Consider the following 142,397-nt stretch of genomic DNA (forward strand, 5'->3'; position numbering starts at 1 on the left):
TGTCTTGCCATGTAGCCCATCTTGGACTCACCGGAGTAGTTCAGGCATGGAATGCATATAGTGAACAATACATACAGTATGGAACAGTGAACATACTTCTGTATTTTCTATTCTGTTGAAGTTCAACCCAACCCTATCCCACAGTTCTGTTTATGTGTATATACAGAGCTACTAGTTTGTTAGCTACACCTACCTTGTGCCTACACTCACTGAGCCTTACACTCATTACCTATAAGGTGGATTATCTGATTAAAAAAAAAAAGGCCAGTGATGGAGATACAAGTTGAGTGTACCAAATGAACTGAAAACCCTGTATATATGTGTAAATGTGTGTGCAAGTGTGATTCATAAATTCACACTAAATAACAGTAACCATAGAGTTTTCAGTAATTTGGAGTTTTCACTAATAGAAATAGAAATAGAAATAGAAAAACTAACCAAAAATCTTTGCTCATTATAGCATAAAGAACATAACCTTAACATGACAGAACAAATTTCAGCATTTCGTTTTTTCGTCAAACATAAACTGTGTGTTGTTGTACACTCAAGACTTCAGAGAGCCCAGCAACCCTATGCACATTAGTGTTGAAAGAATCTCCTCGGCACTTCATGCACTGGTCAGAAGTCTCCTGCCTCTGCTCTACACACACTTTGCACCCAAGGAGGCTGCTGCAGCATGTAGCAAACATAGACTCTACCATGAGACCTGAATAAAACAAATGACAGACACAATGCCAGCAAAGTACACAAAATCAAGATAAACATGTTTTTATAACAAGAACACATACTTGACACAGTCAAAAAAGTCTACACACCCCTGTTAAAATGACAAGTTTTTGTGATGTAAAAAAAAAATTCAATAAATAGTCCAAATGTAATTATAATACAGCTGTCATCAATGAAATTATTCTGATTAAACCCCAAATAAAGACCAGCACGCAACTCTTCTACATTTAGTGTCAGTTCAGTGTGTTTATATATTATAGCTTTAGATTTAGACATTCACTGTGTTTAAACTCCTGAAATGGTTTATTTTCCCCTCGTCACAAAATGGAGTTGCTGAGTTTCACTTTCACTTTCACTTTCATCGTCTACTTGGTTATTCTGCAAAGGGGGAAGGGCAGTGACACAGTTCAGAGTGACGTAGTTATTTGTTATCGATATGATTCCCAATCCCCGTCTCTCGCAATGCGCATGCGTGATGTAAATAGGTTGCGACGCAGCCCGACCTTTCCCACGCAAGCGAACTCAATCCTCTGCGCATGCGCAAAAAATTCCACACGTTCCGAAACGTTTTCTATTCAAAGTGGGCGGTCTCCAATCATTCTGATACATAATTACAGTATATAAAATGTGTTAATTAATTAAACTATCCACTTTCCATAAACAAGTGTTTTATTTTCATTCAGATTACTAAAATCTTTTACTAAACTCTGACCTGCTGTGGTTCTTGGTGCTGTTCCTATCAGAGTTAATCCACTTTTAAAGAGCTCTATGGAGTCATAATTCCTCTCCTTGCTGTTGCACATCCATACACAGACTGGTTGGGTGAATTTGTTTCTCTTTCTCATCCAAACCCTGTGTTAGAAATAGAGGAAGATTAGTAGATTAATATATTCATGTCTTATTGGAGCCTTGAGCTCTACTGTATAAATATCTTATAAGAATTATTTTACTGGGACAGATTTTGTTTTAATTACAAAAATGTATATTTTTAAAACAAAAGTATATATGAGCAGTGAATATCAAATACTTCATTTGTCCAGTTTGCTTTCTCTCTGCACCAAAATAATCATACAGCCGTCATCAGTGAAATTATTCTGATTAACTCCCAAATAAACACCAACACTTAAACCTGCGGTTCTGTACTTCGCCAATAAAACCTTTTCCCCCAAAAATGGTTCTATGTAGAACCCTTGGAGAGTAAAGAACCTTTTATATTAAAACGGATCTATAATTCAGAGAATGTGTAATGTGAAATCAGTGCCATTACTTTTTGCAATTTTCTTTTGGATCACCACTTACACTGAGGTGGTGTACACATGGTGTGGGGGTGTAGGTATGTATGAGTAAGGAGTGTTCCTAATAAAGTGGTGTGTGTGTATGAGTAAGGGGTGTTCCTAATAAAGTGGTGTGTGTGTGTATGCGTAAGGGGTGTTCCTAATAAAGTGGTGTGTATGTATGAGTAAGGAGTGTTCCTAATAAAGTGGTGTGTATATATGAGTAAGGGGTGTTCCTAATAAAGTGGTGTGTGTGTGTGTATGAGTAAGGGGTGTTCCTAATAAAGTGGTGTGTGTATGAGTAAGGGGTGTTCCTAATAAAGTGGTGTGTGTGTGTATGAGTAAGGGGTGTTCCTAATAAAGTGGTGTGTATGTATGAGTAAGGGGTGTTCCTAATAAAGTGGTGTGTGTATGAGTAAGGGGTGTTCCTAATAAAGTGGTGTGTGTATGAGTAAGGGGTGTTCCTAATAAAGTGGTGTGTGTATGAGTAAGGGGTGTTCCTAATAAAGTGGTGTTTATATATGAGTAAGGGGTGTTCCTAATGAAGTAGCCTGTATGTATGAGTAAGGGGTGTTCCTAATAAAGTGGCCTGTATGTATGAGTAAAGGGTGTTCCTAATAAAGTGGTGTTCCTAATAAAGTGGCCTGTATGTATGAGTAAGGGGTGTTCCTAATAAAGTGGCCTGTATGTATGAGTAAGGGGTGTTCCTAATAAAGTGGTGTGTATGAGTAAGGGGTGTTCCTAATAAAGTGGCCTGTATGTATGAGTAACCTTACTGCTACACTACTAATGAAAGAGAGCAGTGGCGATGGCGTGTGTGACAGTAAATCCAGCCTGTAGTAAATCTTGTTGAAGAATCGGATCCACTTCTGCTTCATGAGCCTCTTCTTCCTCCTGCTCATCCTCCTCTTGGAAGGCAGAATACATGTTGGAAAGGTTGAAGAGTAAAACACAGGCTACAGGCATTTTGCAAGCGCTTGGTGGCTCAACACGCACCTAATAGCAACCTGTAATCAAACTAACTCCAAAGCTGTGTCCTCTAAATCCTGTGTGTAAAGCCCAGTTTCCCAGCCCTTATCTAACACATGGCAGTGTTTTATCTGCTTTCTCTACAACCCCCGCCTCAGCTCGTGCAGGCCGCTTTGCTTCATTCCAGCTGATGACTGGAATCAGGGGAGTTTGGAGCAGCTTCTGATTGAACATCCTCGGGAGTCTAATGAGGCCTCTCTATAATAGCTTTCTTACCAGTTCAACTCCAACTTCATCAGCACCCTAATAAAGCACTGCATGTTAGTTTTGTTCAGGGTCACTATCTAAACTGAGAGTCTATTCACAAGCACTACTACACTTCACATTCAATATTTCCTTCTCTAATGTTTAGGGTTCCTAATAAAACTGCCATATTCAATCATGAGCACCAAAAGTCATGTTCAGTCTCATCACTGCTTCAGTGGAACTTCATACACTATATTACCAAAAGTATTCGGTCACCTGCCTTGACTCACATATGAACTTAAGTGCCATCCCATTCCTAACCCATAGGGTTCAATATGATGTCGGTCCACCTTTTGCAGCTATTACAGCTTCAACTCTTCTGGGAAGGCTGTCCACAAGGTTGAGGAGTGTGTTTATAGGAATTTTTGACCATTCTTCCAAAAGCGCATTGGTGAGGTCACACACTGATGTTGGTCGAGAAGGCCTGGCTCTAGGTCTCCGCTCTAATTCATCCCAAAGGTGTTCTATCGGGTTCAGGTCAGGACTCTGTGCAGGCCAGTCAAGTTCATCCACACCAGACTCTGTCATCCATGTCTTTATGGACCTTGCTTTGTGCACTGGTGCACAGTCATGTTGGAAGAGGAAGGGGCTCGCTCCAAACTGTTCCCACAAGGTTGGGAGCATGGAATTGTCCAAAATGTTTTGGTATCCTGAAGCATTCAAAGTTCCTTTCACTGGAACTAAGGGGCCAAGCCCAACTCCTGAAAAACAACCCCACACCATAATTCCTCCTCCACCAAATTTCACACTTGGCACAATGCAGTCCGAAATGTACCGTTCTCCTGGCAACCTCCAAACCCAGACTCGTCCATCAGATTGCCAGATGGAAAAGCGTGATTCATCACTCCAGAGTACGCGTCTCCACTGCTCTAGAGTCCAGTGGCGGCGTGCTTTACACCACTGCATCCGACGCTTTGCATTGCACATTGTGATGTGTGGCTTGGATGCAGCTGCTAGGCCATGGAAACCCATTCCATGAAGCTCTCTGCGTACTGTACTTGGGCTAATCTGAAGGTCACATGAAGTTTGGAGCTCTGTAGCAATTGACTGTGAAGAAAGTTTACGACCTCTTTGCACTATGCGTTTCAGCATCCGCTGACCCCTCTCCGTCAGTTTACGTGGCCTACCACTTCGTGGCTGAGTTGCTGTTGTTCCCAAACTCTTCCATTTTGTTATGATAAAGCTGACAGTTGACTGTGGAATATTTAGGAGTGAGGAAATTTCACGACTGAATTTGTTGCACAGGTGGCATCCTATGACAGTTCCACACTGGAATTCACTGAGCTCCTGAGAGCGGCCCATTCTTTCACAAATGTTTGTAAAAACAGTCTGCATGCCTAAGTGCTTGATTTTATACACCTGTGGCCAGGCCAAGTGATTAGGACACCTGATTCTGATCATTTGGATGGGTGACCGAATACTTTTGGTAATATAGTGTATGTTCCGTACGTGGCCTCAGCTATTTCACTCGACAATCTCCACAACTAGAGAAGAAGATTACACAGATAAAGCCAATATATACCTTATTACAGTAAAACATAAAGGGAAAAAGGGAGGGGAGGAGGCGAGAGCATTCACTAACATTTCTCTAATATTTCTCTAACAGTTCTCTCCACTCTCCCCCGGCTAACTACTACAAGTGTAGACTTATAAACACCGCCATAAAATACTTCATAACAGAATAGTGATTGTGGGAAATTGCAGTTCCTGGGTTTGGCCACACGAGGGCAGTCAAGCTCCATCCAGCACAACACGCAGCGCCGCCTCAAACAGCCGGTAGGCCTTGTGTCCTTCCCACAGACACAGAGCTCATCAGCCTTATTACTGTGCACTGGATTATTCTGCCATAACAACTCCAACACACGCCTCTTCTCTACTCTTTACTATTATTATTATTATTATTATTATTATTATTGTTATTATTATTATTATTATTAGTAGTAGTAGTAGTAGTAGCGTTTCTTTTGGCTCTCCTCAGTGCTGCATGCCACTAGTTTTTAAAGTTGGCCATGTAGATAGAAAATCTGAAATTCTCTTTGGCATTGCATTTCTTCTCCATGTGGCATCTTGGCATTTCTGTAGAGTTCTTTCTCTTTTCTCTTCCTCATCCTCGATTATATTTCCATCATTCTCTCTGAGGGCCTTTATGCTCCTCTTTTCCCTGCGGTTTCTCAGTCTTTAATACCATTCTGTGGCTTTCCGGTGGAGGTCGTGTCCAGGCCAGCTTGCAGCTGAACGTTTCAGAAGAAATCCTCCTTTAGCTTTGTTAACTCCCATTTCATTTTCTACACACAATCATCTTCCACCACATTTCTATTCTGTTTAGACTGAAGTTCAGCAGATTCTGAGAGAAGTTTGCTGTGCTAGTCCTTCTTTGCTTTGTTAAGTCACTTACATTTTCCTTTAAAGAAGGTTGTTATGTATTTTTTTTAAACTTCCCACATTTCATTAAATCTTTTAATAGTTTTATTGGTTGAATTTCTTTTGCCAGTTTGTCTATAGTTTCTTTATGTAGTAAACATGTGGGATTTAGTTTCCAGAAGCTTCTCTTGCCGTGTGACTCCATCATTAGCTTCACTTTCACAGATCAGTGATCCGAGGCTACTGAGTGATCAGGTCTGTAATGTGCTACTCGGATGGTTTAGAGCTGGACATTCTGTCTCTTCTTATTATTATTTTTGAGTCGAAACGGTGAAACCAATGTCCTGAGGGAATTTCTGTCTAAAAGACTCTTTCAGTTCATGTGTTTCACAAACCTTTTGGAGTAGTTTCCCTTCTCTGGATATTGATGTGTTTGTATTGGGGAATTTATCCTTTTCATGTGTAATGGGATTGAAATCTCCACATAAAATAATATTATATTCCACATTTAACACTTCATATAATTTATAAAATATTCTCATTTCACCAGCTCTATCTGAGGGGTTTACACATTAATAATTCTCATGTTTACTTGTTTTATTACATTCTGTGGGTTTTCTGTGTGATTTATATCAAGACCAGCCTGGAGCTGGACATTTAGGAATAATTCATCATTTATTCTGCATAATTCAGATTTTATTTTGTAGAAGAAATCATTATCTTCCACATTTTTGCTCTGTCTGGTTTGGAGTTGGACATAGTCCGAGACAAGCTCATTATAATGCTGCTTCTTTTACTGATTAAGTAACTTTACATTTTTGTTTTAAGTAAGCTGGTATTTGTTTTTTGAAAATATCCCACATTTCAGTGCTTGATCTCATTAAAACCTTTAACTGTTTGATTTGTTTGACTTCTTTGGTTAATTCATGAACAGCTTGTTTGTTTGTAAGAATGTTGTATTGAGTTTGCAGTAAGCTCTCTGCTCGTTTATGTTTAAGAGCTGAAATGCTCTAAGTGTGAAAGGAATATCAACATGTTATATGCTACACTTATACCTACACACCACTTTATTAGGAACACCCCTTACTCATACATACACACCACTTTATTAGGAACACCCCTTACTTATACATACAGGCCACTTTATTAGGAACACCTCTTTCTCATACACACACACCACTTTATTAGGAACACCTCTTTCTCATACACACACACCACTTTATTAGGAACACCCCTTACTCATACACACACACCACTTTATTAGGAACACCCCTTACTCATACGTACCTACACCCCCACACCATGTGTACACCACCTCAGTGTAAGCGGTGATCCAAAAGAAAAATCCAAAAAGTAATGGCACTGATTTCACATTACACATTCTCTGAATTATAGAACTGTTTTAATATGAACAAGCTCCTTTACTCTCCAAGGGTCCTACATAGAACCATTCATTTGGGCAAAGGTTCCATTGGCCAAGTACAGAACCAGGACAAGTACAGAAACTGTGTTGAATGTATCGTGTGGTTACACTCATGTGGCCATATTTCCAAACTTGAGTCTCTGCATTTGCAGTAAATAATTTGGTTCAAATAATGAAATGATTTTATAAATTAAATGTATGAATGCATGTTGGTCTTTATTTGGGGTTTAATCAGAATAATTTCATTGATGACAGCTGTATGATAATTACTTTTGAACATGAAATTGAATGTGATTGGTTCATTGTGAACACAGCCACACCCCCAATTATACAACCAGGTTACTGTAACTTTTTTTTTTTTTCCTATTTTTTTTCCAAAAGCATTTCTGATGTTTTTCACTTAATTTTTATACTTTATTTTTATTATTTCACATTTTACATTTTACAAAATCCTGCCATTTTAACAGGGTGTGTAGACTTTTCATATCCATTGTAAGTAGCTTTAAATATGAGTTTCTCAGGTGGTTGGACATCCGAGAATCTTTTCATATGGTTGTTTATATGTACTTACTTAACTGTGGCCATGTCAAGTATGTGTTTTTGTTATAAATACATGTTTATCTTGATTTTGTGTACTTTGCTGGCATCGTGTCCGTCATTTGTTTTATTCAGGTCTCATGGTAGAGTCTATGTTTGCTACATGCTGCAGCAGCCTCCTTGGGTGCAAAGTGTGTGTAGAGCAGAGGCAGGAGACTTCTGACCAGTGCATGAGGTGCCGAGGAGATTCTTTCAACACTAATGTGCATAGGGTTGCTGGGCTCTCTGAAGTCTTGAGTGTACAACAAGACAGTTTATGTTTGCTACATGCTGTTTATGCTATATTGAGCAAAAAAAAAACCTGCCGGTAGTTTTTCTAGGCAATGAATGTAATGTTCAGTGAGTGTAGGCACAAGGTAGGTGTAGCTAACAAACTAGTAGCTCTGTATATACACATAAACATAACTGTAGGATAGGGTTGGGGGTGAACTTCAACAGAATAGAAAATACATAAGTATGTTCACTGTTCCATACTGTACGTATTGTTCACTATGTGCATTTCATGCCTGAACTACTCTGGTGAGTCCAAGATGGGCTACATGGCAAGACAGGTTGGATAAGCAATATCTGGCCACATTATCTTCCATGTTCAATTTATCTCTGTCTATTAACTGAATTAAGGATGCCTTTACTGGGTAATTAAGCTGATTATGTACTTCTGGCCACATTCTCTCAACTGTGTGGCCCTGTTGGAGGAAAATGTTGCTTAATATCATGTGCATATTAACAAAATAAGACATTCTATTGATATAAACCAAAGAATAAACTTTCTCACTTTTTATACACTTTCATCCAGCAATCCCAAAATCACCTGTGCTGACTGAGTTTGCAGATAAGGCAGACTTGCTTGATTGTGGCTGTACTTTGCAAGCTGTTCTTGCATAAAAAGTGTGAGATAAAACACTTTCCTGTGATCGACTCTTACTTGATCCCATGATCCAAAGGAGAGAAGTGCTGGTGTGCAGCACATAACAGGGACAGGCTTTCTGAATGGGATTACTAAGTCCATTACAAATATAACTGGAAAATACAACATTTTGATTCAAGTCTAGACTATAAGACTGTGGTGGTTAGTAGAGTAAGCCTGTTGTGTAACCAAACGCTGGTAAATTCCCTGTAGACTTCTCTGTATATTGTGAGGTTATACTTTACAGGTAGTGTTGAATACCCCACAGTTTTGCTGCTATATCCATCAAGGACGTGGGTCACTATAAACATCCCAAGCTTTTCATTTTGATCCAAATGGATTTTATGCCCCATGTACTCAGCACTGTAGGACACAGGATCGAGATTTCAATTCAGTTCAATGCACTGTTCTGTTTTTGCTGTTGACTGTTTTACTGCAGAATCACTTTAAAATACGCACACACACACACACACACTGCCCTTAACCTCTGCAGAATAAACCATTAGACGGAAGTGAAAAAGAAAGTGAAACTCAGAAGCTCCATTTTGTATCGAGGAGAAAATAAACCATTTCAGGAGTAAAAACACAGTGAGTATCTAAATCTAAAGCTATAATATGTAAACACAGTGAGTATCTAAATCTAAAGCTATAATATATAAACACACTGAAGTGACACTAGATGCAGAAGAGTTTTGTGGGGTTGTACTGAAGGTTTAATGTACACAGGTTGTTTTAGGACTTGATACCGTGACTATTTCCTGTAAGTGAACTCTGTGCTGATACAGGGTTTGATTTAACACACCGATGTTGGAGTGAAGTAAACGTGTGTCCTGCTGTAATCTGGAGAAGGAGACATGACCTCCAACATGAGTGTGTCTGGAAAACAGGACTTAAAGAAAGACGAGAGGTGAGTTACTTTTCCATTCACCAGCAATAAATACACACCGTCTCATGGGAACAGATCTGTATCTCTAAACACTCACTAGTTAACAGAGGAACTAAACTTTGCTTTAAGGTGATTAATAGCAGTGAATATATCACTGATCTGATGTAAGAACAGTTTAGAGAAATCATTCACTGAGAGAAGAGTAAAAAGGACTGTGTAATGTGTAGCATAAGAGCAGCATAGCTTTGAGTCAGTGAACTCTACAGGCTTTAAGACCCAGCTGAGTCAGTTAGCTGTGATTGGTAGCTGAATTAAAAAGATGGAATTATTGGTGTTTAATGATGAACACATTGTTTAACAGTGCTGAGACAGCAGAGTATTAATTATTGCTGATATTTCTGTTGTAATTCTAGAATGATGGAGGGAAAGAGATCAGACTCACCAGAACCCAGCTGTGTGTCCATGAAGAGTGAGGAGTCAATGGGATTTCCACTTAACTTCAGAGACAGAGGCAGTTCTACTGATGTGAGGTCAGTATAGTGAGGTGTTTTACAGCAGTGTTCCACCTGATCAAACTCACTCGCCTCATTATGAAGCCCTTCATGAGCTTTATCAGATGTTGAAGCAGTAAAACACTAAACTGTGCAGTGCTGCAGCTCTCGGACTGGCAGTGAGGAAAAGTGCTTTAAGAGTTCAGTTCAGCCTTCAGTCCTTGAGCTGGAGGGTCTGTGGTGCTACAGAAGAACATTTACACCTGGGAAATTAATGACAATATAACTGTTTTATTTATTTGCTCATTCATTCAAACATTTGTTTCTACATATGTTAGTGTCAGTTAGGAAATCCTGAAATCAGTGTATTGTGTTAAGAGAATAGTGTTAAATATCCGTCTCTTTATTTATTAGTGTGTGTTGTGCAGCTATGAATACATATAGTCCATATTACATGATGTATTTTGTTTGTTCACAGACCACAAAAGAAGAAATCAAACATCAGCAGAAATCAGTTGGAGTCCATATTCAAGGTTTGTGTCTTTTTAATGTGTGTCACCTGTGTGTGAGTAGGTTGCAGGTTTTTTATTTAAGATAATGACAATTTATAGGTTTATTGATGTGCCGCAGCATTATGGGTAATCAGATACAATTTCAGTTTTAACTGTGGTAATAGAAAGAGACTTTGCTTCTTTTCATAAACTAAAAGCATCTCTCTGTAACGTGGGGGTCGACAACGGAGTTGGGGATCCATGTGCAAGGCTTTATTTACAAACGTGGTCAAAACAGGCAGGGTCGAGCACCAGCAAACAGTACAAACAAAGGCAGAGACAAAAGAGTAATCCGAAACACAGGCAATGGTCAGGGCAGGCAGCAAACAATCAAAAACAAGGAGAACAGTCCAAGGGTCAAAACACAGGTAAACTAGGAGACACGGAAACTAGAGACGGCTATAAACACACAAACAATAATCAGCAACCTAGGAGCAGGTGTGAGCAACTTTTATACAGAACAGGGAGAACACATGACAAAACCAACCAATGAGAACATGACACACGAAACAAAGGAACCAATCAGAACATGACACACAAACAAGGGTAGCACATGACACAGGTGGGGAAAGGAACACATGGGAAATGGAGTCCTGAGAACAATGGCAAGAGTCCAGGGTAGAGTGCCCTCTAGTGGAGTCCATGGGCACTCCAGCTGGCGATCGTAACACTCTCACTGTGTAACATTATAATATTTAGATCTGTTACTGTGTGTTTCCAACCAGGAGCTGGAACACAAAGTCATCACTCTGATAAAGAATGAGCTGAAGAGGTTTAGGAAGCTCCTGAGTCCAGATTACCCAGCATGCACTGAGAGGGAGGTGGAGGATGAGGAGGATCTGCACAGTGTCAGAGAGGGAGCGCTGAAGATCACACTGCACATCCTGAAGAACATGAACCACACAGATCTCGCTAACACACTGCACAACAGTAAGAGCTCTGAGTCATGACTTTATTCCATCAGGTTCACTTTAGAGAGAGGAAATTGTTTTAGATATTAACACTTAGTTTTAAGTTTGATTTTACTCTGTACAATGGTCCTGTTCCTTCAGTAATTGTGAGGCAGTGGTTTCAGACTCCAGAAAAACCCCACCCCAGGGGAAAAGGGGAAGAATGATGGCAATACTCGCCGAGATGTTATAGTGCAAGGTGATGATTTATTTACAGTGCTCGAGAGGTGATCCAGTAGGGGGTAAAAAAAAAAAACCCCAAAGCTATATACAAAGTTACAAACAAACAAACAACAAACAAAAAAAATACTTTAACTCTATATACAATAATTTATACTCCAACAGATATTGCTCACGGCACCACAGTTGCACGCTCGCTCAAAAACAACAACCAACCTACCAACCACACCACACACTGGTTTGGGGCTCTCTTTTAAACTCTAAGGCCCGCCCCTCTTTGGATTAAACCAAATAACAAGGAAGGTACAGGGTAAATAGGCACATATTTTACAACAATACACCCATATCATACATTTAAGATATCATCTACTACATAATATATATCTTTACCCTATAAAATAAAACATTATACACCATAATAGCAAATAAAGATATAACGTAAACATAAAAACATTTCGCGATTGCCCTATGAGACACACAGTAGACTAGTCTGTTTCCGGTTGCTTCGCGCCAATTCTGGCAGTATATAGCCAGGCCACCGGGTGGCGCCCAGCCGGCCTATGGAGGAAACGCCACACGAAGAACCCACTACACAGACAATAACAAGCACAAACCACCAGTGTGTATTTAAGACATAAAACAAAGAAAAAGAAAGCAAAACACCATAAACCATTAACTCAAATATATGTAGGTGTGTTTGTGTTGTCATGCGCAGCGTGAATTAATGTCAGGGGATGAAACGGAGTGGATATGTTTGTGTGTATGAAAGTCCAGTATGCTAATAGCATGCGTGTGCACCCACATCGCCTCAGCAGGGGTTTACGGAGGAAGAATGAGGTACGTTGCGGTGTGTGTGTGTATGTATGTGTGTGTTAACCAATAGGGCCAGGTCACTTCCTCACATCACCTTGCACTATAACATCTCAGCGAGTATTGCCATCATTCTTCCCCTTTTCCCCTGGGGTGGGGTTTTTCTGGAGTCTGTGAAACCACTGCCTCACAGTAATATTTAGTACATGAATCAGGAATGAACAGCAACATTTGAAAGAATTTTACATTTTATATTGTTCTCAGTGATTTTTCACTAAAACATGTTATTTCTTTGTTCATTAGAGTCTGTGGCCTCTGTGTATCAGCCAAAGTTGAAATCCAACCTGAGAGAGAAGTTTAAAAGAATTAATGAAGGAATCTCACAGCATGGAAGCTCAGCACTTCTGAATGAGATCTACACAGAGCTCTACATCACAGAGGGTTGGAGTGGAGACGTCAATAATGAACATGAGGTGAGACAGATTGAGACAGCGTCCAGGAGACCAGCAACACAGGAGACACCCATCAAATGTAATGACCTCTTTAAAGACAAGTCCATCAGAAGTGTGCTGACTAAAGGAGTTGCTGGAATTGGAAAAACAGTCTCTGTGCAGAAGTTCATTCTGGACTGGGCTGAAGGAAAAGCAAATCAGGACGTCACCTTCGTGTTTCCACTTCCCTTTAGAGAGCTGAATTTGATGAAGCAGGAAAATCTCAGTCTGATGAATCTTCTTCATCACTTTTTCCCTGAAATGAGAAAACTACAATTAATAGACTGTGACTCCTACAAAGTGGTGTTGATCTTTGATGGTCTGGATGAGTGTCGACTTCCTCTAAATTTCCAGAACAATGAGAGATTGTGTGATGTGACGGAGTCAGCCTCAGTGGATGTGCTGCTGACAAACCTCATCAAGGGGAATCTGCTTCCCTCTGCTCTCCTCTGGATAACCTCTCGACCAGGAGCAGCCAATCAGATCCCTCCTGAGTGTGTAGACCAGGTGACAGAGGTGCGAGGGTTCAGTGATCCTCAGAAAGAGGAGTACTTCAGGAAGAGGATCAGTGATCAGAGCCTGGCCATTAAAATCGTAAGTCACATGAAGTCTTCAAGAAGCCTCTACATCATGTGCCACATCCCAGTCTTCTGCTGGATCTCAGCCACTGTTCTAGAGAGAATGTTGGGTGAAGCAGAGCGTGGAGAGATCCCCAAGACTCTGACTCAAATGTTCACACACTTCCTGATCTTTCAGATCAAACACAAGGGCCAAAAGTACCATCAAAAATGTGACCCTGATCCTCAGCAGACCAGAGAGAGTATCCTGGCACTGGGAAAACTGGCTTTCCAACAGCTGGAGAAAGGAAACCTGATCTTCTATGAGGAAGACCTGAGAGAGTGTGGCATTGATGTCAGAGAAGTGTCCGTGTACTCAGGAGTGTGTACCCAAATCTTCAGAGAAGAGTTTGGGCTTCACCTGGGGAAGGTGTTCAGCTTTGTACATCTGAGTGTTCAGGAGTTTCTGGCTGCTTTATACGCATTTCTCTGCTTCATCAGCAGGAATGTAACAGAACAACAAACCACTGATCTGTCTGATCTTTTCAGAAAGCCAAACATGTCTGATTTCCTCAGTAGTGCAGTGGACAAGGCCTTTCAGAGTGAGAATGGACACCTGGACCTGTTCCTCCGCTTCCTTCTGGGTGTCTCACTGGAGTCCAATCAGACTCTCTTACGAGGCTTAATACCACAGAGAGGAAGTAGCTCTCACAGCAAACAGGAAACAGTCGAGTACATCAAGGAGAAGATCAGGGAGAATCCATCTCCAGAGAAATCCATCAATCTGTTCCACTGTCTGAATGAACTGAATGATCATTCTCTAGTGCAGGAAGTACAAACTTACCTGAAGAGAAAAAAATACTATTGTCTCAGTGGAACCAGACTCTCTCCTGCTCAGTGGTCAGCTCTGGTGTTTTTATTGCTGAACTCAGAACAGCAGCTGGATGTGTTTGATTTGAGGAAATATGATCGATCAGATGAATGTCTTCTGAGGCTTCTGCCAGTGGTTAAAGCCTCCAGAAAAGCTGAGTGAGTATTTTGATTTATAAATATATTCCTGCATGGTTGTAATATTAATGTAACACTGAACTGCACTGTTTGGATTAATGTTTGTTAATAATTACTCTAATCATCTTTAAATAAACCTCTGGTACTTTTACAGAAGATTGTTTCACTTTTTACACTATCATGTTATGTCTGCACGGAGGGCTGGGCGATATGGACAAAATCTTACATCACAATATATTTGGTTTTCTCTAAAATTGTTGGAAAAAATGATCTATACAAAATAACTGGATTCATTCATCACTGCTTTCTGTGAATTTTGTGAATTAAACACCAGTGAAAGGCACTTTTTTCTTTTCTCCTTTGATTTGAAATAGATATTGAAGAGAACTATCACAAATCAGAACAAGAAAAACATAACACTGTAAAAATGGAAAGAATATGAATACAATATCTATAAAAGTAAATATTAAAATGCTCTATTCAGTTTCAAGTTTCAGGAGTCCAACTGACATTACCACATCCCTTTTTAGATTCCAGTTCCTCATCTTTTAGTTGGGCTGATGTCTTTTCTATGTTGGAGTGTTGTGGGGAGTTTCGCTCTGTCATGCTCCTCCATGCTTGTTTTCATTTTGTTACATCACACTGCTAGTAGCTCCTAGCTCCGAATTTGCACAGAGGGACACATGTGAGAGAGAATAAGTACACTTTGACACTTACCTTGTTTGGTTTGGACAGATCAAACTTTCTCTTGAGTTTGGATCTGTTTGGATGTATATGAACAATCCACCTGTACTCGGGTCCACACCAAACACCTGAACCAGTGTCTGTGTAAAATCATATATGGACACACACACCCTGAACCATTAACTACAGTATGCCCCCAATCATTACATGCATATAAACTACACAGTAACATGTTTAACGGCTGCAGTCATGATTAAATTTCTGTCTTATTGTTATAGGGCTAGGCGATAAGCTGTTCAATAAATGTCGCGCAGGCCCTGCTTGCCCGAGAGGACAATATATATATATGGTTTGGGAGGAGCCAAGTGCGGAGACGGATCAAAAGACTCCGCCTAAAATGCAGCTGCTTAAGGCGGGATACGAACCGGAGAGGTTGTGAACCGCAAGCAGTGATGTTACCCACTGAGCTGATTTTATTGAATGGAATGTATGAGTGTTGCAGTACTTGTGATACTGGATCGGGAAGCTCAAATCTAACGGCTGAACTCAAAGCGCCGCAGCGCGGCGGAAAAACACAACTTAAAACTGGCCCTCCTTCTGGCCGAACTTAAAGGCACCAAATGAGACATAATCTCTAACTTAAGATGGCAGAATCTCTATCTGGGAGTGAGGACTCTGTCTGTCCTCCTCGTTAGTTTTGTGCCACTTCCTCTTTAATCCTGAGCTCCCTTTTCTTTCTTTCCCTCAATAATTTCTCTCCCTTTCCTTTTCTTTCTAAACATAAATATTTTTTTATTTTATTTCTCTTCTTCACTTCTTTTTCTTTTTTACATGTCAAACTCACCAATCAGAGAAGCGTGGCTCTGCTCTGTTACCTGGCACAGATCTATGTCCGCACGCAGAGTGAGACAATCAGAGGGCTTATATAGAGGCGCGGCCAGGTGCTGCACGTTTACGCTGATTACCTTGTTGAGATCGCCGCGCTATAAAAGCCCGTGAAGGTGGCCGCGGATCTGCCTGAGAAGGCACCTGCTGCGTTACACTTATGGTTTTGTCTTTTCTGTACTGTCACTTGCACCGTCTCCCTCACTGTAACGCGATTATTAAAAAAAATACTCATAAAAAAATATGGTCTGATTGTCAAGTAAAAATAATAATAACTGAAATAATAACACAAAAAAATCTAAATAAATAAATATATATATAAATTGGAGGTCTCAAGGTGACAGATTTGTAACTGTACAAGCACAGAGAACAACACACAACTATTGTAATGTCTCTGTGAAATTCAACATATAACTCACTGTAAAGTACGACTGAATGGTCCTATAATAAATTGTAGCTGAGAGATTGTGGAGTGCAGAAAGACATCCCTGCTCCTGTAAATGTGCTCATGTGGTGTCCTGTCCTCTGATTTCTGTGTGTGAGAGAAACACACTGACATTTCTGTTACATGTTAAACTTTAGCTGTATTATGGCTGTGTTTGTGTGTTTGAGATCAGTGTTCAGATCTTTCATAATTTCTCTTCCAGGCTGTGTGACTGTAATCTGAGAGAGGAAAGCTGTAGAGCTCTGTCCTCAGTTCTCAGCTCAAACTCCTCCAGTCTGAGAGAACTGGACCTGAGTGTCAATAAACTGCAGGATTCAGGAGTGAAGCTGCTCTCTGCTGGACTGGAGAATCCACACTGTACACTGGAGATACTGAGGTGTATAGACATGTGTATATATGTATATTTATATATATATATATATATATATATATATACTCACACACATACTCTAGACTGAGACATTTTTGTAGTCTGACATAAAAGATTATAGCCCAAATTATGTGTCACTCTTTGTAATCCCCTTGCATCACCTTCAATCTACAGTGCTGTGCTCGTTAGACTTCACTCTTCCTACCATTCTGTGTGTTTTTCTTATGACCGCTGGTAGGTCTGTCATGATAATTGCGATATCAACTTATCGTTCGATACATGGTCATCACCTCATTGATCATTTTTGCTGACCTCAATATTGCCCATTATGTTTACATGTGTGTTTGTTTACATAAGAATGAATGTCTCCAGCATTTCAGCCATTCACTGCTTCTGTCCTCTCGTCTGCTCTAGGGCTGTCAAATTAAAATTCAAACTTCGAATATTTGTCGAATTTAAGATAAAAATGCACATTCGAATGCAAAAGCTGTGTGTGTTCGAATTTAAGATGTATATCAAGCACTAGCACCAATTTTAATTAAAAAATACTGTTTAAAAAAATGATATGCAAGATATTAACAATGCGCTAACAAGGTTTTTTGAAGAAGAAAAATCTAGAAATAATCATTGTAATGTTCCAAATAATCCAGTCATAGTGAATAATGTCAGGGTTGAGCTGCTTAAGCTACGTGAGCTGAAGCTGAACAGTGAATGAACACTGGTAAACTGAAGTGCTTTACTTGCGGGTTAATTAACTCACCCAAATACATTCTATACACATATGAGATTAATCAGACATATACACAACATAAACGTAATATTACAACTTGCTTGTGCACAAAATGACACGAATGCACAAGTGAACTTAAGTAAGGCGCTAGGTGCCAGAACACTGAAACACAGACAATGAATAACTAAAGCATAAAGAAATCACAACATTGTATTTCATTTTATTTATTAGTTTGGTTGTATGGTTTTATTTTATTTTGTTTCATTTATTAAGGATATTTAATTTTTTTTTGATATTCCAATGTCTGAATATTCTTAAGAATGAAAAATTCATTGCCCTTTGAAAGGGTGTACATGCATTATTATGCTATTATATTATCATTATATCAGTGACATAAAATGGTCTTAAAATGACAATAAGTGCTGTTGCACTCGGTTTAAAAAACTTCCAAAAAAAGGGGGAGTCACATGACTGGCTGAACATGATGGCTGTTTGAATAATTTGTTCTGAGCCCAAGCACCCTAAATTGTTGTTTTACCCCACCTGACCAATTTTCCTCACAGTCCTATAATGGCTCAGCACTTTTTAGAGACTATGGCTATGAACTCCAAGAATACTTGACCTGACTTCAATTCAATAGCCAAATCTGTGCTGGAAAGACTGCTTGAAAAACAGTATAACTAGCTTGAACTGCACCATGCTCAGATACAGCAGATGGGAGGGGTCACGGATGCTAAGCTAAATGCTATCCAAGCCAAGCTAGACATGCTAACTACAAGCATCAACCTAATAAACCCAAAAATCAACAAGCTAGAGTTGAGAGTGACAAGCAATTCCAATACTCTTAACAGACATGAAAAAAACTCTTCTGTCAGTGGAGCTTAAGCTGGCGGATTACTAAGATTTGAACAGCAGATGTATCATCCGTATTATTGGGCTGAGAGAGGGTAACAAAGGCACCAATGCTGTCCAGTTCTTTTCACGATCCTTACCCCAATTGTTCCCCTCTCTGCACACTGGATCTACAGCAACGCAGTAACCAAGCGAGGGGAAAATCTCACTCTGATTTTCAATGTTCTTTTTGTTATACAACCCACCGAGCCATTCTTCATGCTGCTAAGAAAGAGCCCCTCATCATTGACGGAAGAAAAGTGCCCTTCACCCCGACTACAGTAACTACATGGTGAAGCGACGCATGGTCTCCTCCTAGGCCATGTCCATGGCACGAGCTAAAAGCTTGAGTTTTTCCTACTCTATCCTGCCACAGTGAAAATCACAGGTGGTGCCTGCTTTCACTCCTCTAACTCTCCCAAGCATGCAGAGGATTTCCTGAACTCGACAGCAGCAGTGCCGATCAGAGCTGCTTCGCCGTCAACCTTTGAGCTGACTGTGGATGTCTAGGCTAACAATGCTTTTGGTGTGGTGCTGCAGCCTTTTTCTGAGCTTCGTTCGTACTGGACATGTTTAAGCTAGCCAGGCTAATGGTGCTACAGAAACTGATAATCATCAATCATCATTTCATATTTGATATTGCAGTAAATTCATTTTTGTTTCTTTTCTGCTGGACTCCGAAGGACGACAGCCACCAGTTTCATGCATATTATTTCTGAACGTTCTGGACTGCCCTCCTAGCTGTCTGAGCCAGGTTCACTCGGGCTGGCTAGGCTAATTGATAATTCAAGATTTAGTAAGAGTTGGTAACTCATGATTCCTTGAGAGTGGGACTCTCATCTACAAAGTTGGATACAGGCATCGACGTAACACGCAGCGGTTGTGGTAGCAGGTGTTACTTATTTTTTCCAGATATTATCTATGAACATGTTGTATTAGATAGTGAGTCAACTTAATATTTTGGTTTGGAACTGTGGCAGATTGAACGCTCCCCACAAACGAATCAGTACTTTAAATCTTCTTAATCAGAAAAAGATAGATATTGCGCTATTACAGGAGACACATCTGTTGATTCTGTCATCTAGCCAATAAGTTTTAACATACGATTGCATTATCATCATTTGACACAAAATCCAAAGGAGAAGCTATTGAAGCTATCTTAATATTAAAGTGCTGGAAATGTGGACAGATAACAATTTTCTACGGTAGAACTCAACAGCAGGAAAATTGCTCTTATCTCTGTATATGCTCCAAACACATTTGACAAAACCATCTATGATACAATTACCTAGTTATTCCTTAATAGTCGGTGGTGAATTTAACACGATATGGGACCCGGTGCTCGATAGTTCCAGCTTATTGAGGTTCAGAGAAAGGGAGCTCGCTACAGCTCTGCATTCCTGGGCTATTAGCATATACATATCACAATTTATGACTGAATTTAAGGAATTTATTAGCTTTAACAAACGGCTCGGTGGAGGACTGAGTGGCACTACAGACAGATATATAATCAAAAAAGAAATAAATTATATTCCAAAACAGTGTTCAGAGTTTCAGATACATAGGACAAGACAGTGCTACTATTTCCAAGGTGCCAGTCCTAGTCATCTATTATGAAAATTAGAACTAGTGAGCAGTTTGCTGCTATTAAGACTCCAAATGGGAATATTACCACTGATCCTAAAGAGATAAATGATAGTTTCCAATCTTTTTGTTTCAGCTTATACAAATCAAAAATATTACTAGATCAGGATAGATATGACAATTTTCTAAGTAAGTAAAACCTCCCTCAGCTCTCTAGCTTGGACTCAAAGGATTTGGATAACCCTGTTTCCCTGGAGGAATTGAAAGAGGCTGCCCTCGATATGCAAAGAGGTAAATCACATGGAATCCTCTGGAATTTTATGTCACCTTCTGGGATCAAATAGGCTCATTTCTCCTGAACATGATTAACTACTCCATTGAAAATGGCAGTTTTTTAAGGGGCATTAATACAGCCCTAATTCCCATACTCTTGAAAAAGATCCAGTTGATTGTGCCAGTTACCGACCTCTCAGTCTTCTGAATTCTGTCCTTAAAATCTACAAGAAACTACTCACCCATCACCTTCAGCACTATATGCCATCATTAGTAAACTGTGATCAGACAGGATTTATTAAATCTAGACTAGCATCAGGTAACGTCAGATGTCTTCTTCACATAATCATTGCTGCAGCACCTAACGTTCCTGTAGCAGCACGCGATGCTATGAAAGCTCTCAACACATTGGAATGGTTATTCTTATGGTCAGTCCATCAGGGAAGGTTTTATCCATATGGTTAAAGTATTATACGCCATTCCCTTTGCATCTGTGTTAATGGGACAAATCTACTCTTCTCTGTTTCCAGTTTCTAGGTCATCATGCAAGTGTTGCCCTCTTAGTCCAGCGCTTTTCACTCTTTCTCTTGAGCCTTTAGTTCATGTGATTCTCCAGTCTTCCAAGGAGCTACACGTCTCTATTCATGATACTCGCCATCACTTAGCCTTATATGCTGATGATGTGTTAGCATTTTGGAAAGTTTGATTGCCTTTCTGGCTTTAAAATTAACTGGTCAAAATCTGTCCTTTTACCATTAAATGAACCTGCCATAGCATCATTTATTCCAGCCACTATTCCCATTGTTCCACACTTCAAGTACTTAGGAACTGAATTTTTCTTCTCTCTCAATCAGATTGCTAAACACAATTACTCCTTAGCTTCTACCAAGGGGCAGGACTCTCAAGAAAGATGGACTAGCCTCCCCATTTCTCCTCAAAAATCCAAAACAGTCCTCTTTAAAACATTTGTTAACTTCAAATAAGAAGATTTAGATTTCTTTATCTTTGAAAGACAGAGGGCTTAGCCCTGCTAGTACATTGACTCGAGCCGTTCTGCATGTTATTAACTGGTAGTGTACAGTTCTATAATTCTTTATTTTCTGTAATAAAATGCACTATATCTGCAGTGTTGGTTGTAGAAACTTGAACACAGATCAGAGTGTATTGTTTGTGGGCTGCTCGCTCTCACATGTGTGTGTTATGTACATGACCTAATGGTCTTCTAATAAATTGTAGCTGAGAGATTGTGGAGTGCAGAAAGACGTCCCTGCTCCTGTAAATGTGCTGATGTGGTGTCCTGTCCTCTGATTTCTGTGTGTGAGAGAAACACACCGACATTTCTGTTACATGTTAAACTTTAGCGGTATTATGGCTGTGTTTGTGTGTTTGAGATCAGTGTTCTGATATTTCATCATTTCTCTTCCAGGCTGTGGAAGTCTAATCTGACAGAGGAAAGCTGTAGAGTTCTGTCCTCAGTTCTCAGCTCAAACTCCTCCAGTCTGAGAGAACTGGACCTTAGTTACAATAAACTACAGGATTCAGGAGTGAAGCTGCTCTCTGCTGGACTGGAGAATCCACACTGTACACTGGAGACACTGGAGTAAGATCATCAGACACACACATACACACACTCGAACATTAAGTATGTTAATAAACGTGAATTCCTAATAATAATAATAAGAATAATAGTAATAACTTCATATAGCACCTTTCATACATAAAATGCAGCTCAAAGTTCTTGACACTGGAAAAGATATAATAAAATAATAATAATGCAAGACAACCTAAAAATAAAATATTAAAACCTAAAAGGTAAATAAATGTGTTTAAGCTGCTTTTTAAATATATTTAGTGAAGGTGTCTGATGGATAAACGCTGGGAGTGAGTTCCACATCCTGGGAGCAATGACACTAAAAGCAGTTTCACAGAGCTTCTTCTTATTAAAATTCACCATAAGGAAGCCAGCAGTTGTTGATGTTAAAAATGATTTGGGGTGAAATCCATCAGGTATGCTGCTAAATACACAGGTGCAATGCCATTAAGAGTTTTAAAAACTAATAAGAGCACTTTAAAATCGACTCTGGATGTCACAGGTAACCAGTGCAGTTCCTGCACAATAGGAGTAATATGGTCTCTCTTTAGTTTGTGTTAGAAGTTCAGCAGCTGCATTTTGTACTAACTGAAATGGATAAAGAGTTTTTTTTGGGGGGGGGAGTCACTAAAAGAGAGCATTACAGTAATGTAATCAACTTGGAATAAATGCATGGATGAGTTTTTCTTCATTTTCTTTAGATAAAAATGGACAAACTTTTGCATGTGATATGTTCCTCAAATGATTGAATGTGACCTTAGAGATATTATTGATGTGAGGAACAAAGCTGAGATCAGAGTCGACTATTACACTCAGATTTCTAACCTGTAACCAGCTCATTTTTCAGTAAGTACTCTCTTTTCTGTTTATTTCCATTTTATCCTGGTTTAACTGTAGAAAGTTCAGTGACATCCAGTCAGATATTTCATTCAAGCATGTAATCAGTTTGTTAATTGGCTCTTGATTACTCAGTGACACTGATATACTATATGAACAAAAATGTACTCATATGTACTTGTTAAACATCCCAGTCCAGATTTATTTCCCTTTGCTGTTATAATAGGCTCCATTCTGATTATTCACTGACACTGATATATAAAACTGTGTGTCATCTGCATAACTATGAAAACCGATTTCTTGCTTTCCCATGAGTCTAGCAAGGCAAGGGTCCTCAAATAGATCCTTTTGGGACTGAAATATATTGTCTTGATGAGTGACCTCCCAATTTAACATAAAACTGTCTACCACACAAGTATGATCTGAACCAGCTTAGTACTGCTCCTGAGAGACCTACCCAATGTTCAAGTCTGTGTAGAAGAATATCATGGTCTACAGTATCGAAAGCTGCACTCAGGTCAAGAAGAACAAGAATGGAAATGTGATCAGAACTGGCACTTAGCCATAGGTCATTTAAAACCTGACCAAATGCGTGCACACCACAGCTGATTTGTATTTAGTGATGCCAAAACTCCATAAAAGGTAAATGGAAGTTATTTTTACTCACATCAACACCAATAAAAATATTATTATTAATCAGTGTAACAGCACCATGAAAGGCCAAAATCTGGGAACAATTTATAGAAAAGGTGAGTTAGGTGTGAATGTGGTGAGGTGAAAAGTAAACGGTTTGACATGAAAGGCGAGAGAAAGAGATCTACACTGTACGCAGGTGATCATGGACACCGAGCATCACACAGAGAAACTGCTGTGTTTAAATAGTTTAAAGTGTCTCACTGACTGTTGGTCAGAAATCTCTGACACTGATGCGCTCTTCAGCCTCTCACGCAACATTACATTTTTAATTTAAACATTAAACATTTCCTGTGTAAATGCTCGTACACACAGTTTATGAATAAATTAAATCGGATCCAGTGTGATAAATGAGGCCCAGTGTTTTATATGAGTAAAAAATTAAAGTGTTTATTTTATATGGTGTGGATTAGCATTGTTTCTTGTGTGTGTGTGTGTGTGTGTGTGTGTGTGTGTGTGTCCAAAAGGTCCAAAGAACAATAAACAGCAACTGTTTTACCGTCTCTGTGAAATTCAGCTTTGTGTTAATGCTGAAATATCTACATCACTTCTCACATCAGAAAACAAGTACATTTATTTTTACAGTGTGTAGATCAGTGTACATTACACACACATTTACTTTAATAACATGCCAGTACTAGTCGTACTTTACAGTGAGGTCAATAAGCCAATTTCTCTGATGTTATCTGTCCTCATGGAGCTGTTACCATTTTATAGACCTGTTTCTATTGTTCTATGGGAGCAAAAATATTCCAGAAAATGTTTGTAATGGAAAGTAAATGTGTGCACAATGTACACTGATCTACACACTGAACACACTGTAATGAAGCAGTAAAGGACAGTGTGTAAATGTATAAATGTTCTCCAGCAGAACTTTCCCCAGAGCTGCTGAACACACTGTATGAAAAACTCTCTGCTAGAAATAAAGAGACGTGTTTGTTCAGAGTGGCCTCTCTGTTATTATCTTGTTTCAGAAAGTTAAATACATCGTCTCATATGAGCTGAGACACATGGATCTGTCCAAGAGCAGTCCAAGTTTATACACAGGCTGTTCATTTTATATTTTTATCCTGACATTAGAACCTTGTTTTCAGGTAGACAGTTTGTTTCCCAACTGATGGAAACACTTCATTTCACAATCAGATAAATAAATCAAACATTTCATCATTTCTCTTCCAGGCTGTGTGAGTGTAATCTGAGAGAGGAAAGCTGTAGAGTTCTGTCCTCAGTTCTCAGCTCAAACTCTTCCAGTCTGAGAGAACTGGACCTGAGTGGAAATAAACTGCAGGATTCAGGAGTGAAGCTGCTCTCTGCTGGACTGGAGAATCCACACTGTACACTGGAGATACTGAGGTACGTACACACACACACACACACACACACACACACAAAAGTGTGTCACTGGACACACCATCAGAATCTGTTATAAAGCTGGACATGGTACAGGCTCCATGAGGACAGATAACATCAGAGAAATTGCCTTATTGACCTCACTGTAAAGTACGACTAGTATTGGCATGTTATTAACTGGTAGTGTACAGTTCTATAATTCTTTATTTTCTGTAATAAAATGCACTATATCTGCAGTGTTGGTTGTAGAAACTTGAACACAGATCAGAGTGTATTGTTTGTAGGCTGCTCGCTCTCACACGTGTGTGTTATGTACATGACCTAATGGTCTTACAATAAATTGTAGCTGAGAGATTGCGGAGTGCAGAAAGACGTCCCTGCTCCTGTAAATGTGCTGATGTGGTGTCCTGTCCTTGTGTGTTTGAGATCAGTGTTCTGATATATCATCCTTTCTCTTCCAGCCTGCGTTTGTGTGATCTGACAGAGGAAAGCTGTAGAGTTCTGCCCTCAGTTCTCAGCTCAAACTCCTCCAGTCTGAGAGAACTGAACCTGAGTGACAATAACCTGCGGGATTCAGGAGTGAAGCTGCTCTCTGCTGGACTGGAGAATCCACACTGTACACTGGAGACACTGAGGTACACACACACACACACACACACACAGCAGAGTTTTAATGAACACAGCAACACCCAGTTTTCATCTGTGGTAACTGTAATTGTAGTGATCTGATATATTTTCATTGTTGTGTGTGTGAGATGGAAAGTAAATGTACTGTATATAAAGATTTTGTGTAGTTCATGTTTTCAATGCTAAAACTGAGTGTGTTAAGTGTGAGAAGGTTTTCTTTCTTGCAGGATGCGTTACTGCAGTATTACAGATGAAGGTTGTGCTGCTTTGGCTTCAGCTCTGAGGTCAAACTCCTCATCACACCTGAGAGAACTGGATCTAAATGGTAATAATCCAGGAGAATCAGGAGTGAAGCTGCTCTCTGATCTACTGAAGGATCCACACTGTAAACTGGAGACACTACAGTGAGTTACTGACTTACTGCCTCTTTACTGTACTGTATGATATTGAATAATATTATATTGTATATTACACAGTGAGTCAGTTTTATTGTGTGTGTGTTGGTGTTCATGCTGATGATCTTTGTTTACACTTATGCCCTTCTCTGTCTTTCAGCATTAAGAATGATAAATTCACCAGGACTGGCGTATGACAGAAGTCTCACCTCAAACCTCTTTTCCAGGATAAAGCAGTTTTGGTGAAGCGTTAAAACCCGTCCCACATTTCCAGCAGTTTGGGAGCTAAATCATTCATATTCAGATGTAGAAGTTCCATAACAATAACCGGGACTGATCACATCCTTTTATCCACTCAGCTACAAGTTACTTCAAGCTTTAATAACATATTTTACAATCCAAAGTCAAATCCTTCAGCGTCTACACACAACACAGAGATATCATCACATCATCACACTAATTACACAAATACACATCCATGTGTTATAGCTGTTTATAGCTTATTTTTAGCTCCTTATTTTTATCTATTTATTCAGTGTGTTTCTGCTCAACTTGTATTCGTTCAGTTTGTTGTAACGTGACAGATTATTGATGCACAGTTGTAATACTGATTTACTCCTTTTTTTATTAAAAAAATTTGTTTGTTGTTTGGTAATTTGTTTTAATTGTAACCATGGTAGTTTGACGAGTTAAGATTTTTCGATTTTTAAACTAAAAAAATGTATATGCACTATATGCACTATATGCACTTTATACACTTTAACTATATGCACTGTACGTATTCCTGTCATTTGACACACCTTTGTATATATGTTGTGTGTATGTGATTTATGCTATGTGTAGTACAAAATAAACAGTGACTGTGACTGAAACACAGCAATTCAGTTGTTTGAGGACTGTTCTGTAATTACACTTAGCATCGACCACTAATTTAATTTCAATAAATAAAGTATTGCCAAAACAAATATAGAAATAAATTAAACAGAATAAACAATAATTAGATAGAAAAATAGAATGACTAAATAAACACTGACAGCCTACTTATTCACATTTTTTTCATTTAATGCTGATAAAATAAAAATAGAACAAATAAATAAATAAATATTGATACTTGTTCACAGGCTTTTCTGTCTCTTCAGGCTTTTGTCTTGAAATAAAACATCTGAACACTGTCTTGACGTGAGCTAACTGTGGCATAAGCGGAATCATTGACTCTGGTCTATTGAATTATTAGAAGAATAATGCACCACCTCGGGTCAATTATTCCTTCCGTAAATCTGTGTAAATGTATGAATATGTCTACATTCATTGTATATCCATACAGAAAGCAGAAGGGTTTCTCCACATTATCGTCATTCCACCTAATATCATCTACACTTCTCTTTCTTTTCTGCTTAGAAATGATAAGATATAATATTGTATTAAATCACTGGTGTATATTTATCAAGGACAAAGTGTAACATTTAAATTTTATTCATTGATTTGTTTAAAAAAAAAAAGATAATAATAATAATACTCAGAAGATCTGTGTATTGGAGTTGTGGTGTCAAAATATTCCTAATTTGTTATAATTAATTCTTTATTTATGCTGTTATAATGTTTTACTGTAATAAGGTATATATTAGCTTTATCTGTGTAATCTTCTTCCCTAGTTGTGGAGATTCTCGAGTGAAATAGCTGAGGCCACGTACGGAACATATGAAGTTCCACTGAAGCAGTGATGAGACTGAACATGACTTTTGGTGCTCATGATTGAATATGGCAGTTTTATTAGGAACCCTAAACATTAGAGAAGGAAATATTGAATGTGAAGTGTAGTAGTGCTAGTGCTTGTGAATAGACTCTCAGTTTAGATAGTGACCCTGAACAAAACTAACATGCAGTGCTTTATTAGGGTGCTGATGAAGTTGGAGTTGAACTGGTAAGAAAGCTATTATAGAGAGGCCTCATTAGACTCCCGAGGATGTTCAATCAGAAGCTGCCCCAAACTCACCTGATTCCAGTCATCAGCTGGAATGAAGCAAAGCGGCCTGCACGAGCTGAGGCGGGGGTTGTAGAGAAAGCAGATAAAACACTGCCATGTGTTAGATAAGGGCTGGGAAACTGGGCTTTACACACAGGATTTAGAGGACACAGCTTTGGAGTTAGTTTGATTACAGGTTCAAGTTCAAGTGGAGTTTATTGTCATTTCAGCCATATACAAGTATATAGTGAAACGAAACAACGTTTCTCCAGGACCAAGGTGCTACATAAGACGACACAGAACTACAGGGGACTACATAATTTATACATAAAGTGCACAAGTGTAAACGTGCAGACAGAACAAGACAGTACAATGACTACAGCGCCGACCAGTACACAGTTCTGTTTAAAAGTGAACCTAGTGACAATAGTGCAGAGTACAAGAGTACAATACAAGTAGCTGAAATAGTGTAAACATAAGAGTAGCAGCCTATGTACAGTAATAAGTAGCAGCATAAACATGTGCAAAAACTTTGCAAAAAGGTTGCAGTGATCAAGTTACTGAAAATAAGAAGAGGAACTGAAAATAATAACTATAAGAAATAATACAGAAAGACTAGAGTAAAGAATGCAGGTTGGTGAATAATAATCTAAAGGGTGCTCTGCTCTTTCACTAATACACACTTTGTAAAACTGACTGTAAGCCATCAGGTCCCGGGCTTTTCCCATCATTCAGTTGTGACTCTGCTGGAATTCTTTCATCAGTGTTAATTGGGTTACCTAGTGGTGTTAAATTAGGCTCTTTTCTGCTGACACATGATTGGCTGATTGGATAATGAGATGAATGAGCAGGTGTTCCTAATAAAGTGGCCGGTGAGTGTAGTGTACAGCATGTTAATGGCAGTAAAACGCTGTTACTGTGGAGTGGATCCGTACTGAACTTGTCTCCATGTCAATAATGGCTTTTCTGGGCTCATCTCCTGGAGGATTTCATTGATCTGGTGAAAATCTGCAGATTCACAGCACATGTAGTCTGCTCCACTTCTGTAAACCATTCAAACACTGCAACTCTTTCTTTTCTACGCTTACAAGCTGATGGACATTTTTCCAGATGTTTCCTGCACTAACTGAGCTTCATAGTGTTTCTCTTAAAGCCTTGTTGATGTTATACATACACGCCACTTTATTAGGAACACCCCTTACTCATACACACACACGCCACTTTATTAGGAACACCCCTTACTCATACACACACCACTTTATTAGGAACACCCCTTACTCAACTTATAAACGATGGGGAAAGTCAGGTGTTGTGCCTAAATCCGACTGCCCGGCTGGATCCTACACCCCCCCTTCACGTGCACGCGCACAGTACCATCGTGTTTCCTGTAGATGGCAGTAAAAACACAGAAAGTTCACTCAAAGCCTTCACTTTTCCTCCAAATGTTCAGTCAGATGGAGAACTTGTGCATTTTCCTGTAGATGGCAGTAAAGACTCTGAAATTTAATTCAATGCTTTTCAAACCTCATCTCAAACGATATTTCCACACAACTCATATAACACACTGAGAGCTTATTTGTGCTTTTTTTCTGCTTGGAAGTAAAATCAGTATGTACTGGTAGAATTTTACACTAAAGTTTCGGATGCTTCACAAAAGAAATGTAGTTTGTCAATAAGACAACACTCTTAACTCTTGTAATGATGTAAAAATGTACACATTAGTGTATTAGATTTGTACAAAGCCTTGAATAGATCTGTTTTATTTATAGATTAATTCATGTAATAATATACTGAAGAAACTAGTTAAAAAGCCATGTAGACAATGCTGATGTTAATAACTCTTAGCAGGATGTGAAGGATTGTGGTTTATGAGGTTTATGAAGTGCTGTGAGGCGCGCTGTAACAAGGGTTCACTAAAGTGCTTTAGAAATAAAAATAAATAATAACTTATCAGTTACTGTGAAATGAAGGGCATGGGTGCTTGGTAAGGCGTGGCACTTTCCCATTTCAGGAGGGACCACTTTGCCCTTAATCAAACACCGACAGGTTAAAAAAAAAACAGAAGCTAATTGATACGTTACAGTTAGGTCCTGTGATCGGGCAAGGAATTATTTGTTTTTCTGTGTTTAAATGATTTCAATTAACATTTTGTGTATAACTCCGTAGGCAGTACTGAAGTTTCTTTTTTGTTTCCTCCTGTAAACAACATCCAGACGACATCCTGACGTCCACCAAGTGGCTGACGGAGCAGCAGAAGAGCAGGGTTTCTGAATACCTGACCCAATCAACAGTGACTGCAGAGAAACACTACAGGATGAAGGAATCCTGTAACACAGCTGTCAAGCTGCTGGAGGAGTTGCTGTCCAAAGACTGTATGTGTTCTCCCATATTGAGATGATGTCTAACTTTCTTAGTCCTGATCTCATGCTTATGCTTTTGAACACACTTTTCTGTGTGTTCTTTTTTCTTCACAGAACTACAACTAGCATAAGCAGAGTCTGAACTAAGATGGATGAACAGGCTGATTATTACCTCTCGCTGCAGTCACATTCAGTGACCCTGGACAGGGGGCCGCCTGGCAGGACCCAGCAGGTGTCACTGATGGCACCCCACAAGTGCTAAACAGCTAGAAACTCAGAATAAGTGAGCAACTTTCCTTCTTGATTTAATAACTGACTGTATTATGCCTGCTAAAAACCATCTCTCAAAAAATAAGGATATCTTTTTAAAAAGTATATTGTAATTGTTCCAAATTAAATACCTATGGGTGGGGGAGTGAGTTATGTCTGTAAATTAGAGGCCAGCAACATTTGTTTGTGAAAGCAAGATAAGTTCAGAGGAATTTTGTTAATTTTCTAAGTAGAAATCAAGAGAAACCTGAGACCAACCAGTTTTGAGAAAATAAAATTGAGTATAAAATTCCGTAGAGAATTTGGGTGTAGAATGAAGTGTCTAAACCAATTCATTTAAACTTTTATTTAGAGTAGAGAAATCAAGAAAGTTCAACCTGAATATCTATTAACTTGAAATTGTATCCCTGGGCGTAATGTCATGTGTGTTGTAAAGCTTCTCCAGGGAGACTAGTGTACACTGACCGATAGCACCAACTGCTGTTCTGGAAGAGGAAGTTGCTCAGCTGCATTTGTATACATTGGATTTTGTATTTGTTCAAAGATTTGTAGAATGGATTGTGTTTATTTGTGAAATATGATGTAGGCTTATATTTTTTTTATATTTGCCCTTTGTATTTACAAATCACTTTCTGTTTGTTTGAGTTTTCCTTTGCAAAGCAGATTGTGTTTGTGAAATGCTAGATTTGGATGTTTAGTTTTGGCACAAATTTATTTCCATACATGGTCCCCAGGCTGTACTCGCGCTAATTCCTACTCCCTACACTCCTGACAGTGAGACTGTCACTGTCACCATGGTTACAAGAAGATTCCTCATGAACAGTCAGAAAGTCCAGCTCAGAGTTCACGAGTCGTGACACAACATTGAAGTTTCTCAGTGTGGTGGAACACGTGTTAGTCCTGGTAGTGGTCCATGCTAAGTGTAATTACAGTACAGTCCTCAAACACCTGAACTGTTGTGTTTCAGTCACAGTCACTGTTTATTTTGTACACATAGTGTAAATGACATGTACACCACATATCTACAAAACTGTATTAAATGACACGAATACATACAGTGCATGTAGTTAAAGAGTTTCAGAGATTTTTTAGTTTAAAAAATCTAAATATCTTAAACAGTCAAACTACCATGATTACCATTAAACATGTTAGCAAACAAGGAACAATCTTTGAGTAAAAAAGGATTAAATCAATATTACAACTTTGCATCAATCATCTGTGGAGAAAAAAATGCGTCACTGAATGAAGCCATGTTGAGCAGAAACACACTCTGATTAACCTGACAGATATACAATCATGTGAAAAAATTAGGACATACCATGAAAGCCTGTGTTTTTTTTAACATAGTTAAACATATGGACATTTGATCTTCATTTTAACAATATTGGGAGATTCAAGTAATATAACTAAACAAATAAAACCAAAGAAAAGTCTTTTTAAAATGATCAGTAAAATGTAATTTAAAAAAAAAATCCAATTTCTTGGAAAAGGTAAGGACACTCCCACATTTATTTGTACTTAAAATGGCTAAAATTACCTCCAGGTGTCCTAATGTTTTCTCAGTTTAAATACTCATTTTTGTTGATTTCTTTTGTTTAATAAATGAAAACAAAGTGATTTTTTGTTGTTTACATGCAATTACATCACTTTCATCTACAGATACAAATTAAAATAAGATCAGAAATTGAGATGTTGACATTTCTTAATAAAGAACTGAATATTTGTTGGGGTGTCCTAATTTTTCACATGACTGTAAGGAGCTAAAAATAAGCTATAAACAGCTACAACACATGGATGTGTATTTGTGTAATCAGTGTGATGATGTGATGATATCTCTGTGTTGTGTGTAGATGCTGAAGGATTTGACTTTGGATTGTAAAATATGTTATTAAAGCCTGAAGTAACTTGTAGCTGAGTGGATAAAAGGATGTGATCAGTCACAGTTATTGTTATGGAACTTCTACATCTGAATATGAATGATTCAGCTCCCAAACTGCTGGAAATGTGGGACGAGTTCTAACGCTTCACCAAAACTGCTTTATCCTGGAAAAGAGGTCAGAGGTGAGACTCCTGTCATATGCCAGTCCTTGTGAATTTATAATTTGTAATGCTGAAAGACAGAGAAGGGCATAAGTGTAAACAAAGATCATCAGCATGAACACCAACACACACACAATAAAACTGACTCACTGTGTAATATACAATATAATATTATTCAATATCTTACAGTACAGTACAGTAAAGAGACAGTAAGTCAGTAACTCACTGTAGTGTCTCCAGTTTACAGTGTGGATCCTTCAGTAGATCAGAGAGCAGCTTCACTCCTGATTCTCCTGGATTATTACAGTTCAGATCCAGTTCTCTCAGGTGTGATGAGGAGTTTGACCTCAGAGCTGAAGCCAGAGCAGCACAACCTTCATCTGTAATACTGCAGCACCACATCCTGCAAGAAAGAAAACCTTCTCACACTTAACACACTCAGTTTTAGCATTGAAAACATGAACTACACAAAATCTTTATATACAGTACATTTACTCTCCATCTCACACACAACAGTGAAGATATATCAGATCACTACAATTACAATTACCACAGATGAAAACTGGACGCTGCTGCATTTATAAAACTCTGCTTTGTGTGTACCTCAGTATCTCCAGTGTACAGTGTGGATTCTTCAGTCCAGCAGAGAGCAGCTTCACTCCTGAATTCTGCAGTTTATTGATACTCAGGTTCAGTTCTCTCAGACTGGAGGAGTTTGAGCTGAGAACTGAGGACAGAACTCTACAGCTTTCCTCTGTCAGATTACACTTACACAGCCTGGAAGAGAAATGATGAAATATAAGAACATTGATCTTGAACACACATACACAACCATATTACAGCTATATTTTAACATGTACAGACGTGGACAAAATTGGTGATACCCTTCCATGAAAAAGAAGAACCTACAACTATCTCTGAAATAATTTGAAACTGACAAACATTAATGGCATCAATCACTGTTAATTCCATCTTTAACACAAATCAGACATTATTTTTGATGCCATTATGTTCTGCCAATAAGTGATCACGGTAGTTTACAAGGAGACTTCTAAATCGGGTAACAGGTATTTTGGCCCACTCTTCCTGAGCAAACTGCTGAGGTTTGAAGGGTGCCTTCTGCACACTGCATTTTTCAGATCTTTCCACAGATGTTCAATAGGAATAAGATCAGGGCTCATAGAGGGCCATTTAAGAATAGTCCAATGTTTTTCCCCAACCATTCTTGAGCTGTGTGTTTTGGGTCATTATCCTGTTGGAGGACCCATGACCTGTGACTGAGGGAGAGCTTTCTGACACTGGGCAGTATGTTTCTCTCCAGGATGCCTTGATAGTCTTGAGCCTTCATTGTGCCCTACACAGATTCAAGGCCCCCTGTGCCAAACACAGCAAAGCAGCCCCAAAACATGTTTCACAGTAGGTATGGTGCTCTTTTCTTTGAAAACTTCATTTTTCTGTCTTTGAACATACAACTGGTGTGACTTGCCGAAAAGCTCTAGTTTTGTTTCGTCAGTCCAAAGGACATTCTCCCAGAAACTGTGGCTTGTCAACATACATTTTAGCAAATTCCAGTCTGTATTTTTTATGTTGTTCTTTCAGTAATCATGTTGTCTACCATCTGCACAATCCTTCTGATCAACCCTGGGTTGCATTTCTTCTTGCGGCCACATCCTGAGAGGTTGGCTACAATCCCATGAACCTTATACTTTTTAATAATATTTGCAACTGTAGTCACAGGAATATCAAACTGGGTGGAGATGGTCTTATAGCCTTTACCTTTAAGATGACTATCTTCAATTTTCTTTCTGAGCTCCTCAGTGAGCTCTCCTTTGCTTTCTCTGGTCAGTGTTCAGCATGGTGCACACAATGATACAAACCTACACAGTGGCATTTTCTCTCTTTAAATAGGCTGATTGGCTGTTATAAAGATTGAAGACACCTGTGACACTAATAAATGTTAAAAATTTTGTTTGAAACATGATTAGAATGCAATGATTTCTAATCTTTTTTAGGTGTACCAAGAACTCTCTTCATATATATATATATATATATATATATATATAAAATTGTTCAATTAAACTATTGAGCTTTTGATAGATTTTAGCCTCCCATCTAATATCATCACCAACCACCACTGATAACATGCTAATTCTACTCGTACTTTACAGTGAGGTCAATAAGCCAATTTCTCTGATGTTATCTGTCCTCATGGAGCCAGTACCATGTCCAGCTTTAATAACAGATTCTGTTGCGTGTCCAGTGAACTTTTCTGATCTTTCTGGAATGTAACAAACGCTAAAGTAAATCTGATCATATATTATTAGGTAGCTGTTGTTGTCAATAGTAAATAACAGTTTCTTGATTTGAGAAAGACATAGCTGTTTTGAAACATAGTTAGCTTTTTTACTCAGTCACATGAGATAGAAGATAGAAAACTTTCCATAAAGTTTCACAGGACGTCTGGTTCAAGAATTGTTCAATTCAATTCAGTTGTTCAGTTCAAGAGTTATACAATTAAAATAAATAAATAAATAAATAAATAAGTATGTAAATTAATAGATGTGTTATAATTTGTAAATAAAAATGTTTTCTTTTTGTAGCAGTCCTGATTTTTTCACTGTTTTTCAGGGCATAGTGATAGGGTTCACATGAAAAACCCTCTGGTACAGACCACGCCCACTTTCTGTTTAAACCCAAACAGGAAAACAGTTATGAATATTTTGAGCACTAAACAAATACAGATAATAGCATTGTGTTACACCTCTAGCATTTCAGTTTTTTTTTTTACAAACATTTAAAGATCTAAAAATGTATTATGTAAAATTTAAGGGTTACTTAAATATCAGTTAAAATGTCATGGATATGATGCATGTGTTTATCAGAGAGAAAGAAAGCCTGAATAGCACAGCACCCCTCTTAATGTCCTCGGAGACTTCTACCTCGCCTCCGACAAGCTCAAGTCCTTTTGCCTTCTCCCTCTTCTGCATTCCTTCTTCTTAACCTTCAACAGCTGCCCTCCTACACACAAAGGAGGAAACGCCCTGGACCTTGTCTTCAGCTGCCCCTCTCCAGCTACAGACATCAGTGCTACCCCACTCCACATCTCCAATCATCTCTTGTTATCCTTCACCATCACCCTCCCTATCCTGCTTAAAACCACCAGCCATCAATACTTCTTTCCGACTTGTAGAAACCTCCACTCTATCTCCCATTCCTCCATAACCTCCTGCACCCTATCATCCCTTCCTGACCCTGACTCCTTTTCCTCCCTACCACTGGAACTAGCCACAGACACTTTCCTCTCCTCACTTTCCTCATCCATGGACCTCCTCTGCCCTCTATCTTCTAAACCCAGGAAGATTTCCTGCCCTGTTCCATGGCTATCGGATGTGCTACGCAGCAATCGGAGAGAAGTAAGAACAGCAGAGAGAAAGTGGAAGAAATGACAACTTGACACAGATCTTGCCTCTTACCGTGCTCTCCTGTCCAAATTCTCATCTGAAGTGACTTCCTCTAAGACTGCCTTCTACAAGGAAAAGCTGAAAACGTCTGCAGAAGATCCTCGCAATCCCCACAACATCTTTTCTTCAGTATTCAACCCACCGGCTCCTCCTGCTCCATCCTCCCTGACTCCTGAAGACTTTCTCACTTTTTATGATTGAGAAGATTGAAAAAATCTGCCAGACCTTCACTTTTACCGCAACTCCAACACTACCCTCTGAGGATTCTCCTTCTCATTCGCTGGCACATTTTTCTAAACTAGGAACAGAAGAGATCCTGAAAATCATCTTGTCCTGAAATCCTACCACCTGCCCATTGGATCCAATCCCTTACACAATGCTCTAGACCATCTCTCAAGACCTTCCTCCACTATCATCATAACTCCATAACATCTGGTCATGTACCAACATCACTCAAGAGAGCAAGTGTTATTCCCATCCTGAAGAAACCCAATCTGGATCCCTCTGACATTAGCACCTACCAATCGGTATCACTTCTCTCTTTTCTTTCTAAAACCCTTGAATGAACTGTCTACAATCAACTATCTCTTTATCTCTCACAGAACAACCTCCAAGATCCCAACCAGTCAGGCTTCAAACCAGCACACTCCACAGAGACTGCCCTTTTGGCTGTCACTGAGAAGATACATGCTGCTAGATCAGCTAAACTGTCTTCAGTCCTCATCCTCCTTGACCTTTCAGCAGTGGACTATAACACTCTCTTGTCCACCCTCATGAGCCTAGGAATCTGTGGTGCAGCATGGCAATGGTTTGCATCCTACGTTGAAGGTCGGTCATATCAGGTGACATGGAGGGGATCCACATCTGTTCCCCACAGACTCTCCACTGGTGTCCCACAAGGCTCAGTACTTGGTCCTCTCCTCTTCTCCATCTATACTCAATCTTTTGGTGCGCTCATATCCTCACATGGGTTTTCATACCACTGCTATGCAGATAACACTTAACTCATCCTCTCCTTCCCTCCCTCAGACATTCATGTCTTGCAGACATCTTATCATGGATGACAGTTCATCAGCTGAAACTCAATAGCAGCAAAACTGAACTGCTGTTCATCCCAGGTGATTCATCCCCATGTCATGATCTTGCAATCTCCCTAGACAATTCTCTGATCTCGCTTTCGGTTACTGCACACAACCTTGGGGTAACCATGGAAAATCAACTGTCCTTCTCCTCTCACATTACTAATCTGGCATGCTCATGCTGATTTCTCCTTTATAACATCAGAAGAATTTGTCCATTTCTTTCCACACAGGCCACACAGGTGCTTGTTCAGTCCCTTGTCATTTCAAGACTGGACTACTGCACCTCACTCCCGGCAGGTCTGCCTCTGAGCGCCATTTGTCCTCTGCAACTGATCTAGAATGCAGCTGCACGACTGGTTTTCAACCTTCCTAAGTTCTCCCACACCACCCTATTGCTAGGCTCCCTCAACTGGCGTCCTGTAGCTGCCTGCATCAGATTTAAAACACTGATGCTTGCCTACAAAGCCAAGAACAGACCAGCATCCACTTATCTCAAAGCACTTATCACATCCCACACGGCACCACGCTCCCACCAATCCTCTAGCACTGCTCGACTGGTCCCACCATCTCTCAGGGTACAAGGAAGGGTACATCGAGACTCTTCTCTGTTCTGGCATCTAGGTGGTGGAATGAACTTCCCCTAGATGTCTGAACAGCTGAGTCACTGGCAGTCTTCAAACAATGACTAAAGACCTACCTCTTCCTAAAGTACTTAAATTAGCACTTAAAAAAATTGTATTGTCTAGTATCTCCCCAACAGAGTTTTTAGAATGATGGTATTCCCAGTTTGTGACCTAGCAAGACTGTATCAGAATGTATATTTTGATAGACTTCAAAGCACTTTTGTAAGTCGCTCTGGATAAGGGCGTCTGCCAAATGTCATAAATGTAATGTAAATGAATATGTATTTGTATATCGCTCTCTTACACACACACAATATAATTTCTGTATATAATATTTAGTGATGCTCCTAGAGCTAGTACATCATATTTATTGTGTGTGTGTATACCTCAGTATCTCCAGTGTACAGTGTGGATTCTCCAGTCCAGCAGAGAGCAGCTTCACTCCTGAATCCTGCAGTTTATTGATACTCAGGTCCAGTTCTCTCAGACTGGAGGAGTTTGAGCTGAGAACTGAGGACAGAACTCTACAGCTTTCCTCTGTCAAATTACACTCACACAGCCTGGAAGAGAAATGATGAAATATCAGAACACTGATCTCAAACACACAAACACAGCCATAATACAGCTAAAGTTTAACATGTAACAGAAACGTCAGTGTGTTTCTCTCACACACACAAATCAGAGGACAGGACACCTCATCAGCACATTTACAGGAGCAGGGACGTCTTTCTGCACTCCACAATCTCTCAGCTACAATTTATTATAAGACCATTAGGTCATGTACATAACACACACATGTGAGAGCGAGCAGCCTACAAACGCTACACTCTGATCTGTGTTCAAGTTTCTACAACCAACACTGCAGATATAGTGCATTTTATTACAGAAAATGAAGAATTATAGAACTGGACACTACCAGGTAATAACATTCCAATACTAGCCGTACTTTACAGCGAGTTATATGTTGAATTGCACGGAGACGATAAAACAGTTGGTGTGTCTTGTTCTCTGTGCTCATACAGTTACAAATCTGTCACCTCGAGACCTCGAATTTACACAGACACTGGTTTAGTTGTTTGGTGTGGACCTGAGTACAGGTGGAGTGTTCACATACATCCAAGCAGGCCCAACATAAAAATAAATTTTTAGAGGTCAAAACCAATCAAGGTAGGGGTGAAAGTGACCTTATTCTCTCTCACATGCCTCTCAGTGCACATAGTGCTGATATATGTTGATAGAATGATAAAATAGAATAATGAATAATGTCTATTGATAGATAGTCTTGATTATACTTTTATATTTCCAATGTCGTAAAAGCCACTTTTGGCAGCTGATTTATGTGACTAAGGTCAGTGCAAGGAGCTACTTGCAGTGTGCTAGTAAAAAAAGGCTCCTGAGTGGAGCAACAGAAGAGTGTTCATCCTATTTTCCAGAAATCGTGAGTTTAAATCCTGATGATGCCACAGCCATCAGTGGCCAGGAGTCCAAGTGAGCAAGTGAGTCCCTGCTCACAGGGAGGGAGGGGTGGCATACTCTCTCTCCCCTATCAATCACAGTGATACTAACTGATCATGGGAGCTAATGTATACAGAAGTGGGCAGATACCGCTTTCCTCCAAGTGTGTTATTTTGCATGAGCATTTTGAAAAGATACGGTTGGCATCACTTGTGTGGGAAGTTGGTAGGGGATACTGAACTGGAGGGTGAGAATCAGCCATGACTACATTAGGGAGAAAATTGCGGGAAAATTAAATATAATATATATATATATATATATATATATATATATATATATATATATATATATATATATATATATATATATATATATATATATATATATATATACACACACACATACATACAGTAAATATAAATATATATATGAAGATCTGAAATTATTTTCTTCTTTATTATATCTTCATAAAAGATTTTGTCCATATCACCCAGTCCTCATTGCAGACATTTCTTGTTAGAGTAAAATGTGTTTATTTGAAGATGATTAGAGTAACTATTAAAAAGCATTAATCCAAACAGTACAGTTCAGTGTTACATTAAAATAACAAACTATGCAGTAATACATTTATAAATAAAAATACTCACACAGCTTTTCTGGTGGCTTTGACCACTGGCAGCAGCCTCAGAAGACATTCCTCTGATCGGTCATATTTCCTCAAATTAAACTCATCCAGCTCCTGTTGTGAGTTCAGTAACACAAACACCAGAGCTGACCACTGAGCAGGAGAGAGTCTGCTTCCACTGAGACGACTGTAACCTCCTCTGTTCAAGTAAGTTTGAACTTCCTGCACTAGAGAATGATCATTCAGTTCATTCAGACAGTGGAACAGATTGATGGATTTCTCTGGAGATGGATTCTTCCTGATCTTCTCCTTGATGTACTCGACTGTTTCTTGTTTGCTGTAAGAGCTGCTTCCTGTCTGTGGCATTAAGGCTCGTAAGAGAGTCTGATTGGATTCCAGTGAGAGACCCAGAAGGAAGCGAAGGAATAGGTCCAAGTGTCCATTCTCACTCTGTAAGGCCTTGTCCACTGCACTCCTGAGGAAATTGGACATGTTTGACTTTCTGAAAAGATCAGACAGATCAGTGGTTTGTTGTTTTGTTACATTTCTGCTGATGAAGCAGAGAAATGCATATAAAGCAGCCAGAAATTCCTGAACACTCAGATGTACAAAGCTGAACACCTTCGCCAGGTGAAGCCCAAACTCTGCTCTCAAGATTTGGGCACACACTCCTGAGTACACTGAGATTTCTCTGACATCAATGCCACACTCTCTCAGGTCTTCCTCATAGAAGATCAGGTTTCCTTTCTCCAGCTGTTGGAAAGCCAGTTTTCCCAGTGCCAGGATACTCTCTCTGGTCTGCTGAGGATCAGGGCCACATTTCTGATGGTACTTTTGGTCCTTGTGTTTGATCTGAAAGATCAGGAAGTGTGTGAACATTTGAGTCAGAGTCCTGGGGATCTCTCCACTCTCTGCTTCACCCAACATTCTCTCTAGAACAGTGGCTGAAATACAACAGAAGACTGGGATGTGGCACATGATGTAGAGGCTTCTGGAACACTTCATGTGTGTGATGATTTTATTGGCCAGGCTCTGATCACTGATCCTCTTCCTGAAGTAATCCTCTTTCTGACGATCACGGAACCCTCGTACCTCTGTTACCTGGTCTACACACTCAGGAGGGATCTGATTGGCTGCTCCTGGTCGAGAGGTTATCCAGAGGTGAGCAGAGGGAAGCAGATTCCCCTTGATGAGGTTTGTCAGCAGCACATCCACTGAGGCTGACTCTGTCACATCACACAATCTCTCATTGTTCTGGAAATTTAGAGGAAGTCGACACTCATCCAGACCATCGAAGATCAACACCACTTTGTAGGAGCCTATTAATTGTAGTTTTCTCATTTCTGGGAAAAAGTGATGAAGAAGATTCATCAGATTGAGATTTTTCTGCTTTATCAAATTCAGCTCTCTAAAGGGAAGTGGAAACATGAAGAAGATGTCCTGATTTGCTTTTCCTTCAGCCCAGTCCAGAATGAACTTCTGCACAGAGACTGTTTTTCCAATTCCAGCAACTCCTTTAGTCAGCACCGTTCTGATGGACTTGTCTTTAAAGAGGTCATTACATTTGATGGGTGTCTCCCGTGTTGCTGGTCTCCTGGATGCTGTCTCAATCTGTCTCACCTCATGTTCATTATTGACATCTCCACTCCAACCCTCTGTGATGTAGAGCTCTGTGTAGATCTCATTCAGAAGTGCTGAGCTTCCATGCTGTGAGATTCCTTCATTAATTCTTTTAAACTTCTCTCTCAGGTTGGATTTCAACTTTGACTGATACACAGAGGCAAGTTCTAATAAACAAAGTAATAGCATGTTTTAATGCAAAATCACTGAGCACAATATAAAATGTAAAATTCTTTCAAATGCTGCTGTTAATTCCTGATTCTAAATATTAATAAATGTACTAAATATTACTAAAGGAACAAGACCATTTTACAGAGTAACCACAAGCTGGACCATGAACAGAACAGAAAAGCACCAGATGTACATGATACTAAAATCAAACTTAAAACTAAAAGTGTTAATATCTAAAACAACTTCCTCTCTCTAAAGTGAACCTGATGGAATAAAGCCATGACTCAGAGCTCTTACTGTTGTGCAGTGCGTTAGCGAGATCTGTGTGGTTCATTTTCTTCAGGACGTGCAGTGTGATCTTCAGCGCTCCCTCTCTGACACTGTATAGATCCTCCTCATCCTCCACCTCCCTCTCAGTGCATGCTGGGTAATCTGGACTCAGGATCTTCCTAAATCTCTTCAGCTCATTCTTTATCAGAGTGATGACTTTGTGTTCCAGCTCCTGGTTAGAAACACACAGTAACAGATCTAAATATTATAATGTTACACAGTGAGAGATGCTTTTATTTTTCAAAACAAAAAAAAAAAAAAAACTCTGTCTGTTATCACAGTTACAACTGTCTGATTACCCATAATGCTGCTGTACATCGATAAAACAACACAAGTCACACACACACCTTGAATATGGACTCCAAGTGATTTCTGCTGATGTCTGATTTCTTCTTTAGTGATCTGTGAACAAAAAAAAACACAACATGTAATATGGACTATTTGTATTCATAGCTGTACAACACACACTAAAAAACACAAAGATAAAGATATTTAAAGGTGCATGAGGTAAGATAGGTAAATTGTTTAAAGAACATTTTTTAAAGTTCAGGTCTCCAACAGTTAAGTATGTGGTTTGACATTTATGACTTATGATTTTTACTCCTTAAGCCTGCCCCCAATTTCCGCCTATGTTCACAAAGCCCCACCGCCAGGATCTATGGTGGCTTGTAGAGTAAAGTTCAGCTAGAGTACAAACTATCAAATAAACCTCATCTATCATTAGCAAGGATTAGCATTACTATGACAATTTCAATTTATGAATGAGGCAGTTTATTTATAAGAAGTTTATAATAAGTTTATTTATTATTATTTATTGCTTTACTTCGTTACTTAGATCTAGGTGATAAAAATCCCTAATTACAGAATAATGATGATAGAATAACAGAATAGTGGGGAAATGCATAATAATGAAAACTGGAGCAGTAAGAATAATAATACACAGCATAAATGTAAGACACTGTAGAATAATTAGGAACTGATGTATGGAGCACTCTCTCTATACTACAAGTATACTTTACACAAAATACTTTACTTAATTATGCTTTATAATTTACCCAGCACACAGCTCTTATACAGAATTAGGTGATAATGTGATAAAGTGAAAAGTTTCCTCCAACTGACTAGCTCTTTTTTCATTTTTCCATTTTTGATTTTGTTCCACTCAACGCCTCAATGCTGGACAACACTGGAGCACATCTGTGGTTCACTTTCATAGCTAAAACACTTTCACTAGCTGTTAACAACAGTGACTAGCATGGCTATAGGCTAGTTTATATACAGGATGGCTGAGTGATTTATTGTCTAATCATGTTACACAGGTACTCTGCTTGTTACATCGGCGAGCTTCAGTGCTTTGTGTATCCACTGTGCCAGGTGGCTGATATTTGGATTTTAACATTTAGTTTTTGGTCACACAGCCAAAAGCAGCATGAATGAAGGTATAGCACTAGAAATAAGCAAAATTTCTCTCATAGTGATTTAGGAGGATGGTGAAGAGTGCCTTTATTGCACCATTTACCTATGGATTGCCACAAGTCCCTTATAATATGGGACTAGAAAGTAAAATGCTGTGTCTCTTATTGAGTCAATAATGGACGTGATTTATCCCGTATTCTCATATACATCATTTCATGCATACACAGTGGTGAGAAAAACGCAATAGTGACTAAAATCAAACCATTTTCACAAGAAATTGTGTAGAAGCTCAAACTCAGTGTTATGGGGCAGGGAATGATGGGAACACACTATGTGAGAATGCATCATTGTGGTGGTTATAGAGACTCAGTCGCACAGTTCACCTGTTAAATACAAGAGGCTATGTTGCAGTTGTGGTACTGTACAGTTTACCGTGGAGTATGCAGCAGGTGATAATCATATCCGAGTGGCTAAAGAACAGAAGACAGAGGAATCACTCAGTTCCGTTTATCTCAGACTTCCCCTGAGGATGATGCGGTATGTTGTAGTTTAATAAATGTTTACATTATGTAAAATAATCATGTTTTTAGGCTAACATCAGGATCAGTGTAATGTTGGGCTATATAACTAGGCCTAATCAGTTTAGTGCAAATTAGCCTAATCATGCTGATAATATCCCATCTATTCTCAGATTAGGAGGGGTGTCCCTTATTGAAGGTACACTATATAGCCAAAAGTTTGCGGACACCTGACCACCACACCCGTGTGTGGTTCTTCCGCAGACTGGTGCCAGAAATTTGGAAGCACACAACTGTATACTGTAGAATGTCTTTGTAGGCTATAACTTTACAGTTTCCCTTCACTAAAACTAAGTGGCACAAACCTGTTCCAGCATGACAATGCCCCTGTGCACACTGTCATTATCACATGAAGACAAATTTTGCCATGGTTGGAGTGGTAGAACTCGAGTGGCCTATACAGAGCCCTGACCTCAACCCCACTGAACACCTTTGGGATGAACTGTAACAGTGACTGCCCCCCAGGCCTCCTCGCCCAACATCAGTACCTGACCTCACTAATGCTCTTGTGGCTCAATAGGCAAATCCCCACAGCCACGCTCCAAAATACAGTGGAAAGCCTTCCCAGAGGAGTGGAGGATAACAGCAAATTGGGACTAAATCTGGAATGGGATGTTTAACAAGCACATGCTGTATGAACGTTATGGTCAGATGTCCGTAAATTTTTGGCCATGCAGTGTATCAAACCTAGAGCTTTGGAGATGTTACTTTCCTCTCCTGAGGGAAGCTGAGATGGGGACTGAGTGAAGGGGCATTAGGGAGTGTCTATAAGATGACAGACATGAGGCCTGACTTTAGCTGATTTCCAAACGTTTTTTTTTTTTTCAGCTGCATAATACACTTATGCCGAGGCCATGACCATTGTTTTTTTTTTTTGTTTTGTTTTGTTTTTTTCATGTTCTGCAAATTTTAGGTGATATGTACATGGAAAAATCAATTACTGCAATTTTAACACAATACACTGATTTCAGGATTTCCTGACTGACACTAACATATTTAGAAACAAATGTTTAAATGAATGAATAAAATAGTTATATAGTCATTAATTTCCCAGGTGTAAATGTTCTTCTGTAGCACCACAGACCCTCCAGCTCAGGGACTGCAGGCTGAACTGAACTCTTAAAGCAGTTTTCCTCACTGCCAGTCCGAGAGCTGCCGCACTGCACAGTTTAGTGTTTTACTGCTTCAACACCTGATAAAGCTCATGAAGGGCTTCATAATGAGACGAGTGAGTTTGATCAGGTGGAACACTGCTGTAAAACACCTCAATATACTGACCTCACATCAGTAGGACTGTCTCTGTCTCTGAAGGTAATTGGAGGATCCACTGACCAGTCACTCTTCATGGACACACAGCTGGGTTCTGGTGAGTCTGATCTCTTTCCCTCCATCATTCTAGAATTACAACAGAAATATCAGCAATAATTAATACTCTGCTGTCTCAGCACTGTTAAACAATGTGTTCATCATTAAACACCAAGAATTCCATCTTTTTAATTCAGCTACAGTCTGCACACTTATTCAAACAGGAGACTCGCCTCATACCTCAGGAATTACTCTGATATCAGGAGTCCCAATCACAGCTAACTGACTCAGCTGGGTCTTAAAGCCTGTAGAGTTCACTGACTCAAAGCTATGCTGCTCTTATGCTACACATTACACAGTCCTTTTTACTCTTCTCTCAGTGAATGATTTCTCTAAACTTTTCTTACATCAGATCAGTGATATATTCACTGCTATTAATCACCTTAAAGCAAAGTTTAGTTCCTCTGTTAACTAGTGAGTGTTTAGAGATACAGATCTGTTCCCATGAGACGGTGCGTATTTATTGCTGGTGAATGGAAAAGTAACTCACCTCTCATATTTTTTTATGTCCAGTTTTCCAGGAACACTCATGTTGGAGGTCAAGTCTCCTTCTCCAGATTACAGCAGGACACACGTTTACTTCACTCCAACATCGGTGTGTTAAATCAAACCCTGTATCAGCACAGAGTTCACTTACAGGAAATAGTCACGGTATCAAGTCCTAAAACAACCTGTGTACATTAAACCTTCAGTACAAACCCACAAAACTCTTCTGCATCTAGTGTCACTTCAGTGTGTTTATATATTATAGCTTTAGATTTAGATACTCACTGCGTTTTTACTCTTGATATAGTTTATTGTCCCCTCCTCACAAAATGGAGTTGCTGAGTTTCACCTTCACTGACCTACCTGGTTTATTCTGCAGAGGGCAAAGGGCATTGAGGTAGGATAATAAACACACGCACACACACACACACACGTTTTTACAGTAAATTTTTTTTTCTGATTTTACCTTAATGGAAACGTGTATATTGATTTAGTGAGGATTATTGTGTAAGTAGTTTTTAATGTGAATAATTGATGTTACTTAGAATAAAAGTAATGAAGGATGCTAATATAAACACATTGGTCAGAGGAATAACTTAGCTAATGTGATAACTCAGCTTATGAGTTCTGCTTTTTTCACACATCCCTCCATTTTGTTTTCAGCTTATTGCAGCATTTCTGGTTTTGCATGTGTTTTCTCTAATATCAGACATTAAGAAAATTAACTAACTAATCTGAAGCCCACGTGACTGTCTGTGAGTTCATGCCCCGCCCACTGTCAACACTTCCAACAATCAACACAAGTTGAATATGAGTGACGTAAAGCTGAGCAAATCAGAACATCTACTTCAACTGCACCTGGAGCCAGAGGCAATAATTCTTTGAAAACAAAAATATTTCTCCCCAGGTTGTGATGAATTTGGAGTTAGAGGACAGATTATCATGTGTACAATTTCAATTCAGTTTTATTTGTATAGTGCTTTTAGCAATGGGCATTGTCACAAAGCAGCTTTACAGAAATACAGAAACCAGACTCAAAAGGGACCCAACCCTCATCTGGGTGCTAACGGATAGTGCCATTTAAATAAATCCCCTCTATAACAGTGTACTAAGTGGACAAATAGTGCAGCTGTGCAATCAGTAAATTCATTACAGTTTTCACAAGAAGTCCCGTTTGTTAAACCAATCCACTTTACACTGATAGAGTCCTGAGTACCAATCTGCTCATGGCAACCACAGCCCCAAAGCCACCACAGCAGTCGCATTCACAATCCATCACAGTACAACTCCCTGCATCTCCATGCCCCCCAAGAGGCACCACCCCAGCAATCCCAGTGATCTTAAGGCCATCCATGTGGTCAAGGCCACCCCCAGCAGCAGCGAGCAATCTCAACTGATGAGAACTCCAACCAGAAGAAGGGTATTAGGATGGATCAGGCAGGTCTGGAGAGCAGAAGGGGTCAGGATCACTGGCATCTCAGGAGTAGCATGTGTAGCTCAGCAGAGAGAGAGAGAGAGAGAGAGAGAGAGAGAGAGAGAGATTGTTAGGTAAGCTTTTGTCCCGTAATGGTTAAGGACAATGTACATTGCATGCAGAGTGCAAGCAGGGACTCTGGCAAGATTAGCTGTGACAGCCTAACTAAAAGGGAGAGCCAGAAGGTAACACAGACATGAGGGCCGTCGACAAACCAGAGTGAATGTGGGGGGGTTGACTTGACTAGACTAAACAAATATGTTTTCAGCCTAGACTTAAACACTGAGACTGTGTCTGAGCCCCGAACACTAAGTGGAAGGCTGTTCCATAACTGTGGGGCTTTGTAAGAGAAAGCTCTACCCCCTGCTATAACCTTCACTATTCGAGGTACCAACAAATAGCCTGCACCTTTTGACTGAAGTAGGCATGGCGGATCGTAAAAGACCAAAAGTTCGCCAGGTATTGAGGTGTGAGACCATTATTGCTTTATAGGTCAATAGTAGTATTTTATAATCAATGCAAAATTTGATTGGGAGCAAATGCAGTGTGGATAAGATAGGAGTGATGTGGTCATATCTTCTGGTTCTAGTAAGGACTCTCGCTGTTGCGTTCTGGACTAAATGGAGCTTGTTTATGCATCTACTGGAACATCCAGACAGTAATGCATTACAGTAATCCGACCTAGAGGTAATTCTTTATTTTAATAAATATAATATAATTAATGTAATAAAATGCACTATATCTGCAGTGTTGGATGTAGAAACTTGAACACAGATCAGAGTGTGTTGTTTGTAGGCTGCTCGCTCTCACATGTGTGTGTTATGTACATGACCTAATGGTCCTATAATAAATTGTAGCTGAGAGATTGTGGAGTGTGGAAAGACGTCCCTGCTCCTGTAAATGTGCTGATGTGGTGTCCTGTCCTCTGATTTCTGTGTGTGAGAGAAACACACTGACATTTCTGTTACACGTCCAACTTTAGCTGTATTATGGCTGTGTTTGTGTGTTCGAGATCATGTTCTGATATTTCATCATTTCTCTTCCAGGCTGCGTAAGTGTAATCTGACAGAGGAAAGCTGTAGAGTTCTGTCCTCAGTTCTCAGCTCAAACTCCTCCAGTCTGAGAGAACTGAACCTGAGTCACAATAAACTGCAGGATTCAGAAATGAAGCTGCTCTCTGCTGGACTGGAGAATCCACACTGTACACTGGAGATACTGGAGTAAGACACACACACTATCTTAAAACGAATGAAACAAAAGTTTTTATCTCCACCAACTTTCATGAACTAAACCTTACTTACAAACTGCGTTATGTGTACGAGTGTGTTTCCAAGTGCGTATATGAACTACATTTTTAACAAAACTGTATATGCATGAACATGTACACACTATATTTTAATGGGGTTACATAGTGACCTGATATATTTTCATTGTTGTGTGTGAGATGGAGAATAAATGTACTATATATAAAGATTTTGTGTAGTTCATGTTTTTGATGCTAAAACTGAGTGTATTAAGTGTGATAAGGTTTTCTTTCTTGCAGGATGTGGGGCTGCAGTATTACATATGAAGGTTGTGCTGCTCTGGCTTCAGCTCTGAGGTCAAACTCCTCATCACACCTGAGAGAACTGGATCTGAACAGTAATAATCCAGGAGAATCAGGAGTGAAGCTGCTCTCTGATCTACTGAAGGATCCACACTGTAAACTGGAGACACTACAGTGAGTTACTGACTTACTGTCTCTTTACTGTACTGTATTGTATGATATTGAAAAATATTCACTGTGTACTATATATTATCATCATTTTCATTGTGTGTGTTGGTGTTTATGTTGATGTTGTTTGTTTACACTGATGCTCTTCTTTGTCTTTCAGCATTAAGGATTATAAACTCACCAGGACTGGCGTATGACAGGAGTCTCACCTCAAACCTCTTTTCCAGGATAAAGCAGTTTTGGTGAAGCGTTAGAACCCGTCCCACATTTCCAGCAGTTTGGGAGCTGAATCATTCATATTCAGATGTAGAAGTTCCATAACAATAACCGTGACTGATCACATCCTTTTATCCACTCAGCTACAAGTTACTTCAAGGCTTTAATAACATATTTTACAATCCAAAGTCAAATCCTTCAGCGTCTACACACAACACAGAGATATCATCACATCATCACACTGATTACACAAATACACATCCATGTGTTGTAGCTGTTTATAGCTTATTTTTAACTCCTTATTTCTACCTATTTATTCAGTGCTGCTGCTCAACCTCGATTCTTTCCGTTTGTTGTAACATGACATCCATCTCAGCACAGATTAATTCACAGTTGTAATATTGATTTAATCTTTTCTTATTAAAATAATTGTTCCTTGTTTGCTAATTAGTTTTAATAGTAACCATGGTATTTTAGATTTAGATTTTTTTAACTAAAAAACTCTCAAACCCTTTAAGTACATGCACTGTATATATTCCTGTTATTTAATACAGTTTTTGTATATGTGTTGTGTACATGTCATTTACACTATGTATAGTACAAAATAAACAGTGACTGTGACTGAAACACAACAGTTCAGGTGTTTGAGGACTGTACTGTAATTACACTTAGCATGGACCACTACCAGGACTAACACGTGTTCCACCACACTGAGAAACTTCAATGTTGTGTCACGACTCATGAACTCTGAGCTGGACTTTCTGACTGTTCCTGCGGAATGTTCTCATAACCATGGTGACAGTGAGAGTCTCAGCAGTTCAGAGTGAACATCTCTCTGCTCTAGTGTACTGGGTGTTATTGCACTATTTAGGGCACATGGTTCTCCACTGTAGGGAGTAGGGATTAGGGTGTGTACAGCTGGGGGACATGTATGGAGATAAATTTGTGCCAAAACTAAATAACCTAATCTACCATTTCACAAACACAATCTGCTTTGCAAAGGAAAACTTGACTCTCAAACAAACAGAAAGTGATTTGCAAATACTAAGGGCAATTTTAGAGAAAACGTGGAGGTGTAACAAATAAATGTACTGTGTTTCACAAATATAAAAAAATATGAGCCTACATCATATTTCACAAATAAATACAATCCATTCTACAGATCTTTGAACAAATACAAAACGCACACCTTTCTGCTATGTTTGTGAGTGACATTTTTGTGAGATTTTCTAGGCTTGATTTTGTCACAAATCCATACCAGGGATACAGCCTTCGAAAATGAGTGGCAAACAGGTGAGTTTCTTTCTCACTTTATCAATAATTAACCCTTTTTGTGTGGTTTTTTTTTGGCACAATGTTAATTCCACATCTACACAGCCACATTACCACTTGTTAGTCTCCATATAGGCTGGAGCCTGTAGGGGAATCTAGTGTTACTACTAGAGCAAGGACTGCGTTTTAATTAACTGTAATAGTCTTAATATGCTGCTGTGTTTAGTGCCTTCTTAAATTTAGGAAATTGCTGGATCAGTGTTTTATACACAATCTGAGCATGCATAAAGCTCATGATACAGTTTTTTTTTTTTTTTTTTCAGAGCGGGTTTGTGCTTGAATTCTCTCTGCTGTGTGACAGCTGTGCTCTGAGATGAATTCAGTGTGCTTATTTTATATTTAAAGCTTTCAGATTCTCTTTAATTGCACACTTGTGTAATTCCAAGCCGACTACAGGTTACTACACAAATCTTAAATAACTTGATGACAGCATGTTTTTGCTGACAGAATGGAAATATAAGAACATTTCACTTGCATTGAAAGTCTCTTGTCAAATCAATTATAAACCAGAAACTCAAAGGGTTGAAGGTCTTCCAATTTTTCAGAAGCATGTGTGATTTGATGCAAAATAAATGATTAATCCATTTTAAAATGTTCTCTTTAGGATCTGTACCTTCAACAGCTTGACTGGGAGGATTGTGGGCTGCCCACTGACCCACAACATGGAGTCACTGTTCCCACAGCTGATAACCTATCGAGCCCTGAAGAACCAGCAGCACTACAAGCAGCCACTGATCCCATGGGACCCTCACCGTCATATGGAACAGAAATCTATCTGGCAACCACTCAGTTTATACAGCACCTACTGGGCCAACAGTAAAGAACCGTTTTATTTTTCTTCTTTTTAATCTCTGTATATCTGAAACATTTTTTAAATAAACCAAGTGAAAAAGAAAAGAGTCTGCAACTGCATATGTCAAAACATAAAGCAAAAACTGAAATTATATTCAGTTCAGTTCAGTTTGATCTGTATAGCACTTTTAACAATGGACATTGTCACAAAGCAGCTTTACAGAAATATATAAGTTCAGGATATAAGGTTGATATAAATTACATCAACAGGTCCACCTCAATATCCATTTTTTAAACTGAATTTCAATAAAGTACAACAGACAAAGACATAAATACATTCAGAACTGCAATTTAAAAAAAAAAAAAAAAAAAAAAAAAAAAAAAAAAAAAAAAAAAAAAAAAAGCATAGTGGGGGTTCGGGGACTAACTATTTTTTTTTTTTTTTTTTTTTACGACCGCGATATTTATGACGCCATACATGTAGCTTCATCAGCTATACAAACCCATATACAACACCAACAGCACACACTCCACCTCTCTCTCTCTCTCTCTCTCTCTCTCTCCCCATTTTCCCCACATGAGGCTGTTAACTTCTCTTTTTAAAAGCTAAGACAGAGCTGCTTAGCCAAGCTCCTGAACTGTGCATTAGCTCACTCGTCACAGATGGAGCTGTTGCCATAAGGACGCTTGAAAAGCATTGAATTAAATTTCAGAGTCTTTACTGCCATCTACAGGAAAATGCACAAGTTCTCCATCTGACTGAACGTTTGGATGAAAAGTGAAGCCTTTGAGTGAACTTTGTGTTTTTAGTGCCATCTACAGGAAACACGATGGTACTGTGCGCGTGCACGTGAAGGGGTGTAGGATCCAGCCGGGCAGTCGGATTTAGACACAACACCTGACTTTCCCAATCGTTTATAACCCAGATAGCAACAAAATCTGGGCGAGATCTGGCTTACTTTAGGCCCTTCTGGTTTAATTCTGGCACAGTTTTTTTTTTTTTTCACAGTCTTGTGTGAAACAGCATTAGGCTGAGCTCTGGCATGAGTTTGCAGCTTAAGAGCCATTCAAGGGGAGTGGGCTGTGGTGGTATGTGGGCCTAAATTCAACCAGATAAGGCCCACAACCAATTTTGCTATCTGGGAAGTTGAGTAAGTTCCTAATAAAGTGGCATGTATGTATGTGTAAGGGGTGTTCCTAATAAAGTGGCGTGTGTATGAGTAAGGGGTGTTCCTAATAAAGTGGCGTGTGTGTATAACAGCATCAACAAGGCTTTAAAAGAAACCGTATGAAGCTCAGTTAGTGCAGAAAACATCTGGAAAAATGTCCATCAGCTTGTAAGCGTAGAAAAGAAAGAGTTGCAGTGTTTGAATGGTTTACAGAAGTGGAGCAGATTACATGTGCTGTGAATCTGCAGATTTTCACCAGATCAATGAAATCCTCCAGGAGATGAACCCAGAAAAGCCATTATTGACATGGAGACAAGTTCAGTGCAGATCCACTCCACAGTAACAGCGTTTTACTGCCATTAACATGCTGTACACTACACTCACCGGCCACTTTATTAGGAACACCTGCTCATTCATCTCATTATCCAATCAGCCAATCACGTGTCAGCAGAAAAGAGCCTTTACACATAGAAAGTAAAGATGAAATCAAAATGTTACACTAAATGTAACACACAGTAAGTGTCCTGAACACAACTGGCAAATAAAGGAACAAGAAATTACATCTGAAACTGAAACATGGAAAATACACGGTGAAGCAGCACTATAAGCTGCGGCTTTAAACAGCAGTGGCTCTGGGAACTTGCACTTCCTAAACCTGGCCACACGAGGGCAGTCAAGATCCATCCACAACAACACACAGCGCTGCACTCAACACCCTTTAGATTTATATTATTCACCAACCTGCATTCTTTACTCTAGTCTTTCTGTATTATTTCTTATAATTATTATTATTACTGTCAGTTCCTCTTCTTATTTTCAGTAACTTGATCACTGCAGCCTGTAATCAAATCTAACTCCAAAGCTGTGTCCTCTAAATCCTGTGTGTAAAGCCCAGTTTCCCAGCCCTTATCTAACACATGGCAGTGTTTTATCTGCTTTCTGCTCCTGACTCTTCATCTCATTTAAACAGTTCATTTATTCCATCTAGTTCTTTTGGACTCTTTATAAAGAGCAGAATATCATCGGCATATGCAGTGACTTTTTCTTTTTTCCCCCCTGTTGAAGTTTTAACGCCATGTATTCTTGGATCTTCTTTTATTTAGTGGAAAAGTGGCCTAATGGCTATAATATAGAGTGCAGCGCTCAAAGGCCAGCCTTGTTGATCTCCTCTGTTTATCTCAAAGGGATCCGTTAAATAACCGTTTACATTCATCTGAACTGCTCATTTTTAACATCAAGCTTTTAGCATTTTAATAAAGTCTTTTGGAAAGCCATAATGTTCCTTAAATAATCTCTGGATATCAAGTCAAAAGCTGTTTTTTTGACACGAGACGCTCCTTCTACAGGACCTTGTTGAGAACAGGCGAGGAGGCGGGGCTAAGACCAACGGTCACACAATAGAGCACATTCAAAAAGAAACAGAACGCCACAGCTTTCTACCTGCTAGCGTCTTCTTCTTCCTCATTCTCTCTATACACACAAACATTATTATTACTGTTATTAGTAGTGGTTGTTTTTCCAGTAGTAGTAATAGTAGTAGAAGTCTTAATCCGGTATGCAAGGTGTGTATTTAAAAAAAAAAAAAAAAAAAAAAAAAAAAAAAAAAAAAAAAAAAAACAGCCAAACAGCCATCAGTGTGAGGAGGTTAGTAAAAGTACTGTGTGTTTGTAAAACATTGACATTCCCTTTACAGACATGAGACACTCCTTTTGAGCATGTCTGTGGGCTCAAGGCCCGGATTCTACACTCCTAGGTCCACTAGGTTCGACGGTGGAGTGGCTGGCGGCCTTATGTCCCAGGGTGCCTTCATGTCTGTGTTAGCTTCTGGCTCTCCCTTTTAGTTATGCTGTCATAGCTAGTCTTGCCGGAGTCCCTGCTTGCTCTCTGCATGCAAAGTACATCGTGCTTAACCATTAGAGGACAAAAGCTCACCTAACAATCTTTTCCTTTCTCTCCATCTCTCTCTCTCCCTCACTCTCTGTCGAGCTACACATGCTACTCCTGAGATGCCAGTGATCCTGACCCCTTCTGCTCCTCCTCGCTGCCTGACCCATCCTGATGCCCTACTTCTGGTTGAAGTTCTCATCGGTTGAGTTCACTCGCTGCTGCTGGGGGTGGCCCCATATGGTCTGCCTGAAGAACTGTTTGGATTGCTGGGGATGGCGCCACCTGGGGGCTGTGGAGATGGCTTGGGGAACACATATGGGGAGCTGTACTGTAATGGCTTGGGACTGCGATTGCTGTAGTGGCTTTGGGGCTGCAGTTGCCACGAGCAGCTTCGTACTCAGGACTCCATCATTGGACAGTAGATAGATTTTCAACCAGCCGGACTTCTTACAAAAACTGTGATGAATTTATTGGTTGCACAATTGCACTATTTGTCCATATAGTACACAATAGAAGGGATTTATTTATAATCGCACTATCCGTTGCACCCAGATGAGGATGGGTTCCCTTTTTGAGCTTGGTTCCTCTCAAGGTTTCTTCCTCATATCATCTCGGGGAGTTTTTCCTTGCCACCGTCGCCACTGGCTTGCTCATTAGCGATAACTTCACGGTGATAAATTCAAATATTTACAATATATTTTTGTGGATCCATTTATATCTGTAAAGCTGCTTTGTGACAATGTCCATTGTTAAAAGAGCTATACAAATAAAATTGAATTGAATTGAACTATAACTCCGGGTCACGTGGAGCAGCACAACATCTTATTAGTAGCCCATCATTCAGCTGATCACCATCAAAGTCTGTGTACACTTTTAATCGAGCCACATTTTACCACACGACTAGATCACTCACAAATGCCACCACTGCCCTCCACTACTAGTACTAATAGTAGTAGTATTGTTGCTGTTGTTGTTGTTGGCTGTTGTGATCATGTTTTAATATATGATCTAACACGCAACACACATATCATTGACAAACACTTCTTTTAGCTATTTGTTACAAATACAGACTAATAACCTGCGCCTATAAACAGCAGTGGTTCTGGGAACGTGCACTTCCTAAACCTGGCCACACGATGGCACTCAAGATCCATCCACAACAACACACAGCGCTACACACAACACCCTTGAGATTATTATTATTCATCAACCAGAGAGAGAGAGAGAGAGAGAGAGAGAGAGAGAGAGAGAGAGAGAGAGAGAAGCAGTGATGCAGCTTTTGGAAGAATTGTCCTCGTGCAGTTCAGGGTGCTGGATGGTGACTCTGCTCTAGATGAATGCTGATGCAGTGTGTTTGAGTTTGTCTTCATGCATACGTGCAGTTTGCAGGTTGATCAGTCAGTGGATGCGCTTCCTGATGAAGTTCAGTCAGCTTCATAACTCACCAAACTCAAGCAAAATGAAAAACAATAACTGAAAAACCCTCATATTAAGTATTAAATTCCCAAACAGACAAGTACTGAACTCCTAAACAGAAACAGTGAAAAAGTTGATTGTATTTAATAGGGTTTTGTGGATGAAATGAATGTTGAGTTCTGAGGACATTAAAGAACTTATGGATATTTACCTGGATGAAGCAGGTATCATGTCATGACATCAGTAATGTAACTGAAGAACTGCTGATATTAAATTAAATAATGAATCAAAGTGAAACACTTTATCTATCTCAGTTAATACAATCTAAAGATCATTTGAAGTTTGAATTGTGAATCATGTGACTTTTCTCAGCACGAGCTTTGTCTCATTTGTAAATTAATCAGTAACCCATTCATTATTCACTAAGTTCTCTGTTATTTGGAGCTGTGTGCAGTTTTACCTCAAAAACATCAGAAGCTGCTGATTTCTATAGAAAACTCCTCACAGTTCTATGGAGTGAGTGTGATCCATTGCTCTGGTGTTAACTGGATTAATGAAAGTGTCTGTGGCTCGGTGGGGCAGTGGGAAGCTTGGCCACTTCACAACGCTAGAGTCTTAGGTTGGAGCTTCAGCTTCAGTCTGTGAGAGTTACAGATCGCTTTTATTAATCATGTTAGATGTACAAAAACAAATTAAGCAAACTGCATTTAAATCTGTGTTCATGTAAATCAATTCACATGAAAACAAAAAGTTAACAAGTTAAGTGTAAGAGATGAATTTATTTTGAAGTAAAATATTTCATTTGTGTGGAACAGATGTACACATTTGCATCAAGTAACTTTAATAAACTTTTTAGTGTAGCTTATGTATTCCCTTTGGTTGTTCTGTACACTGAAAAAAAAGTTCATTGAATTTACTTGATTTAAAATGTGAACATAGTTTCCATGTGAATGAATGGATTTGCATGAACACAGTTTGTTTTTGTACAGCAGCATGATTTGATTATGAATAAAATGGAGCTCAGGATGGAAGTCAGGACCCTGCCACTGTGAGACTGCAACATTACCCACTGCACTACAATGCCACACATTATTTAATCACCTTCATTTAATACTAGTCAGCTCCAACATGCTTGTGAGATCTGATAACGTGACTGGGTAGACCAATGGATCACACTCACTCTACATAATTCAAGCTAGTAAATTAGATTTCTGTTTCAATTAAATTTAGTGTAAGCAATGAAATCATGTTTTGATGAGTAACTAAATATTTTTATGTAAACTATACATTATAGTTTCTCTTAAAATTCCCTTTTTTTTCTCTGTAGGTCTTCCAAACAAATTTAATTTCTGGTTTAAATTGCTGATTACGCTTGCATCTATCATCTGCCATTTATAAATCTTGTCTATCTGCAATTGTTTTTGCTGTTTAAGTCATTGATTCATCTATTAAATTTACCTCCAGACTGTGAATCGATTGTTTGACTATCGACTCGTGCAGCTTTTCTCCAGACTCGGGCTCGACAGTTGAAGATTAGAAAAAATATCACCTGGTCTTTTTCCAGTATTCACCTCTCTAGTTTCAGATGTAAATATGAGGAAATGAAAGCTAAAATTCTGATCTATCATCTCATATTCATCTTTTGATCTCAAACCCAAATGTCTTTAGTGCATAGCAAAAACAATAGAATTGGTCTTGTTGTTCCAATACTTTCGGAGGGGACTGTACCGATAGAAATGACATAGTATTAGAATTAGACTAATATTTGCCTTAAACACTGGATTAATTAGGGGTTCGTGTTATTCGATCCACAAACAAACGTTTCGTAAAAATGGAACAATGGGAAGAGTAGATCCCACTCGGAATACGCCTAATAGTCCTGACATGTCTCTCATTCATCAAAACAAATCTCAGTGCATGTATCTAGCGTAATAAAGGGTCACCAAAATTGCAAACCGTTAGATGGTGTTTGTAGTGCAAATGCAGTCCTTCAGATTTAACTTGTCACACTGTTCTAGAAATAGCTACTACAAAAATTTAAATTCATCTATCAGTGCCTTAATTAGAAAAGGTACTCTGTTCAGTAAATGTAAATATTTAGCAGTTGTTTTTTTTTTTTATTCAGAAATACAAAAAGCTACGGAAAATGGCTAATTGTGAGAATCATTTCTGGCTATAGTGAGTTGCCAAATAATAAAAGAAATTGTTGTTGAAATAGAATTTCAGATGTCTGTTTATTGTAATATGAATTGCAATATGTCTTTACATCACAAAATTTTAGTTTATGTGTTTATAGCCTACTTAAAATACATAGTCTTTATATTTTAGGCAAGGGGGTCCCCTGCAAGGAATCATCATATTTGGGGTCCATGGAATTAAAAAGGTTGAAAACCCCTGATCTAGAAGACACCCGGCTGATTCCAGTGGTTGATCTTGAGCATTATCACCTGAGCTCTCAATTCCACTTATCCACTGCTTTGTGTCTTTTATAAAGGTGTCACTGTATTTATATTTACTCTTGAGAACTCATGATTACAGCCTGCGCATCTCAGCGCGTCTATTCAAAACACGCGAGCACAATCCGAAACACGCAAACACTTTGTAACAAAGCACGTCAAAGACGCTCCTCAACTCACACACTCTCACCAAAGCCAAAAAACAACGGCTTAAACACACCAACAGCGCTAGATCAACAGCAAACCAACAGCAACAAAACCGCCAAGCCATTTCAAATCATTCGCAAACACAAGCAAAGAAAAAATTACAATCCATGTCCTACCGATTCGATGTCAGCAAACATATCCAAAATCATCGATCCTGTTGTTCCGAAAATCCAATCATGCAGTAATCCTTCTCATGAACGAGTGTGAGTAGATCCATATGCTCCATCAGCTCTGCTCTTAATTCCAGTTGCAGAAGCGTGCGGGTCTCCTTGCATAATCCAAAATCCATTCATTCATCCAACAACATATTTGTTTGTTGACTAAATTGTAGCGGCCTAAAAGCCAACCAAAGCCGCAGGAGCTGAATGCGGGAATAACTTGTGACACGTCAATCATCCATTACATTTGCATCTTGAAGTTTATTTTCTCCACCGAATACTTAACATTGAGGCATCAACATTTCCTGAAGCATCGGGAGATCATTTGAATCAAGGCAAAAACTTTGAATGAATTTACGGTCAACAAACAAATGTGTGCTCCCACACTCACCCCCTTCCTTCCTGCCAACCCCTCCCACTCCCAGGTGCTTTAACTCTCAAATAATTAATGACACGCCCAGATTTTCCCACAGTCACATGACATCACACATGAATATTTACATGGCTCTTATAATCCTGATCCCAAAACGGTGACAGAGGCTGTAGGAATAACATGAACATATGGGCAAACTAGTAAGAATTTATATTTCTCTATATCGCTGTTTATAGTTTTGTTAGTTTGTGCGTTTGTATGTCTATTTTCCCTTCTGTCTGTTTTCATGCGCTTTCTCTCTCTCTCTCTCTCTCTCTCTCTCTCTCTCTCTCTCTCTCTCTCTCTCTCTCTCTCTCTCTCTCTCTCTCACACACACACACACACACACACACACACACACACACAGAGGCGGCGTCACAAACGGGGGTGGGAGGGGTGTAGAGTAGAATAGAACGGTGGGCGGACGCTGGAGTTTGAGGGCGTGTTTGTGATTGGTTCTTCTGCCACAACGGTCTCAGCCAATCACAGAGCGGCTGTGTTGCTCTATCACGGAGAGAGTAGCGCTTGTTATTTCAGAGCTGTTCTTAAACCAGATCTGAGCAGCAAAATGAGTGGTCGCGGAGATTAAGACTGAAATCCATCATTGGAAAGCTGCTGAATTAGAAAACTAGGATTCAAATAAGCAAGACCTTCATATGATGTAAACTGACGTTTTTAGCTGCCATTTTCCCTCCCGACAATAAATGCGGAATGAAATGAAACAAGCTTTGCGTTGGCTTTATCTGGGGCAATAACAGGGAAGTAACGAACCGGGAGCTTTTCTACAAACCTACAGCTTCTGCTGGACTTGGGGCCATCGACATAGGGCTTCAATTAAAGGATCCTTCTGTCCAAATATCACACAAGCTATAAAAAGAAGAGCAGATTGGATAGGGGACATAAGAACATGGCAGAAAAAAGCAGGCAGAGCCAGACACTAACTCCTTCTTACAAATTAATATACGGCCATTTTAAAGACAAATATAAACACTTACAAATAGACTGGGACAAATTAGCTAACAAATCCATATCTGAGGAAATAAACGAGGATGAATATGGGGAGGTTTTTAGGCAATGGATCAGAAATATGAAGAGCAAAGGCATGTGTGAAAATGGGCGTGACGTCATGGGGCTGGTCAGTGGGGTAGAGTCGCAGTTAGAGTCGCAGTTAGATGTGAGGTGAAATGGAGCTGTTTTGGAACAAAGAAAAAATGTGCTGTTCATGATTGTGATGAGGATGAGACAATAGACGATTGGAAAATGTTACTGATGAGCTTACTAATAAAATGAAGTGACTATAACTTGTTTTGAATAAGTTTGTTGACCTTACTGAGTGTAACTAAGCAATGACAACTTTTTAAACTTTGTTTTATTAAACTCAACAAATTCACTTGACCTCTACTTAAAATAATGAGGATTTTGAAAAGTTGTGGGGGTCATGCGCAGTTCTACCTGTAGGTGGAGTCGATTTGGAAGCTGAGGGGAAAAGCATATTGTTTGTCCTAGTTTTTAATTGCTTAATTGGTCAATTTACATTAATCAATCGTGTAACAGTCATATTAAATGAGTTAGCGTTACACAGTGACATTGGATGTGGTGGGATTATAATCAAATTGCTGGATTGTGTTGATGGAAATTAGCAGTTTAACATTTGCTAGAATCCGTGTATCCTCCGTTTATTCCATATGGGAGAAAAAAAACAGAAAAAATGACACTAGATGATATATAGATGATATATAGATGATTATACAGAGATGGATAATTTTTCTAAAAATCTTCATTTATCTTCATCTGAAGAAAGAAAGGCATATACATCTGGGATGGCATGAGGCTGAGTAAATGATGAGAGAATTTTCATTTTTGGGTGGAGTTTTCCTTTAACACTAACTAAAAACCCAATAGATCTTAAACTTTTCTTTTTCCTTTCATAGGTCATTGCAGAGTTTAATCGCTTCACAAGCAAAAGCCTCAAGCAAGATTTCTTCTCAACACTTGATCAACATACAGCTCGTTTTCTCCTAAATTTTGAATCAAAGAAGGGGCAGTTGGAAAGAGACTTTCTGAGATCTTTGAGCAAATTAAGTCTATGGTAAGCTTGTCAGTGTTTCTTTCTTGCAAACTAAATTCTGTTACTGTTTTAGTTCAACTTTTAATTGATGCTATGTTATAATTTTTTTCAGAGCACTGACATCACAGCAGTTCTCCGTGGCCTTCCTCTCATTCTGGAGAAGAAACCACTGACTTTTTTCAAACACGTTTGGAAAGTATCCTACATTTCATTCCAAATAATGCCCACACACATATAACCACATATAGGCATGCCTCATTCAACTCTGTACACTGAGCTCTCTTAGCTTGGACTAGAAGCACAAACTCTGCTTTTGAAGTTTTCTTTTTCATTTCTTTTTGAACTCAGGCCCTTGTACATTTTGCTGTATACAAGTTCCACCTTCACTGTACAGTTCACTGTTTTGAATATAAATTCAACATGATATTTTGATTCACAACCTTTATTTATCTCCATTAGTTGTACATAAAGAAGGTGATGGTCCTGGATCTTTAAATGAAACATACATTTGTGAGGTTTGGATTTTTAATGTAACTAGGATTGTAATATTTCTGTTTTTTATTAAGACTGTGATTGGGACACACTCCACATTTCTGACCGTGATACCTGAAGACAGCCAGGATTCTCCACAAGCACTGCATCTGGAGGCTTCACACAGAGCGATTATTCTAGAAGGAGCCATAGCGATGGATGATCCTGAAAATCTTCCACATGCTATGTGCCTGTTTTTGGGCTAATATATGCACTAAATCTGCTCATGTGGCCAAACCCAGGAACTGCAATTTCCCACAATCACTATTCTGATATTAAGTATTTTATGGAGGTGTTTATAAGTCTACACTTGTAGTAGTTAGCCGGGGGAGAGTGGAGAGAACTGTTAGAGAAATATTAGAGAAATGTTAGTGAATGCTCCCGCCTCCTCCCCTCCCTTTTTCCCTTTATGTTTTACTGTAATAAGGTATATATTGGCTTTATCTGTGTAATCTTCTTCCCTAGTTGTGGAGATTCTCGAGTGAAATAGCTGAGGTCACGTACGGAACATATGAAGTTCCACTGAAGCAGTGATGAGACTGAACATGACTTTTGGTGCTCATGATTGAATATAGAGATCCGAGACTGTTTGCTGGCCATGTCATTGAGTTGATATGCCTTTCCTGAAGAAAAGCTTTAACACTGTTTGCTCTGTGGCAAGATGCATTGTCATCCTGAAAAATTACTTGATCATCACCAAACCTATTTTCTATGGATGGAATGAGAAAAGTGTCCAAAATTTCACTGTACAACTGTGCATTGACTGCTGAGGTAATGACTGCCATCTCCCCTGGTCCTTTACCTGACATGCAACCCAATATCATAAATGAGTTGGGAAATTTGATTGTTTTCTTCAGGCAGTCATCTTCATATGTTTCGTTAGAACGGCACCAGACAAAAGTTCCAGCATCATCTCCTTGGCCAATGCAGATTCATGATTCATCACTGAATTTCACTTTCATCCAATCATCCACACTCCATGATTGCTTCTCCTTAGCCCATTGTAACCTCGTTTTCTTCTGTTTTGGTGTTAGTGCTGGTTTTCTTTTGGCTTTTCTATATGTAAATCCCATCTCATTCAGCCGGTTTCTTACAGTTCTTTCACAAACATTGACTCCTGTTTCCGCCCATTTGTTTTTCGTTTTGTTGTGCATTTTCTATTTTCAAGGCATATTGCTTTGAGTTTTCTATCCTGACACTTTGACGTCTTCCTTAGTCTGCCTGTATGTTTTCCTTTTATAACCTACCCATTAAGTTTATATTTGCACCAAATTTTAGACACAACTCCCTCGTTGGAGCCATGTTTCCTTTCAATTAGCTGAGTCCAACAGCTCGTTAAGGTGTGTAAGCACTCCCTTTTAACTGCTGACTAATTAGCATTTTAAGACTTGTCCCGGTATTTGTTTTAGAAGTGGAAATTAAGAAAGGCGTGAAAATTAAGAAGATGATTCCATAATATTTTCCTCAACATTGAGTGATTCCATAATTTTTTCCTCTACTTGATTTGGAAAAAGACATGCCATTAATAAAAAAAAAAAGTCAGTGAATTTTTTGGATGTATGTTTCACAAAGCCAGAATGTTAAGCTATTGAACAAAACCTTTTTCTGTCATATCTATGATTTATTTGTTTGCTATAAAGTAAAAAAGCTGGGTGAACATCCTCTAAGTGTGGTGATTCCATAATTTTTGCCAGGGGTTGTACATGTCAAACAGTGCAAAAAAATACTCAAATAGAAAATGTGTTCCTTTTTTCATTTTTATATCTTTATTTATTTAATCTTCATATAATTATAATTTCAGCAGCTGCTTTTGCAATAACAGAAATACTCAAAGTTGGGGGCCCTGTAAGTGTGTATGGAGAGAGAGAGAGAGAAGCAGTGAATGATTATGACGTCATGTACAGAGTTCTAGCTTGATAGTTTGATTGACAGTTTTTAGAAATCAATTGCTAATCCTAATAATACTAATCTGACGACATTAATGTTGAACACACCTGCGTGTCTAGTTGCTTTCAACACACTCGGTGTGTTAGCACATTTAACAATTTAGCTAGTTAGCACCCAGTCTTGTTTAGCTAACAGGAAAATGTTTTTAGTAGACTCTGATAACCAGAAGATCTCGTATGGAACTATAAATCTTTTATAGAAACAGCTAGAACATATTTGACTGCTAGTCTTTTGAGTCTGCTAGTCTTTACACTTTAATATTCTGTTATTTCTGGCCTCCATTTTAGGTTCTTCAGCATTTTTCTGGTTTAACTGTGTAATTCTGTTGTAGGTTTATTACCACATATATTATTTACATTTTCATATATTTGAGTTTTTTTAACATTACACAAACAAAAAAAAGGTCTTTTTACAAATTGTTAAAGATGTCCTTCAGTTGTGTTTCTCTATATAAACAATATTCTAAAAATTGTCATGTGACTATTGGGTAAAAATGTTTTAAATAGATTAATAAAAGCACTTTTCTGCTAAAAATATTTTCTTTTTGTTCAAAAAGGACCACTTTGCTCCCGGGATTATTAATAAGTATCTGATTACAGTAGGGCTTTAGAATTTGGACAATATAATTATATTCATCAGCTGAAGAAGCGGTTTAAAGTGAACTTTAAACTTTAAACTTTAAAGTGAATTTTTTGTTTCATCTGATCCCTGAGAATACGAGCCATGAACTGACCCAGGCCAATTTGCCTTAATGCTGGTAGTCAGGGACTGATCACAGGTCAGGTTACAGAGGAAAAGCTCTTATGGGGCTCTATATTCATGTTCACGTTGTCACTCATAGTCTTGTGTGTGCAGTCGTACACGCACACAACTAGCTAAGTAGCTGTATCTGGCCAGGATATAAATCATATAGAGTGAACAGAATGCAGTCTGGTTACGATCAGAAACATGTTTTATTGATGGGTAAAACTAAATGCATGTGAGACTGACACATGCTTTGTTTGAAGGTAACATTACCGCATTATTTACTGGACATCAGCCACCACCAGCACACTCACAGCATCACACACTGCTCTATAGTAATAATTAACTAACCCCCGGGCTGTACTCACCCTAATCCCTACTTCCTCCACGGGAGGCTCATGTGCCCTAAATAGTGCAGTAACAACGAGTACACTAGAGCAGAGAGATGTTCACTCTGAACAGCTGAGACTCTCACTGTCACCATGGTTACGAGAAGATTCCTCATAAACAGTCAGAAAGTTCAGCTCAGAGATCACGAGTCATGACACAACATTGAAGTTTCTCAGTGTGGTGGAACACGTGTTAGTCCTGGTAGTGGTCGATGCTAAGTGTAATTACAGTACAGTCCTCAAACACCTGAACTGTTGTGTTTCAGTCACAGTCACTGTTTATTTTGTACTACACATAGTGTAAATAACATACGCACAACACATATACAAAACTGTATTAAATGACAGAAATACAGTCAGGTCCATAAATATTGGGACAGTGACACAGTTTTGGTAATTTTGCCTCTGTACACCACCACAGTGGATTTGAAATGAAGCAGTCAAGATGTGACTGAAGCATAGACTTTCAGCTTTAATTCAAGGGGTTTAACAAAAATATTGCATTAACCGTTTAGGAATTACAGCCATTTTTTTACAGAGTTCCTCCATTTTCACAGGCTCAAAAGTAATGGGACAAACTAATATAATCATAAATATTAGGATTATTTTTATTACTTGGTGGTAAATCCTTTGCAGTCAATGACTACCTGAAGTCTGGACCCCATGGACATCACCAAATGCTGAGTTTCCTCCCTTGAGATGATTTGCCAGGTCTTTACTGCAGCCATCTTCAGTTGCTGCTTGTTTGTGGGTCTTTCTGCCTTCAGATTTGCCTTCAGTAAGTGAAAAGCAGCTCAGTTGGGTTGAGGTCAGGTGACTGACTCGGCCATTTAAGAACATTTAATTTCCAAGCTCTTGGGCTGCTTTCACAGTATGTTTTGGGTTGTTATCCATCTGTACTGTGAAGCGCTGTCCTATCAGTTTTGCAGCATTTGACTGAATCTGAGCAGAAAGTATAGCTCTGTACACTTCAGAATTCATCCTGCTACTTCTATCAACAGTCACATTATCAATAAACCCCATGCCATAACACTGCCTCCACATGTTTGACGGATGATGTGGTATGCTTTGGATCATGAGCCCTTCCTTTCCTTCTCCATACTTTTCTCTTCCCATCATTCTGGTACAAGTTAATCTTGCATCAGAACTGGTCAGGCTTTTTTTAGAGGTTTTTTAGCAAAGTCTAATCTGGCCTTTGTGTTCTTGAGTGTTACCAGCGGTTTGCATCTTGAGGTAAACCGTCTGTATTTACATTCATGAAGGTGGCTCTTGATTGTAGACTTTGACAATGATAGGCCTACCTCCTCCAGAGTGTTCCTGACTTGGCTAGATGTTGTGAAGGGGTTATTCTTCAATAAGAAAAGAATTCTGCAATCATCCACTTTAGTTGTTTTCTGTGGTCTCCCAGGCCTTTTGGTGTTGCTGAGCTCGCCAGTGCATTCCTTCTTTTTAAGAATGTACCAAATTGTTGATTTGGCCCTCCTAAAGTTTCTGCTATCTCTCTGATAGGTCTGTTTTGGTTTTTCAGCCTAATGATGGCCTCCTTCACTTGCATCAACACCTCTTTGGACGGCATATTGAGAGTTCCCATGAACAGCTACCAAATGCAAATTCAACACTTGGAATCAGCTCCAGACCTTTTATCTCCTTAATTTATCATGATATAAGGAGGAAACAGGCCACAGCTGGCCATGAAACTGCTTATCAGTCAATTGTCCCATTACTTTTGAGCCTGTGAAAATGGAGGAACTCTGTAAAAAATGGCTGTAATTGCTAAACAGTTAATGCAATATTTTTGTTAAACCCCTTGAATTAAAGCTGAAAGTCTATGCTTCAGTCACATCTTGACTGCTTCATTTCAAATCCACTGTGGTGGTGTACAGAGGCAAAATTACCAAAACTGTGTCACTGTCCCAATATTTATGGACCTGACTGTATATACAGTATATGTAGTTAGAGTTTCAGTTACAGTTTTTTTAGTTGAAAAATCAAAATCTCTTAAATATTCAAACTACCATGGTAACTATTAAAACACATTGGCAAACAAGGAACAATTTTTGAATAAAAAAAGGATTAAATCAATATTGCAACTGTGAATCAATCATCTGTGGAGAAACAAATGTTTGACAGTCATATTACAACAAATTGCAACAAAATATATATAAAATAATAATATATGACAAATTATTAAATTATTACAACAAACTGAATGAATCCATGTTGAGCTTAAACACACTGAATAAATAGATAAAAATGTGGAGCTAAAAATAAGCTATAAACAGCTACAACACATGGATGTGTATTTGTGTAATGAGTGTGATGATGTGATGATATCTCTGTGTTGTGTGTAGACGCTGAAGGATTTGACTTTGGATTGTAAATTATGTTATTAAAGCCTGAAGTAACTTGTAGCTGAGTGGATAAAAGGATGTGATCAGTCACGGTTATTGTTATGGACCTTCTGCATCTGAATATGAATGATTCAGCTCCCAAACTGCTGGAAATGTGGGACGGGTTCTAACGCTTCACCAAAACTGCTTTATCCTGGAAAAGAGGTTTGAGGTGAGACTCCTGTCATACGCCAGTCCTGGTGAGTTTACGATCCTTAATGCTGAAAGACAGAGAAGAGCATCAGTGTAAACAAACATCATCAGTATAAACACACACACATGCACACACACTAAAACTGTCAACAATATGCAGTACACAGTGAATATTACTCAGTATCATACAGTACAGTAAAGAGGCAGTAAGTCAGTAACTCACTGTAGTGTCTCCAGTTTACAGTGTGGATCCTTCAGTAGATCAGAGAGCAGCTTCACTCCTGATTCTCCTGGCTTATTACCGTACAGATCCAGTTCTCTCAGGTGTGATGAGGAGTTTGACCTCAGAGCTGAAGCCAGAGCAGCAAAACCTTCATCTGTAATACTGCAATTACGCATCCTGCAAGAAAGAAAACCTTCACACACTTAACACACTCAGTTGAAAACATGAAAACATGGTTCATGTTAGCATTGAAAACATGAACTACTCAAAATCTTTATATACAGTACATTTACTCTCCATCTCACACACAACAGGGAAAATATATCAGATCACTACAATTACAATTACCACAGATGAAATGCTGCTGCATTTATCAAAACTCTGCTCAATGTGTGTGTGTGTGTGTGTACCTCAGTATCTCCAGTGTACAGTGTGGATTCTCCAGTCCAGCAGAGAGCAGCTTCACTCCTGAATCCTGCAGTTTATTGTTACTCAGGTTCAGTTCTCTCAGACTGGAGGAGTTTGAGCTGAGAACTGAGGACAGAACTCTACAGCTTTCCTCTGTCAGATTACACTCACACAGACTGGAAGAGAAATGATGAAATGTTTGATTTATTTATCTGATTGTGAAATGAGGTGTTTCCATCACAAACACGTCTCTTTATTTCTAGCAGAGAGTTTTTCATACAGTGTGTTCAGCAGCTCTGGGGAAAGTTCTGCTGGAGAACATTTACACACTGTCCTTTACTGCTTCATTACAGTGTGTTCAGTGTGTAGATCAGTGTACATTGTGCACACATTTCCATTACAAACATTTTCTGGAATATTTTTTTCCTCCCATAGAACAATAGAAACAGCTCTATAAAATGGTAACAGCTCCATGAGGACAGATAACATCAGAGAAATTGGCTTATTGACCTCACTGTAAAGTATGACTAGTACTGGCATGTTATTAAAGTAAATGTGTCTGCAATGTACACTGATCTACACACTGTAGAAATAAATGTACTTTGTTCTGATGTGAGAAGTGATGTAGATATTTCAGCATTAACACAAAGTTGAATTTCACAGAGATAGTAATACAGTTGCTGTTCATTGTTCTTTGGACCTTAATCTTATAACCTGCACACACAGATACAAATCACATAACACCCCAATATACACACACAAACACCAAAAAACAAAGCTCAACATCAGAAACAATGCTAATCTACACCTTATAAAAATACACACTTTTTTACACACTTTTTTTACTCACATAAAACACTGGGTCTCATTTATCACACTGGATATGAATGAATTTACTCATAAACCCTCTGTAGGAGCATTTACACAAATGCAAATGGAAATGTTTAATGTGTAAATTAAAAATGTAATGTTGTGGAACATCTACAAGATGTTGAGAGAAAAGGTTGATGAGGTGTTGGATCAGAGTTAAATGGGCTTGGCCACTCAGCACAAGAGCTAGCTCTTTATGTATGTGCATAGCTGCTTTATCTGGTCTTTATTCTGACCCTCAACCCAGTGCTTCTCCACCAACACCTCACCGTCCTCTACTTTCACATTCATCAGGCACTTATGGAGGAGTTCTGGACTGAGCTGGAGCTTGGGGAAATAGCATCAACACTGGACTCCTGTTCCTGTGTGCTAGGGGTCTCACTGGGGACAAGAGCTCCTGAGTTTGTGTCAATTTACAGATAAAACAAAACTAAGGAAGGTGAAACTGATTGATTGGCTTCAAATCGTATAAATGTCAATGAGTTACTGTGATTATTTATACGGATTATGCTGTCAAATTTAACTCACTAACAGTATTTATTTCAATTACACACCAATTTAACGAAACTTTTGTGAAACACAGAAACTCTAACCCTAGATTCATATTAATGGCATTAATAGGAAACAAATTTAAACAACAGAAATTCATAAAGTAATACAAATGGGACGGGTCATTCAGTTAAGACAAAAGAAATGCGTCTGTATAAAGGAGGAAGGGCCGGTCTGTCTGTGTATAGCCATAAGCTGACACGGTGCAAACGCCTCAGCTGACAGAAGATTTAGAGCACACTGTTAGAGATATTTAGATATTTAGAGATCAGTATTATTGTTCTGGAGGATGAAAGCTGGTTTATAAATCACTTCTGTTTGTCACGGCATCTTCTTTAAATGCTGTTCAACACTTTAGAGCCAGCACTAATTTAACCAACACAACAACCTTGTGCCATTCCTGTGCATGTCCAAGTTTATCAGTGCTTGGATTTCTTGTTATTGTCACATTTCAAACAGAGAGAAGTGACTGTAGTGTGAGAGGCTGAAGAGCGCATCAGTGTGAGAGATTTCTGACCAACAGTCACTGAGACACTTTAAACTATTTAAACACAGCAGTTTCTCTGTGTGATGCTCAGTGTTCATGATCACCTGCGTACAGTGTAGATCTCTTTTTCTCACCTTTCATGTCAAACCATTTACTTTTCACATGAAAACATTCACACCTAATTCACCTGATTAGTAATATTTTTTATTGGTATGGATGTGAGTGAAAATATAAATAACTTCCATTTCTACCTCTGAGAAATTCCTTTTCTTTCAATTTGGTCCTCAAGTTCTGATTTCAGCTCTCTGTGAGCTTTACCATTTATGTAGGTGTCACTAAACGCAAATGAGCTATGGTGTGCATGCATTTGCACTTGGCATTTATTCACATACTTAGTGTGTGTGTGTGTGTGTGTGTGTGTGTGTTTGTGTGTGTGTACCTCAGTATCTCCAGTGTACAATGTGGATTCTCCAGTCCAGCAGAGAGCAGCTTCCCTCCTGAATCCTGCAGTTTATTGTAACTCAGGTCCAGTTCTCTCAGACTGGAGGAGTTTGAGCTGAGAACTGAGGACAGAACTCTACAGCTTTCCTCGGTCAGATTACACCCATACAGCCTGGAAGAGAAATGATGAAAGATCAGAACACTGATCTCAAACACATGACACAGCCATAATACAGCTAAAGTTGAACATGTAACAGAAATGTCAGTGTGTTTCTCTCACACACACAAATCAGAGGACAGGACACCACATCAGCACATTTACAGGAGCAGGGACGTCTTTCTGCACTCCACAATCTCTCAGCTACAATTTATTATAAGACCATTAGGTCATGTACATAACACACACGTGAGAGCGAGCAGCCTACAAACAATACACTCTGATCTGTGTTCAAGTTTCTACAACCAACACTGCAGATATAGTGCATTTTGTTACAAAAAATTAAGAATTATAGAACTGTACACTACCAGTTAATAACATGCCAATACTAGTCATACTTTACAGTGAGTTATATATAGAAATTCACAGAGATGGTAAAACAGTTTGTGTGTGTTATTCTCTGTGCTCATACAGTTAAAAATCAAGTCTGGAGGACTTGATTTGTAACTGTAACTGTATGAGCACAGAGAATAACACACGAGATTTTACACAGACTCTGGATCAGGTGTTTGGTGTGGACCCAAGTACAGGTGGAGTGTTCACATACGTTCCAACAGATCCTAAAGAGAAAGCTTGTTCAATCCAACCTGAACATGGTAGGTGTGAAAGTGTTCTTATTCTCTCTAACGTGTCCTTCAGTGCAGATATGTGCGATATGGTGATACATATCATAGGATGATAGAAAAATGTCTATTGATAGGAAAATGTCTATATTGTCCATATCGCCAATGTCCCAAAAGCCAGTTTTTAGGAGCTGATTTATGTCACTAAGCTAGGAGCTACTAACCGTGTGCTGTTTTTTTCTTCTTTTATTTAAAAAAAAAGAGCCTCCAAAGTGGCGCAACAGAAAAGTGTTCATACTATTGTCCGGAAATCACAAGTTCAAATCCTGACAATGCTACAGCCATCAGTGGCCACAAGTCCAAGTGAGCAAGTGAGTCCATGCTCTCAGGGAGCGAGGGGTGGGTATTCTCTCTCCCCTATCAATCACTGTGATACTAACCAATCATGGGCGTCTGTGAGCTCTTGCATATGGAATTGATACCACTTTCTTCCAAGGGTTTTACATTGTTCAAAAACAACGTTTTTGCGTTTGGCTACACATGCCTCCGAAGATGGCACGGGATAGGGTCATGTGATGGGGGGGCAGAGCTAAACTCCCCATAACAATGATATATCATGATATATAGAATTTCAAGAAATTATCCATATTGTGATACAAGTTTTTGTCCATATCGCCCAGCCCTAAGTGCATACATAATATGTTATTTATAAACGTGAAACAATCTTCTGTAATTGTACCAGAGGTTTGTTTAAAGCTGATTAAAGTAACTATTAACAAGTATTAATCCAAACAGTGCAGTTTGGTGTTACATTAAAATAACAAACCATGCAGTAAAACATTAATAAATAAAAATACTCACACAGCTTTTCTAGAAGCTTTGACCACTGGCAGCAGCTTCAGAAGACATTCCTCTGATGGGTCATATTTATTCAATTTAAAATCATCCAGCTCCTGTTCTGAGTTCAGTAACACAAACACCAGAGCTGACCACTGAGCAGGAGAGAGTCTGGTTCCACTGAGACGCCTGTAACCTCCTCTGTTCAGGTAAGTTTGTATTTCCTGCACTAGAGAATGATCATTCAGTTCATTCAGACAGTGGAACAGATTGATGGATTTCTCTGGAGATGGATTCTCCCTGATCTTCTTCTTGATGTACTCGACTGTTTCCTGTTTGCTGTGAGAGCTGTTTCCTGTCTGTGGCATTAAGCCTCGTAAGAGAGTCTGATTGGACTCCAGTGAGAGACCCAAAAGGAAGCGGAGGAACAGGTCCAGGTGTCCATTCTCACTCTGTAAGGCCTTGTCCACTGCACTCCTGAGGAACTCAGACCTGTTTGGATTTCTGAAGAAATGGAAAGGTCCAGTGCTTTGCTCCACTAGCACATTTGTCTTTCTATAAATAAAGCACAGAAATGCGTATAAAGCAGCCAGAAACTCCTGAACACTCAGATGTACAAAGCTGAACATCTTCCCCAGGTGAAGCCCAAACTCCTCTCTGAAGATTTGGGTACACACTCCTGAGTACACTGATGCTTCTCTGACATCAATGCCACACTTTCTCAGGTCTTCCTCATAGAAGATCAGGTTTCCTTTCTCCAGCTGTTGGAAAGCCAGTTTTCCCAGTGCCAGGATACTCTCTCTGGTCTGCTGAGGATCAGGGTCACATTTCTGATGGTACTTTTGGTTCTTGTGTTTTATCTGAAAGATCAGGAAGTGTGTGAACATTTGAGTCAGAGTCTTGGGGATCTCTCCACTCTCTGCTTCACCCAACATTCTCTCTAGAACAGTGGCTGAAATCCAGCAGAAGACTGGGACGTGGCACATGATGTAGAGGCTTCTGGAACACTTCATGTGTGTGATGATTTTATTGGCCAGGCTCTGATCACTGATCCTCTTCCTGAAGTACTCCTCTTTCTGAGGATCACTGAAGCCTCGTACCTCTGTTACCAGGTCTACACACTCAGGAGGGATCTGATTGGCTGCTCCTGGTCGAGAGGTTATCCAGAGGAGAGCAGAGGGAAGCAGATTCCCCTTGATGAGGTTTGTGAGCAGCACATCCACTGAGGCTGACTTTGTCACATCACACAATCTCTCATTGTTCTGGAAATTTAGAGGAAGTCGACACTCATCCAGACCATCAAAGATCAACACCACTTTGTAGGAGTCGCAGTCTATTAATTCTAGTTTTCTCATTTCTGGGAAAAAGTGATGAAGAAGATTCATCAGACTGAGATTTTGCTGCTTCATCAAATTCAGCTCTCTAAAGGGAAGTGGAAACATGAAGAAGACATCCTGATTTGCTTTTCCTTCAGCCCAGTCCAGAATGAACTTCTGCACAGAGACTGTTTTTCCAATTCCAGCAACTCCTTTAGTCAGCACACTTCTGATGGACTTATCTTTAAAGAGGTCATTACATTTGATGGGTGTCTCCTGTGTTGCTGGTCTCCTGGATGCTCTCTCAATTTGTCTCACCTCATGTTCATTATTAATGTCTCCACTCCAACCCTCTGTGATGTAGAGCTCTGTGTAGATCTCATTCAGAAGTGCTGAGCTTCCATGCTGTGAGATTCCTTCATTAATTCTTTTAAACTTCTCTCTCAGGTTGGATTTCAACTTTGCCTGATACTCAGAGGCCACAGACTCTAATAAACAAAATAATAACATGTTTTAATGCAAAATCTCTGAGCACAATATATAATGTAAAATTCTTTCAAATGCTGCTGTTCGTTCCTGATTCATGTATTAAATATTATTGACAGAGTAACCACAAGCTGGATCATGAACACACTAAAAGTGTTAATATCTAAAACAATTTCCTTTCTCTAAAGTGAACCTGATGGACTAAAGCCATGACTCAGAGTTCTTACTGTTGTGCAGTGTGTTAGTGAGATCTATGTGGTTCATGTTCTTCAGGACGTGCAGTGTGATCTTCAGCGCTCCCTCTCTGACACTGTGCAGATCCTCCTCATCCTCCACCTCCCTCTCAGTGCAGTAATCTGGACTCAGGAGCTTCCTAAACCTCTTCAGCTCATTCTTTATCAGAGTGAAGACTTTACATTCCAGCTCCTGGTTAGAAACACACAGTAACAGATCTAAATATTATAATGTTACACAGTGAGAGATGTTTTTATTTTATGAAAAGAAGAAAAGTCCATTCCTATTACCACAACTGAAATTCCGTCTGATTACCCATAATGCTGATGCACATTGATTAAAAAAAAAATTACACATACCATGAATATGGACTCCAACTGATTTCTGCTGATGTTTGATTGCTTCTTTTGCAGTCTGTGAAAAAAAACAAACAAAAAAACATCATGTAATATGGATTATGTATTCATAGCTCCACAACACACACTATTGAATACAGATAAATAAAGATAAAGATATTTAAAGTTTCAGGAGGTAAGATAAGTACATTTTTTAAGATCAGGTCTCTAAAGGTTAAGTAGGTGGTTCAACATTTATATGATTTTTTTTTTTACTCCTTGAGCCCGCCTCCAATCAATATTCAAGATTCTAGATTTTATTTGTCACATACAAAGTTATATACAGTATAAACCTGCAGTGAAATGAAAACCTGGCCTATTGCTGTATAGACTGTGCCTTTAAATACTAAATTAAAAATCAGAAATGAATAGAAAATAAGAAATAATAAGAAATAAGAAATATATGTACAGGAATGTGTGAAAAAGCATGTACAAAATAAGCAAGGAATGTGCAAAAAAAATAGATGTACAAAATATGCAGTATGCTATGTGAACAAAATATGTGAGTGTGTTAGGTGTAGTAACAGTACTAAGTGCAAAGTGCAGTGTGTCAATGGCATGCAGAGTGACTGGAGAGTCTATGAGGAGTCCTAAGAAATCTGAGCAGTTGAGATATCCGTATTGAGGCGTCTGATGTCCTGAGGGAAGAAGCTCCTCTCGAGCCTCTCAGTTTTAGCCATCTGACTACGGGAGCGCTTGTCTGAATGCAGCAGGCTCAACAGACAGTTACCGGGGTGGGTGGAGTCCTTGAAGATTTTAGCAGTTCTGGTACTGCATTGCCTGGTGTAGATGTCATGCAGAGAGGGGAGAGCAGACCCAGAGATGTGCTCAACTAAGTGCACCACTCTCTGCAGGGCTTTGCGGTCCTGAGGTGAGCAGTTTCCGTACCAAGCTGAGATGCCCCAGTATAGAATGTTTTCTGGATTGCTGGGGAGACTCATTATGCTGAATTTCCTCAGCAGTATCAGATGGTACAACTGTGGCTTTGATCACTTGAGCTATAACCATTGTCTGGCTTTGATCACCTGAGCTTGGATGTGATGAGTCCAGGTCAGGTCCTCAGATATGTGTACTCCAAAGTACCTGAAGCTGCTCACTCTCTCCACAGGGGTCCCGCCGATCTTGAGTGGGGTGTAGTTCCACTGTTGCTTCTTCTTGAATTCCACAACCAGCTCCTTGTTTTTCTGACGTCCAGAGAGAGAGAGAGTTAGCCTGGCACCAAGCTTCTAGTTTCTCCACCTCATCAAGGTAGGTGGCCTAATTGTTGTTGGAGATGAGGCCCATAACCACACTGTGTCATCAGCAAACTTGAAGTTAGAAGTGGAGCTAGGAGAGAACACAGTCATGTGTGTATAGAGCGTAGAGCAGGGGGCTAAGGCACAACCTCTTGGGACCCAGTCACAGAGGTGGGGGGGCCATATTCACAAAGGGGGGCCAATCCCTGCCCATGTTCACAAAGCCCCACCTTAGAAACTATGGCGGCCTGTAGAGTAAAGTTCAGCTACAGTGACAACTGTCAAATAAACTCCATCTATCATTAGCAAGGATTAGCATTAGCATGGCATCACTTTCAAGTAATGAAGGAGGCAGTTTATTTATTAAGGGCATTGCTTTACTTTGTTGTTTAGATCTTGGTGATAAAAATACTTAACTACAGAATAATGCTGGTAGAATAACAGAATAGTGGAGAAATGTATAATAATGAACAGTGGAGCAGTAAGAATAATAATACACAGCATAAATGTAAGACACTGCAGAATAATAAGGAACTGATGTATGGAGCTCTCTCTCTATACAGCAATTGACTTTAATTAATTATGCTTTATAATTTACCCAGCACACAGCTCTTATACAGAATTAGGTGATAAAGTGAAAAGCTTCCTCCAACTGACAAGCCTCCAATCAACGCCTCAATGCTGGACAACACTGGAGCACATCTGTGGTTCTCTTTCATAGCTAAAACACTTTCACTAGCTGTTAACAACAGTGACTACCATGGCTATAGGCTAGTTTATATACAGGATGGCCGAGTGAATTATTGTCTAATCATGTTAGACAGGTACTCTGCTTGTTACATCGGTGAGCCCCAGAGCTTCATGTCTCAAGTGTGCCAGGTGGCTGATATTAGTATTTTAGGATGTAGCTTTTGCTCAAACAGCCAAAAGGAGCATTGCACTTGAAATAAGCAAAACTCATCTCATAGTCATTTATTAAGTTGGCCAAGAGTGCTTTTATTGCCCATTCTTAATGTATAACGAGTTCTCACTGATTTTTCAACATTGCAATGTTATCATAGCTGTGTAGTTATCTAACATTACAATATCAAGGTGTTTAATCCAAAGCATTTACTTATTCCTTATCCATGATAAAAACTTATCTACTGGATTTGTTATGTAAAGCAGGCCACTGAAACAGACTGAAACAAATCTTACAGATTGTGTTTACAGACCCGTCCAGGAGTCACTAATTCCCTGTTTAGCTTCATTCCTTCATCATTAATAAAATATTCCATCATGGAAAAGCACTGCTAGTGTTTATCCTGGTGTTATTGTATTTCTTGTTAATTTTTTTCTTCAAAGCTCAGTATGATTTTTGCTAAACAAGAATTATCTGGCTGTACTGGGAGCTTACTAAAGTTGTGACTCATCCCTTATAATACGCGGTTGAAAACTAAAATCCTGTGTCTCTTACTGAGTCGGCAAAGGACATGATTTGTCCCGTATTCTTGTACACATCGTTTGATGAATACATTAAGTCTACACAGTGGTGAGAAAAACACAGTAGTGACAAAAATCAGACCACTTTCACCTGAAATTGTGTAGAAGCTCAAAATCAGTGTTATGGGGCAACTGTGTGAGAACGCATCATTGCCTGCTTATGCAGACTCGGTCACACAGTTCTTAAAATATCGCAGGAAGTTCATCTGTGAAACACAAGAGACTGTGCTGCAGTTGTGGTAGCATGTTGTGGTTGTGGTACTGTACAGTTTACCATGGAGCATGCAGCAGGTGATAATCATGTCCGATTGGCTAAAGAACAGAAGAAAGAGGAATCACTCAGTTTCTTTTATCTCAGACTTCCCCTGAGGATAATGCAGTATGCATCATGTCTATGCAGGGATCAGCGTCCAGCTACAATTCCCAGAATGTGGCCTACAAAAATGGCCGCTGAAGACTACAACACAGACTCTCTCATATTCTCATTTACCTGAATACTGATCACAAACACCTGGACTCAATTACAATCACAGACAGACTCACAGTATGTAAGGACTCCATTCACTAACTGCAAGGTATATGATCTGTGTCTTTTGTAGCAGGTGATACCAAGCCTTGGATTCATTGATTCTGGGTTTCTCATTTGCTCATTACCTGACCTTTGCATGAATCTTTTTGCCTCTGGATTACATTTTGTTTGCTCCCTTTTTTTAAGCAAACTTTGAACACCTGCACTTGTGTCTGTATTTGCATTGTAACAGAATGTTGTTGATCAATAAATGTTTATATAAAATAATCAGGTTCTTAGGCTACCGTCAGGCTCAGTAAAATATTAAGTTATATAACTTCCTAATCCTAATCAGATTAGTGCAGATTAGCCTAATCATGCTGATAATATCCCATCTATTCTCAGATTTTATATTGAAGATTAAAATGATAGTTTTTATAAAAATAATTTATAAATTATTATACTTTAGAATTAAACAAACAAATAAATTTGTTGAACTGAACTCTTAAAGCAGTTTTCCTCACTGCCAGTCCGAGAGCTGCAGCACTGCACAGTTTAGTGTTTTACTGCTTCAACACCTGATAAAGCTCATGAAGGGCTTCATAATGAGACAAGTGAGTTTGATCAGGTGGAACACTGCTGTAAAACACCTCACTATACTGACCTCACATCAGTAGAACTGTCTCTGTCTCTGAAGTTAAATGGAAGTCCCATTGACACGTCACTCTTCATGGACACACAGCTGGGTTCTGGTGAGTCTGATCTCTTTCCCTCCATCATTCTAGAATTACAACAGAAATATCAGCAATAATTAATACTCTGCTGTCTCAGCACTGTTAAACAATGTGTTCATCATTAAACACCAATAATTCCATCTTTTTAATTCAGCTACAGTCTGCACACTTATTCAAACAGGAGACTCGCCTCATACCTCAGGAATTACTCTGATGTCAGGAGTCCCAGCTACCTGACTCAGCTGGGTCTTAAAGCCTGTAGAGTTCACTGACTCAAAGCTATGCTGCTCTTATACTACACATTACACAGTCCTTTTTACTCTTCTCTCAGTGAATGATTTCTCTAAACTGTTCTTACATCAGATCAGTGATATATTCACTGCTATTAAACACCTTAAAGCAAAGTTTAGTTCCTCTGTTAACTAGTGAGTGTTTAGGGATATAGATCTGTTCCCATGAGACGGTGTGTATTTATTGCTGGTGAATGGAAAAGTAACTCACCTCTCGTCTTTCTTTAAGTCCTGTTTTCCAGACACACTCATGTTGGAGGTCATGTCTCCTTCTCCAGATTACAGCAGGACACACGTTTACTTCACTCCAACATCGGTGTGTTAAATCAAACCCTGTATCAGCACAGTGTTCACTTACAGGAAATAGTCACGGTATCAAGCCCTAAAACAACCTGTGTACATTAAACCTTCAGTACAAACCCACAAAACTCTTCTGCATCTAGTGTCACTTCAGTGTGTTTATATATTATAGCTTTAGATTTAGATACTCACTCTGTTTATATTATAGCTTTAGATTTAAATACTGACTGTGTTTATATATCATAGCTTTAGATTTAGATACTCACTGTGTTTATATATAATAGCTTTAGATTTAGATCCTCACTGTGTTTATATATTACTGTAACGTCGCGATACTGGGCAAATCTTCAGCCCAATACTTTTAGCGCAGGATTTAGAGAAGATTTATTGAGGTTCAGGATTAGAGTCAGGTGCCTTATTTATGAAATTAAAGCACTAATAAGGGGTGATTCACCCTGGTTCAGAGAGAGACTTTCCTCGCTGAGCCATTAGTTATGGCGTGAGGAGCGGATGCCTCTCCCTCGTCTCCGCGGCGTTTAGATTTGGCCTGATTTGGTCAGCAGATTGTTCTCCCTTATACACGGTTTTCCCGGAGAGTAGCGCGGTGGTTAATGCCCCGGAGCACAGCACTGCTGCTCCGCTGCCGCTGTCGTTATTATCTGAGGTCGCGTCTTGGCCAGTAAGCTCTCCTCCTCCTCACCCGTTCTGGAGTCCTAATCCGGTTCTTTATTTCCGTCTTTTATCCATTTGGATAGCGGGCCCTGCTCGGTAATGTTTTCCACCTTGTACCAAGCTCATCCCCGTAACAATTATAGCTTTAGATTTAGATACTCACTGTGTTTTTACTCCTGAAAAGGTTTATGTTCCCCTCGACACAAAATGTAGCTGCTGAGTTTCACTTTCACTTTCACTTCCGTCTAACTGTTTATTCTGCAGCAGGGAAGTGACGTAGCTGTGTGTGTGTGTGTGTGTGTGTGTGTCTGTGTGTGTGTGTTTAAGTGATTCTGCAGTAAAACAGTAAACAGTAAAAATAGAACCGTGCATTTTCACATGTTATGAAACTTTTTCTCTTTTATATTCATAGTGGGGCTCTCTAATCTTTCTGTTATGTAATTACACCATAGAAAATGTATTAATTAAGCTATCCAATTTCCTTATTCCAATATTTTACAAAGATAATGGAAATAATAAGATTTCCTTTACTGTATATTTTTCTCTATATTGTCAAACGTGTATTTATTTTCATGTTTTATTATCTCTTAGAAATATAACACCATCATTTGGTTACACATTTAGATGAACAACACAACAGGCTTACTCTACTAACCACCACAATCTTATAGTCTAGACTTGAATCAAAATGTTGTATTTTCCAGTTAAATTTGTAATGGACTTAGTAATCCCATTCAGAAAGCCTGTCCCTGTTATGTGCTGCAGACCAGCACTTCTCTCCTTTGGATCATGGGACCAAGTAAGCGTCGATCACAGGAAAGTGTTTTATCTCATACTTTTTATGCAAAAACAGCTTGAAAAGTACAGCCACAATCAAGCAAGTCTGCCTTATCTGCAAACTCAGTCAGCACAGGTGATTTTGGGATTGCTGGACTAAAGTGTATAAAATGTGAGAAAGTTTATTCTTTGGTTTATATCAATAGAATGTCTTATATTGTTAATATGCAAGTGACATTAAACAACATTTTCCTCCAACAGAGCCACACAGTTGAGAGAATGTGGCCAGAAACAAATAATCAGCTTAATTACCCAATAAAGGCATCCTTAATTCAGTTAATAGACAGAGATGAATTGAACATGGAAGATAATGTGGCCAGATATTGCTTATCCAACCCGTCTTGCCATGTAGCCCATCTTGGACTCACCGGAGTAGTTCAGGCATGGAATGCATATAGTGAACAATACGTACAGTATGGAACAGTGAACATACTTCTGTATTTTCTATTCTGTTGAAGTTCAACCCAACCCTATCCCACAGTTATGTTTATGTGTATATACAGAGCTGCTAGTTTGTTAGCTACACCTACCTTGTACCTACACTCACTGAGCCTTACATTCATTACCTATCAGGTGAATTATTTGATTTAAAAAAGGGCCAGTGATGGAGATACAAAGTGAGTATATACAATACTGTGAGACCTGAATAAAACATATGACATACAGAATACCAGCAAAGTACACAAAATCAAGATAAGAAATCAAGAAAGTATAAAAATTAAGTGAAAAACATCAGAAACGCTTTTGGAAAAAAATAGGAAAAATTAAAAAAAAAAAAGTTACAATGACCTGGTTGCATAATTGGGGGTGTGGCTGTGTTCAGAATGAACCAATCACATTCAATCTCATGATCAAAAGTAATTATCATACAGCTGTCATCAGTGAAATAATTCTGATTAAACCCCAAATAAAGACCAGCACGCATTCATACATTTAATTTATTAAATCATTTCATTATTTAAACCAAATTATTTACTGCAAATGCAGAGAGTAAAGTTTGGAAAATGTGGCCACACGAGAGTAACCACACGATACATTCAACACAGTTTCTGTACTTGTTCTGGTTCTGTACTTGGCCAATAGAACATTTTCCCAAAAGAATGGTTCTATGTAGAGTAAAGGAGCTTGTATATTAAAACAGTTCTGTAATTCAGAGAATGTGTAAGGTGAAATCAGTGCCATTACTTTTTGGATTTTTCTTTTGGATCACCACTTACACTGAGGTGGTGTACACATGGTGTGGGGGTGTAGGTATGTATGAGTAAGGGGTGTTCATAATAAAGTGGTGTGTGGATGTATGAGTAAGGGGTGTCCCTAATAAAGTGGTGTCTGTGTAGCATATAACATGTTGATATTCCTTTCACACTTAGAGCTTTTCAGCTCTTAAACATAAACGAGCAGAGAGTTTACTGCAAACTCAATACAACATTCTTACAAACAAACAAGCTGTTCATGAATTAACCAAAGAAGTCAAACAAATTAAACACTTAAAGGTTTTAATGAGATCAAGCACTGAAATGTGGGATATTTTCAAAAAACAAATAACAGCTTACTTAAAACAAAAATGTAAAGTTACTTAATCAGTAAAAGAAGCAGCATTATAATGAGCTTGTCTCAGACTATGTCCAACTCCAAACCAGACACAACAAAAATGTGGAAGATGATGATTTCTTCTCCAAAATAAAATCTGAATTATGCAAAATAAATGATGAATTATTCCTAAATGTCCAGCTCCAGACTGGTCTTGATATAAATCACACAGAAAACCCACAGAATGTAATAAAACAAGTAGACATGAGAATTATTAATGTGTAAACCCCTCAGATAGAGCTGGTGAAATGAGAATATTTTATACATTATATGAAGTGTTAAATGTGGGATATAATATTATTTTATGTGGAGATTTCAATCCCATTACACATGAAAAGGATAAATTCCCCAATACAAACACATCAATATCCAGAGAAGGGAAACTACTCCAAAAGGTTTGTGAAACACATGAACTGAAAGAGTCTTTTAGACAGAAATTCCCTCAGGACATTGGTTTCACCGTTTCGACTCAAAAATAATAATAATAAGAGACAGAATGTGCAGCTCTAAACCATCCGAGTAGCACATTACAGACCTGATCACTCAGTAGCCTCAGATCACTGATCTGTGAAAGTGAAGCTAATGATGGAGTCACACGGCAAGAGAAGCTTCTGGAAACTAAATCCCACATGTTTACTACATAAAGAAACTATAGACCAACTGGCAAAAGAAATTCAACCAATAAAACTATTAAAAGATTTAATGAAATGTGGGAAGTTAAAAAAAACACATAACAACCTTCTTTAAAGGAAAATGTAAGTCACTTAACAAAGCAAAGAAGGACTAGCACAGCAAACTTCTCTCAGAATCTGCTGAACTTCAGTCTAAACAGAATAGAAATGTGGAGGAAGATGATTGTGTGTAGAAAATGAAATGGGAGTTAACAAAGCTAAAGGAGGATTTCTTCTGAAACGTTCAGTTGCAAGCTGGCCTGGACACGACCTCCACCGGAAAGCCATAGAATGGTATTAAAGACTGAGAAACCGCAGGGAAAAGAGGAGCATAAAGGCCCTCAGAGAGAATGATGGAAATATAATCGAGCATGAGGAAGAGAAAAGAGAAAGAGTTCTACAGAAATGCCAAGATGCCACATGGAGAAGAAATGCAATGCCAAAGAGAATTTCAGATTTTCTATCTCCATGGCCAACTTTAAAAACTAGTGGCATGCAGCATTGAGGAGAGCCAATAGATGGAAAAGAAACGCTAGAAGCAATAGTGCAGTTAAAGGAGGGGAAAAGTCCGGGAGCTGATGGGCTTCCAGCTGAGTTTTCCAAAGCTGCAGTTAAACACATTGCACATCTCCTAACTGACTTCTACAACCAAGCCATAAAGGGAGGGATTTGAAATGAATCTCTGTAGCAGTGTGTTATGACACTAAGATTTAAGAAAGGTGAGCCATATGAGCTGGAGAACTGGAGGCAGAGAAGTCTCATGAATATCGATTCTAAAATACTCGCTAAAATCCTCATCAACCGCATGAATCACGCATTAAACTAAAGAATGGAAAGAGAGCAGACTTGTGCAATTAAAGGAAGATAGATGTGGGACAATCCTGCAAAAAGAAGAGATTTTAAAGACACTAAGCAATGCCATCTCCCAGCTGAGACGCTTTTTAAACTAATCTTAAATGAACTAAAAAGACAAAGGACAATGGAGCGAAGATCTAACAATAAATCTCCATGGTCTTTATTAAAAATATGATCTCTGGAAATATTTAAGGGAAATAACTATGTAGATATAATCATATGATTGGACTATGTTGTAAATAGTTATTTTTGTGTATTTTAAAGTTTGTAATGTTGAAGAATTACTGTAACATTGTGAAATATTTAAACTGTGTAAATGTTCAAGAGTTATTGTGATAATTGCGAATGTTGAAGATTTATTGTAACAAATTGTGAATTATTCAATAAAGTTTGATTTAAAAACGCAAGACCGGCATTTTAATTTTATTTATTTATTCATTCATTCACTCGTTTATTTCATTATATAGCGTTTTTAACAAAGGACTTTTTGTCACAAACCAGTTGTTACAGATATCCGGATATAAAAAGTAAATATAAACCTTTTTTTTTTTTTTTTTTTAAATATTTCCATGTCAAGTGCTGAGAGGCATGAAGATATGTTCTTAAAAAAGGGATAGAAAATAAATTAAATACTACTACTACTACTACTACTACTACTAATAATAATAATAATAATAGTAAAGAGTAGAGAAGAGGCGTGTGTTGGAGTTGTTATGGCAGAATAATCCAGTGCACAGTAATAAGGCTGATGAGCTCTGTGTCTGTGGGAAGGACACAAGGCCTACCGGCTGTTTGAGGCGGCGCTGCGTGTTGTGCTGGATGAAGCTTGACTGCCCTCGTGTGGCCAAACCCAGGAACTGCAATTTCCCACAATCACTATTCTGTTATGAAGTATTTTATGGCGGTGTTTATAAGTCTACACTTGTAGTAGTTTGCCAAATACAAATACTTATAAATACTTTTATTAGATAAATTAAACCAGTCTAAGTTGAAATTTTCGTGTTTGAGTGTAAAATCTCTGTATATTAATTAGTAAAGGGGAATGTTTTGTCTTGCTCTTCCTCTTTTTTCTTCCATGATTTTCTCTCTCCTATCCAATCCGCTCCTCTATTCATGGCTTGTGTCTCATTTTTACAGAAAGCTCTTTTGAATTTGTTTCCTAGTTCAATGGCCTCAAGTCCTCCAAGCTCTTTTAGTTTGTAGAAAAGTGTTGGTGTTGTTACTTCCCTGTTGTTCCCCAGATAAATCCCACACACATGTGATTTAGTTTTGTTAGACATGCATTGTCAGGAGGAAAAACAGTGGTTAAGAATAGGAGTTTAGAAAGAACAAAAGTCTTCATGATTTGGATTCTAGTTTTAGAATGAGATCTTTTCCAAGTCTGGGTTTGGGATTTGATTTCCTGCTCCTTTTTTCCCCAGTTGTGTTCAGTGCATTTGGTGTTTGTAAGAGTCAGAGCCAGTCATTTGATTTCTTCTTTAATTTCTAGATTTAGCAGTGGAGCAGTGCTGCTGTCCATCCTCACTGCTTCTGCTTGATTTTGATTTCATCTAGTTCCTGACATTTCTTCATACTATTTCACAACTTCATTTGTGGCCTCTAGTCTGATTTTGAATAAAAACACTTCTATCATCCGCATATGCAGTGATGTTGCTCATTTTGTCTGCTGCTGTTCTGAAAAACACAAAAACAAAACGGATATACTTAATAAAATCCTCTTACAATTTGAAGTACAACAATTTGAAGTAAAAAAAGTAAATTTTACTGCTGTAAACTCAAGTACAACTCACTTGCCAGTATCAAGTAAAATCTACTCACCACTGAATTTAACATTTGTGAAGATATTAAGTAAATGTTACTTAATTATATAAATTATAAGTCATAAGTTATATTTATTTAAAGTAATTAAATAAAATTTAATTTTTTCATAGACAGGAACATTGCTGTCATCAAAATATTAAGTAAATTTTACTATCTACTATTACGAAATAAATAAGTAGATTTTTTTTTTCCTATTTGACATTTTAAAATAGCTGTATGAAGTTATATTACTCACTATATTTATGTAAATGTTGCCAATTTCCTTTTGATAAATGTTACCAAATAAATGTATTCATTTTCTCTATACATTTAACATACATTTATCACAAATCACACAAATAAAATACAATACAATTAAACAGTTTATTTTGTCAACAGTAAACAACAATGAATCAATCAAGTCCATGGGACTTGGTAAAATCTGGAAACAAGTTTTTAAAGGTGCCTTCAGTATTGTTTGAATCTCTAGATGACTGAGTGTGAAGTGCACCCCAACCTTTAAATGTCCTTAAACAAGGACAATCTGAGTACAAGCAGGGTTCTGACTGGCCTTGACCGGTGTGTAGATGTTTCAGTCTATAATGCTTTAAGAGCTCTAAATGTTTTTATGTGCTGAACTTGCAATTTTTGCATGGCCATTTCATAACATAGGAGGCCTACTGTTTCTTGTTGATGACACCAGTGTTGAAACCCATCAATCTGTCCTCCTCCCTAAACCTCAACTGTCCACTGTATTGGCTCATCCTAAAAGAAAGGTCACCCTGTAAATGAACAGGCACAATTTGTGATATTAAAAAGATCTAAAACATTTAGCCACAATATTACATTATGTAGTGAAGAATAGGGAAAAATAACAACAGCAATAATATAACATGCAAATCTATGTATAGATTTCTACTTGCCTGAATGAGAGCATTAGACCAATCACTCCTTCTACATAACCCTCAATTTACACTCCACTGGCTCATCCTGTAGCACGTCCTGGGCCTGACATGATACCACCACTCACTGCTGTACTGTTCTGTTTCCTGTTGATAGGAACATATGTTTATAAGACTTCGTTTTTTTTAACTAACAATTTCCAGATGAACTTAAACTTGTCTGAGTAATAGAAATGACTTAACTGACAACACTGGGGTCGCAGGAGAGGCGTTCCATTTGGTAAAAACAATATGTACCAGGAAAATATGAAATGTAGCTTCATGAATTTTACCCCAGGAAGCACCCCCACAGGTGTCATGTGATTTTTACAGAAAATATTAAATACATCTGATACAGAGTGGGAAATCATCAGGAGCCTGGGGGAAAATGTCACCTCTGTTGGGGAGCGGAGAATAATTTCAACAGGTGTAATTTTAACATTGTGGAAATTCTGCTCCCCCCTGGTAAACCCATCCTATTGAAGTCCAATGCTTTTGAGGACACAGCCCTAATAAGATGTGTCAGCAGCATAAATGTGGTGTGTCTGTCAGAAAATAATTGAGTAGGCACATACTGAAGTCATGTGGCTTTGTATTAAACTCTTATTTTTCTTTTCTTTTTTTTTTTTTATTACAGCAGCTGACCTCAAAGCAGTTGTTACTGTTATCTCTATTGTAGGTTGATTAGTGAAAAAAAAAAATCTGAAGAAAAACATCACAATGCTTTTTGTGCTGGAAAATAGTGATGAGTTTAGAAAAAAATCTGAGGTTTCTTCACATCCTTGTCTTTTTAAGAATTAATCATCACTGATGTGACTAATAATTTGGTTTATTTCTGTTTTTTTTTTTTTTTGAAAAATTTTTTTTAGTTTTTGAAACATTGACATGTAACTAACATGCAGCTTTCAAAAATGTGGGAGTAGGCCATCTACAGGCCTATTGTTAGACTGCAAACATTTAATTGCCTTGTATCTTAGACAATGTATTGGAATATATATTGTGTGATGAATGCTGTATAAAGCCTACTTTCATGAAAAAAATTATATATTATATGTGATTAAATATTAGTATTTTTAACGACATTCATATGCAAGTGCAAAGGGAAGAGTAATACAGTATTTTACTAAGAAACACCGCGTGAACTATTAAGAAATGTCAACAGCACAAACGTCTTGGGTGTGAAGTTCAGGCAGCAGGACATTCATGTCTATGTGAAATGAACACTTTTGCTTTTGCAGCTGCAGCTTTATTCCTAACGCTGTCAAAACCTCACCACTTTCCAAGTTGAATGGATCTGCCATGGGTTTTTTGCATCCTTTATCCAAACTAATTTAATTTCTGTTTATTAATTTAAGTTTAGACAAAGGCTATGGTAATCAGTGGAGCGTTCAAACTCAACTGTGTGATGCGCGTGCATGCGAAGGGGAGTATGTTTTGTCCGGGAGTCAGATTTCAGTATAACCGCCCACAACTTAGAAATAGTTTTCTAATGCATTTGTCCAATATAGTGTCACATTAGAAGAAAACACAAGCTTTGTAACTATAGAGGAACCCGGCCTGTAGATAGTGCCTGACATACAGGAGGAGAAGCTTAGTATATCTCTGGCACTGAGTAAGTCACAGTATGAACACCAGAGCTTTATTCACTTCAATACCTGTGTCCGTTTTGTCTTCCACTAAGATATCAAAGTGCCGTTTTTTATGCATGTATTGCAATCTAGATTGTTATCCAAGTATTTATGAACATTTTGCTGTGGTGTTTGTGCACATTTTGTGATCGAAGCTGAGCAAAGGTGCCTTTTCAAACAGTATCGCTGGAGTAGTTTCACTTTTTCTTCACTTGTGTTAGAGCTCAGGAATGTGGGAAAACCTGAATCAGATGTCCTAGAATACCCCTATAATTATCATAATGATTGTTCGTGTATGTTGAATAGTATTTTTATGAGCTCTCCAGCCAATTTAGATTGTTAATCATTCTGTTTCATGTAATGGTGTTGCTCATGGAAATGACTTGACTTGTTAGACTTGATTATGGCACTTATAACGTGTGGGTATTTTGAATATGGATTTCTATATGGGTCGATTATATTTAAACAAAAGCATTTGATTATTTTTATTACATCATTGTGGTATGGATTGTAAAGGTTTTAGTATTTCTGAATTTAAGCTAACTGGATTTATTTTGTAATTCTTTCTGTTTTGATATTTCAATACTGATTCGGCAGACATCCTTATCCAGAGTGACTTACATTCATCTTATTTTACAAAACTGAGCACTTGAGGGTTAAGGGCGTTAATCAGGGGCCCAGCAGTGGCAGACTGGCAGTGCTGGGATTTGAACTCATGACCTTCTGATCAGAAGTCTTCAACCACTGAGCTACCACTGGAAAAGAGTTGAACTAGACCTCTACCTGTATTAGTTTCTCTGTAATCCTTTTTAGTATATTTTGTTGTCTATTTGTTTCTGTGTTTATTGCATATAAACAAGTTTGATGTATAAACAAATTTGATGCATTAACCAGATTTGATGTTAGTCACGAGTGCGTAATTTGTCGGCAATGCTAGGTTAGCCGGCTGGTGGGACATCAGCAGGATAGCTAAGTGTGATTCATTTAAAATATTCTTTACTTATTTCATCTAGTTTGGTTATAGCTGGGTAATCAAAGCTGTGTAAGCTGTTAGTTCCATTCTTTTTTTTTGCTTTCGTGCTGTTTCAGGAGAGTTTAACTGTGAACTTGACCTCTATGCTAAATCATGGATGCGAGTTGCATTCCTGGATATGACTGGATGCCAGAAATCTCTCTTGTGAAGCGTGCTCTTCTCCATGTAGGACGTCGCAGCAGCCATCTCTTTCATCTCTTATTATTGTACGGAATTTCTTATCGAGCATGCTTTCACGAGTCTTCGCCGCATTAGCCAGTCAGCCATCTTGAGGAGTGAACACTGGCTACTAGCTACATGTTCAGAGCAGAGAACTTTGGTTTAAATAGGACCAATTGATTAAAAAACATTTTTCTTTTTTTTATAGAGCTCAATACAACTACTACTCAGACTATTATATTTTATATAATCTTAAATGACCTTAAATGGTTAATTGTTTGTTGTCTATACATAGTTTGAGCATCTGAGACATACAATGAATGTTTTCAAATCTGAAGGTTCTTGTGCACAAAGTGAGTTACATTTGAAGGGTGTACTGTAACAGGGTAGTGTTATGGACTACTGTACTATTAGAATTTTATATTCAGTGAAAGAAATTGCCCCATCACCCTGTCCATTTTACTTATTTTAACCGAGTTTATTAATTGAACTACTGCAGAACCTAGTAGCCCCTCAATCTCTGTGAAGAAGTTAGAACTAATCATAGTGCATAAGAACAGACACACCTACTTTATGTAGGCTAATATTAAAATGTTCTTGAAGGTGGGACAACCATTTTTTTGTTTATGTTGTGTCTATAGATTGGGGAAAGCCTCTCAAAATGTGTGATTTAATTTCACAGAGGCTGGCTGTATAGCTATAGCATTTTGGATAATTGTAACTGGTTCTTCACTGAAATTAAATTCTAGTTACAGAACTTTTAAAAGCACTTGTAAAACACAGCAGTATAAACATCTCTCTAACAGGAGATATTTTCTGCAGCCAGATGTGTTTAATTTTGTGATGGTCTGTTAGCTGTGATGTGTTTAGCTGCTGGGTTTAGTTGATATGTAATGTTAGGTATTAGTCAGTGCATTCTGTGACAGCCATTTTTTAAAGACTAGGTTGGCAACATTCCTAAAATGTATGTTTTTTTTTTTTAATCTGCAGTAGCTATTGCAACATGCCCTTCCCCCTCTGCCGAATAAACCAGATTCGCCGCTGTCAGTGAAAGTGAATCAGAAGCCATCAGACTTCAATTTGTGTCGAGGGGAAAATACAAACTTTTCAGAAGTAAAAACAGTGAGTATCTAAAGCTAAAGCTATAATATATAAACACTCTGAATTGACACTAGATGCAGAAGAGTTTTGTGGGTTTGTACTTAAGTTTTAATGTACACAGATTGTTTTAGGACTTGATATCGTGACTATTTCCTGTAAGTGAACTGTGTGCTGATACAGGGTTTGATTTAACACACCGATGTTGGAGTGAAGTAAACGTGTGCCCTGCTGTAATCTGGAGAAGGAGACATGACCTCCAACATGAGTGTGTCTGGAAAACAGGACTTAAAGAAAGACGAGAGGTGAGTTACTTTTCCATTCACCAGCAATAAATACACACCGTCTCATGGGAACAGATCTGTACCTCTAAACACTCACTACTTAACATCAGGTTAATACCCGATATCTGTAAAGGTTTGTCACCTAAATAACTTAGGATTATTTCTGAAACAACGCCTTAATCACACATTTGTAGGAAAAACGCTGACTGTGCTAATTCTCCTCTCCTCTCTCCATCTTCTACCTGTCCCGCCTCCGTCCCCTGACGTCATGCCTCCCCAGACTTCCCATTGGACATAACATCTAAGGTTCACCTAACTCTCCATGACTAAATAAATGAAACACAATATACATATTAAATAAACATAATCTTCTACATTTTTATATGTAAAAATACATTTTTATATGTAAAAATGTCCATGTGTCCTCATATGGATCCACTCATAGATAAAAAGGTGTAAATCAATTAGCGCTACCGGTCTTAATGACTAACCCTCTATGAATGATGGTCAAAGGCCCATTCCTAGATTTACCAGGCACATCAAAAGTAAGTCTTGAACCCTTATATCCCTTGAACCACATCCTCAATCACAGGAGATGCCTCCCCCCTCTTATGTCAAAAATCAGGTTTGGTCTTACTTCTAACTGGTAGATTATGATCAACTTCAGTTTCAGAGAGTCTAACTGACTGCCCAATAGACAGGAGATGATCTTGTTGTATGGTATTTACTGAACCTTTCCCATCTGAACGTTTGATGCTGTACACTGGCACATTGGGCAGTTTTCCTATCACAACGTAAGGGTCAGCATTCCACTTGCTCTCAAGTTTGTGCTTCCCTCTAAGTCCTAAATTCCTCAACAACACTCTATCACCCACTTTCAGGGACCGAAATGAGACCCTTCGAACATAAGACTTTTTGTTTCTCTGATGCCTCTTGTCCGCGACTTCTGTGGCAAGCTTATAAGCTTTCTGCAAATTACAGGCAACCCATAATGTACAAAATATGTCAACGAGAACTTTTGCAACAACATGCGCTTTCTGACTCTTCGTAGAGAAAGTCTGAGCATTTCTTGTGAAGTGATCCGCAGGCCTGCGGCTTGTGATCTGATGCAACGGAGCAGCTCTTGAAGTCAAAGACTTATGAGTGACTCACTTCCTGCAGTTTTTTTTTACATACTGCTTTATTTCTTCTGACATGTTGGGCCAAAAGAATCTGGATCTGATCAAATCAGTGGTTCTGTCAACTCCAAGGTGTCCAAAGTCATCGTGCATAGCCTTTAATACAAGGTTATGAAACTCATCAGGAAGAACTAGCTGAAAGTCATCCTGGCCAGTCTGTCGTTGTCTTACATGGTATAGTATACCATCCCTCAGGGTCAGCTTCCCCATCTCACATTTCATGATGGACAACTTACCCTTAGATTCAACACTCTCAGGCCAGTTACCTTGTCTTAATGCTTGTATAGCCAGCCCTACTATTTCATCATCAGACTCAGCTTTTCTTATGTCTTTCTTTGATAGGCGTTCTAGAGACTTCAACTCCAGATGAGTTGGGAATACATAGAGATATGGGATGCATTCTGGGGGTGCTCCCAACAGATCTACATATCTGGGGGAAATAGAGCTCTTAAAAACATCAACTCCCTGACATGCTGATTTTACACCTACCTGAGGTATGGTAACTCATACAGATTGATCATCTTCATCTGCCATGCATCTAGATAACAAGTCTACATCTACATTGCACCTGCCTGGGTGATACTGAATGTCGAAATTGTATGCAGAAAGAGCTGCAAGCCATCTATGCCCAACGGCACTGAGCTTGCCTGTCAACAACACATATGTAAGAGGGTTATTGTCAGTATGCACCTTGAAGTTTGCTCCATACAGATAATCATGGAATTTGTGACTACGGCCCACTTCAGGGACAAAAACTCCAATTGGTGAATTGGGTAGTTCTTCTCTGAGGGTTTAAGTTTCCTGCTGGCAAATGCAATGGGTCTCAAACCTTCAGGATACTCTTGATGTAAGACAGCCCCAAGACCTTTCAGACTTGCATCAACATGTAAGGTGTAAGGCTTTTGAGGGTCTGCATATGCCAGTACTAGGGCATGCGTAAGGCACGTGATGATGTGATGGAATGTGTCAGTACAATACTGATTCCAGCTTGAACCAAATGGATCTGACTTCTTGAAGTAAGATTTGGCTTTGTTTCTTTGCATGTTTCATGTTTTTTTGGGTAAGAGCATACCCTTTTGTGACCTCAGTCAAAAGCTTCACTATTGCAGGGTAATTGGCGATAGTAGCCACAAAACCCTAGGAAGAATTGCAGGGTCATCAAATTAGTGGGCATGGACCATTTAGTAACAGCTTCAATCTTTTCTGGATCCAGAGAAACTCCATCAGCTGACAAAATATGCCCTAGATATTCTACTCTTGGGAGGCATAGCTGACACTTTCCCAATGAAATCTTAACCCAACATCCCCAAGTCGATCAAGCACCTTCAGTAACCGCTCTTCATGCTCCTCAAGAGATCTACCGAAAACAATTAGGTCGTCTAGGTACACAAGGACCTGAAGCAGATTCATATCACCAACAGCTCTTTCCATTACACATTGAAAAGTAGCTGGGGCTCCAGTTACCCCCTGGGGCATCCTCTCAAATTGGAAGAATCCTAATGGGCAAATAAAGGTTGTTTTCTCTTTGCCTTCCTCAGCCATGGCCACTGTAATAGCCACTAATGAGGTCAAGCACAAAGAACCACTTACTACCTGTCAGGGTGTTTAATGCATCTTCAATACAGGATGTTGTGTATTGATCTGGCACTGTGCAGCTATTCAGCAGCCTATAGTCTATACACAGCCTGACATCTATTTTTCTTTCTTATGACAACTATTGGCGATGTGTAAGGACTCCTAGACTCCTTGATTATCCCTGCCTGCAACAGTTCTTGAAGATGCTGGTGAACATCCTCTATATCTGCAGGAGCAGGACTACGAGACCGCTTTCTAAAAGGACGGGAATCAGAGAAGTGTATGCAATGTTCGACACTCTTTGCTAGTCCAACTCTGCTAGTTAGCTCTGTCAGCTAACTCCCTCCTAATCCTAGCTTTCCACTCTTCAGGCACAGGTGAGTCTCCGAAGTTGATTAAACTCAGCTCAAATGCTGAATTAACACTCTCTGATACACATGTGATACACATGTCCAACCACGTGTGATACACATGTCCAATCACTGTTCCCACTTGAAGGTATCTTTTTCAGGGACTCATTTGTGATTAGGACACTAAAACTGCTGTAGTCTACGACATGACCCGGAACCACCATGGGCTGAAGAAGTATACCAGCAGGTATTGAAGATGTGCGCGGAGCTTCTGCCATCAGTATTTCTTGATCAACATCTTGTAGCAACTCAAGTTCACATGCAGCTTGAATCTCACTTTTAGGGGCTAAGCATAGAGAATCTGGCCCCTTCCAGATTACACTACCAACCACCTTCAGCTAATACACCTTCATCTTTTGGATTCACAGCTTTAATGCCCAGAGTCTGCTCTAGATCTACGCCTTTTGCTCAGCACTGCTTTGCCAAGCGATTAGCATTAGACACCAAGATAATTGGAGTTTGATTGGTTGTTTTGGCACGTGGACAAACTAAAGCAAGGACTGTTACAGTCTCACTGCTGCCTACTACCTCTGCAGGATACTCAAGATCAACTACAATGTAGCCCCAATAAGAGTAACTGTTATCAGATTCACTCAAACCGCATAGAGCTAACCCTGACACCAGCTGGACTGGAACATCTGATAAATGCTTCTGATATCATTGCTCGAAAATAATGGCCACCTGAGAACCACTATCAAGCAATGCCTTACATGGGTGCCCATTAACCTTTAAGGGTATCAGGCTAGGGGGACCCACTAACCCTTCTGGAATAGCCACAGGCTCCTTAGCCTGTACAGCACTTCTTTTGACAGAATAGTTAACGTTAAGTCAGTTAAGTTAAGTCAGTGTTAGAAGCATCACTCACTGACTGTTTGTCCCTTTTCAATTTCAGAGCTTGGATTGGCCTCTTAATCACCTTACTCGGGTTCTCTGAGTTTTTTTACACTGCAGCAAAATGCCCGTTCTCTCCAGAACGATAACAAAACTGTTCCGCTAATGTTATCTGAGGTCTTTGTTGTCGTGGGAAACTACAAGTAGGTTTGGACACTTCTACTTTTGAAACCGAGGCCTCAGGTTCTGCCTCTTTCTTATTAACTTTCTGCTGTAACCTTTTCACTTGTTTCTTCAGCATCTAGAGTGGTATGGCAATGTGTAAAAGCCACAGGCTTTACGTATGGTAATAACAGGCCACGCCTCTCCAACACCAATGGGCAGAACTTCAAAGGGGGACATTTTCAGCTTTGAGATCCTCTTTACACTTACACAAAACCAGTAGCCTGTTGTGTTTGGCACTAAAAGTCCTACCTCGCACGCGAACACGGCCAATGCATTTCACTGTATGCAGTGTAGCCTTGATCGGAGCGACTTCAAACTCTTCTGGTACAACTACCATAAGGGTTTTGGCTTCATCTAAACCTTCTCCCTGGCACCAACCTTTGAGTTCATTTACTATTTCTGATCTGCCTGTCATTTTGATTTGAATTTTTCTCTCAACAGCTTTAGACTATCTTCCAAATAAACAACCTCAACTGGCCTATTCGAACAAAATTATTCTAGTGGTGCCTCCATTTTATGTAGCGCCTACTACGTCACTGGTGTGGGTAGGCTAACCTGAGTTTATATTAACTGTATGATTACAGAAATACCCAACAATACTTTTAAGATTAAGGAGGTTATCTGGAAATCTACGCGCATGTACAAGCACAACTAATAAAATCCCCTTTAATAAGAGAAACAAAACACAAACACTCAATAGTTATAAAACCCCAAATGAACCATTTACTTATTCACTCAAAGAAATAATAAATCATATAGGTGATATATAAAATTAAAATAGTAGTACTGCTAGCCTCCGTTCACAAGGGTTTGTTGTAGCCTGAAAGTAACTGGCTGATTCACTCCTAAGGGCAGACAAAATAAAAATTCACTCACAGTCTCGCTGGCAATGGCTCAGTTCACACCATAAGTGCTCTTGATGTCAGTCACCGGTCGGCCACATCGACGAAAGTCTCAGTCTTACGATGAATCCCAGGGAGCCAGGGGATGTTTGGGTGTTGCAGAAACCCAAAACGCTACCTGGAGCACAGGCCTTAGCAGCAGCAATTAGCCACTTCTGGTGCGTGTCGTCGGCTAAACTGAACCTAAACCCTTAGTCAAAGTAATGCTCAGTTCAACGCGCACAATACTCAATGTCTATAAAGGTTTGTCACCTAATTAACTTAGGAGTATTTCTGAAACAATGCCTTAATCACACATGTAGGAAAAACACTGACTGTACTAATTCTTCTCTCCTCTCTCCATCTTCTACCTGTCCCGCCTCCGTCTCCTGACTTCACGCTGCCCTGGACCCCCATTGGACATAACATCTAAGGTGCGTTCACCTAACTCTCCATGAGTAAATAAATGAAACACAGTATACATATTAAATAAACATAATCTTTTACATTTTTATATTACAGAAAGCAAAAGAAAATATATGCAATAAATAAAATAAACAACTGAACAAATGTCTCAGCCTGTATCGTTAACAACATTAACTTTTTATCCCGGTTACAAATAGCAGTGACTATATCACTGATCTGATGTAAGAACAGTTTAGAGAAATCATTCACTGAGAGAAGAGTAAAAAGGACTGTGTAATGTGTAGCATAAGAGCAGCATAGCTTTGAGTCAGTGAACTCTACAGGCTTTAAGACCCAGCTGAGTCATTTAGCTGTGATTGGGACTCCTGTGGTGCTACAGAAGAACATTTAAACCTGGCAAATTAATGAAAATATAACTATTTTATTAATTCATTCATTTATTCACATATTTGTTTCTACTTTAGTGTCAGTTAGGAAATCCTGAAATCAGTGTATTGTGTTAAGAGAAGAGTGCTAAAGGTGTTAAATGTCTGTCTTTGTATTATTGGTGTGTGTTGTGCAGCTATGAATACATATAGTCCATATTACATGATGTGTTTTGTTTGTTCACAGACCACAAAACAAGAAATCAGACATCAACAGGAATCAGCTGGACTCCATATTCATGGTGTGTGTCGTTATAAAGTGTGTAACTTGTGTGTGTGTAGGTTTCAGGTGTTTTTAAGATAGTGACAGAATCAGACAGAATTTCAGTTGTAACTGTGGTAATAGAAAAAGACTTTTCTTCTTTTCATGAAATAAAAGCATCTCTCACTGTGTAACATTATAATATTTAGATCTGTTACTGTGTGTTTCTAACCAGGAGCTGGAACACAAAGTCATCACTCTGATAAAGAATGAGCTGAAGAGGTTTAGGAAGCTCCTGAGTCCAGATTACCCAGCATGCACTGAGAGGGAGGTGGAGGATGAGGAGGATCTGCACAGTGTCAGAGAGGGAGTGCTGAAGATCACACTGCACGTCCTGAAGAAAATGAACCACACAGATCTCGCAAAGACACTGCACAACAGTAAGAGCTCTGGACCTTCAAATTAACGCTGGTCCATACTTAACACAATAAGATATCATTCTTTAATAAATACTGACTTCTGTGGTTTAAAAGGAATAAAAACCATATGTGCTGTAATATTAAATTAGTCACCTTCAGGGAAGTAACTGTAACTCCACTTCATCACACCACCACATCACTGAGTATTTTATGGTAACAGAAACACACAGTGTTAATTACTTACTCAGATTAAGAGTAATTTAAGATAAGTCTTTACATCTGTTTTCTTGATAGATGCACTTATATTGTCAGCAAATATTAGAACTTTAATTGTGATAAATATGGGCCACTGTGTCATAACAATTTAATAGGTCATTGAGAACTTAATTTGCAGTATGGCTGTTTATATGTTTCACTGAGAATATAAATTAGGAAGGTACAGGAGTTTATTCCTTTGTTCATTGCAATAAAAGTATTAATTCCTTCATTGATTAGAGTCTCTGGTGCCTGAATGTCATGAAAAACTCAAATCCAACCTGAGAGAGAAGTTTAAAAGAATTAATGAAGGAATCTCACAGCATGGAAGCTCAGCACTTCTGAATGAGATCTACACAGAGCTCTACATCACAGAGGGTTGGAGTGGAGACGTCAATAATGAACATGAGGTGAGACAGATTGAGACAGCGTCCAGGAGACTAGCAACACAGGAGACACCCATCAAGTGTAATGACCTCTTTAAAGACAAGTCCATCAGAACTGTGCTGACTAAAGGAGTTGCTGGAATTGGAAAAACAGTCTCTGTGCAGAAGTTCATTCTGGACTGGGCTGAAGGAAAAGCAAATCAGGATGTCTCCTTCATGTTTCCACTTCCCTACAGAGAGCTGAATTTGATGAAGCAGCAAAATCTCAGTCTCATGAATCTTCTTCATCACTTTTTCCCAGAAATAAGAAAACTACAATTAATAGACTGTGAGTCCTACAAAGTGGTGTTGATCTTTGATGGTCTGGATGAGTATCGACTTCCTCTAAATTTCCAGAACAATGAGAGATTGTGTGATGTGACAGAGTCAGCCTCAGTGGATGTGCTGCTCACAAACCTCATCAAGGGGAATCTGCTTCCCTCTGCTCTCCTCTGGATAACCTCTCGACCAGGAGCAGCCAATCAGATCCCTCCTGAGTGTGTAGACCAGGTAACAGAGGTACGAGGGTTCAGTGATCCTCAGAAAGAGGAGTACTTTAGGAAGAGGATCAGTGATCAGAGCTTGGCCAATAAAGTCATCACACACATGAAGTCTTCAAGAAACCTCTACATCATGTGCCACATCCCAGTCTTCTGCTGGATTTCAGCCACTGTTCTAGAGAGAATGTTGGGTAAAGCAGAGAGTGGAGAGATCCCCAAGACTCTGACTCAAATGTTCACACACTTCCTGATCTTCCAGATCAAACACAAGGACCAAAGGTACCATCAGAAATGTGACCCTGATCCTCAGCAGACCAGAGATAGTATCCTGGCACTGGGAAAACTGGCTTTCCAACAGCTGGAGAAAGCAAACCTGATCTTCTATGAGGAAGACCTGAGAGAGTGTGGCATTGATGTCAGAGAAGTGTCAGTGTACTCAGGAGTGTGTACCCAAATCTTCAGTGAGGAGTTTGGGCTTCACTTGGGGAAGGTGTTCAGCTTTGTAAATCTGAGTGTTCAGGAGTTTCTGGCTGCTTTATATGTATTTCTGTCTTTCATCTTCAAAAACAGAAATGTGTTACTGGAGCAAGATCCTAAAATTTTACATTTCTTCAAAAAGTCAACTTTGTCCGATTTCCTCAGGAGTGCAGTGGACAAGGCCTTACAGAGTGAGAATGGACACCTGGACCTGTTCTTCCGCTTCCTTCTGGGTCTCTCCCTGGAGTCCAATCAGACTCTCTTACGAGGCTTAATGCCCCAGACACGAAGCAGCTCTCACAGCAAACAGGAAACAGTCGAGTACATCAAGGAGAAGATCAGGGAGAATCCATCTCCAGAGAAATCGATTAATCTGTTCCACTGTCTGAATGAACTGAATGATCATTCTCTAGTGCAGGAAATACAAAATTACCTGAAAAGAAGAGGCTACAGGTGTCTCAGTGGAACCCGACTCTCTTATGCTCAGTGGTCAGCTCTCGTGTTTGTGTTACTGAACTCAGAACAGGAGCTGGATGAGTTTAATCTGAATAAATATGACCCATCAGAGGAATGTCTTCTGAGGCTGCTGCCAGTGGTCAAAGCCTCCAGAAAAGTTGTGTAAGTATTTTTAATTATCTCTAATTATTTTTAAATTAACATTTTACACTAATACATTATGTCTGCACTGAGGAATGGGCAATATGGACAAAATCTTGTATTATATATATATATATATATATATATATATATATATATATATATATATATATTCCGTGTTCTGTAAAATTGATGAAAATATTGTCTATACAAAAAAAAAACTGCATGCATTCACGAGCTAAAGACCCACTTCTTCCGTGAACACTTAACTAACCCATAACTTGTCCCAAAATATATATATATATATATATATATATATATATATATATATATATATATATATGTATATAAAATAATAAACTGACCTAAACACCAGTGAAAGGCACTTTTTCTTTTCTCCTTTTAATTTGAAAGTGACATTGAACAGAACTATCACAAATGAGAACACGAAAAACATAACAATATGAATACAAATTATAAAAAGTAAATATTAAAACACTCTATTCACCTTCATGTACCTTCTAGGTACATGTTCCTTATCTTTTGTTCTGTGTGACACAGTGCTGTGGGGATTTTCACTCTGTCATGCTCCTCCATGCCTGTTTTTTTTTTTTTTTCCCAATTTTCTCCCTAATGTAGTCATGGCTGATTTCCACCCTCCAATTCAGTGTCCCTTATCATACGACCCTGTCCCCTATAAACATCCGACGCAAGTGACGCCAACCGCAACTTTTCTAACTGCTCATGCAACATAATACACTTGGAGGAAAGCAGTATCTGCCCACTTCCATATGCATGAGCTCACAGACGTCCATGATCAGTTAGTATCACTGTGATTGATAGGGGAGAGAGAGTATGCCACCCCTCCCTCCCTGAGAGCAGGGACTCACTTGCTCACTTGGACTCCTGGCCACTGATGTATGTGGCATCATCAGGATTTTTATTCATGATTTCTGGAAAGTATGATGAACGCTTTTCTGTTGCTCCACTCAGGAGCCTTTGTTTACTAGCACACTGCTAGTAGCTCCTAGTGCTGACTTTAGTGACATAAATCAGCTGCCAAAAAGTGGCTTTTATGACATTGGTGATACAGAGGATACAGGAAAATATCTATCAATAGACATTATTCATTATTCTATTTTCTCGTCCTACAATATGTATCGCCATATCGCACAGTCCTATCTGCACTGAGGGACAGATGTGAGAGAGAATAAGGACGCTTTCACACCTACCTTGTTTGGTTTGGACAGATCAAACTTTCTCTTCAGTTTGGATCTGTTTGGACATATGTGAACACTCCACCTGTACTCGGGTCCACACCAAACACCTGAACCAGTGTCTGTTTTGTATATATAAACTGTTTTGTAACTGTACGAGCACAGAGAACAAAACACACCAACTGTTTTACTGTCTCTGTGAAATTCAACATACAATGCACTACAAAGTATGACTAGTATTGGCATGTTATTAACTGGTAGTGTACAGTTCTATAATTCTTTATTTTCTGTAATAAAATGCACTATATCTGCAGTGTTGGTTGTAGAAACTTGAACACAGATCAGAGTGTATTGTTTGTAGGCTGCTCGCTCTCACATGTGTGTTATGTACATGACCTAATGGTCTTATAATAAATTGTAGCTGAGAGATTGTGGAGTGCAGAAAGACGTCCCTGCTCCTGTAAATGTGCTGATGTGGTGTCCTGTCCTCTGATTTCTGTGTGTAAGAGAAACACACTGACATTTGTTACATGTTAAACTTTAGTTGTATTATGGCTGTGTTTGTGTGTTTGAGATCAGTTTCTGATATTTCTTCATTTCTCTTCCAGGCTGTGTGGGTGTAATCTGACAGAGGAAAGCTGTAGAGTTCTGTCCTCAGTTCTCAGCTCAAACTCCTCCAGTCTGAGAGAACTGAACCTGAGTGTCAATAAACTGCAGGATTCAGGAGTAAAGCTGCTCTCTGCTGGACTGAAGAATCCACACTGTACACTGGAGATACTGAGGCACGCATACACACACGCGCACACACACACACACACACAGGCTTAAAGTAGATAGGGAACTTTATTAGTGGTTTATAATTTTTAGTGATTTATGTCCGTAATGCTTGACTGGGTTCATGCTGCGTCTCCTCTGAATAGCAAACACTGTAAACAGAAAAGCTGTAACTCTTTTGTTTAAACTAAAAATACTAAACTTACAGTTCTGTCATGTGTCCTTTTGTGTAATTTGTACTTTGATTAGACAGTGTGTGCTCAATCTATCAACTTTTAGTTTCTCCCCCAAACATATATTAGGGAAACATGATAAGAGTAAATAATCTGCCTCAGTCACGTTCATTACACTTGCGACTGTGTTTATAACACGACTGCTGATACCAAACACATCACTGAAATGGGATAAAAGATTATAGCCCAAATTAAGCTCAAATGTATATGGAATGTCATTCCTTGTAATCAGAGACTACCTTAAACCACACCTTGCTCACAAACAGCAGATCAGAGGGGACATGAATGCTAAGCTAAACACTATCCAAGCGAAGATAGACACGCTAACAATGGTCATCAACTCAATAAACTCAAAAGTCAACAAGCTAGAGTCGGGTGAAGAGCAATTCCACTGCTCCTAGCAGACACAAAAAAATCCTACACAAAAAAAGCCTGTTTTTGGCCTGAGAGAGGATAACGAGGGCGCCAATGCTATCCAGTTCCTCTTGAGATCCTTGACCCAATGGCTCTCCACTCTGCACACCAGATCTACAGTGATGCAGTAACCAAATGAGGGGGAAATCGCTTTCTGATTTTCGGTGTTTTTTATTATACAACATTCCAAGCCATTCTTCATGCTGCTAAGAAAGTGCCCCTAATCATTGACAGAGGAGCAGTCTGCTTTACCCCCAGCTACAGTAACTACATGGTGAAGCGACGCCTGGTGTCCATCGCACAAGCTAAAAGTGTTGAGTTTTTCCTACTCTATCCTGCCACATTGAAAATCACGGATGACCCACTTTTGTGGAGGATTTCCTGAACTCAGCAGAATCACCGCCAAGCTGGCCGTGGGTGGCTAGGCTAACAATGCTTCTGGTGTGGTGCTGCGTCCATGTTCTGAGCTTGGTTCGTACTAGTCTTGTTTAAGCTAGCCAGGCTAATGGTGCTATAGAAACTGATAAACATTTCGGTTTCATACTTCATATTGCAGTAAATTAACTTTTCTTTTTTTTTTTCCTTTTCTGCTAGACTCTGGAGGATGAAAGCCAGTTTCATGCATAGTATTTCTGAATGTTCTGGACTGCCCTCCTAGCTGTCTGAGATGGGTTAGTTCAGGCTGGCTAAGCTAATTGCTAGCTTCGGCCTGGTAGGGTACGGATGCTAGCATTGCGATGCTACAAACGTCCCCTGATACCACATACACCAGGCTGGCTCTAGCTCACTGGGGCTACTGTGTTTAGATTGGGACTGCCAAGGCTAGCTGGGTTAACTATATGGTGGAGAACTGATTACCTCCTTTTTTCTTTTTTTAAATGTTAAATGTTAAGTCATTGGTTAGTTTACAGTTTTGGGCTGGAACCTTCCTGGCTGCTCCATATTCATACAAGGTCACGGTCCATTCTGGGCTTCTTATTATGTTCTCATTTTTGTAGTTTCTTTTGTCTAGTGAATGGCTGGGGCTTTTTCTGACTACTGAGTTTTCACAAAGTTGGTAACTCCAGAGTTTCTGAGAGTAGAACTCACATCTTCAAAGTTGGAAATGGGCATCAAGGTAATATGCGGTGGTTGTGGTTGCGGGTATATGTATGAAATAAATAAATAATAATATATATATATATACATATTTTCTGACAACGCAGGACCACAACTGGGTGGCACACAGACACGGGGAGGCAGGATTAGGTGACCTTGTGCTTAGATTTAGGGCAGTGGTCAAGGGAGAGTGAAAGAGAAAGTGGCTGGTGAAGTGACAGGGTTGGGTGATCGTCCCGGAGATCAATGCGGCACGCTGGAGGCAGCTGCTTGGCAGTGGGAAGTCGGAGACACGGTGATAGCTCTCAAGCGTGGCTGGGCTTGTGGCGTAGAGTTTACAGCTCGTCTTTCTCGCTTACTGAAGGTCTGTAGGTGAGAGAGAAAGAGATGTTAGTTAGGAAGTTAACCTCACCTTGAGAGAGGCCACACGCTCCTTTTATACGCCACCGTCGCCTCGATGAGGGTAGATGAGCGCCGCCACACTTATTGGCTGCCAGCTGAGCCGAGTACTCCGCCACACAGCCACACACTCAAGCTGTCCAAAACAATGGGGTTGCTGAACTGGCGCTATATATATATATATATATATATATATATACACCAATCAGCCATAACATTAAAACCACCTGCCTAATACTGTGTAGGTCCCCCTTTTGCCCCCAAATGGCTCTGACCCATCAAAGCATCGAATCCACAAGACCTCTGAAGGTGTTCTGTGGTATCTGGCACCAAGACAGCAGCAGCAAATCCTTTAACTCCTGTAAGTTGCGAGGTAGGGCCTTCATGGATCAGACTTGTTTGTCCAGTACATCCCACAGATGCTCGATCAGATTGAGATCTGGGCAGTCTAACCCTAACCCTAACTCTAACCGTAAGTCAACACCTTGAACTCTTTGGCTTGTTCCTCAAACCATTCTTGAACTATTTTAGCAGTGTGGCAGGGCGCATTATCCTGCTGAAAGAGGCCACTGCCATTAGGGAACGCCGTTGCCATGAAGGGGTGTACTTGGTTTGCAACAATGTTTAGGTAGTTGGTCCATGTCCACATGAATGCCAGAACCCAAGGTTTCCCAGCAAAACATCACACTGTGTCTGCCAGCTTGCCTTCTTCCCATAGTGCATCCTGAGAAGAAGGCAAACGTAAATGCACACGGCCGTCCACATGATGTAAAAGAAAACATGATTCATCAGATCACGCCACTATCTTACATTGCTCCATGGTCCAGTTCTGATGCTCACATTTGTGTCTAGGCATTTTTGGCAGTGGACAGGGGTGAGCTCTGTTTCCAATTTCTCTTCTCTGTTTCCAGTTTCTAAGTCATCCTGCAAGGAGTCCCCATTTAGTCCAGCACATTTACACTTTCTCTTGAGCCTTCAGTTCAGACGATTCACCAATCTTCCAAGGTGCTACCCATCTCTGTTCATGATACTTGCCATCACTTAACCTTATATGCTGATGATGTGTTAGTGTTTTGGAAAGTCCTAAAGAGTCTATACCTCATCTGTTAACCATCTGGGAGGAGTTTGGATGCCTATTTGGCTTTAAAATTTACTTGCAAAATCTGCACTTTTATCATTAAATGAACCTGCCATACCATCATTTATTCTGGTCACTATTCCCATTGTTCATACGAATTGAAAATTTCCCCTCTCTCAATCAGATTGCTAAACACAATTACTCTTTAGCATTTACAAAGGTGCAGGACTATCTAGATAGATGGACTAACCATCCTATTACTTCTCAAGCCTGAGTTTCCATCATAAAAATTAACATTCTGCCCAGAATTCATTTTGTTAGCTCCATGGTCCCAACCCCCCCACCCACCAACCAACTTCTGGAAAAGAAATTACATTCTGTTGTGTCTAAATTCATATGGAAAACAAATGGCCCATCTTAAACTCTCCATTCTGCAGAGGAGAAGGGAGGACGGTGGATTAAATGTCCCCTACATTGAAATTTACTACTGTTTATTTGTGCTTAGACTGGTACTCAATTGGCTCGACCCCCAAACTCATGTCTAGATTGTCCAGATTGTCCAGATTTAGAGCCTGATTTGGATTGGGATGCTGTGTGCTCCAACATTCCAGATGCGCAACCCTAAACACGAGTTGATTCATTTTAAATATTTGAACAGAACATACTTAACTCCTCATAAACTCCAGTGCATGAATATTATAAGTGACCGCATGTAGTCAAATATAATGAAGGTCTCCCGCACTTTTATCTGTATGTTCTGGGAATGTCCACTGGTTACTGAGTTCTGGGTTAAGGTAGCATCCAAACTATCGAATATCTGGGACAACTATATTGGTCCTGATACTAAAGAATTTGTCCACACTTAACATTTCTAAACTCAAAACACTAATAGTTTTTGCCAGACTCACTGCTGCCAAGAAAATGACTGCAGTCCACTGGAAACCTCCTCAGTCTCTCTCCATTAGAGCATGGACTCTGTCCTTAATAGATGTAATCTACATGGAACTCTTCTTTATTTTTGAAGACAGAGGGCCTAGCCCTGCTAGTACACTGACATGAGCCATGTCAACTTACATGTTCAACTTTAGCTGTATTATGGCTGTGTTTGTGTGTTTGAGATCAGTGTTCTGATATTTCATCATTTCTCTTCCAGGCTGTGTGGGTGTAATCTGACAGAGGAAAGCTGTAGAGTTCTGTCCTCAGTTCTCAGCTCAAACTCCTCCAGTCTGAGAGAACTGAAACTGAGTGGAAATAAACTGCAGGATTCAGGAGTGAAGCTGCTCTCTGCTGGACTGGAGAATCCACACTGTACACTGGAGAAACTGGAGTAAGATCATCTCACACACACACTCAAATATTAAGTATGTTAATAAATGTCCAATTAATAATAATAACATAGCACCTTTCATTCATAAAATGCAGCTCAAGTACTTCATAATGGAAAAGATATAATAAAATGCTAAAATAATAAAACAATAATAATGCAACACAACATAAAAATAAAACATTAAAACCTAAAATGTCATTAAGAAATAAATATATGCAATCAGAAAGAATGTAAAATATTAGAAAAGACCATTAAGAAATCAAAATGCAGTTTTAAGCATAAAATCAAGAGGACTAATTAAAAGGCAAAGTTAATGTGTCTAAGCTGCTTTTTAAATATATTTAGTGCAGGTGCCTGATGGATATACGCTGGGAGTGAGTTCCTGGGAGCAGCGACACTAAAAGCAGTTTCACCGAGCTTCTTCTTATTAAAATTCACCTTAAGGAAGCCAGTATTTGTTGACATTTAAAAATGATTTGGGGTGAAATCCATCAGGCATTCTGCTAAATACACAGGTGCAATGCCATTAAGAGTTTTAAAACTAATAAGAGCACTTTAAACTTGACTCTGGATGTCACAGGTAACCAGTGCAGTTCCTGCACAATAGGAGTAATATGGTCTCTCTTTAGTTTGTGTTGGAAGCTGAGCAGCTGCATTTTGTACTAACTGTAATGGATAAATAGTAGATAATAGTAGGTAAAGAGAGTAAATGCATGGATGAGTTTCTCTGCATCTTCTTTAGATAAAAATGGATGAACTTTTGCAATGTTCCTCAAATGATAAAATGTGATCTTAGTGATATTATTGATGTGAGGAACAAAGCTGAGATCAGAGTTGACTATTACACTCAGATTTCTAACCTGTAACCAGCTCATTTTTCAATAAGTATTCTCTTTTTTGTTTATCTCCTACAATTAATATATCCATTTTCTCCTGGTTTAACTGTAGAAAGTTCTATAACATGCAGTCAGATATTTCATTCAAGCATGTAATCAATTTGTTAATTGGCTCTTGATTACTCAGTGACACTGATATATAAAGTTGTGTGTCATCTGCATAACTATGAAAACTGATTTCATGCTTTTGAATGAGTCTACCAAGAGGAAAGGGGCAGGGGGAGAAAAGCAAGTGTACTAAAATAGATCCTTATCGGACTCCAAATGAAATATCATATTGTCTTGATGAGTGACTTTCCAGTTTACATAAAACTGTTTACAATACATGTATGATCTGAACCAGCTTAGTACTGCTCCTGATGTTCAGGTCTGTGTAGAAGAATATCATGGTCTACAGTATCGAAAGCTGCACTCAGGTCAAGAAGAACAAGAATGGAAATGTGATCAGAACTGGCACTTAGCCACAGATCATTTAAACCCCTGACCAAATGCATGCACACCACAGCTCATTTGTAAGAAAACAGTTTTGACATGAAAGATGAGAAAAAGAGATCTACACTGTACGCAGGTGATCATGGACACCGAGCATCACACAGAGAAACTGCTGTGTTTAAATAGTTTAAAGTGTCTCAGTGACTGTTGGTCAGAAATCTCTCACACTGATGCAGTCTTCAGCCTCTCACGCTACAGTCAGTCACTTCTCTCTGTTTGAAACGTGACATTAACAAGAAATCCAAACACTGATAAACCTGGACATGCACAGGAATGGCACAAGGTTGTTGTGTTGGTTAAATTAGTGCTGGCTCTAAAGTGTTGAACAGCATTTAAAGAAGATGCCGTGACAAACAGAAGTGATTTATAAACTTGCTTTCATCCTCCAGAAAAAATCATACTGGTCTCTAAATATCTTAACAGTGTGCTCTAAATCTTCTGTCAGCTGAGGCGTTTGCACCGTGTTACTGCTATACACAGACAGATCCTTTATACAGATGCATTTCTTTTGTCTTAACTGAATGACTCATGTTATTCGTCTTCTTTTTGAATTTGTGTTTTTCTTGCTTTTTAATTTTTTTTTCCCTATTTAACATTTCTTTAATTAATGCCATTAATATGAAATTGAGTTTCACAAAAGTTTCATTAAATTGGTGTGTAATTGAAATAAATGCTTTAAATTATTTAGATTTGACAGCATGATCCATTTATTAAAATCACAGTAACTCACTGACACTTATACGACTTGAAGGTTCAAGTTATTTAGTTTTGTTTTATCTGTAAATTGACACAAACTCAGGAGCTCTTGTCCCCAGTGAGACCCCTAGCACACAGGAACAGGAGTCCAGTGTTGATGCTATTTCCCCAAGCTCCAGCTGAGTCCAGAACTCCTCCATAAGTGCCTGATGAATGTGAAAGTAGAGGACAGTGAGGTGTTGGTGGAGAAGCACTGGGTTGAGGGTCAGAATAAAGACCAGATAAAGCAGCTATAAACATACATAAAGAGCTAGCTCTTGTGCTGAGTGGCCAAGCCCATTTAACTCTGATCCAACACCTCCTCAACCTTTTCTCTCAACATCTTGTAGATGTTCCACAACATTAAATTTTTAATTTACACATTAAAGAGTTCCTGTGTAAATGCTCCTATACACAGTTTATGAATAAATTCATTTGTATGCAGTGTGATAAACGCGGCCCACTGTTTTATATGAGTAAAAAAAATTAAAGCGTGTATTTTCATGTGGTGTGGATTAGCATTGTTTCTGATGTTGAGCTTTGTTTTTCTGTGTGTGTGTGTGTTGGGGTGTTATGTGATTTGTATCTCTGTGTGAAAATTATAAGATTAATGGACAGCAACTGTTTTACTGTCAACAAAATTCAACTTTGTGTTAATGTTGAAATATCTACATCACTTCTCACATCAGAACAAAGTACATTTATTTCTACAGTGTGTAGATCAGTGTACATTACACACACATTTACTTTAATAACATGCCAGTACTAGTTGTACTTTACAGTGAGGTCAATAAGCCAATTTCTCTGATGTTATCTGTCCTCATGGAGCTGTTACCATTTTACAGACCTGTTTCTATTGTTCTATGGGAGCAAAAATATTCCAGAAAATGATTGTAATGGAAAGTAAATGTGTGCACAATGTACACTGATCTACACACTGAACACACTGTAATGAAGCAGTAAAGGACAGTGTGTAAATGTGTAAATGTTCTCCAGCAGAACTTTCCCCAGAGCTGCTGAACACACTGTATGAAAAACTCTCTGCTAGTAAAAAGACGTGTTTGTTCAGAGTGGCCTCTCTGTTATTATCTTGTTTCAGAAAGTTAAATACATCGTCTCATATGAGCTGAGACACATGGATCTGTCCAAGAGCAGTCCAAGTTTATACACAGACTGTTCATTTTATATTTTTATCCTGACATTAGAACCTTGTGTTCAGGTAGACAGTTTATTTCCCAACTGATGGAAACACCTCTTTTCACAAACAGATAAATAAATCAAACACTTCATCATTTCTCTTCCAGCCTGTGTGAGTGTAATCTGACAGAGGAAAGCTGTAGAGTTCTGTCCTCAGTTCTCAGCTCAAACTCCTCCAGTCTGAGAGAACTGAACCTGAGTGACAATAAACTGCAGAATTCAGGAGTGAAGCTGCTCTCTGCTGGACTGGAGAATCCACACTGTACACTGGAGATACTGAGGTACACACACATACAAACACTGATTTAAATATTTGTAAGAAACTGAAATGTGTTCATGAGAATCAGATTCACTTTCTAGATTAATTCTATATCGTGAATAAATAAAAACTGTACTTATGAATTGCAATTATAGCTGGTTAGATCTTGTGTCTCTGCTAGAGGTGTAACACAATGCTAATATCTGTATCTGTTTAGTGCACAAACTGTTTTCGTATTCAGATTTCAACCGGAAGTGGGCGTGGTCTGTACCAGAGGGTTTTTCATGTGACCCTATGCCTATGCCCTGAAAAACAGAACAACAAATCAGGGCTGCTGCAAAAAGAAAACATTTTTCATTTAAAAATTATAACACATTTGTTTGTTTGTTTGTTAGGTTTTTATTTAAATGTATAACTTTATTCAACTCCTGAACCGATGTCCTGTAGAACTTTCTGGAAACTTTTCTATCTTCTATCTAATGTAACTGAGTAAAAAATCTAACTGTGTTTCAAAACAACAATGTCTTTCTCAAATCAAGAAACTGTTATTTACCGTTAACAACATCAGCCACCTAATAATATTTGATCAGATTTACTTTAGCTTTTGTGTTTGTTACATTCCAGAAAGATCAGAAAAGTTCACTGGACACGCTATCAGAATCTGTTATAAAGCTGGACATGGTACAGGCTCCATGAGAACAGATAACATCAGAGAAATTGGCTTATTGACCTCACTGTAAAGTACCACTAGTGCTGGCATGTTATTAAGTGGTAGTGTACAGTTCTATAATTCTTTATTTTCTGTAATAAAATGCACTATATCTGCAGTGTTGGTTGTAGAAACTTGAAGACAGATCAGAGTGTATTGTTTGTAGGCTGCTCGCTCTCACATGTGTGTGTTATGTACATGACCTAATGATCTTATAATAAATTGTAGCTGAGAGACTGTGGAGTGCAGAAAGACGTCCCTGCTCCTGTAAATGTGCTGATGTGGTGTCCTGTCCTCTGATTTCTGTGTGTGAGAGAAACACACTGACATTTCTGTTCCATGTTCAACTTTAGCTGTATTATGGCTGTGTTTGAGATCAGTGTTCTGATATTTCATCATTTCTCTTCCAGGCTGTGGGGGTGTAATCTGACAGAGGAAAGCTGTAGAGTTCTGTCCTCAGTTCTCAGCTCAAACTCCTCCAGTCTGAGAGAACTGAACCTGAGTTACAATAAACTGCAGGATTCAGGAGTGAAGCTGCTCTCTGCTGGACTGGAGAATCCACACTGTACACTGGAGATACTGAGGTACACACACACACACACACACACACACACGCAAATGGAGAGAGAAAGAGAGAGAGCAGAATTTTAATAAATGCCAAAACATCCAGTTTTCATCTGTGGTATTTGTAATTGTAGTGATCTGATATATTTTCATTGTTGTGTGTGTGAGATGGAGAGTAAATGTACTGTATGTAAAGATTTTGTGTAGTTCATGTTTTCAATGCTAAAACTGAGTGTGTTAAGTGTGAGAAGGTTTTCTTTCTTGCAGGATGTATAACTGCAGTATTACAGATGAAGGTTGTGCTGCTCTGGCTTCAGCTCTGAGGTCAAACTCCTCATCACACCTGAGAGAACTGGATCTGAAATATAATAATCCAGGAGAATCAGGAGTGAAGCTGCTCTCTGATCTACTGAAGGATCCACACTGTAAACTGGAGACACTACAGTGAGTTACTGACTTACTGTCTCTTACTGTACGCTTTTGAATAATATTCACTGTGTCCTATTTAATGTTGACAGTTTGTCTGTGTGTGTGTGTGTCTTTGTACTAATCTTGTTTGTTTATTCTGATGCTCTTCTCTGTCTTTCAGCATTGCGTATGATAAACTCACCAGGACTGGTGTATGACAGGAGTCTCACCTCAAACCTCTTTTCCAGGATAAAGCAGTTTTGGTGAAGCGTTAGAACCCGTCCCACATTTCCCGCAGTTTGGGAGCTGAATCATTCATATTCAGATGTAGAAGTTGATTTAATCCTTCTTTTATTAAAAAAAAAAAACTTCCTTGTTTACTAATGTGTTTTAATGGTGGTTGGACTATAAGATATATATATTCTTTAACTAAAAAACTGTAACTGAAACTCTTTAACTACGTGCACTGTATATATTCCTGTTATTTAATAGTTTTGTATATATGTTGTGTGTATGTCATTTACACTATGTGTAGTACAAAATAAACAGTGACTGAAACACAACAGTTCAGGTGTGTGAGGACTGTACTGTAATTACACTTAGCATGGACCACTACCAGGACTAACACGTGTTCCACCACACTGAGAAACTTCAATGTTGTTATCCCCATGAATTATCCCCTATTTATCACTGTGAAAATAATTCTCTAAAACAATATAATACATAAAGAAAGCAGTTGAGCTAATTAGACACAAAACAGCACATTATATATAAAGTTTAAAAAGATCGCGACCCCCTCCCTGATATGCCTCACAGTGGTTTGATCCACTGCCTGCATTAATTGTGACCATAGAGCAGTGTGTGATGCTGTGAGTGTGCTGGTGATGGCTGATGTCCAGTAAATAATGTGGTAATGTTAGCTTCAAACAAAGCATGTGTCAGTCAGACATGCATTTACTTTTACCCATCAATAAAACACGTTTCTGATCATAACCAGACTGCATTCTGTTCATTCTAGTGATTTATTTCCCAGCCAAATGAACCTAGCTAGCTAGTTTTGTGTGTGTGAGACTACACACACACACACACACAACACTATTAGTAACAAAGTGAACATGAATATAGAGCCCCATAAGAGCTTTTCCCCTGTTACCTGACCTGTGATCAGTCCCTGACTACCAGCATTAAGGCAATTGGCCTGGGTCAGTTCATGAATATAATTATATTGTCCAAACTCCAAAGGCCTAATGTAATCAGATACTTAAATGTTCATGCTGGGAGCAAAGTGGCCCATTTTTATATGAAAAGGAAATATTTTTAGCAGAAAAATGCTTTTATTACTTTATTTAAAACTTTAAAAATTTCAGTACAATTTTTTTATCCAACAATAGTCACATGACAATTTTTAGAATATTGTTTATATAGAGAAACACAACTGAAGTACATCTTTAACAATTTATCAAAAAGATAGTAACAAAATCTGTTTTTTTTTTGTTTGTTTTTGTTTTTTTATATTCTGTTAAAACTCAGCAATATACAAATGTGGAAATAATATATATTGTAATAAACCTACAACAGAATTACACAATTAAACCAGAAAAATGATGAAGAACCTAAAATGGAGGCCAGAAATAACAGAATATTAAAGTGTAAAGACTAGCAGACTCAAAAGACTAGCGGTCGAATATGTTCTAGCTATTTCTATAAAACATTTCTAATTCCATATGAGATCTTCTGGTTATCAGAGTCTACTAAAAACATTTTCCTGTTAGCTAAACAAGACTGGGAGCTAACTAGCTAAATCAGCTTGCTAGTATCTGGCTGGGTTTAAGTAGGCTAGGTTAGGTTTTGTTACACTTGAACTGAAAGGACAGGAATTAGCTGTCTGAACTAATTACTAATTAAATTACATCAGGTTCATGTTTAAAAAAAAAACCAACAGTTTTACAAAGTGTGTATTAGTGAAGGAGCAGATTTACTAGCAGCTCTCTATATAATGAAGGTCTACAAACAGGTGCTTTAAATAAATCCACGATGCTAAAGTTCTTCTACAAGAAATGAGAAGTTGAGATAAAGGTCAGTGGTGATTAGAGAGCTGAGTTTGAAGAACACAGAGGAGGGAAAGTGCAGCTGCAGCTCTTTACGTGATTGCAATCAGTCCTCTTCTACACAACATTCAACCCCATTCAAGAGAACAAGGAGGACGAACCTCCACACACAAAGAAATAAACACATCTGCTTATGCGGACCAGAGAACTGTTTTTATAAAGAACCAAAAGGAACTGGATGGAATAAGTGAACATTTTAAACATGATGAAAAAATGTCTGGGGCCAAATGAGAGCTGAATGAAACAGAGGCAGTGTGGATGGACTGCAGCGCTGCTCCGCCTTTACACACAGAAAGTAAAGATGAAATCAAAATATTACACTAAATATAACACACTACAAGTGTCCTGAACACAACTGGCAAATAAAGAAACAAGAAATTACATCTGAAACTGAAACATAGAAAACCAGAACACAAATAATAAAGAGCTTTATATTGTCCAAGCTTTTATTTTCAGCCGCGGTTTGAAAATACACGGTGAAGCAGCACTATAAGCTGCGGCTTTAAACAGCAGTGGCTCTGGGAACGTGCACTTCCTAAACCTGGCCACACGATGGCAGTCAAGATCCATCCACAACAACACACAGCGCTGCACTCAACACCCTTTAGATTGTTATTATTATTATTATTATTATTATTATTATTATTATTATTATTATCTCCACGGAGGACGTGGACACAGGTATGGAGCACAGTGAAGAGATTGTTTACAGACAAGTTTCAGAGAATGAAATAAGAGATTCAGAAAGTATGAAGGCCGCTGAAGCAAATCCCGAACTGCAGCTAGACGGGAAAATGACTAACGGTAACGAGGAGGAACAAAAAGGGTTTAAAGCACCAATGAAAAGGAAACAAGGAACAAGGACTTTGGTCCCATATTGGTTTAAAAAAAATTTTTTTTTTAAACATAACGGAGAGTGAAGAAGAAGATGAGACAGAAAGTGATGGTGAGATTTCAGACTCCAGCGTCTCCTTATCACAAGCAGAGCTCAAGTAGGAGTTATGATGCAGAAGATATGAAAGTGTTTCTCAGATCAACTAAAAACAGTAGAGGAGTCCGTGTTAACCAATACTTTCCCCACTTAAAGCAGTTTATATAATAATAATAATAATAATAATAATAATAATAATAATAGTAAAGAGTAGAGAAGAGGCGTGTGTTGGAGTTGTTATGGCAGAATAATCCAGTGCACAGTAATAAGGCTGATGAGCTCTGTGTCTGTGGGAAGGACACAAGGCCTACCGGCTGTTTGAGGCGGCGCTGCGTGTTGTGCTGGATGGAGCTTGACTGCCCTCGTGCGGCCAAACCCAGGAACTGCAATTTCCCACAATCACTATTCTGTTATGAAGTATTTTATGGCGGTGTTTATAAGTCTACACTTGTAGTAGTTAGACAAGAGACAACTCCAACACACGCACCTTCTCAACTCTTTATTATTATTATTATTATTATTATTATTATTATTATTATTATTATTATCATATCACAATTATGTGACTCCATTTAATGCCATCTGAACTGCATTCAGCTGCTATTTGTACCTCCACTGTAATATAAATTACAACTGAGTCTATGGATTTCTGCTTAAGGTGCAGTATTTGGATATTGGGATGGTGGTTGTGTGTTGTGTTGTCTGTGATGTGTGTGTGTGTAAACTGTGTTGAATGTATCGTGTTGTGACCAAACACCAAGAAAAATTCCTAATACATGTCAAAGAATATGGCAAATAAAATTATTCTGATAACAACAATATCAACACTACTACTACTAATACTAATACTAATAATAATAATAATAATGAGTCACTATGATTAACACTATTCCATGCTATGAGGTAAACAGAGTTTTTGTGTAGTGAGTGAAGTGTGTTGTGCTGGATGGATCTTGGTTACTCTCGTGTGGCCACATTTCCAAACTTGACTCTCTGCATTTGCAGTAAATAATTTGGTTCAAATAATGAATTGATTTAATAAATTAAATGTATGAATGCATGTTGGTCTTTATTTGGGGTTTAATCAGAATAAACATGAGATTGAATGTGATTGGTTCATTCTGAACACAGCCACACCCCCAATTATGCAACCAGATCACTGTAACATTTTTTTTTATGTCTTCCTATTTTTCCCTAAAATGTTTCTGATGGTTTTTCACTTTTGAGGGTGGAAAAAGTTCTGATATGATTTATCTTGGTTTGATTTTTTTTCTGATCCATTGTAAGTAGCTTTATATATGAGTTTCTCAGAATCTTTTCATTGATTGATTGATTGACTTTATTAATCCCAAAGGGAAATTCACATGTCACAGCAAAGCTCACCACATAATAAATAGATAAAATAAAATAAGTAAAAAAAATAATAAATAAAAATACTGCACAGTACTGTATTTCATACAGCCCCCCTTGTTTCAAGCATCAAAGTACGCACTACACCATGTTGTACAAAATACAATTTAAAATTCTACATCAGTCATCTAATATGACATTGATTATATAATCTAATGGCTGTCGGTAAAAATGACTTTTTATATCGTTCCTTATAACTGAATTAATCTTCAGCTAAAAGAACTCACACAGGCTTGAACTGTTTCATGAAGAGGATGACAATCTTGATTCATTATACTGACCAATTTTTCAGTCATTCTATCCTGTGCTATCACATCAATAGTGGGTAACACACAACCCACCACAGAACCTGCCTTTTTTATCAGCTTACTGAGTTTGTTCTTCTCCTTCTCCAACAATCCCCCTCCCAGCAGGTAACAGCACACAAGATCACAGATGATACCACAGAATCATAAAAGGTCTTCAACAGTACCTGACATACACCAAAGGATCTCAGTTGCCTTAATAAATGAATGCGACTCTGACCCTTCTTATAAACCTGTATCATATTATCAGACCAATCAAGCTTATTATTCAAATATACACCCAGGTACTTATATGACGTGACCATCTCAATTTCTGACTCTTGTATATTCACTGGCACCACTTGATGAGGATATCTACTAAAATCAACCACAATTTCCTTAGTCTTACTAGCATTAAGCCTAAGACAATTTGTTTCACACCAGTCCACAAAACTCTTTAAAAGCTCCCTATATTCACTCTCATCATGATCCTTTATACAGCCAACAATTGCAGAATCATCAGAAAATTTCTGCAGATGACAGTTTTTGGAGTAGTACTGGAAATCTGATGTATAAAAAGTAAATAAAAACGGAGCTAAAACCGTTCCTTGAGGAACACCAGTGCTACACGTAACTACTGGAGTCACGCAGTTATGCATCCTTACATACTGTGGTCTATTTGAGAGGTAGTCCATTAACCAACTGACCACACTCTGGTGTAATCCAGCATTTTCTAACTTATTCTTGAGTAATGCAGGCTGGATAGTGTTGAATGCACTAGAAAAATCAAAAAATGTGATTCTAACTATGTTACCTGAAGTATCTAAATGACTTAGAGATTTGTATAAAAGATAGATAATTGCATCATCAACCCCAACACCAGTTTTGTAAGCGACCTGCAGTTTAGCCTCAGCAGCACACAATAGCTGCTTAATATAATTTAAGACCAACCTCTCAAAAACCTTCATCAACTGAGCCATTAAAGCTATTGGTCTATAATGTGAGAACTCAGTGGGATTAATCTTCTTAGGGACTGGTACTACACATGATGTCTTCCATAAAACAGGTACCCTTTCCAAGCACAAGCTCAAATTAAAAATGTAATGAAACCCAACAGATTTGATCAGCACATCCTTTAAGAACTCCAGCACTAATACCGTCAGGGCCTGCACATTTCTTCTTTTTAATTCTCCTTAACCCACTTCTTACTTGTTCCACTGATACAGCAAACTTAGGAACAGACTCACAAGTGGGAAAATAAGATGATCTTCAAACTGAGGAGGAAGTGGTGAACAACCATAGGCATTTCTCACATGTGCATATAACAAGTCCAAAGTTTTATAGTCTCTCGTGTCACAGTCCACATACTGAGTAAACGTGGGGAGAGTATTAGTGATGTGTCCTGGGCAGCACCAGCGTTCATTAACAGTGCCAGTCCACCTCCTTTCCTCTTCCCAGTCTCCACAGCGCACCTGTCCGGCGTTCTCTCATTCCACCAAGTCTCAGTAAAACACATCAAACTGCAGTCCTCAAACACTGATAAAAAGAATTTAAAAAGTACAACAAATACAACAATGTAAAAACATTCAGAGCTGCTGCGACAGGCTGCCACATGCACGGCGCCATCTTTGATATATATCCCATCCCGGTTGTATATATGTACTCACTTACCTGTGGCCATGTCAAGTATGTGTTCTTGTTATAAAAACATGTTTATCTTGATTTTCTCGATGGGAAAAGTCAGGTGTTAGATGGAGAACTTGTGCATTTTCCTGTAGATGGCAGTAAAGACTCCGAAATCTAATTCAATGCTTTTCAAACCTCATCTCAAACGATATTGCCCAAGTCCTTATAGCAACCGTTACATCTGTGGAAAAAAGTGGAAAAAACAAAGAAGAAAAGAAAAAGAAAAAGTAAAAGGGAGGGGGAATGGGACATGCCAAGCTGGGACTATTCGCAGGGCATGGGTGCTTGGTAAGGCGTGGCACTTGCCCATTTCAGGAGAGACCACTTTGCGCTGCCTTAATCAAACACCGAGAGATAAAAGAAAACAGAAGCTATTTATGGAGCAGATAATCACTACACTTCTCGATCATGGTATATTTAAAAAAAAAAAACCTAAATAAATAAATAAATCCTCCTCTAAACAATTGTACATGCTAAAAAAGTGTAGTAATGAATATTTCACTATAATATCTAATTATTATTTCATATTTATTACAATAGCTTAAAAATCACAATTAGAAATCATGTTTTTAAATGTTTTGTTATTGTTTTTGTTTGTTTGCCGAGGTGCATTATGGGAGAATTCCAAAGTTCCATTGCATCCTGTACGTGTCTCTTAGTTCAATGCTTTGTTCTTTACGTGTTTTTCACAAGTTGAAGAGCAGAAAATTAGGATGAAATAAAAATTTTAATAAAAATAGAAACCACTAAAGAAGCAAAGCCAGCGTGTTAAGGTTATAAATGCCAATCCCAGTGTAGACTCTGGAGATGTGCCGTTCATGAAGGAGGAGTCGATTCTTCCAAACGACTCTTTTAGGTGAAGTGGCATATAGGAGCGTTTTGGAGTCTTTTCTTTTTCTTTTCTTTTCAGGCATGTAGACAATACTGTTAGTCGTGCAGTGGAAGTGAGTGGAAATGGTTTGGTGTAAAGCTTTTTCCAGCATCTGAGCTGTTGGTGAACGGTGAGATTACTTGTGTAAAAACTTTCCACAAGGCAGAGGCCGCTAATGAAAATAAAGGTGTGTGTTGTAAAGGACAGTGTTTTAGTAAAAGGTTAGTGTTTGCAGACTTTAACATTTAGCCCCAAACAGAACATAAAGTGGTAATGCGGCCTCCTCCCCAGCCCTGCAACAATACACAGAGGCACACAGGCTTTCTCATTCTCTCTTTCACCCACACTGATAGACCAACTAAATCTCATGAACTGAAGTGGGCGGATCATGACAGTGAAATAACCAATGAGCATGATGCCTTTTTATTAAATCCTTACATACATGTACATAATAACACACTTTAAACAGGGAACTCGACCATCCAGACAACAATCCTGGCAGCCAGGAGCCGAGGACCAGATGATACACAGTACACAGATTCACACACACACTCACACACACACACACACACACACACACACACACACACACACACACTCACACAGAAACACACTCAATAACACAGATTTACACACACATACTATAACATTGCTTATTCTATAGTATATGTGAAATGAACCTCTAAAATCCATGGATTGTTATTCAGTTATTCATTTTAAAACATATCATTCAGTAACTAATTTGAATTATTCAGTAATTATGGTTAAACTAAACTTTTTACAGAATTAAGGAACATTTTACCCAAATAATAATGACTGTAAGAAATTTCTAAATATTTCTATAATTACACAGCAGTGCAGTATCAGACTTTATAACATAAAGGCCTTGTGTATGTAAACGGCAGATTAATTATAAATAGTGCAGCAGTGAAATATTAAATGAAGTGAGGAGGCAGAAAAAATGACAAAAAAAAAACATCAGGATTTGCTACATGACTTCTATAACTACATGGCCACAGATCAGTGTGTTATTTATACCTTTCAGCCTTTTGAAATTGGTTCATCGAGATTTAAAACTATGTTCATTACAAATACTCTTCATTATACTCTGAGAGGTGAAAAAGTTGTTTAAAGTTATTTCCAGGTGTAAAAACAAATAATTAAGACTGAATACAATCTACCAACATACCTACAGAAATGACAGATAGTATTAGTATTAGACTAATATTTGCCTGCCTTACACTACTGTCAAAATATTTTGGGATATTTGGTGTAGATTCATGAAATATAATCTCAGTTATGTCCATTTCATTTTCAGTTGCCTGGAAGAATACATACTGGCATCTTTCCAATCTCTAACTGTCCAGTTTGGGGGAGTCTGTGCCCACTGTAGCCTCAGATTCCCCTTCTTGGCTGACAGGAGTGGAACCTGATGTGGTCTTCTCTTGTTGTCGCCCATCCGCCTTCAAGGTTTGACTTGTTAAAAATGAAACCATTGATACAGCTGTTGTAAACATGTCTAACTGTATCTTACAGATCGTACATCTTATGATGACGCAGCAGACACTGTAGAGAGATTTACTGGTTTGAATGCTGGGGAAACTGCCTCCTGATTATGACAGAAATCACTCAACAGATAGGGATTTTGAGTTACTGTTACACAGTGTTACATACATGTCCAGAGTATTTTCAATTAAAATAATTTTATTTAAATTTTAGAACTATGCCAGCAAGAAGACAAACATGAGGCAAGCAGAGAGTAACTGTACATCTTTCAAAATTAAACTGAGTCAAATAAGTTAAGTTAGCAACAACACATTTAGCTACTGTAATGCTAGCATGATTACATGATTACTTAGTTTTGCTTGAATTCTGCTAAAACAGACAGTAAGCAATACAATCCCATGCAACAGAATACTACACACCATTGTGGCGACTTATGTTTAAAGATGTGACAGAATTCACATACGGTGTTTGTAAGGTTTTCCCCTTTAAGAGATCAGAGGTTTTTTTTGGCTTGTGGGTTGTTCGGAAAATAAAGTTAGCCAGTTCATGGCTTCAGCATCCAGCTCGCATGTCGTCTCTTCTCATTTAATTGCACGAACACCCACACCATGACAATTAATATATTAAATTCTAGTTTTATGCCAGAATTGTCCTTTAAAAACACACCAGCAAACAATGAACAGAAGTTTAACAAAAAATAAGAAAAAAATGATTTATAGTTGTGATTTAATCCATCATCTGTGGAGAAAAAAATTCACTGTCATGTTACAACAAACCGAATGAATCCCTGTTGTGCAGAAACACACTAAAAAAAATAGATAAAAACATGGAGCTAAAAATAACAACTTCTACATCTGAATATGAATGATTCAGCTCCCAAACTGCTGGAAATGTGGGACGGGTTCTAACGCTTCACCAAAACTGCTTTATCCTGGAAAAGAGGTTTGAGGTGAAACTCCTGTCATATGCCAGTCCTGATGAGTTTACAATCCTTAATTCTGAAAGAGAAGAGCATCAGTGTAAACAAACAACATCAACATAAACACCAACACACACACAAAGAGAAAATATTATATTACACAGTGAATATTATTCAATATCATACAGTACAGTACAATAAAGAGGCAGTAAGTCAGTAACTCACAGTAAGGTCTCCAGTTTACAGTGTGGATCCTTCAGTAGATCAGACAGCAGCTTCACTCCTGATTCTCCTGGATTATTAAAGTACAGATTCAGTTCTCTCAGGTGTGATGAGGAGTTTGACCTCAGAGCTGAAGCCAGAGCAGCACAACCTTCATCTGTAATACTGCAGCGCCACATCCTGCAAGAAAGAAAACCTTCTCACACTTAACACACTCAGTTTTAGCATTGAAAACATGAACTATACAAAATCTTTATATACAGTACACTTACTCTCCATCTCACACACACAACAATGAAAATATATCAGGTCACTATGTAACCCCATTAAAATGTAGTGTGTACATGTTCATGCATATACAGTTTTGTTAAAAATGTAGTTCATATATGCACTTGGAAACACACTCGTACACATAACGCAGTTTGTAAGTAAGGTTTAGTTCATGAAAGTTCGTGGAGATAAAAAGTTTTGTTTCATTCGTTTTAAGATAACTTCATTGCATTGTTTAAAAAGAGAGTGGAAAAGTACAAAGCTGGTGAGAGTGGATAAAAGGGGGGTTGCCTAGCAACGTGCATGATTCTGATTGGTTATTTGGATAGGGGTTAATCAGCGAGGAGAACGAGAAAAGAAAAAAGGGGAAAAAGAGAAACAAACCAAACAAACAAACGAATGAATTAATTAATTAATCAATTACTTATTACTATAGAATTAATCTAGAAAGTAAATCTGATTCTCACAAATATTTCAGTTTCTTACAAACATTTAAATCATATTCTAAAAGTTACAGCTACATAAACACACAATCATTTCTGTATGTAATATTTGGGGACAAATTGATAATCTGACATCTGTGTGTGTGTGTGTGTGTGTGTGTGTGTGTATACCTCAGTTTCTCCAGTGTACAGTGTGGATTCTCCAGTCCAGCAGAGAGCAGCTTCACTCCTGAATCCTGCAGTTTATTGTTACTCAGGTCCAGTTCTCTCAGACTGGAGGAGTTTGAGCTGAGAACTGAGGACAGAACTCTACAGCTTTCCTCTGTCAGATTACAGTCACACAGCCTGGAAGAGAAATGATGAAGTGTCTGATTGATTTATCTGAGTGTGAAATGAGGTGTTTCCATCAGTTGGGAAATAAACTATCTACCTGAACACAAGGTTCTAATGTCAGGATAAAAATATAAAATGAACAGCCTGTGTATAAACTTGGACTGCTCTTGGACAGATCCATGTGTCTCAGCTCATATGAGACGATGTATTTAACTTTCTGAAACAAGATAATAAGAGAGAGGCCACTCTGAACAAACACGTCTCTTTATTTCTAGCAGAGAGTTTTTCATACAGTGTGTTCAGCAGCTCTGGGGAAAGTTCTGCTGGAGAACATTTACACATTTACACACTGTCCTTTACTGCTTCATTACAGTGTGTTCAGTGTGTAGATCAGTGTACATTGTGCACACATTTACTTTCCATTACAAACATTTTCTGGAATATTTTTGCTCCCACAGAACAATAGAAACAGGTCTATAAAATGGTAACAGCTCCATGAGGACAGATAACATCAGAGAAATTGGCTTATTGACCTCACTGTAAAGTACGCCTAGTACTGGCATGTTATTAAAGTAAATGTGTGTGTAATGTACACTGATCTACACACTGTAGAAATAAATGTACTTTGTTCTGATGTGAGAAGTGATGTAGATATTTCAGTATTAACACAAAGCTGATTTTTCACAGTGATGGAAAACAGTTGCAGTTCATTGTTCATTGGACCTTAATCTTTCACACACAGATCCAAATCACGTAACACCCCAATACACACACACACACAAAGCTCAACATCAGAAACAATGCTAATCTACACCTTATAAAAATACACACTTAAATTTTTTTTTTAATCCTATAAAACACTGGAATCTAGCCATGGGGGTCACAGTCCAGTGACTTCTGTGCCCGGATAAATAGAGAGGGTTGCGTCAGGAAGGGCATCCGATGTAAAACATTGCCAAATTAAAACATGCGAATCGTCAGTACTCTGAATTCCATACTGGATCAGTCGAGGCCCGGGTTAACAACGATTGCCATCTGCACCGGTGACCTACAGGGCGCCGTGGAAATTGGGCTACTGTTGGTTGAAGAAGTAGAGGAGGGAGGAGAGTGCATAGACAGAGAGAAGAGGAAAGGAAAGAGTGTAGGACTCAGAATAGGAACTCTGAATGTTGGTACTATGACAGGGAAAGGTAGAGAGCTGGGTGATATGATGGCGAGAAGGAAGGTGGATATACTGTGTGTACAGGAGACCAGGTGGAAGGGTAGCAAGGCTCGTAGTATAGGAGCACGATTCAAGCTGTTTTATTATGGTGTGGATAGTAAGAGAAATGGGGTAGGTGTGGTATTGAAGGAGGAGTTTGTGGAGGTGAAGAGTGTGTCAGACAGGGTGATGAGTCTGAAGTTAGAGATTGAAGGGGTGATGTTGAATGTTGTTAGTGGTTATGCCCCACAGGTAGGTTGTGAGTTAGAGGAGAAAGAGAGATTCTGGAGTGAATTAGATGAGGTGATAGAAAGTATTCCCACAGGTGAGAGTGGTGATAGGAGCGGATTTTAATGAACATGTTGGTGAGGGGAACACAGGTGATGAGGAGGTGATGGGCAAGTTTGGAGTTAAGGAAAGGAACCTTGAAGGACAGATGGTAGTGGACTTTGCTAAGAGGATGGACATGGCTGTGGTTAACACTTATTTTCAGAAGAGGGAGAAGCATAGAGTGACTTACAAGAGTGGAGGTAGGAGCACACAGGTAGACTACATCCTATGTAGAAGAGGCAATCTGAAAGAGATTAGTGACTGTAAAGTGGTAGTGGGAGAGAGTGTAGCCAGAGAGCATAGGATGGTGGTGTGTAGGATGACTTTGATGGTCTGTAAGAAGAAAAGGTCAAAGATAGAGATAGAGAAGAAAACCAAGTGGTGGAAGCTGAAAAAGGAGGAATGTTGTGAGGACATTAGACAGAAGTTAAGGCAGGCTCTGGGTGGTCAGGTAGTGCTGCCAGATGACTGGGAAACTACAGCAGAGGTGATCAGGGTGACAGGAAGACAGGTGCTGGAAGGAGGAAAGAAGGAGACCTGGTGGTGGAATGAGGGAGTTCAGGATAGTATCCAGAGGAAGACGTTAGCCAAGAAGAAGTGGGACATGGACAGGACTGAAGAGAATAGACAGGAATACAAGGAGCTACAGCACAGAGTGAAGAGGGAGGTGTCTAAGGCCAAGTAGGAGGCATACGACGAGTTGTACACTAGGTTAGACACTAGAGAAGGACAGAAGGACTTATACAGGTTAGCTAGACAGAGGGATCGAGATGGGAAGGATGTGCAGCAAGTTAGAGTTATTAAGGATAGAGATGGAAGGGTGAGAGAAAATGAGAGGGGAAAAAAAAGAGTAGAAGGGGTGACCTCTGTGGAACAGAAAGAAGATAAGATTAGAAAGGATGAAGTTAGGAAGGCTTTGAAGAGGATGGCAGTTGGTCCTGACGACATCCCGGTGGAGGTCTGGAAGTGTCTAGGAGAGGCAGCAGTAGAATTTTTAACTAGTTTGTTTAACAGGGTTTTAGAGAGTGAGAAGATGCCTGAGGAATGGAGAAGTAGTGTATTAGTGCCGATCTTTAAGAATAAGGGTGACGTGCAGAGTTGCAGCAACTATAGGGGGATAAAGTTGATGAGCCATACAATGAAGCTATGGGAAAGAGTAGTGGAAGCTAGGTTAAGGAAGGTAGTGGAAATTTGTGAGCAGCAGTATGGCTTCATGCCCAGAAAGAGCACAACAGATGCAATCTTTGCTCTGAGAATTTTGATGGAGAAGTATAGGGATGGTCAGAGGGAGTTGCACTGTGTGTTTTTTAGACTTGGAGAAGGCGTATGACAGGGTGCCAAGAGAAGAGCTGTGGTACTGTATGAGGAAGGCAGGAGTAGCAGAGAAGTATGTCAGAGTGGTGCAGGACATGTATGAGAGGAGCAGGACAGTGGTGAGGTGTGCTGTAGGTCAGACAGAGGAGTTCAAAGTGGAGGTGGGACTGCATCAGGGATCGGCTCTGAGCCCCTTCCTGTTTGCTATGGTGATGGACCAGTTGTCAGAGGAGGTCAGACAGGAGTCTCCTTGCACAATGATGTTTGTAGATGACATTGTGATCTGTAGTGAGAGCAGGGAGCAGGTGGAGGAAAACCTGGAGAGGTGGGGGTTTGCACTGGAGAGAAGAGGAATGAAAGTCAGTCGTAGTAAGACTGAGTACATGTGTGTGAATGAAACGGAGCGAAGTGGAACAGTAAGATTACAGGGTGAAGAGGTGAAGAATGTACAGGAGTTTAAGTACTTGGGGTCAACAGTCCAGAGTAAAGGAGAGTGTGGGAGAGAGGTAAAGAAGCGAGTGCAGGCAGGTTGGAATGGGTGGAGAAAGGTGTCGGGAGTGCTGCGTGATATTTTTCTATCCGCGAGAATCAAGGGGAAGGTGTACAAGACAGTGGTGAGACCGGCCATGCTGTATGGTTTAGAGACAGTGTCACTGAGGAAGAGACAGGAGTCAGAGCTAGAGGTAGCAGAGCTGAAGATGTTGAGGTTCTCTTTGGGAGTGACAAGGTTGGACAGGATTAGGAACGAGTACATCAGAGGGACAGCTCATGTTGGACGTTTGGGGGACAAAGTTAGGGAGGCCAGATTAAGATGGTTTGGACATGTTCAGAGGAGGGAGAGTGAGTATATTGGTAGGAGAATGTTGGACATGGAGCTGTCAGGCAGGAGGCAAAGAGGAAGGCCAAAGAGGAGGTATATGGAGGTAATAAATGAGGATATGAAGCTAGTGGGTGCAAGTGTTGAGGATGCAGAAGATAAGGATAGGTGGAGAGTGATGATTCGCTGTGGAGACCCCTGAAGGGAAAAGCCAAAAGAAGAAGACTCCTATAAAACACTGGGTCTCATTTATCACACTGGATATGAATGAATTTACTCATAAAACCTGTGTAAGAGCATTTACACAGGAAATGTTTAATGTGTAAATTAAAAATGTAATGTTGTGGAACATCTACAAGATGTTGAGAGAAAAGGTTGAGGAGGTGTTGGATCAGAGTTAAATGGGCTTGGCCACTCAGCACAAGAGCTAGCTCTTTATCTATGTGCAGAGCTGTTTTATCTGGTCTTTATTCTGACCCTCAACCCAGAGCTTCTCCACCAACACCTCACTGTCCTCTACTTTCACATTCATCAGGCACTTATGGAGGAGCTCTGGACTGAGCTGGAGCTTGGGGAATAGCAACACTGGACTCCTGTTCCTGTGTGCTAGGGGTCTCACTGGGGACAAGAGCTCCTGAGTTTGTGTCAACTTACAGATAAAATAAAACTAAATACAGTGAAGCTTGAATGATCAGCTTCAAATCATGCAATTGTCAGTATGTTACTGTGATTTTATAAACAGATTACGCTATTTAATTCAATTACACACCAATTTAATGAAACTTTTGTGAAACTCCGTTTCATATTAATGGCATTAATTAAAGAAATGTCAAATAGGAAACAAATAATTTAAATAGCAAGCCAACACAAATTCCTAAATTAACACAAATTCCTAAATTAACACAAATAAGACGAATCATTCGATCATTAAGACAGAAGAAATGCATCTGTATAAAGGAGGACGGGCCCCGTCTGTCTGTGTATAGCAGTAAGCTGACACGTTGCAAACGCCTCAGCTGACAGAAGATTTAGAGCACACTGTTAGAGATATTTAGATATTTAGAGACCAGTAAGAATTTTCTGGAGGATGAACGCTGGTTTATAAATCACTTCTGTTTGTCACGGCATCTTCTTTAAATGCTGTTCAACACTTTAGAGCACTAATTTAACCAACACAACAACCTTGTGCCATTCCTGTGCATGTCCAAGTTTATCAGTGCTTGGATTTCTTGTTATTGTCACGTTTCAAACAGAAAGAAGTGACTGAGTGTAGCGTAAGAGGCTGAAGAGTGCATTAATTTGAGAAATTTCTGACCAACAGTCACTGAGACACTTTAAACTATAAACACAGCAGTTTCTCTGTGTGATGCTCGGTGTCCATGATCACCTGGGTACCGTGTAGATCTCTTTCTTACCTTTCATATTAAACCACTTTCTTACAAGTGAGCTGTGGTGTGCACGCATTTGGTCAGGGTTTTAGATGATCTGTGGCTGTGGTTTTAAATGATCTGATCACATTTCCATTCTTGTTCTTCTTGACCTAAGTACAGTATTGAAAGCTGCAGACCATGATATTCTTCTACACAGACTTGAACATTGGGTAGGTCTCTCAGGAGCAGTACTAAGCTAGATCAGATCATATTTGTGTGGTAGACAGTCTTATGATAATTTGGGAAGTCACTCATCAAGACAATATGATATTTCATTTGGAGTTCCATAAGGATCTATTTTAGTACACTTGCTTTTCTCCCTCTACATGTTACCTCTTGGTAGACTCATTCAAAAACATGAAATCAGTTTTCATAGTTACGCTGATGACACACAACTTTATATATCAGTGTCACTGAGTAATCAAGAGCCAATTAACAAATTGATTACATGCTTGAATTAAATATCTGACTGCGTGCTACAGAACGTTCTGCAGTTAAACCAGGATAAAATGGAGATATTAATTGTAGGAGATAAACAGAAAAGAGAATACTTACTGAAAAATGAGCTGGTTACAGGTTAGAAATCTGGGTGTAACAGTCGACTCTGATCTCAGCTTTGTTCCTCACATCAATAATATCTCTAAATTTGACCTTAATCATTTGGGGAACATTATAAAATTTCCTCAAATTATTAAATGTGACCTCAGAAAAACACATCCATGCATCTTTTTACCTACTATTATCTACTATTTATCCATTACAGTTAGTACAAAATGCAGCTGTTCAGCTTCTAACACAAACTAAAGAGAGACCATATTACTCCTATTGTGGAGGAACTGCACTGGTTACCTGTGACATCCAGAGTCAATTTTAAAGTGCTCTTATTAGTTTTAAAACTCTTAATGGCATTGCACCTGTGTATTTAGCAGAATGCCTGATGGATTTCACCCCAAATCATTTTTAACATCAACAAATGCTGGCTTCCTTAAGGTGAATTTTAAGAAGAAGAAGCAGCTCGGTGAAGCTGCTTTTAGTGTCGCTGCTCCCAGGATGTGGAACTCACTCCCAGTGTATATCCATCAGACACCTTCACTAAATATATTTAAAAAGCAGCTTAAACACATTTATTTACCTTGTCTTTTAATTAGTCCTCTTGATTATATGCTTAAAACCACTATTTATCTCTTAATGATCTACTCAATACTTTGTTTGATTACATGTATTTATTTCTTAATGACTTTTCAGGTTTTAATATTTTATTTTCAGGTTGTGTAGCATTATTATTAGGAATTGACATTTATTAACATACTTAATGTTTTTTTTTTATGTGTGTGTGTGTGTACACCTCAGTATCTCCAGTGTACAGTGTGGATTCTCCAGTCCAGCAGAGAGCAGCTTCACTCCTGAATCCTGCAGGTTATTGACACTCAGGTTCAGTTCTCTCAGACTGGAGGAGTTTGAGCTGAGAACTGAGGACAGAACTCTACAGCTTTCCTCTGTCAGATTACACTCCCACAGCCTGGAAAAGAAATGATGAAATCAAACACACAAATACAGCCATAATACAGCTAAAGTTTAACATGTAACAGAAATGTCAGTGTGTTTCTCTCACACACACAAATCAGAGGACAGGACAGCACATCAGCACATTTACAGGAGCAGGGACGTCTTTCTGCACTCCACAATCTCTCAGCTACAGTTTATTATAAGACCATTAGGTCATGTACATAACACACACATGTGAGAGCGAGCAGCCTATAAACAATACACTCTGATCTGTGTTCAAGTTTCTACAACCAACACTGCAGATATAGTGCATTTTATTACAGAAAATAAAGAATTATAGAACTGTACACTACCAGTTAATAACATGCCAGTACTAGTGGTACTTTACAGTGAGTTAGAGGCAGGTGGAGGTGTGGGGAAACTCCAGGTCTCAGTCTATAGGGTCGTGTACACAGAACAGTCAATGACTAAATCCACCGCCAGAAATCCACAACAGCGAACACAGTCTCGTTACCCGCAGCACGATGACGTCAGGAACCAGGAAGTCCGTAAAATCCGAAGGACGGAACAAGATCAAAGCCAATAAACAAACCAGGTCTGAACCGATAAACCCACAGAGAATAATTCCAATGAAATATTTCCAATAACTAAAAGACAGACACACAATAACCCAGCGCTGTGTGGAGGCGTGTAGCTTATTTATACAGGTAGCAGTCAGTGGGGAAATGGGGAACAGGTGTGCTCGCGCTTCCGCACAGCGGATGTGGATGCGGGATGAAAACTCCGGCTGGAATGCGGAAGTGCAGGTGTGGTGTCGGAGCAGAGTGTGACAGTTATATGTTGAATTTCACAGAGACGGTAAAACAGTTGGTGTGTGTTGTTCTCTGTGCTCGTACTGTTATAAATCTGTCACCTCGAGACCTCTGATTTTACACACACTGGATTAGGTGTTTGGTGTGGACCCGAGTACAGGTGGAGTCAGATACATCCAAACAGATCCAAACTAAAGAGAAAGTTTGATCTTTCTAAACCAAACAAATTAGATGTGAAAGCGTCCTTATTCTCTCTCACGTGTTGCTCAGTGCAGATAGGGCTGTGCAATATGGTGATACATATCATAGGATGAGAAAATAGAATAATTAATAATGTCTACTAATAGATATTTTCCTGTATCCTCTGTATCAGCAATGTAGTAAAAGCCACCTTTTGGCAGCTGATTTATGTCACTAATGTCAGCACTAGGAGCTACTAGCAGTGTGCTAGTAAACAAACGCTCCTGAATGGAGCAACAGAAAAGTGTTCAGCCTATTTTCCAGAGATCTTGAGTTTAAGTCCTGATGATGCCACAGACATCAGTGGCCTGGAGTCCAAGTGAGCAAGTGAGTCCCTGCTCACAGGGAGGGAGGGGTGGCATACTCTCTCTCCCCTATCAATCACAGTGATACTAACTGATCATGGGCGTCTGTGAGCTCATGCATGTGGAAGTGGGCAGATACCGCTTTCCTCCAAGTGTGTTATGTTGAATGAGCAGTTTGAAAAGATGCGGTTGGTGTCACTTGTGTCAGAAGTTGGTAGGGGACAGGGTCGTATGATAGAGGAGACTGAACTGGAGAGTGGGAATCAGACGTGACTACATTAGCGAGAAAATGTGGGGAAAAAAACAAGCATGGAGGAGCAGGACAGAGTGAAACTCCCCACTACACTATGTTACACAGAACAAAAGATGGGGAACTTGTACGTAAAGGGCACATGAAGGGAAATAGTGTTTTTATATTTACTTTTTACATTTTGTATTCATATTGTTTTGTTTTTCATGCTCTTATTTGTCATAGTTCTCTTCAATGTCACTTTCAAATAAAAGGAGAAAAGAAAACGTGCCTTTCACTGGTGTTTAGTTCAGAAATGTGTTTACATTTACATTTATTCATTTAGCAGACGCATTTATCCAAAGCATCTTACAAATGAGTAAATATAATTTATAGGAAGATGGAATATAAAGCGATATTTTTCTTTTATGATTATTATTTTTTTCTTCCAGTGGGGACAAGTCACGAGTTAGTTAATTGTTCATGGAAGAGGTGGGTATTTAGCTGTTAAGTTCTTAATTGCATGCAGTTATTTTGTACAGACAGCTCACACGAAATCAGGATTTATAGAACGATCATATCCAATTGTAGCGCGATGGAGGCATTGCCTCCTCTCACATGACTTTCCCCCATTCATTCTCAATTACCCCCACTCAACCCACGGCATGTTATGGGGTCTCTGTTATAAGTCAATGGGCTGAGGGGAGGCGTGCCTCCGCTGTAACTGTACCTGCGGGTGTCGCTGTTAGACAGTGTTACTTTATAAAAACGAGTGACTTTTATACTTTTAATGTCATTTTTAGTAATATTTGCGTCGTTTTATTTTTGCAATATCGATTATTTTCTCATCCAATTTTTTGAGGAGACACTGCCTCCCTTGCCTCCTCGGAGGAAACGCCCTTGATTTTATATATATATACACACAGTACTGTGCAAAAGTCTTAGGTGCCTTTTTTTTTTTAGTACAAACTTTGTTATAGATGTTTATTTTCTGACTTCTACATTATTGATTCAGCACAAAAACATTTTAGATTCCAAACATTAGTTTTCCAGCACAAAATGAAATGTTAAAGAAAAATGTTTGCATGTCAGTAAAGAAAGCAGCAGATTCCATAAGAGACACTTTTCAGATAAAAACATAATGAAGGCTGCTGGGTTTCGCTGCAGAAATAAGAAGCGAGTCGACAGTCAAAGTCTCCAGAAGAACTGTGGCTGCTTCTGCAAGATGCTCAGTAACACTTCCAGCTCATTTCCTTATAAAACTGCACACACTGCACCTCAGATACTGCTTTATTTTTAAAGTGAAGGATCGTCACACCAAATATCGACTTTGTTTCATTTATTATTGTTTAGTGCTCTTTATAGGATTTTTTTAATGTAAAAACATTTAGTTTCATTATTTTTGAAGGCATCTTTGCTCTACAGAATTTCGTTGCATGTGCCTAAGACCTTTGCACAGAACTGTATATATATAAATTTTCAAGATGTGAAATTATCCATATTGTGATATAAGATTTTGTCTGTATCGCTCAGTCCTCAGTACAGACATAAGGTGTTCGTTTAAATGTGTTAATTTAAAGACGATTAAAGTAACTATTAGCAAGCATTAATCCAAACAGTGCAGTTCAGTGTTACATTAAAATAACAAACCATGCAGTAATACATTTATAAATAAAAATACTCACTCTGCTTTTCTGGAGGCTTTGACCACTGGCAGCAGCCTCAGAAGACATTCCTCTGATGGGTAATATTTACTCAAATTAAACTCATCCAGCTCCTGTTCTGAGTTCAGTAACACAAACACCAGAGCTGACCACTGAGCAGGAGAGAGACTGATTCCACTGAGACGATTGTAACCTCCTCTGTTCAGGTAAGTTTGTACTTCCTGCACTAGAGAATGATCATTCAGTTCATTCAGACAGTGGAACAGATTGATGGATTTCTCTGGAGATGGATTCCACCTGATCTTCTCCTTGATGTACTCGACTGTTTCCTGTTTGCGGTGAGAGCTGCTTCCTGTCTGTGGCATTAAGCCTCGTAAGAGAGTCTGATTGGACTCCAGTGAGACACCCAGAAGGAAGCGGAGGAACAGGTCCAGGTGTCCATTCTCACTCTGTAAGGCCTTGTCCACTGCACTCCTGAGGAAATCAGACATGTTCGACTTTCTGAAAAGATCAGACAGATCAGTGGTTTGTTGTTTTGTTACATTTCTGCTGATGAAGGACAGAAATGCGTATAAAGCAGCCAGAAACTCCTGAACACTCAGATGTACAAAGCTGAACACCTTCCCCAGGTGAAGCCCAAACTCCTCTCTGAAGATTTGGGTACACACTCCTGAGTACACGGACACTTCTCTGACATCAATGCCACACTCTCTCAGGTCTTCCTCATAGAAGATCAGGTTTCCTTTCTCCAGCTGTTGGAAAGCCAATTTTCCCAGTGCCAGGATACTCTCTCGGATCTGCTGAGGATCTGGATCACATTTCTGATGGTACTTTTGGTCCTTGTGTTTGATCTGAAAGATCAGGAAGTGTGTGAACATTTCAGTCAGAGTCTTGGGGATCTCTCCACTCTCTGCTTCACCCAACATTCTCTGTAGAACAGTGGCTGAAATCCAGCAGAAGACTGGGATGTGGCACATGATGTAGAGGCTTCTTGAAGACTTCATGTGTGTGATGATTTTATTGGCCAGGCTCTGAGCACTGATCTTCTTCCTGAAGTACTCCTCTTTCTGAGGATCACTGAAGCCTCGTACCTCTGTTACCTGGTCTACACACTCAGGAGGGATCTGATTGGCTGCTCCTGGTCGAGAGGTTATCCAGAGGAGAGCAGAGGGAAGCAGATTCCCCTTGATGAGGTTTGTCAGCAGCACATCCACTGAGGCTGACTCTGTCACATCACACAATCTCTCATTGTTCTGGAAATTTAGAGGAAGTCGACACTCATCCAGACCATCAAAGATCAACACCACTTTGTAGGAGTCACAGTCTATTAATTGTAGTTTTCTCATTTCTGGGAAAAAGTGATGAAGAAGATTCATCAGAGTGAGATTTTGCTGCTTCATCAAATTCAGCTCTCTAAAGGGAAGTGGAAACATGAAGAAGACGTCCTGATTTGCTTTTCCTTCAGCCCAGTCCAGAATGAACTTCTGCACAGAGACTGTTTTTCCAATTCCAGCAACTCCTTTAGTCAGCACAGTTCTGATGGACTTGTCTTTAAAGAGGTCATTACATTTGATGGGTGTCTCCTGTGTTGCTGGTCTCCTGGACGCTGTCTCGATCTGTCTCACCTCATGTTCATTATTGACGTCTCCACTCCAACCCTCTGTGATGTAGAGCTCTGTGTAGATCTCATTCAGAAGTGCTGAGCTTCCATGCTGTGAGATTCCTTCATTAATTCTTTTACACTTCTTTCTCAGGTTGGATTTCAACTTTGAGTGATACACAGAGACCACAGACTCTAATAAACAAAAGAAATAATGTTTTAATGCAAAATCCCTGAGCACAATTTAAAATGTAAAATTCTTTCAAATGCTGCTGTTCATTCCTGTTTCATGTACTAAATATTATTGAAGGAACAGGACCATTGTACAGAGTAACCACAAGCTGGACCATGAACAGAACAGAAAAGCACCAGATGTACATGATACTAAAATCAAACTTAAAACTAAAAGTGTAAATATCTAAAACAATTTCCTCTCTCTAAAGCGAACCTGATGGAATAAAGTCATGACTCAGAGCTCTTACTGGTGTGCAGTGTATTAGCGAGATCTGTGTGGTTCATGTTCTTCAGGACGTGCAGTGTGATCTTCAGCGCTCCCTCTCTGACACTGTGCAGATCCTCCTCATCCTCCATCTCCCTCTCAGTGCATGCTGGGTAATCTGGACTCAGGAGCTTCCTAAACCTCTTCAGCTCATTCTTTATCAGAGTGATGACTTTGTGTTCCAGCTCCTGGTTAGAAACACACAGTAACAGATCTAAATATTATAATGTTACACAGTGAGAGATGCTTTTATTTTATGAAAAGAAAAAAAAATTGTGTCTATTACCACAGGTACAACTGTCTGATTACCCATAATTCTGCTGAAGATTGATTAAACAACACAAGTCACACACACCTTGAATATGGACTCCAACTGATTTCTGCTGCTGTTTGATTTCTTCTTTTGTGGTCTGTGAACAAACAAAACACATCATGTAATATGGACTATATGATGATAATAATGATGATAGAATAACAGAATAGTGGGGAAATGCATAATAACGAGCAGTTGAGTAGTAAGAATAATAATACACAGCATAAATGTAAGACACTGCAGAATAATAAGGAAATGATGATGATAAAGTGAAAAGCTTTCTCCAACTGACTAGATCATTTTTAATTTTTTGTTCCACTCGACGCCTCAATGCTGGACAACGCTGGAGCTCATCTGTGGTTCTCTTTTACAGCTAAAACACTTTCACTAGCTTTTAACAACAGTGACTAGCATGGCTATTGGCTAGTTTATATACAGGATGGCTGAGTGAATTATTGTCTAATCATGTTACACAGATACTCTGCTTGTTCCATCAGTGAGCTTCAGAGCTTCGTTTCTCCAGTGTGCCAGGTGGATGATATTAGGATTTTAGCATTTAGCTGTTAGTTATAGCACTAGAAATAAGTGACACTCTCATAGTGATTTATGAGGATGGTCAAGAGTGCTTTTATTGCACCATCGTTTATTTATAACGAGTTCTCAGTGATTTTTCAGGTAAACCTATTGCTATTAGCATTGGTAGCATAGCTATATAGTTATCTACCATTACAGTATCAAGGTGTTTAATCCAAAGCATTTACTTATTCCTTATCCATGATTAAAAATCTGTCTACTGGATTTGTTATGTAAAGCAGGCCACTGAAACAGTTCAAAGCTTACAGATTGTGTTTACAGACCTGTCCCTTATTTTTCCTCCCTGAAGGTGGCAACCCTTACAGGCTTTGCTGATATTTCTTTGATCTCCAAACAAGTTGAGATGTGGGTGGAGCGAAGGGACATTGGGGAGTGTCTATAAGATGACTGACACGAGGCCAAACACTTCCAGTCTGGAAGGCAGATTTCCAAACGGGTTTTATTTTTTCAGCCACATAATACACTTGTCCTGAGGCCATGACCACTGTTTTTTTTATGTACTGCAAATTTCTAGGTGATGTGTACATGGAAAAATCAATTACTGCACCTTTAACACTCTCCTCTTAACACAATACACTGATTTCAGGATTTCCTAACTGACACTAACATATTTAGAAACAAATATATTGAATGAATGAATAAAATATTTATATTGTCATTAATTTCCCAGGTGTAAATGTTCCTCTGTAGCACCACAGACCCTCCAGCTCAGGGACTGCAGGCTGAACTGAACTCTTAAAGCAGTTTTCCTCACTGCCAGTCTGAGAGCTGCAGCACTGCACAGTTTAGTGTTTTACTGCTTCAACACCTGATAAAGCTCATGAAGGGCTTCATAATGAGACGAGTGAGTTTGATCAGGTGGAACACTGCCGTAAAACACCTCACTATACTGACCTCACATCAGTAGAACTGTCTCTGCCTCTGAAGTTAATTGGAGGATCCATTGACGCGTCACTCTTCATGGACACACAGCTGGGTTCTGGTGAGTCTGATCTCTTTCCCTCCATCATTCTAGAATTACAACAGAAATATCAGCAATAATTAATACTCTGCTGTCTCAGCACTGTTAAACAATGTGTTCATCATTAAACACCAATAATTCCATCTTTTTAATTCAGCTACAGTCTGCACACTTATTCAAACAGGAGACTCACCTCATACCTCAGGAATTACTCTGATGTCAGGAGTCCCAATCACAGCTAACTGACTCAGCTGGGTCTTAAAGCCTGTAGAGTTCACTGACTCAAAGCTATGCTGCTCTTATACTACACATTACACAGTCCTTTTTACTCTTCTCTCAGTGAATGATTTCTCTAAACTGTTCTTACATCAGATCAGTGATATATTCACTGCTATTAAACACCTTAAAGCAAAGTTTAGTTCCTCTGTTAACTAGTGAGTGTTTAGAGATACAGATCTGTTCCCATGAGACGGTGTGTATTTATTGCTGGTGAATGGAAAAGTAACTCACCTCTCGTCTTTCTTTAAGTCCTGTTTTCCAGACACACTCATGTTGGAGGTCATGTCTCCTTCTCCAGATTACAGCAGGACACACGTTTACTTCACTCCAACATCGGTGTGTTAAATCAAACCCTGTATCAGCACAGAGTTCACTTACAGGAAATAGTCACGGTATCAAGTCCTAAAACAACCTGTGTACATTAAACCTTCAGTACAAACCCACAAAACTCTTCTGCATCTAGTGTCACTTCAGTGTGTTTATAGATTATAGCTTTACATTTAGATACTCACTGTGTTTTTACTCCTGAAATGGTTTATTTTCCCCTCGACACAAAATGGAGCTGCTCAGTTACACTTTCACTGACACCTGTTTATTCTGCAGAGGGGGAGGGGCAGTGACGCAGACAGGTATCGAAGTGGAAGGACAATATTTTTACTTTAAGTGTTTTCTCTCCCATAGAAAACTGTTTTAAAGAAACACTTAATGGGACTTAATGCATTAATACAGTGATATTGGAGGATTAAATTCAGTATACAGCTCACTGATTATACATATAATATACAGGGAAATGTGTCTCACACTGAGATTGTCATAAACACAGGGGGAAAGTCTACTGTTTTTACATTAAGCTTTCTCTCACAACCGGAAGTGACAACCTGAACACAGATTTGATTTCTTTCATCATGATGATGTTTGAGAAACGTGAAACTGGAATTCCTATTCACATATTCCATAGATAATTTTAGAGAAAAAAAAATCTTTAAAAAATAAGGCTAAACAGTGATGAACGCTAACTTCAACCAGATGTCAGGCAAGTTGTCTATATAATGTGATCAACAATTAAGACTGACGAATAAAACTGATGTAGACAATGTAAAAAAAAAAAAGTGGACCAATGGAAATGTGATAATCTCCATCAGAGAAGATGGTGCTGATGGAGTTGGTTTTTTCTCTAAAGATCAAGTAGAAATGATTATGTCCAGGGAAATGATTCCAGGAAGATTACTGAGAGCTGATTGTCAGTGTGGACACTCCACCTGATAGAGCTGGAAAGATGAGGAGTTTTGACAAGTTGTATGAAGTTTTAAATGTCGGCTTCAGTATCATTTTGTGTGGTGATTTCAATACAGCTACACATGAGAAAGCTACATTTCCAAACCCAAATGTAATGATTTCTAGAGAAGGGAAACTTCTACAGAATGTATGTGATCCATGTGAACTTAAGGACACCTTTAGAGAAACATTTCCTCATGACTTTGGCTTTACACGGATTGACACTAAAACAAGAAGTAGAACAGATCAAATACATGTCTCTAATATGATAAAAGTTTTATACTATAAAACAGAATATTGAGTTGAATCAGATCATTTAGCTGCTTCAGTGAGAATAAACTTAAACATAAACGAGCAGAGAGCTTACTCCAAACTCAATACAACATTCTTACAAACAAACAAGCTGTTCATGAATTAACCAAAGAAGTCAAACAAATTAAACAGTTAAAGGTTTTAATGAGATCAAGCACTGAAATGTGGGATATTTTCAAAAAGCAAATACAGAAATATTTATAAGAAATGAACTTGGGGGTATTTTAAACATAAGCATCTTACACTAACTGAGAGTGAGCAGTGTATTAAAAACAAACACAAAAGATATTTCTGAAAACATTTGTGATGTGGTTAATAAGTGTAGGCAGGTTAGCAGTACAGTGTGGAGCTAAATGGAGCTGTTTTAGAGTTTACAGATTTACACAGATAAAGGCAATATATCCATTATTACATTAAATAATTATCATAAAGGGGAAAAAGGGAGGAGAGGAGGCGTGAGCATTCACTAACATTTCTCTAATATTTCTCTAATATTTCTTCCCCCTCTCTTGGCTAACTACTACAAGTATAGACTTATAAACACCGCCATAAAATACTTAATAACAGAATAGTGATTGTGGGAAATTGCAGTTCCCGGGTTTGGCCGCACGAGGGCAGTCGCCTCAAACAGCGCTGTGTGTTGTTGTAGATGGATCTTGACTGCCATCGTGTGGCCAGGTTTAGGAGGTGCACGTTTCAAAGCGGCTCCGTTTCAAATACTACACACAGCACAAATACAGCAAGAGCACTGACACGGCTCTCCTTCAACTCCACCCAGAGGCCTTATATAACATGATGCTCTGATGGATGATGATGATTTTAGTGGATTTGATTCCTGATCGTTTTTCTAAAACCTCATTCCTGATCCCAAAACGGTGACAGAGGCTGTAGGAATAACATGAACATACGGGCAAACTAGCAAGAATTTATATTTCTCTATATCGCTGTATATAGTTTTGTTAGTTTGTGCGTTTGTGTGTCTATTTTCCCTTCTGTCTGTTTTCATGCGCTTTCTCTCTCTCTCTCTCACACACACACACACACACACACACACAGAGGCAGCGTCACAAACGGGGGTGGGAGGGGTGTAGAGTAGAATAGAACGGTGGGCGGACGCTGGAATTTGACAGCGTGTTTGTGATTGGTTCTTCTGCCACAACGGTCTCAGCCAATCACAGAGCGGCTGTGTTGCTCTATCACGGAGAGAGTAGCGCTTGTTATTTCGGAGTTGTTCTTAAACCAGATCTGAGCAGCAAAATGAGTGGTCGCGGAGATTAAGACAGAAATCCATCATTGGAAAGCTGCTGAATTAGAAAACTAGGATTCAAATAAGCAAGACCTTCATATGATGTAAACTGATGTTTTTAGCTGCCATTTTCCCTCCCGACAATAAATGCGGAATGAAATGAAACAAGCTTTGCGTTGGCTTTATCTGGGGCAATAACAGGGAAGTAACGAACCGGGAGCTTTTATACAAACCTACAGCTTCTGCTGGACTTGGGGCCATCGACATAGGGCTTCAATTAAAGGATCCTTCTGTCCAAATATCACACAAGCTATAAAAAGAAGAACAGATTGGATAGGGGACATAAGAACATGGCAGAAAAAAGCAGGCAGAGCCAGACACTAACTCCTTCTTACAAATTAATATACGGCCATTTTAAAGACAAATATAAACACTTACAAATAGACTGGGACAAATTAGCTAACAAATCCATATCTGAGGAAATAAACGAGGATGAATATGGGGAGGTTTTTAGGCAATGGATCAGAAATATGAAGAGCAAAGGCATGTGTGAAAATGGGCGTGACGTCATGGGGCTGGTCAGTGGGGTAGAGTCGCAGTTAGAGTCGCAGTTAGATGTGCGACTCATGATTGTGATGAGGATGAGACAATAGACCATTGGAAGATGTTACTGATGTTCTTACTAATAAAATGAAGTGACTATAACTTGTTTTGAATAAGTTTGTTGACCTTACTGAGTGTAACTAAGCAATGACAACCTTTTAAACTTTGTTTTATTAAACTCAACAGATTCAATTAACCTCTTCTTAAAATAATGAGGGTTTTGAAAAGTTGTGGGGGTCATGCGCAGTTCTACCTGTAGGTGGAGTCGATTTGGAAGCTGAGGGGAAAAGCATATTGTTTGTCCTAGTTTTTAATTGCTTAATTGGTTAATTGGTCAGTTTACATTAATCAACCGTGTAACAGTCATATTAAATGAGTTAGCGTTACACAGTGACATTGGATGTGGTGGGATTATAATCAAATTGCTGGATTGTGTTGATGGAAATTAGCAGTTTAACATTTGCTAGAATCCGTGTGTTCTCCGTTTATTCCATATGGGAGAAAAAACAGAAAAAAATGAAAATCTTAAAGCTCTGTTTTAACCAAGAAACTACTTTACCTCGCCAACATTAGCGAAGGTGACCGGCAGGGGGCGCAAAGACGCGGGGAAGACAAACACGTTCATGTGGAGCATTAAAAAAAAGATTTAAAATATTATAGGCATCTTTAGAAGGACATGATTATTTTTTTCTGTTCACATTTTAGTTTTGAGAAGGAAGAATGAGAAAATGTAAATGTAAGCGTGTTGTGAAGCTCGCGAGAGAGGTGACGGTCCTCTGTGCTTATACACGTCACTTCCTGCATGACCTTCACAACGCGCTTCCGTTTACATCAAGCGTGAACTCGACCCTCACGTGAACGCGCGTGAGACACTTGACCGGAAGCAATGTTTTATAGTTAAAGTTTAAAACATGAGTATTTTTCTTACACACACTTATCGTTTGGCTCCAGAAGACACTGATTCATCCACTGGGGTCGTATGGATTTTTCTAAAAATCTTCATTTATCTTCATCTGAAGAAAGAAAGGCATATACATCTGGGATGGCATGAGGCTGAGTAAATGATGAGAGAATTTTCATTTTTGGGTGGAGTTTTCCTTTAACACTAACTAAAAACCCAATAGAGCTTAAACTTTTCTTTTTCCTTTCATAGGTCATTGCAGAGTTTAATCGCTTCACAAGCAAAAGCCTCAAGCAAGATTTCTTCTCAACACTTGATCAACATACAGCTCGTTTTCTGGAAATTTTTGAATCAAAGAAGGGGCAGTTGGAAAGAGACTTTCTGAGATCTTTGAGCAAATTAAGTCTATGGTAAGCTTGTCAGTGTTTCTTTCTTGCAAACTAAATTCTGTTACTGTTTTAGTTCAACTTTTAATTGATTCTATGTTATAATTTTTTCAGAGCACTGACATCACTGCTAAGCACACAGCAGTTCTCCGTGGCCTTCCTCTCATTCTGGAGAAGAAACCACTGACTTTTTTCAAACACGTTTGGCAAGTATCCTACATTTCATTCCAAATAATGCCCACACACATATAATCACATGTAGGCATGCCTCATTCAACTCTGTACACTGAACTCTCTTAGCTTGGACCAGAAGCACAAACTCTGCTTTTGAAGTTTTCGTTTTCATTTCTTTTTGAACTCGGGCCCTTGTACATTTTGTAGTATGCAAGTTCCACCTTCACTGTACAGTTCACTGTTTTGAATATAAATTTAACACGATATTTTGATTCACAACCTTTGTTTATCTCCATTAGTTGTACATAAAGAAGGTGATGGTCCTGGATCTTTAAATGACACATACATTTGTGAGGTTTGGATTTTTAATGTAACTAGGATTGTAATATTTCTGTTTTTTATTAGGACTGTGATTGGGACACACCCCACATTTCTGATCGTGACACCTGAAGACAGCCAGGATTCTCCACAAGCACTGCATCTGGAGGCTTCGCACAGAGCAATTATTCTAGAAGGAGCCATAGCGATGGATGATCCAGAAAATCTTCCACATGCCATGTGCCTGTTTTTGGGCTGATATATGCACTAAATTTGGAGAACCCTCCACAACTAAAGAACATCTTTTGATTTTATTCAAAGAGTATTTCTTTCCCTTGGACATAAATCCCTGAAACCAAAATTACAGTCACTTAAAAACCTTCTGCTGATGGAAGTCAATGCTGTGTGAGATTGTGTTAAGCTAGTGGTTGCACAAAAGTCAGGATTCTTGGGTGTTGTGTTTGAAACAGTCACTCGTCAGTCATAATTAGTCGCAATGCACTTGTATTATAATGTAAAAGAAAGATTGTTTTTAGTTGCACTGCACATTTGAGTTGTGTAAAGAATTGTTAATGTTACACTGAAGAATAATGTTTGGCATTTAGGAATGTCTGAATGGCAGTGTTTGGTACATTGTAGTGCCTGAAGACAACTGAAGAAAAATAAATAATGTTTTGCCGGAGTTTAGTTGTTGCTTTTTGTCTTTTAATTTTTGTAGTTCAGCTTACTTGAAAATTTTAAGGCAGTCGGTTTCCTAATGTTTTGGTAGTAATGTGAAATAATGATTTTGAGTCATCAATACTTAATTAGACTTGATAAACAAGTTTTGTATACAAACTGAGTTAAGTTTTGCCAACTGAAAATTAATGCGCTACTTGGAAATTTTAAGGCAATCAGTTTCCTCACTTTTTCTAAGTAAAGTCAACTTATTACATTTTACAGTGAAATTGCTCACACTCAGCTGAGATATGGCAAAAAAATAAATTTAAAAAATCTAGGGCTGAATATACACACAAATGAAAAGACAATAATGTATGGAATATTTGGGGGGAAAAAATAGCCAAAAAAAGTAAAAGATTTATTCATTCATTCACTCGTTTATTTCATTATATAGCGTTTTTAACGATGGAATTTTTGTCACAAACCAGTTGTTACAGATATCCGGATATAAAAAGTAAATATAAACCTTTTTTT

General features: G+C 38.9%; 4 protein-coding genes and 4 long non-coding RNA genes across 11 annotated transcripts; 4 read left to right on the forward strand and 4 right to left on the reverse strand.

The window, feature by feature from the left end:
- The first annotated feature begins 9,114 nt into the window (after positions 1-9,114).
- Positions 9,115-17,731, forward strand: LOC117597901 (NLR family CARD domain-containing protein 3-like). The gene is made up of 7 exons (XM_053237038.1): positions 9,115-9,151; positions 9,290-9,470; positions 9,863-9,979; positions 10,419-10,473; positions 11,217-11,421; positions 12,735-14,508; positions 16,704-17,731. The coding sequence occupies exons 2-7, from the start codon at positions 9,418-9,420 to the stop codon at positions 16,957-16,959; spliced, it is 2,460 nt and encodes an 819-aa protein (XP_053093013.1). The 5' UTR covers positions 9,115-9,151; positions 9,290-9,417; the 3' UTR covers positions 16,960-17,731.
- Positions 17,732-24,371: 6,640 nt separating this feature from the next.
- On the forward strand, positions 24,372-26,702 carry LOC128318906 (uncharacterized). Its single transcript, XR_008302330.1, has 4 exons — positions 24,372-24,823; positions 25,282-25,455; positions 25,675-25,851; positions 26,003-26,702. It is a non-coding gene; the product is annotated as an uncharacterized LOC128318906 (long non-coding RNA).
- Positions 26,703-30,928: 4,226 nt separating this feature from the next.
- LOC128318909 (uncharacterized) lies at positions 30,929-33,261 on the reverse strand. Its single transcript, XR_008302334.1, has 3 exons — positions 33,079-33,261; positions 32,702-32,878; positions 30,929-32,545 (listed from the first exon to the last, which is right to left on the reverse strand). It is a non-coding gene; the product is annotated as an uncharacterized LOC128318909 (long non-coding RNA).
- A 2,971-nt stretch (positions 33,262-36,232) lies between these two features.
- On the reverse strand, positions 36,233-46,048 carry LOC117597962 (NLR family CARD domain-containing protein 3-like). The gene is made up of 7 exons (XM_053237039.1): positions 45,973-46,048; positions 45,692-45,813; positions 45,115-45,231; positions 42,190-42,244; positions 41,810-42,014; positions 39,744-41,508; positions 36,233-38,201 (listed from the first exon to the last, which is right to left on the reverse strand). The coding sequence occupies exons 2-7, from the start codon at positions 45,730-45,732 to the stop codon at positions 38,009-38,011; spliced, it is 2,376 nt and encodes a 791-aa protein (XP_053093014.1). The 5' UTR covers positions 45,733-45,813; positions 45,973-46,048; the 3' UTR covers positions 36,233-38,008.
- An 18,806-nt stretch (positions 46,049-64,854) lies between these two features.
- Positions 64,855-79,647, reverse strand: LOC128318900 (NLR family CARD domain-containing protein 3-like). 3 transcript variants are annotated; one of them, XM_053237033.1, is made up of 10 exons: positions 79,553-79,647; positions 78,629-78,750; positions 78,058-78,174; positions 74,133-74,187; positions 73,767-73,965; positions 71,762-73,541; positions 70,119-70,292; positions 67,776-67,949; positions 67,366-67,542; positions 64,855-67,210 (listed from the first exon to the last, which is right to left on the reverse strand). In XM_053237033.1, exons 2-10 carry the CDS (start codon positions 78,679-78,681, stop codon positions 67,174-67,176), a joined length of 2,766 nt encoding a protein of 921 aa, XP_053093008.1. In that variant the 5' UTR covers positions 78,682-78,750; positions 79,553-79,647; the 3' UTR covers positions 64,855-67,173. The 3 variants fall into 3 exon arrangements, with proteins under 3 accessions (XP_053093008.1, XP_053093007.1, XP_053093006.1); XM_053237032.1 differs by having other exon boundaries at positions 78,984-79,620; XM_053237031.1 differs by having other exon boundaries at positions 78,629-79,620.
- A 25,754-nt stretch (positions 79,648-105,401) lies between these two features.
- LOC128318910 (uncharacterized) lies at positions 105,402-110,536 on the forward strand. The gene is made up of 3 exons (XR_008302335.1): positions 105,402-105,651; positions 109,079-109,252; positions 110,350-110,536. It is a non-coding gene; the product is annotated as an uncharacterized LOC128318910 (long non-coding RNA).
- A 9,349-nt stretch (positions 110,537-119,885) lies between these two features.
- On the reverse strand, positions 119,886-136,563 carry LOC117597960 (NACHT, LRR and PYD domains-containing protein 4-like). Of its 2 annotated transcripts, XM_053237028.1 has the most exons (9): positions 136,220-136,563; positions 135,643-135,759; positions 134,197-134,251; positions 133,825-134,029; positions 131,764-133,537; positions 128,332-128,505; positions 121,733-121,906; positions 120,852-121,028; positions 119,886-120,705 (listed from the first exon to the last, which is right to left on the reverse strand). In XM_053237028.1, exons 1-9 carry the CDS (start codon positions 136,270-136,272, stop codon positions 120,669-120,671), a joined length of 2,766 nt encoding a protein of 921 aa, XP_053093003.1. In that variant the 5' UTR covers positions 136,273-136,563; the 3' UTR covers positions 119,886-120,668. The 2 variants fall into 2 exon arrangements, 1 of the variants encoding a protein (XP_053093003.1); XR_004578699.2 differs by lacking the exons at positions 119,886-120,705; positions 120,852-121,028 and adding an exon at positions 127,542-127,637 and having other exon boundaries at positions 121,782-121,906.
- A 3,697-nt stretch (positions 136,564-140,260) lies between these two features.
- LOC117597955 (uncharacterized) lies at positions 140,261-140,918 on the forward strand. The gene is made up of 3 exons (XR_004578692.2): positions 140,261-140,481; positions 140,578-140,735; positions 140,826-140,918. It is a non-coding gene; the product is annotated as an uncharacterized LOC117597955 (long non-coding RNA).
- The last annotated feature ends 1,479 nt before the right edge of the window (positions 140,919-142,397 follow it).

This window comes from Pangasianodon hypophthalmus, chromosome 9 (assembly GCF_027358585.1).
Source record: "Pangasianodon hypophthalmus isolate fPanHyp1 chromosome 9, fPanHyp1.pri, whole genome shotgun sequence".
NCBI classification, from domain to species: domain Eukaryota; kingdom Metazoa; phylum Chordata; class Actinopteri; order Siluriformes; family Pangasiidae; genus Pangasianodon; species Pangasianodon hypophthalmus.

Excerpts from the sequence above, each read along its gene's own strand:
- LOC117597901 (XM_053237038.1), top strand. The coding sequence starts at position 9,418 with ATGACCTCCAACATGAGTGTGTCTGGAAAACAGGACTTAAAGAAAGAC. Across the intron at positions 9,471-9,862 it reads GACTTAAAGAAAGACGAGAG|AATGATGGAGGGAAAGAGAT; the intron begins GTGAGTTACTTT and ends TTGTAATTCTAG. Across the intron at positions 14,509-16,703 it reads AAAGCCTCCAGAAAAGCTGA|GCTGTGTGACTGTAATCTGA; the intron begins GTGAGTATTTTG and ends TTTCTCTTCCAG.
- LOC117597962 (XM_053237039.1), bottom strand. The coding sequence starts at position 45,732 with ATGAGTGTTCCTGGAAAACTGGACATAAAAAAATATGAGAG. Across the intron at positions 42,245-45,114 it reads GACAGTCCTACTGATGTGAG|ATCACTAAAGAAGAAATCAG; the intron begins GTCAGTATATTG and ends TTTTGTTCACAG. Across the intron at positions 41,509-41,809 it reads CGCTAACGCACTGCACAACA|AACTTGCCTCTGTGTATCAG; the intron begins GTAAGAGCTCTG and ends TTTGTTTATTAG.
- LOC128318900 (XM_053237033.1), bottom strand. The coding sequence starts at position 78,681 with ATGACCTCCAACATGAGTGTGTCTGGAAAACAGGACTTAAAGAAAGAC. Across the intron at positions 70,293-71,761 it reads AAAGCTTCTAGAAAAGCTGT|GCTGTATGGGTGTAATCTGA; the intron begins GTGAGTATTTTT and ends TTTCTCTTCCAG. Across the intron at positions 67,543-67,775 it reads TGTACACTGGAGATACTGAG|GATGCGTAATTGCAGTATTA; the intron begins GTACACACACAC and ends TCTTTCTTGCAG.
- LOC117597960 (XM_053237028.1), bottom strand. The coding sequence starts at position 136,272 with ATGACCTCCAACATGAGTGTGTCTGGAAAACAGGACTTAAAGAAAGAC. Across the intron at positions 133,538-133,824 it reads CGCTAATACACTGCACACCA|AGTCTGTGGTCTCTGTGTAT; the intron begins GTAAGAGCTCTG and ends TTTGTTTATTAG. Across the intron at positions 120,706-120,851 it reads TGTAAACTGGAGACCTTACT|AATTAAGGATTGTAAACTCA; the intron begins GTGAGTTACTGA and ends CTTCTCTTTCAG.